The sequence below is a fragment of the Coregonus lavaretus genome (assembly GCF_964263955.1).
Source record: "Coregonus lavaretus genome assembly, chromosome: 30".
Classification (NCBI taxonomy): domain Eukaryota; kingdom Metazoa; phylum Chordata; class Actinopteri; order Salmoniformes; family Salmonidae; genus Coregonus; species Coregonus lavaretus.
In genome coordinates this window covers 20,308,055-20,419,238 of record NC_140017.1, presented here as the reverse complement: position 1 = coordinate 20,419,238, position 111,184 = coordinate 20,308,055, and the positions used below count along the sequence as shown (strand labels likewise).

The 111,184-nt window shown below is 44.4% G+C and overlaps 5 protein-coding genes across 9 annotated transcripts; 2 read left to right on the top strand and 3 right to left on the bottom strand.

The window, feature by feature from the left end:
* Positions 1-1,011: 1,011 nt before the first annotated feature.
* LOC311106154 (glycerophosphodiester phosphodiesterase domain-containing protein 5-like) lies at positions 1,012-23,187 on the top strand (the record flags this gene model as incomplete). Its single annotated transcript, XM_084148482.1, has 17 exons — positions 1,012-1,093; positions 12,175-12,235; positions 12,413-12,518; positions 13,181-13,284; positions 13,391-13,484; positions 13,929-13,988; positions 14,114-14,212; positions 14,364-14,457; positions 18,709-18,854; positions 19,609-19,691; positions 20,352-20,502; positions 20,973-21,191; positions 21,350-21,507; positions 21,589-21,733; positions 22,087-22,169; positions 22,324-22,403; positions 23,099-23,187. The coding sequence occupies 17 exons, from the start codon at positions 1,012-1,014 to the stop codon at positions 23,185-23,187; spliced, it is 1,854 nt and encodes a 617-aa protein (XP_084004608.1).
* Positions 23,188-25,658: 2,471 nt separating this feature from the next.
* LOC311106017 (unconventional myosin-VIIa-like) lies at positions 25,659-60,015 on the bottom strand. Its single transcript, XM_084148286.1, has 48 exons — positions 59,943-60,015; positions 52,814-52,927; positions 52,473-52,625; positions 51,253-51,437; positions 51,030-51,151; positions 50,774-50,916; positions 49,339-49,452; positions 48,988-49,141; positions 47,190-47,266; positions 46,580-46,699; positions 46,318-46,460; positions 45,986-46,196; positions 45,271-45,406; positions 44,857-44,963; positions 43,512-43,649; positions 43,202-43,360; positions 42,863-42,955; positions 42,027-42,121; positions 41,781-41,865; positions 41,391-41,609; positions 41,175-41,258; positions 40,375-40,608; positions 40,046-40,249; positions 39,534-39,710; positions 37,174-37,263; positions 36,784-36,911; positions 36,567-36,693; positions 36,260-36,379; positions 35,881-36,054; positions 35,463-35,690; positions 34,740-34,907; positions 34,277-34,394; positions 33,754-33,880; positions 33,168-33,337; positions 32,896-33,083; positions 32,644-32,771; positions 32,297-32,454; positions 31,898-32,051; positions 31,588-31,743; positions 29,643-29,748; positions 29,245-29,358; positions 28,876-28,963; positions 28,570-28,676; positions 28,098-28,283; positions 27,760-27,876; positions 27,494-27,577; positions 27,213-27,332; positions 25,659-27,073 (listed from the first exon to the last, which is right to left on the bottom strand). The coding sequence occupies exons 1-48, from the start codon at positions 59,958-59,960 to the stop codon at positions 26,981-26,983; spliced, it is 6,534 nt and encodes a 2,177-aa protein (XP_084004412.1). The 5' UTR covers positions 59,961-60,015; the 3' UTR covers positions 25,659-26,980.
* Positions 60,016-68,894: 8,879 nt separating this feature from the next.
* Positions 68,895-88,477, bottom strand: LOC311106005 (calpain-5-like). Of its 2 annotated transcripts, none has more exons than XM_084148264.1 (13): positions 88,085-88,477; positions 83,876-84,038; positions 81,768-81,899; positions 74,877-75,085; positions 74,566-74,758; positions 74,241-74,434; positions 72,983-73,060; positions 72,663-72,858; positions 70,594-70,716; positions 70,312-70,508; positions 70,094-70,215; positions 69,859-69,995; positions 68,895-69,713 (listed from the first exon to the last, which is right to left on the bottom strand). In XM_084148264.1, the coding sequence occupies exons 2-13, from the start codon at positions 84,029-84,031 to the stop codon at positions 69,534-69,536; spliced, it is 1,917 nt and encodes a 638-aa protein (XP_084004390.1). In that variant the 5' UTR covers positions 84,032-84,038; positions 88,085-88,477; the 3' UTR covers positions 68,895-69,533. The 2 variants fall into 2 exon arrangements, with proteins under 2 accessions (XP_084004390.1, XP_084004391.1); XM_084148265.1 differs by having other exon boundaries at positions 83,876-84,035.
* Positions 77,333-78,353, top strand: LOC311106015 (olfactory marker protein-like; the record flags this gene model as incomplete). The annotated part of the gene is made up of 2 exons (XM_084148284.1): positions 77,333-77,425; positions 77,925-78,353. The coding sequence occupies 2 exons, from the start codon at positions 77,333-77,335 to the stop codon at positions 78,351-78,353; spliced, it is 522 nt and encodes a 173-aa protein (XP_084004410.1).
* An 11,200-nt stretch (positions 88,478-99,677) lies between the features above and the next one.
* Positions 99,678-109,261, bottom strand: LOC311106012 (DCN1-like protein 5). 4 transcript variants are annotated; one of them, XM_084148277.1, is made up of 11 exons: positions 108,723-108,807; positions 106,425-106,471; positions 106,217-106,259; positions 106,013-106,115; positions 105,202-105,293; positions 102,849-102,919; positions 101,198-101,289; positions 100,977-101,085; positions 100,680-100,784; positions 100,321-100,423; positions 99,678-100,198 (listed from the first exon to the last, which is right to left on the bottom strand). In XM_084148277.1, exons 4-11 carry the CDS (start codon positions 106,081-106,083, stop codon positions 100,140-100,142), a joined length of 702 nt encoding a protein of 233 aa, XP_084004403.1. In that variant the 5' UTR covers positions 106,084-106,115; positions 106,217-106,259; positions 106,425-106,471; positions 108,723-108,807; the 3' UTR covers positions 99,678-100,139. The 4 variants fall into 4 exon arrangements, with proteins under 4 accessions (XP_084004403.1, XP_084004401.1, XP_084004402.1 ...); XM_084148275.1 differs by lacking the exon at positions 106,425-106,471 and having other exon boundaries at positions 108,723-109,261; XM_084148276.1 differs by lacking the exons at positions 106,217-106,259; positions 106,425-106,471 and having other exon boundaries at positions 108,723-109,080.
* Positions 109,262-111,184: the final 1,923 nt, after the last annotated feature.

The window sequence follows — 111,184 nt, the reverse complement described above, 5'->3', positions numbered from 1 at the left end:
TACCAGGAGGTTTGGCTTTGTTCTGTTTTTAAAATGTAGCGTTAAAACTGCCTTTGGCCTTAAACTGTCTCACAGGTGGAAGACTTCTAACAGACAGTTGGACAACCTCTAGTCTCGCTCACCACTCTGAGTGCTCTGCACGCTCCTGCGGCTGTGAGAAGAAACAACCTCCAAATCTTTTCAATTCCCCAGACTACTGTAGTCCAGGTTAGACCGGTTTAGAACTAGGATAGACTGGGTTGAACTGGTTCAAACGGCCTCAAACTGGTTTAGACTGTTTTGGGAGTGGTTCAGACCAGTTCAGATAAGGGTGGTGATAGTTATTGAAGTCTTCTCTTCCTGTGTATTGGAGCCATAATTATGATGTTTATAAAAGTATTGGATTATTTTGAATGAGACAAATAAATCTCTATGCTGGCGAGAGAGTCTGGCTGTCGTTCTGTCTGTCTGTCTCGGTCTGTTGGGTGTACCCCTGGTTAGGTCTGTTTATATAAAGTGTTATTGTAAGTGTGTCTGCTCCTCTGGGTGGGGTTCTCATCTGAATGGGAAATTAGACTCAAGTCACTGATTAAACTGGTAATTACTGTTGCCACAGTCTTAATCTGCCTGGCTAGACAAAGGGCATGTGTTCGTCTGTGTCACAACCCACCACCTCTTTATTTCTCTCCCTTTTTTTTCCTCTCACTGCCTCCATTTATCTGTCTGTGTCTAGCCCTCCTGTCTCTCTCCATCTCTGGGCGAATCTCAATTGCATACTCCTTGCATCCTCTCTCCTCGCCTCCTACTTAAAACCCATTGGATGAGAAAGCCAGAGGTTCCTCCCCTCCAATGGGTTTTGAGAAGGAGGCAAGGAGAGAGGACATGAGTATGCATTTGAGATTCTCCCTGTCTATTCTCTCCCCCTCTCTCCCTTGTACATTCTTTCCCATCCAGGGCTGGTAGAATGATGATGTTCATTCTTGCTGAATCAGCACTGGAGAGAGATTATGGAGAGAGAGGAGATGTGGAGTAATGCCAGAGTGTGACATCAGTGACAAAGGCAACCAACTGCAGGAGCAGAGGAGAGAGAAAGTGATCAAGATGCATTCTCAGAGTTTGTGGCTCTGCTCAAGTGTGGGTGTGTGCTCCATATAATAATGTGTGTGGGCATCTCTACTCTCCTTAATATAATAATGCTTTTGGCCATCCAGAGGTTTCAGTAAGAGCTTTTACTAGCTGAGGGTTGTCCAAGTCCATTCTGTCTGCTTGGTAATGTACTATTGTCATTACATGAATGTGTTACAGATTACAGACACACTTTAGCCTCGGCTACTAAATAATGATATACTAGACTGTGACACTTTAATGTCTCAGTCGGTGTGGTTAAATCCGTTATGTACCTTCACTCTAGTCTGAGCTTCAAACAACAACCTTTTCATTCGCTGCCAAAGAACGAGCGTAATAGTTTCAGCCCATTTGGATAATTATTCCTTACTGTGTAATTATAGACGCATTTACTGTTAGCAACAGGTGGGAGTGGCCGTCTCGCTCTATCTCTATGGCGTGTGCTGCTGTTCTTTCTGTGGCGCGAGACAGACGCGGCTGTTATTATACCACCACCAGACTGCAGGAGGCTGCGGCAACACAGATCGCGTACTTTTTTTTCTAAACGAATAAACAGACAGAGAGAATAATAACAACGGACGACTAGCTGTTATAATCACCGTCCGGTAAGTCTGGAATATATTGTAGCCCGGTAAACGATGGTAATATGAATCTACCGTTGTGTATTTTCTTGTTTTATTATTGGTTAACGAGTCCCATGCATATAAAGGCGGATCATCCACTCTTGCGCTATAGACAACCTACTGCAACACTGTCACGGAAAAACTGTAGTTTACTGGGCTATTCTACAAATATATAAATAAACGATGACTGAGTATTCATTAGTAGGCTGTGGGTTGACCATTGAACACTCTGATCATAACAGTTGATTGAATGAAGATTGATAGATTGCGTCTTCTGGCTGCTGTGTAGAGCGGTCATTGCCTCCGTGGTGACCGACACACCGAGGGAATGACCAGGCGGTTCTGTTGGGGATCCGGAGATTTCTAGATTTACAAGATCTATCTAATGGTCTGTTTGTTTCGGGGTCCGCTCTGTTTTTATTCTGTTGTGTATGTGACAGTCCGGGAATATGAGGGTATAAGCATAGCATATATCTCTCTCTCTCGCTCTCTCTCTCTCCCTCGTCCCTTCCTCTGTCCATGAATAGCCAGGTTGCTGTGTTAGGTTAGGTATTGCATTGGTGCTGTGTTAGGTCTTGGTGCTGGGGTAGGTCAACTGCTTCTGGGATGGGTGCTGGTGTATTGGGGTGAACATTTGTATTGGTGCCTGGTGTATTGGTGCTCAGCTTGGATGGGAAGACTATTGGTGCTGGGGTATAGAGGGGGATGATGATGGGGTGATGCTGGGAGAGAATGAATGAACAACAGAGACAACAGAGAGTCACTGTTAAGTTTAACACTGTTTATTTATAGACACACACACACTGTCTGTAGCCCTGGCCTAAGGTCATTGTTAAGCCTACTGTACAGGGCAGATAGCAGATGGTGTATAGTAGGCCATATAATAATAAGAAAGAACGGGAATCCCCTTTCAATGTCAGGCATTGTGAGTGTACTGATGTGTTTACCAGTCATTGACAAGGTCAGGGGTTCCATGTCCGTTCTACTCAGTCTAATTCTATGGTTTAGGCTACGCTACAGCATACAGAATCATTCTACTTCTACTAGTCGACTAGCATACAGTGCCTTGCAAAAGTATTCATCCCCCTTGGCGTTTTTCCTATTTTGTTGCATTACAACCTGTAATTTAAATGGACATACACAAAATAGTCCAAATTGGTGAAGTGAAAATAAAAAAATAACTTGTTTCAAAAAATTCTAAAAAATAAATAACGGAAAAGTGGTGCATGCATATGTATTAACCCCCTTTGCTATGAAGCCCCTAAATAAGATCTGGTGCAACCAATTACCTTCAGAAGTCACATAATTAGTTAAATAAAGTCCACCTGTGTGCAATCTAAGTGTCACATGATCTGTCACATGATCTCAGTATATATACACCTGTTCTGAAAGGCCCCAGAGTCTGCAACACCACTAAGCAAGGGGCACCACCAAGCAAGCGGCACCATGAAGACCAAGGAGCTCTCCAAACAGGTCAGGGACAAAGTTGTGGAGAAGTACAGATCAGGGTTGGGTTATAAAAAAATATCAGAAAGTTTGAACATCCCACTGAGCACCATTAAATCCATTATTAAAAAATTGAAATAATATGGCACCACAACAAACCTGCCAAGAGAGGGCCGCCCACCAAGACCAGGCAAGGAGGGCATTAATCAGAGAGGCAACAAAGAGACCAAAGATAACCCTGAAGGAGCTGCAAAGCTCCACAGCGGAGATTGGAGTATCTGTCCATAGGACCACTTTAAGCCGTACACTCCACAGAGCTGGGCTTTATGGAAGAGTTGCCAGAAAAAAAGCCATTGCTTACAGAAAAAAATAAGCAAACACATTTGGTGTTTGCCAAAAGGCATGTGGGAGACTCCCCAAACATATGGAAGAAGGTACTCTGGTCAGATGAGACTAAAATTGAGCTTTTTGGCCATCAAGGAAAACGCAATGTCTGGCTCAAACCCAACACCTCTCATCACCCCGAGAACACCATCCCCACAGTGAAGCATGGTGGTGGCAGCATCATGATGTGGGGATGTTTTTCATCGGCAGGGACTGGGAAACTGGTCAGAATTGAAGGAATGATGGATGGTGCTAAATACAGGGAAATTCTTGAGGGAAACCTGTTTCAGTCTTCTAGAGATTTGAGACTGGGACGGAGGTTCACCTTCCAGCAGGGCAATGACCCTAAGCATACTGCTAAAGCAACACTCGAGTGGTTTAAGGGGAAACATTTAAATGTCTTGGAATGGCCTAGTAAAAGCCCAGACCTCAATCAAATGGAGAATCGTGTAGCTCAGTTGGTAGAGCATGGCACTTGCAATGCCAGGGTTGTGGGTTCGTTTCCCACGGGGGACCAGTATGAAAAAATTTATGCACTCACTAACCGTAAGTCGCTCTGGATAAGAGCGTCTGCTAAATGACTCAAATGTAAATATAAAAATGTATGACTTAAAGATTGCTGTACAGCAGCAGAACACATCCAACTTGAAGGAGCTGGAGCAGTTTTGCCTTGAAGAATGGGCAAAAATCCCAGTGGCTAGATGTGCCAAGCTTATAGAGACATACCCCAAGAGACTTGCAGCTGTAATTGCTGCAAAAGGTGGCTCTACAAAGTATTGACTTTGGGGGGGGGGGGGGTGAATAGTTATGCACACTCAAGTTTTCTGTTTTTTTGTCTTATTTCTTTTATTTTTATTTTTTTAAATCTTTTTTTTTAGGGGGTAGATCAGCTTTAATATTGCAGATAGATTGTAACTTCCATCAATGTAATTGTCTACATCACTTCCAATCCCCCATATGTTTTTTTCTTCTTTTTTCCCCCGCATATATATATATATATATATATATATATATATATATACATACAGTGGGGGAAAAAAGTATTTAGTCAGCCACCAATTGTGCAAGTTCTCCCACTTAAAAAGATGAGAGAGGCCTGTAATTTTCATCATAGGTACACGTCAACTATGACAGACAAAATGAGAAAAAATTATCCTGAAAATCACATTGTAGGATTTTTAATGAATTTATTTGCAAATTATGGTGGAAAATAAGTATTTGGTCACCTACAAACAAGCAAGATTTCTGGCTCTCACAGACCTGTAACTTCTTTAAGAGGCTCCTCTGTCCTCCACTCGTTACCTGTATTAATGGCACCTGTTTGAACTTGTTATCAGTATAAAAGACACCTGTCCACAACCTCAAACAGTCACACTCCAAACTCCACTATGGCCAAGACCAAAGAGCTGTCAAAGGACACCAGAAACAAAATTGTAGACCTGCACCAGGCTGGGAAGACTGAATCTGCAATAGGTAAGCAGCTTGGTTTGAAGAAATCAACTGTGGGAGCAATTATTAGGAAATGGAAGACATACAAGACCACTGATAATCTCCCTCGATCTGGGGCTCCACGCAAGATCTCACCCCGTGGGGTCAAAATGATCACAAGAACGGTGAGCAAAAATCCCAGAACCACACGGGGGGACCTAGTGAATGACCTGCAGAGAGCTGGGACCAAAGTAACAAAGCCTACCATCAGTAACACACTACGCCGCCAGGGACTCAAATCCTGCAGTGCCAGACGTGTCCCCCTGCTTAAGCCAGTACATGTCCAGGCCCGTCTGAAGTTTGCTAGAGTGCATTTGGATGATCCAGAAGAGGATTGGGAGAATGTCATATGGTCAGAGGAAACCAAAATAGAACTTTTTGGTAAAAACTCAACTCGTCGTGTTTGGAGGACAAAGAATGCTGAGTTGCATCCAAAGAACACCATACCTACTGTGAAGCATGGGGGTGGAAACATCATGCTTTGGGGCTGTTTTTCTGCAAAGGGACCAGGACGACTGATCCGTGTAAAGGAAAGAATGAATGGGGCCATGTATCGTGAGATTTTGAGTGAAAACCTCCTTCCATCAGCAAGGGCATTGAAGATTAAACGTGGCTGGGTCTTTCAGCATGACAATGATCCTAAACACACCGCCCGGGCAACGAAGGAGTGGCTTTGTAAGAAGCATTTCAAGGTCCTGGAGTGGCCTAGCCAGTCTCCAGATCTCAACCCCATAGAAAATCTTTGGAGGGAGTTGAAAGTCCGTGTTGCCCAGCGACAGCCCCAAAACATCACTGCTCTAGAGGAGATCTGCATGGAGGAATGGGCCAAAATACCAGCAACAGTGTGTGAAAACCTTGTGAAGACTTACAGAAAACGTTTGACCTGTGTCATTGCCAACAAAGGGTATATAACAAAGTATTGAGAAACTTTTGTTATTGACCAAATACTTATTTTCCACCATAATTTGCAAATAAATTCATTAAAAATCCTACAATGTGATTTTCTGGATTTTTTTTCTCATTTTGTCTGTCATAGTTGACGTGTACCTATGATGAAAATTACAGGCCTCTCTCATCTTTTTAAGTGGGAGAACTTGCACAATTGGTGGCTGACTAAATACGTTTTTCCCCCACTGTATATATATATATATATATATATATATATATATATATATATATATATATATATATATACGCATATACATATATATATATATATATATACATACACATCCTTTAAAAATATATATATTTCCCTTTATTACTTTCCAACCACACCATCCCTTCCCTAATTGGAGTAAACTAGTGAGCAACAATGCTTAGGCCTCTACTTCATGCTTATACATACTATACACATTTTGTGGACACAGTCAATAATTATATTTTGTTTGTTTTTACTCCTGAACTTCCTCCGATCATTTTCATGATGTCCATCTCGTATGCTTCTATATGCCATATCTTTCACAAAAGCTCACAGTATATAACCTATATACTTATTATGGACATAGCATGTCTTACACTAGTTATCTTGTTGTTATTAGTTGTTGTTATTAGTCTAATCCTTCAGCTCCATTCAACACCTCCCATCTATCTCTTAACACCATCCATATTGGATTTCTATTTGCCATATATTTTTCAACTGTACTGTGATGTTTTACAAAAGTTCTGAACCTTTCTATTCTCATTGTTTCTACAGTTTGTGAATTGAAAATAAACATTTTTGCTAAAAGTATTATTATATTATTGATCGATTGACTATGACTTTTCAGATCACCCAGTAGTGCTATCTGCAGGGTCAGCTCCATGCAAATATTGCAATCCTTCAGCCACTCCTGGACCTTTGTCCAGAAACAAGCTACAAATGGACAGTACAAAAACAAATGATGTAATGATTCTGTCTCTTCACAGCCAAATCTGCAGAGCTGGGAAGATTGTATCCCCCATACAAATAACATTCTATTGGTAGCAAATGAAACTGGTAAACTTTTTTATTTATCACAATTTTTTTTAACCAATTATGTTCGTTAATGCAAGGCCGACAGACAAGTTCCTTACTTTTTCCTCCTTCCACTTTCCTCTTCCATTTTTGCGGTAATGCTGCAATTATTTGGTTGTAATTTCGGGTACAGCAGACATTTCCATATGATTTTGTTAGCTGCATGTGCGACATAACTCCACCAGTCCTACCAATAATATCATTTACGAAGATTATACCTTTAAACATTTTTTTTTTAAACATGTCTTATTTCTTGTTTGTTTCACAAAAAATATATTTTGCTTCTTCAAAGTGGTAGGCATGTTGTGTAAATCAAATGATACAAACCCCTCCAAAATCAATTTTCATTCCAGGTTGTTAGGCAACAAAATAGGAATAATGCCAAGGGGGGTGAATACTTTTGCAAGCCACTGTAATTGATGATGATATGATACATTAATAGAAACATCATCCACTGTCTCCATGCAGACGATGACCAAAACATCACGTCTTCCTTCATATCTCTTTTCAAGCTATCTCTGTCTTCTCTGGGTTAGTGGTTTTATTGGTCCAGTTCTCTCAGGGTTCTATTGACCCTGCATCCTACAGCTGCTGGTACAACACCAGCCCATCCTACCATTTACAGTATGTCTGACTGTATGCTGCTGTTTGTTTCCTGCTGTGTTTCTACGTGGTTTGTGTAGTGTAATGTGTGAATTGTAAGAATGTCCTCTTGTAGGACAATAAACGTCAATCTAATCAATCTAATCTTTACCTGAACCTTCAGCTTAGTCACTGTCTCTTTCTCTCCTTCAGAATTGACCTCAAATCTTTTTTACCATAGAGAGCATTACTCCATTGACCTGGTATGGCACCGCCACCATAACACGACTGTTAAAGACATGCTGTACCAGGTCACTGTAGGTCTGTCCTGTGAAAGAGATATGATCAGTGTATGGGATTAACCTGGATTAATGGTGTTTCAGATTATTTGTCATGTCAGATGTGGGTTAGTGTTACAGTACAGATGAGGTAGGCCTTTTTAATCCTATATAGATGTGTGTACATTAGTTCAATCGAGTACAGGCTTAACTGAATTAACAACAAAGACGGAATGCAATATGATATTTTATTAAATAGTTTGGGGAATGGCTTCGTCTTCGAGGGAAGATCCTCGGAGCCAGATGATGTGATTGCAGGTAGCCCCATGCGGGACTGCTGGCATCGAAACCCCCCCTCTCTCCCTTCCTCCTTCCCCCACCCCTCTCTCTCTAACTACCTTCAGGTCTTAGGTCAGTGTACATGATGGCGTGTTAGGTCAGTGGAGAGTGTAGAGTGCTGTAGATGGAGTGTTAGGTCAGTGGAGAGTGTAGAGTGCTGTAGATGGAGTGTTAGGTCAGTGGAGACAGTGTAGAGTGCTGTAGATGGAGTGTTAGGTCAGTGGAGACAGTGTAGAGTGCTGTAGATGGAGTGTTAGGTCAGTGGAGACAGTGTAAAGTGCTGTAGATGGAGTGTTAGGTCAGTGGAGACAGTGTGGAGTGCTGTAGATGGAGTGTTAGGTCAGTGGAGACAGTGTAGAGTGTTGTAGATGGAGGGTTAGGTCAGTGGAGACAGTGTAGAGTGCTGTAGATGGAGTGTTAGGTCAGTGGAGACAGTGTAGAGTGCTGTAGATGGAGTGTTAGGTCAGTGGAGACAGTGTGGAGTGCTGTAGATGGAATGAGGTCAGTGGAGACAGTGTAGAGTGCTGTAGCTGGAGTGTTAGGTCAGTGGAGACAGTGTGGAGTGCTGTAGATGGAGTGAGGTCAGTGGAGACAGTGTAGAGTGCTGTAGATGGAGTGTTAGGTCAGTGGAGACAGTGTAGTGCTGTAGATGGAGTGTTAGGTCAGTGGAGACAGTGTAGAGTGCTGTAGATGGAGTGAGGTCAGTGGAGACAGTGTAGAGTGCTGTAGATGGAGTGTTAGGTCAGTGGAGACAGTGTAGAGTGCTGTAGATGGAGTGTTAGGTCAGTGGAGAGTGTAGAGTGCTGTAGATGGAGTGTTAGGTCAGTGGAGAGTGTAGAGTGCTGTAGATGGAGTGTTAGGTCAGTGGAGACAGTGTAGAGTGCTGTAGATGGAGTGTTAGGTCAGTGGAGACAGTGTGGAGTGCTGTAGATGGAGTGTTAGGTCAGTGGAGACAGTGTAAAGTGCTGTAGATGGAGTGTTAGGTCAGTGGAGACAGTGTGGAGTGCTGTAGATGGAGTGTTAGGTCAGTGGAGACAGTGTAGAGTGTTGTAGATGGAGGGTTAGGTCAGTGGAGACAGTGTAGAGTGCTGTAGATGGAGTGTTAGGTCAGTGGAGACAGTGTAGAGTGCTGTAGATGGAGTGTTAGGTCAGTGGAGACAGTGTGGAGTGCTGTAGATGGAATGAGGTCAGTGGAGACAGTGTAGAGTGCTGTAGCTGGAGTGTTAGGTCAGTGGAGACAGTGTGGAGTGCTGTAGATGGAGTGAGGTCAGTGGAGACAGTGTAGAGTGCTGTAGATGGAGTGTTAGGTCAGTGGAGACAGTGTAGTGCTGTAGATGGAGTGTTAGGTCAGTGGAGACAGTGTAGAGTGCTGTAGATGGAGTGAGGTCAGTGGAGACAGTGTAGAGTGCTGTAGATGGAGTGTTAGGTCAGTGGAGACAGTGTAGAGTGCTGTAGATGGAGTGTTAGGTCAGTGGAGACAGTGTAGAGTGTTGTAGATGGAGTGTTAGGTCAGTGGAGACAGTGTGGAGTGCTGTAGCTGGAGTGTTAGGTCAGTGGAGACAGTGTAGAGTGCTGTAGATCGAGTGTTAGGTCAGTGGAGACAGTGTAGAGTGCTGTAGATGGAGTGAGGTCAGTGGAGACAGTGTAGAGTGATGTAGCTGGAGTGTTAGGTCAGTGGAGACAGTGTAGAGTGCTGTAGATCGAGTGTTAGGTCAGTGGAGACAGTGTAGAGTGCTGTAGATGGAGTGAGGTCAGTGGAGACAGTGTAGAGTGCTGTAGATGGAGTGTTAGGTCAGTGGAGACAGTGTAGAGTGCTGTAGATGGATTGTTAGGTCAGTGGAGACAGTGTGGAGTGCTGTAGATGGAGTGTTAGGTCAGTGGAGACAGTGTAGAGTGTTGTAGATGGAGGGTTAGGTCAGTGGAGACAGTGTAGAGTGCTGTAGATGGAGTGTTAGGTCAGTGGTGACAGTGTAGAGTGTTGTAGATGGAGTGTTAGGTCAGTGGAGACAGTGTGGAGTGCTGTAGATGGAATGAGGTCAGTGGAGACAGTGTAGAGTGCTGTAGCTGGAGTGTTAGGTCAGTGGAGACAGTGTGGAGTGCTGTAGATGGAGTGAGGTCAGTGGAGACAGTGTAGAGTGCTGTAGATGGAGTGTTAGGTCAGTGGAGACAGTGTAGTGCTGTAGATGGAGTGTTAGGTCAGTGGAGACAGTGTAGAGTGCTGTAGATGGAGTGAGGTCAGTGGAGACAGTGTAGAGTGCTGTAGATGGAGTGTTAGGTCAGTGGAGACAGTGTAGAGTGTTGTAGATGGAGTGTTAGGTCAGTGGAGACAGTGTGGAGTGCTGTAGCTGGAGTGTTAGGTCAGTGGAGACAGTGTAGAGTGCTGTAGATCGAGTGTTAGGTCAGTGGAGACAGTGTAGAGTGCTGTAGATGGAGTGAGGTCAGTGGAGACAGTGTAGAGTGATGTAGCTGGAGTGTTAGGTCAGTGGAGACAGTGTAGAGTGCTGTAGATGGAGTGTTAGGTCAGTGGAGACAGTGTAGAGTGCTGTAGATGGAGTGAGGTCAGTGGAGACAGTGTAGAGTGCTGTAGATGGAGTGTTAGGTCAGTGGAGACAGTGTAGAGTGCTGTAGATGGAGTGTTAGGTCAGTGGAGACAGTGTAGAGTGTTGTAGATGGAGTGTTAGGTCAGTGGAGACAGTGTAGAGTGCTGTAGTTGGAGTGTTAGGTCAGTGGAGACTGTGTAGAGTGCTCTAGAAGGATTGTTAGGTCAGTGGAGACAGTGTAGAGTGCTGTAGATGGAGTGAGGTCCGTGGAGACAGTGTAGAGTGCTGTAGATGGAGTGAGGTCAGTGGAGACAGTGTAGAGTGCTGTAGATGGAGTGTTAGGTCAGTGGAGACAGTGTAGAGTTCTGTAGATGGAGTGTTAGGTCAGTGGAGACAGTGTAGAGTGCTGTAGATGGAGTGTTAGGTCAGTGGAAACAGTGTAGAGTGCTGTAGATGGAGTGTTAGGTCAGTGGAGACAGTGTAGAGTGCTGTAGATGGAGTGAGGTCAGTGGAGACAGTGTAGAGTGCTGTAGATGGAGTGAGGTCCATGGAGACAGTGTAGAGTGCTGTAGATGGTTGTTAGGTGACCTGGTTTTAAGTAGACTAGATACAGTATGTTAGTGTTTAAAATGGAGCTGGATGCAGCTCAGTGTTGATGGATGGAGCTCAGGGCTGGAGAAGGGAGGCCATTTTGGATGTGTCTAAAGATACAGTAGGGCCTAGATTCAAATCGGACCGTGGAAGATCCGCGTTATATTGCGATTTGACATTTAAAGGTAATTCATTTCCAATTGAGCCAGCATATGCAGCTTGTACTGTGAATGCGTTTTTCCAAACGCGGAAACATTGCCTTTAAAAGGTTCATAGTCGAAAAGGGGATTGAATCTAGCCCTAGGTCTACTAGCTTCCCTCTGGTAAATCCTGGTCTGTTGGTAAACTTATGTATTGCCTGAATCATCTACTAAAGTCTCTCTAAACGTATATATTGGGTTGTGATGGGGTACAGCAGTTGAATTAAACTCATAAGGCATTTATAAATTCTTCAATAAATAAATGGGTAAATATCATACATTTTAATGTCCAAAAATCACAGATTGCCCCTTTAAGCTCTCTCTCTCTCTCTCTCTCTCTCTCTCTCTCTCTCTCTCTCTCTCTCTCTCTCTCTCTCTCTCTCTCTCTCTCTCTCTCTCTCTCTCTCTCTCTCTCTCTCTCTCTCTCTCTCTCTCTCTCTCTCTCTCTCTCTCTCTCATTCCACAGCTGTCCTCCAATACCGAATAAACTACGGGACCAAAGATAGTCTCCGTTCCATCTTTCCCGTCTGTCTCTCTGTCCTTCTCTTCCTCTCTCTCCTCCCTCCTTCCCTTCTCTCTCTGTGATGCGGGGCTGTGGGTGAGGGTCCGTGTCCAGTCTGAAGCTGGGGAAGCTAAAGGTGGTGCGGCGGCAGCTGCTGCAGAGGTAAATTACAAGTGTGCAAAAGATTCCATTCTAACTGATAGATGATACAGTACTATAGTATTACCTGTCGTTAACAGGTATAATAGTATCGTTATAGTGTGTTGTTCCCAGGTGAAATTATTGTATTATATTCTTGTATATTGCATTATATTTTAGTATTATTGTGTTTTTATCCAGGTATGAGCACCAGCCGTTTGTGTCGTGTCTGGCTGGTCTGTACGGCTGTCAATGGAGACGCTACCAGAGGGCCAAGTCACAGCCTGGGGAGTGCTGCTGCAGCAGGGTAGGCTATACACACACAGGCACACACGCAGAAGCACGCTTGCACACACACACACACATTTTATTTTGAGTCTTTTGTTGTTTTAATTTAAAATGTAACATCAAATTAGCTAATTTCGTAAGCTCTTGAATCTCAGAAAATACCCCCTTCCCGCTCTTAGAGCGCACTCGTGTCTGACTTGCATGCAGTGGCCACTGTGTGCGGGCGCTGGGTGGGAGACTTGAATACTGTTAAGGAATGGGGCAAAGAATGGGGCAATTCTACTGCCTGTTAGCAAGATGCAGATTTCAGCAGCAGAACAAACTCAAATCAAGTAAAAACAAGTCTGTTTTGACAGCTTAGCTAACTAGCTAGCTAGCATATTTGCATCATCATTCGCTCTGATCAGCTGATAACCACTCTTTTCCCGATGTCAATAATACTTTCTCTGTTGTGTTGGTAATGTTACTGAACTATGTCTTAGGAAAAATGACTCTCTGTCTTTCTCTGACTCCCCCCCTCTCCCTCCCTCCCTCCCCCTTTCCCTCCCTCCCTCCACCCCCGTTCCCTCCCTCCCTCCACTCCCGTTCCCTCCCTCCCTCCACTCCCGTTCCCTCCCTCCCTCCACTCTCCCCTCTCCCCCTTCTCTCTCCCCCCTCTCTTCTCTTCTCTCTCTCCTCCAGGTGGAGTGTGGGAGCGTGGTCCTCCTGGTCCTGACCTTCCTTCTCTCCTCTCTGTTCCTCTACTTCTGGAGCCAGGCTCACAACGATTACAATGAATTTGACTGGTGGGTCACACACACATACACTCGGGCATGACACACAAACACACCACAAACGCACGCGCACACGCACGCATAAACACACTGATTGTACTATATGTATGTATTGCAGGTTTAACTTTGAAACTCTGGGATTCTGGTTCCCCTGGTCTCTGTTGCTGCTGGTTGTTGCTGCTGCTCTGTTCACCTACATCTCTCTGCTGCTGGTGAGAACTAGTAATATTACTATAAATACTTATATACTTATACTACTGATATTGCTATACTATTACTACTGTTACTACTACTATACTACTACTATACAACTACTGCTGCTCATTTCACCTACATCTCTCTGCTGCTGGGGAGAACTAGTAATACTACTATAAATACTAATATACTTATACTACTGATATTACTAAACTATTATATAAATACTACTATACTTATTACTACTATTACTATAATATTATTACTACTATACTATTGCTGCTGCTCTGCTGCTGGTGATAACTATAGTACTATCACTATACTACTACTGCTGCTCTCTTCAGTACTACTACATTACTATACAACTGTACTACTGCTGCTCTGTTCAGTACTACTACATTACTATACAACTGTACTACTGCTGCTCTGTTCATCTACATCTCTCTGTTGTTGTCTTGCAGGTACTGGCAGTGTGTTTACTGTCTGAGGGACAGAGGCTGTACCTTCACTGGAGTCACAAGGTATCTCCCATCCTCCATGTAGTACAGCACACATTCACACACTCACATCCATCATCTCTGAGGCAGCACAGACTGATCAGGATGACACATATGTTGATTAGACCGTTGTTCATTTTCTGTGTTAGATGGGGATCGTGGTGACCATGGCGTTCTCTGTCAGTGCCACGGCAGTTCTCTCTGAGGTGTGGAGTAAAGAGTGGAAGACCCTCCTCCTCTCCCTGCAGGTTGGCCAGTCTAGCCGTCACTCACACATACATAGACCAATCACATCAAGCGACCCAAAGTAACAATGTTAAATGTGTATGTTCAGTTGTCAGCATTGTGATATAAACCTTTCTCTCCCTCCCCTTCTCTATCCCCCTCCTGATTGGCTAGGTCACAGCCCCCTTTCTTCATGTAGGCGTGGTTTTATTGATGACTCTCCTGTCCTGGTCAATAGCGCTGCACTTTTTTCGTATGAACAAGAGAGGTAAGCGCTCCGATTGGCTGCTGTAAAACAAGTCCAGGTTCTGGTCGTGTTCCCCTGCTCAGATGTTGCTGACACATGCCAGATTTTTCAAAGCCTGGATAGGTATTTTACGAATCAGCTAACCACATCTATGTTATAGCAACCTAGTGTCCGAATGCACGGTCAATGACGTGGCACGCAACCATTGGTTGATGCATGCAACGTCTGAGCAAAAGAACGCAACCTCTATTGACTGAGACTGAGAGATACCTTTTCAGAGTTATAAAACCTGGCATAGACACTGCCATGACGCACACTCTGTCCTTCACTCTCTCTATGTCTCTTTTCCCCTCTACCTCTCGCTCGTTTCTCTGTCATCTCCATGGTCACTGTTCTGAGTTGTCGCGGTGACGTGAAGCTCTAGGTGGACTAGCTGACTCATGTCTGGCCTCTCTGTGGAGGATAATGACACACACACTTAAGCCCTGTCAGGTGTACAGTAGTCTGATTAAAGGGGCAATCTGCAGTTCACACAATAACAAAGCACCTCCCCGCCATCCATTTTGGTAAACAGCTAAAGGATGGGGCTGGAGAAATGTAATCACTCTCACTACATTCATAGACCCAGCGTTTATAAATTCATGAGACATTTATAAATTCTTCAAGTAATCAATGGGTAAATATCATACAGTACCAGTCAAAAGTTTGGACACACCTACTCATTCAAGGATTTTTCTTTATTTTTACTATTTTCTACATTGTAGAATAATAGTGAAGACATCAAACTATGAAATAACACATATGGAATCAGGTAGTAACCAAGAAAGTGTTAAACAAATCAAAATATATTTTATATTTGAAATTCTTCAAAGTAGCCACCCTTTGCCTTGATGACAGCTTTGCACACTTGGCATTCTCTCAACCGGCTCACCTGGAATGTTTTTCCAACAGTCTTGAATGAGTTCCCACATATGCTGAGCACTTGTTGGCTGCTTGTCTTTCACTCTGCAGTTCAACTCATCCCAAACCAACTCAATTGAGTTGAGGTCGGATGATTGTGGAGGCCAGGTCATCTGATGCAGCACTCCATCACTCTCCTTCTTGGTCAAATAGCCCTTACACAGCCTGGAGGTGTGTTTTGGGTCATTGTCCTGTTGAAAAACAAATGATAGTCCCACTAAGCGCAAATCAGATGGGATGGCGTATCGCTGCAGAATGCTGTGGTAGCCATGCTGGTTAAGTGTGCCTTGAATTCTAAATAAATCACTGACAGTGTCACCAGCAAAGCACCCCCACACCATCACACCTCCTCCTCCATGTTTCACGGTGGGAACCACTCATGCAGAGATCTACTCTGCGTCTCACAAAGACACGGCGGTTGGAACCAAAAACCTCAAATTTGGACTCATCAGACCAAAGGAGATTTCCACCGGTCGAATGTCCATTGCTCGTGTTTCTTGGCCCAACCAAGTCTCTTCTTCTTATTGGTGTCCTTTAGTAGTGGTTTCTTTGCAGCAATTTGACCATGAAGGCCTGATTCACGCAGTCTCCTCTGAACAGTTGATGTTGAGATGTGTCTGTTACTTGATATCTGTGAAGTATTTATTTGGGCTGCAATCTGAGGGGCAGTTAACTGCTGATTTCTGAGGCTGGTAACTCTAATGAACTTATCCTCTGCAGCAGAGGTAACTCTGGGTCTTTCTTTCCTGTGGCGGTCCTCATGAGAGCCAGTTTCATCATAGCGCTTGATGTGTTTTGTGACTGCACTTGAATACATTTTCCGGATTGACTGACCTTCATGTCTTGAAGTAATGATGGACTGTTGTTTGTCTTTGCTTATTTGAGCTGTTCTTGCCATAATATGGACTTGGTCTTTTACCAAATAGGGCAAACTTCTGTATACCAACCCTACCTTGTCACAACACAACTGATTGGCTCAGATGCATTAAGAAGGAAAGAAATTCCACAAATTAAATTTTAACAAGGCACACCTGTTAATTGAAATGCATTCCAGGTGACTACCTCATAAAGCTGGTTAAGAGAATGCCAAGAGTGCGCAAAGCTGTCATCAAGGCAAAGGGTGGCTACTTTGAAGAATCAAAAATATATTTTGATTTGTTTAACACTTTTTTGGTTACTACCTGATTCCATATGTGTTATTTCATAGTTTTGATGTCTTCACTATTATTCTACAATGTAGAAAATAGTAAAAATAAAGAAAAACCTTTAAATGAGTAGGTGTGTCCAAACTTTTGACAGGTGCTGTACAAAATAAATATGGACGTAACAATCACAGATTGCCCCTTTAAACTCTGATTTAATTTGATTTTTTTTTATCAGTAAGACTTGTATAACTCTAGAATTAGAACACTGGACCTGCTAGACCTGTTCCAGTATGAGGTTGTTTTGAAATATGGTCTCTCTCTCTCTCTCAATTCAATTTTCAATTCAATAGACTTTATTGACATGGCAAGTTAAATTACTTACATTGTCAAAGTAAACATAAACTCAGCAAAAAAAGAAACGTCCCTTTTTCAGGACCCTGTCTTTCAAAGATAATTTGTAAAAAAATCCAAATAACTTCACAGATCTTCATTGTAAATGGTTTAAACATTGTTTCCCATGCTTGTTCAATGAACCATAAACAATTAATGAACATGCACCTGTGGAAAAGTCGTTAAGACACTAACACTTACAGACGGTAGGCAATTAAGGTCAAAGTTATGAAAACTTAGGACACTAAAGAGGCCTTTCTACTGACTCTGAAAAACGCCCAGGGTCCCTGCTCATCTGCGTGAACGTGCCTTAGGCATGCTGCACGGAGGCATGAGGACTGCAGATGTGGCCAGGGCAATAAATTACAATGTCCGTACTGTGAGACGCCTAAGACAGCGCTACAGGAAGACAGGACGGACAGCTGATCATCTTCGTAGGGGCAGACCACTTGTAACAACACCTGCACAGGATCGGTACATCCGAACATCACACCTGCGGGACAGGTACAGGATGGCAACAACAACTGCCCGAGTTACACCAGGAACGCACAATCCCTCCATCAGTGCTCAGACTGTCCGCAATAGGCTGAGAGAGGCTGGACTGAGGGCTTGTAGGCCTGTTGTAAGGCAGGTCCTCACCAGACATCACCGGCATCAACGTCGCCTATGGGCACAAACCCACCGTCGCTGGACCAGACAGGACTGGCAAAAAGTGCTCTTCACTGACGAGCCGCGGTTTTGTCTCACCAGGGGTGATGGTCGGATTCGCGTTTATTGTCGAAGGAATGAGCATTACACTCTGGAACGAGATCGATTTGGAGGTGGAGGGTCCGTCATGGTCTGGGGCGGTGTGTCACAGCATCATCGGACTGAGCTTGTTGTCATTGCAGGCAATCTCAACGCTGTGCGTTACAGGGAAGACATCCTCCTCCCTCATGTGGTACCCTTCCTGCAGGCTCATCCTGGAATGACCCTCCAGCATGACAACGCCACCAGCCATACTGCTCGTTCTGTGCATGATTTCCTGCAAGACAGGAATGTCAGTGTTCTGCCATGGCCAGTGAAGAGCCCGGATCTCAATCCCATTGAGCACGTCTGGGACCTGTTGGATCGGAAGGTGAGGGCTAGGGCCATTCCCCCCAGAAATGTCAGGGAACTTGCAGGTGCCTTGGTGGAAGAGTGGGGTAACATCTCACAGCAAGAACTGGCAAATCTGGTGCAGTCCATGAGGAGGAGATGCACTGCAGTACTTAATGCAGCTGGTGGCCACACCAGATACTGACTGTTACTTTTGATTTTGACCCCCCCTTTGTTCAGGGACACATTAATCAATTTCTGTTAGTCACATGTCTGTGGATCTTGTTCAGTTTATGTCTCAGTTGTTGCATCTTGTTATGTTCAAACAAATATTTACACATGTTAAGTTTGCTGAAAATAAACACAGTTGAAAGTGAGAGGACGTTTCTTTTTTTGCTGAGTTTATAACAAATATGGTGGGACCAACAGCAAAAATAATAGTAGTAGTGGAAAGGGGATTACCATTAACAGCAACTACAACAACAATATTAATGAGAATAACAATACATTAAAGCAATAGTAGTCGACCAGTCTCAACATGACTGAGAAGCCACATGACATGGTATGAAAGCCAAAACAAAACGGGAAATATTATTGACATTACATTGCACTTTTCACTGGCTGTCCCTCAGGTGGTGGCAGGAGGACACATATTTGGCTGCCAAAACTGCACATTTTTCTCCTTTCTTTCTCTCTCTAGTGGATCAGGTGTGTCTGTTGGGTGTGTACCTGAGTGTATTGTTCAGTCTGTACCTGGTTCCGCTGGCCATGTATTCTCCCTGCATCAGAGACTCTGGAACCCTGGGGCCAAAACCAACACTCCTCGGACACAGAGGAGCTCCCATGGTACGACCAACCTATCATACATCTATCAATAAAGCTTTATACTACTCAATTATTCAGTAACACCCAGAGCAGCATGGTATGACCAATCACACTATCAAACATTATCATTATCAACATTATCCCTATATATCAGTACTACCACTTGCAGTATACATTAGGATGACACAGAGAAGCTCCCATTGTACAACCAGTCATATTATCAATATTATCACTATCTATCAATAACATCATTATCAATATTATCACTATCTATCACTAACATCATTATCAATATTATCACTATCTATCACTAACATCATTATCAATATTATCACTATCTATCAATAACATCATTATCAATATTATCACTATCTATCAATAACATCATTATCAATATTATAAATATCTATCAATAACATCATTATCAGAATTATATTTTCTATAACATTATCAATATTATATCTATCAATAACATCATTATCAATATTATCACAATCTAGCAATAACATCATTATCAATATTATCACTATCTAGCAATACTACCACATACTATATACAGGATGACACAGAGACATTCCCATGGTAAATCCAGTCACATAACTTTAACACAGAGGCTCTGGCCTCATGTTACTTTAGAGAGTCAGAGAGAGAGAGAGTTCCTGATTAGAATAAGGTCTGGCACTGGAAAATGTACTTGGCACCATGCATTGTTGATGCCTTTGTGTTTTTGTGTGTGTGTATGTGTTTGTTTGCGTGCATGTCTGTCCTCTAACAGCTTGCTCCAGAGAATACTCTAATGTCCTTTGAGAGCGCAGTGGAGGCTGGAGTGGACGGGTTGGAGACTGACGTCACTATAAGGTACACTCCCCTCTGTCCGTCTGTCTGTCTTGTTTTGTCTTTCTTGTCTTATCTGTCTTGTCTGTCTGTCCCCTTCTGATCCCTGTAATAGCCCTGTGTCCTGGCTAGCCTTGACCCCTGTCCGGCCCTGTCCTGTCATGGCTAACCTTGTAATAATCCTAGAGATCAGACATTAGCGTTAGCGTCCCTCCACTCCTCCCAGTTAATGTGATTGCAGCCTAGCTAATCCAGTTAGCGGTTAATACTCCTGTCCAGGCCTGCTAGCCTGGCGCTGGCTGTGTTCTCTATGTGGCCTTTAGCATTAGCATGTAGCATGCAGCCCTGGGTTCAAAAACTATTTCAAATAATTTCAGATACTTAAGCTGGGCTTGAGAGAAAGAGAAGGGGCCAGGGTTTAATGGAGTTCGCCTGGTGTAGTGGAACCAATAGAATAGTTGCAAAACTGTAAACTCGGCCAATCAGGCACTCCAGGCAGGCTAAAGTAAATGCTCAAAGTATTTGAAAGATTTCAAATGGTATTTGAACCCAGGCCTGGTAGCAGGAGTCAGGACTCTAGCCAGCAGACCTAGTGTAGCTTCACCTGAGACCTGCCACACATGTTTGTCTTGACCATGTGAACACCAGGCCCTAATCTCTCCCCTCCCCTTGCCTCTCTGCTAGTGCTGATGGCGTTCCGTTTGTGATGCATGACCTCACCCTGCAGAGGACCACTAACGTAGAAGAGGTGTTTCCTAACAGAACACACACACCTGCTGCCCTATTCACCTGGTCTGATGTACAGCAGCTCAACGCTGGGGCCTGGTTTCTCTCTGTAAGGACACGCGCACACACACACAGTCTTGCGCAGCTAACCTTGTGGGGACATACAATTCAGTCCCATTCAAAATCCTATTTTCCCTAACCCTAAACCTAACCCTAACCCGTACCCATACCCTTACCCTAACCTTAACCCAAAAACCTAACCTTAACCCTAGCTCCTAACCCTATCTCCTAATCCTAAACCTAATTCTAACCCTAACACTAATTCTAACCTTAACCCTAAACCCCCTAGAAATAGCATTTGACCTTGTGGGGACCAACATAATGTCCCCAGTTGATCAAATTTTTCTTGGTTTACTATTCTTGTGGGGACTTCTGGTCCCCACAAGTATAGTTAAACACGTCCACACACACACACACACACACAGTAGCTGACTTTAGCACCATGGGTTAGTTAGTAACTGTATTACAGACCTCTTTTAACCATCACTCACTCTCTCTCTCCACCCCCCTCCCTCCCAGTGGGATCCGTTTGGCACGGTGTCCTCTCTGTCTCCAGAGCAGCGAGCGCTAGCTGGCAATCAGACGGTTCCCTCCCTGGCTGAAGTTCTGGACGTAGCTAATCGGGCGGGCAGGACAGTGCTGTTTGACCTGAGACAACCTCCGCCTGGACACCCTTACAGAGACAACTACCTCAACATCACCCTGGACCTCATACACACAAACATCAACTCCAGCCAGGCACGTGTGTGGATGGGGGGGAGGGAGGGGGGGGCCACTGTGGTAGTTCCTACCTTCGGCTCAAAGGACTATGTTAGAAAGGCCTGCCGCCATTCAAAGGTGTCTCCCTGCTCTTATAAGGGACAGCCTTTTTTAATATTGCATGTGTGTGTGTGTAGGTGCTGTGGCTGCCATCAGATCAGAGAGAGGAGATACAGCAGGTGGATCCAGAGCTGCAACAGACAGCAGGACAGACTGCCTCTATACAGGAACTACAGAACAACCACATCACTACCCTCAACCTGCACTACAGCACCATGTCTCTACAGCACATCAGGTACACACCCACACACAAATAATGTACTATAAAATGTCTCTCTCCTCACCCACCATGTATGTGTGTTTGTGTGTGTTCCAGTAAGTACAGGTCGGTGAACATCAGTGTGAACCTGTATGTAGTGAACCAGCCGTGGCTTTACTCTCTGGCCTGGTGCAGTGGAGCATCCTCTGTTACCACCAACAACATGCTACTGAGAGATATACACACACCGCTGCTGCTTGTGGTGAGACACACACACACCACAGGAGGTTGGCTGCACCTTATTTGCGAAGGACAGGCTCATAGTAATGGCTGGAACGGAATCAACGGAATGGTATCGAGCTCATCAAGCACATGTTTTCCATGTTTTTAGTACCGTTCTATTCACTCCATTCCAGCCGTTATTATGAGCTGTCCTCCCCTCAGCAGCCTCCTGTAACACACACACACACATTTACTCCTTATGGTAACACACACACATCACTGTTCATCATGGTGAGAGACACACACACACACACACACACACATATCGCTTCTCCATATGGTGAGACACACAAACACACACTAATGTCTTTACGTGTTTCCCAACCCCTACAGACTCCAGAGCAGTACAGTGTGATGTGGGTTCTGACTGACCTGGTCTCTGCTGCTCTCATCGTCTGTGTCTTCATATTCCACTGGTGAGTTCACACATTTCTACATACATGTCAAAGGTGTGTGACTGAGGTGATTACAGTGGAAAATATAATGGGTTAATTAGGTAAAGGTGTGTCTGTAAGGTGAAAGTGTGTGTGTGTGTAAAGTGAAGGTGTGCTATTTCTCATTGTCCTACAGGTGGCGTGAGCGAGGCCTACACTTCTGGTCAGGCAGTCGACAGACACATGAGACCGGGCCTTATAGCAAGTTCAGGACCGGTAAGGACAACAATGTCATACTTCATACTGTACATCAGTATGGCCCTCTCCCATTGGACTAATCTCCTACTTGTGTGAAACACACAGGCGCGTATGTTTAAAAGTGTTCCAACATTTTAATCTCTTGCATAACTGTACAGTTTATGAGCTGGATTAGCTGTTTGTTTCAAATTCTAAAATAATCTCTGCTCAATGCCAGTGGTGTTTTAACCCTCTAGTTTATTGGACTCATAACATTAAAAAGCCTGCTTCATTAGAGGCAGTATGTTAGTGCATTTTTAAGGCAGTGTACATCCATGCACCTCGGGATGATTTGAGTTTTTACTCGGAATGCCGGCGTACCATAAATTATTCTGTGTTCCGTCTGTGCCTCAGATCCAATGGAATCAGGGTGGGGTCGATGGAATCCCTTCCACTCAGAGTCTCCCACTAGAACTCTCATCTCCCTCCCAATGGGCCTCAACCCATGAACCACTCAACTCGTGAACCCTGCATGAACCAATGAACCTCCCATGAACCCACAAACCCTCTGGTTCTCAACCCTTGAAACCTGCATGAACCACTGAACCTCCCATTAACTATTCCCAAACCCCAAACCTTTGGACCTCAACCCACACATAAACCCTGCACCAACCCCTCACCTGAACTCCAACTACCACACCCCTGACCTCTAACCCCTAACCTTTGCCCAGCAGAGCTCAGCGACGTCTGGTCCATCTCCAGTGGGAATGTCCGAACGGAACTACGGACCCCCAGTACCCTCCACACCATCACAGAGGAGTAACACACACACACACACACACAAACACACGCAGGCACACACACACACAGACACTCACCCAGTCACATGCACACGAAGTGTGACCGCACAAGAATAAGCAAAGGGAAACGGGGAGGAAAACAAGAGAAGAGGAACTGAATGTGTAAAAAGAGGAAGAGGGTGATGTAATGTGAAAGATAAGCCAGTATTTTAAGACTGTTGTTCCTGTGTCCTCACCTGACCAGCTCATTCACTCCCCCTATGGTGACCACTGGAACTGCAGAACTGAATTGCTAAAATATGAAATATACACTGAACAAAAATATAAACGCAACATGTAAAGTGTTGGTCCCATCTTTCATGAGCTGAAAATTTTTTTCCTTAAAATTTTCTATATGCACAAAAAGCTTATTTCTCTCAAATTTTGTGGGGGGGTGCTGAGGTGTTTTTATATCTGTAATAAAGACCTTTTTGGGGGAAAACTAATTCTGATTGGCTGGGCCTGGCTCCCCAGTGGGTGGGCCTGGCTGCCAAGTCACCAATGGCTGCACCCCTGCCCAGTCATGTGAAATCCATAGATTAGGGCCTAACGAATTTATTCCAATTGACTGATTTCCTTATATGAACTGTAACTCAGTAAAATCTTTGCATGTTGCGTTTATATTTTGGTTACATTTTAGTCATTTAGCAGACTCTTATCCAGAGCGACTTACAGTTAGTGAGTGCATACATTTTTCATACTGACCCCCTGTGGGAATCGAACCCACAACCCTGGCGTTGCAAGCGCCATGCTCTACCAACTGAGCTACAGGAGGGCCTGGTTTAGTATATATTTTTTATTCTCGTAACTGTAAAGACATCAGCTGCATTAGAGGAATTTATTAATAGTGTCTTATTTTGTGTGTGAGTGAGTGGATGCAGGTGAACACTGACTGTACTGTGGTTTTAGTTTCATAAGGTTTTAATGATCAGGAGTTGCTATTTATATTTGAATGTATGACCAAGCAGTAGCCTAGTGTTTTAGCATGGCAGTGAATACAGCGTCTGCTTCTGCTAACACACATATCTATCTATCATGAGATCTACTCCTAAACCTTAATTATCTATTTTGAGGTTGTAGAAGCTACGTGAGGATGACTTTCAGGTGTTGTGTGGAAAGTTGATGGTTTCAGGTGTTAGTCTGAGGGTTGGTTGGTTGGTAATGGCTCTGTGGACAGTGTTGAGCAGGAGACAGGATATCTAAGTGCCATAGGAGACACACTGTCCACAAGCCTCTGGCCAGCCATACAGAGGAAAGGATAGAGATTTTAAGGTGCTTCTACATAGCTTTTGTAATTATTTGAAGCCTTCTAGAACTCTCCCAAGACATTCTAGAACTATCCCAGGACATTCTCAAACACGCAAAGACATTCTAGAACTGTCCCAATACATTCTAGAACTCTCCAATGACATTCTAGAACTCTCACAAGCCATTCTAGAACTCTCCAAGACAGAATATACATGTTGACAATCTCTATGTTCACAGTAAACCAACTAACAACAGAGCAGTTGATATCCTGATGACCAGAGGGCAAAATAATGCCATTAGTGGAATTGCACTCCACCTTGCTTGCATTAGAGACCGCTAGGCTATACAAATACCATGCTATCATGAATCGAAACCTATATTTGGTCCCAACAATGATTCAAAGGTATCAAACACTCTGAATGTAATTGTTGTTAAATAGCGAAAGGCTACATAGTATTTCTTGTCGTTTTCTGTATAACAGGACGACCATTTTGTTTTAATGTATATGAGCCTTCTCTATGTTATTATTTTACTGTAACTATTTTCTGACTGTAAATGGTATTACCTGATATAAAACATCTTTAAAGGATTGAGTTGGTTGGTGTTTGTATTCATTAATTAACCCATTTGATTCCATGTCCACAGTATAACGCTACTTCTGTTACTCCAGTTGAACAAAAATACATCGGCCCACTGTCTCCATCCAATCATCTTTATTGTTTTTACAAAAACAGACACCCTGGCCGGGATTCAATCTGAGCGCTCTAATAAACAATGCGGCTTTTAAAGGCTATGTTAACTCATTCACGGAGATCGTATTCAAGGTAACTACTGCAGATGTCGGCTCAATTGGAAATTCCCTTTAAATGTCAAGCGCACTACAGTACGGTTTCTGATTTAATCCTGGCCCTCATTGGGGGTGCAGAGGAGGGGCGGGGCAAGGACAACTAGACTAACGGCATCTCTGACAGTAGCTCCACCGTCATCATGTCTTCTATCAGGACAGTGGAGCAACACAGCTGCTGTAGTAATGTTGTAGTAATATCACCCAGACAGACCGGGAACACTGTGCATCCTAAATGGCACCCTATTCCCTAAATAGTGCAATACTTTTGCCCAGAGCCTTATTTTTGACCAGGGCCCATAGGGCTCTGGTTAAAAGTAGTGCACTATATAGGGAATAGGGTGCCATTTGAGACACATCCACAGTGTTGTAAACCATACGTTGAGCTGATTAGTGGAAATTCACCCAGAACTCTGTGTTGTTAATGTAAACTAGCGCCTGTAGAATATAGACTGATTCCTCATACAAACCATATTTTCACTACATGGACAGATCCTTTACACAATGTAAATATAAAATAAGTACCAAAAATCTTAAACAAAAACAAACAAATTCAACAGCAGACAGACAGGTTAGTTAGTTGTGGAGAGAAGGAGGTGTTTGTAGTGGTGTCAAGCTCCTCTGTGCAGAACAGGAGAAACAGACAGTAACATCAGCATCCTGCCTGAACAACACACTACTAACACACAGGGTGCGTCCCAAATGACACCCTATTCCCTTTATAGTGCACTACTTTTGACCAGGGAACTATATAGGGAATAGGGTACCATTGGGACGCAGGGTATAGAACTCTTCATGCAGAACTCAGAATCATCCATGGATCAGTTCTTTTCCAGCTGAGTTAGGTCTAGACCTGGTTCTAGTAAGGATTGTAGGGAACTTTGCAACCCTAGTTCTAGTTAGTATGACAAAGGCCATTGGTGAGTTAAACACTAGTCTCATAGAGCTACAGTACATAGATCTGCCAAATACCAACAGATAATGATCCTTTCTGGTCAAACACTAACGCTCTATGTTAAAACTCCACAGCAGGCAAGTCCACCTGAGGCTTACAGCACAGACAGACAGACCTCTGAGCTAAAGCCTAATTATACCATACGCAAGTAGGAAACACAAGAACATAATTGGCGATCTTGCGTTGTTGTGTTGAGTTACAACTTCCGAGGCTGCTGGTTTGCATATTTTTGCTACTCAAGTATTTTACTCAGTAAGTTCACTTAATTCTTATTTTCAGTAACTATTTAATTGTCTAGTTAAAGTACCCAATCGCATGGCTTTCCATTCATTCTGTCCATCCAATTGGTTAATAACAAGTCTCCTTGGTAACAGACTGCCAACTCTTCAGTCTGAACACAATGTTCAAAAACACTAATTTAACTGTTTGTGTGTGTGTTTACAACCTTCGTGTTTGTAGTGTGTGTGTGTACAGTGTCTTTGGGAGGATAAAGGGGCGGGGCTTAGAGGTAGTCATCCTCAATAGAGGGCTCGTCATCAGGATCGTTGCTATGGTTGTTGCTAGAGACATTGCTAAGGTCGTTGCTATGTGCATAGCTGGAGGCGGTGCTAGAGGAGGGGCTCTGGCTCATCCTCCACACCTGGTTAGAGAAGCTCTGCCCCCAGCTGCAGGGCTGGCAAACAGGGCGCAGTATTCTAATTAGCTCTGCAGCTTCCTGCCAATAGGAAGTTCACTTGCTGTGGCCCCTCCCAGTTCTCTGTTTACTCATGGTGGTCAACATCTGGCTGATGTAGGAAGTCAGGAGGTCATCCATCTTATAGCCCTGAAAACACACACACACACAAATCTGTTTTCATCATGTGCGTGCGCGCGTGTGTGTGTGTGTGTGTGTGTGTGTGTGTGTGTGTGTGTGTACGTGAGGGCGCGCGTGTGTTTTTTACGTGTGTGTGTGTGTGTCTCACCAGTGAGGTCTCACACAGCAGCTTGCTGCCCCTGACCAGGTTGCCGATGGTGATGTGGAAGTAGGTGTTACCACTGCTCCAGTTGGAGATCTTAGTGAACGGGTGGGTGGTCAGGATGTCCTGTAGTACACACACACACACACATCAGTGAAATACCAGGTAACACGTTCACACACATACACCTAGAGAAAGAGATGAGACGTCATGTAACACACACACAGGAAATGTACCCTTGGAAATTAATAAAGGACCTATCTACACACACACACATACATACACACCTTGGTCTTTGGGTCTATGAGGCTGACTCCATGCTTGTTGATGGCAATTAGGAGGATCTCTGGGAAGTTGGGCGCTGTGGTTTGCTGAACAGAGAGAATATCGCACTGACTGAGAAGAGGTACACAATACTGGAAAGACCGACCGACAGACAGACAGACAGACCGGCAGGCAGGCAGACATCCCAGACAGACAGACATCCCAGACAGAGACAGTAACGTGACCCCAAGGTGAGATTGAGAATGACATCACTGAACGGCGTGGTTACCTTGACTTCGAAGAAGGCGGATCCGAACGTGGCCCATTTGAAGATGATCTTCAGGAACTGGAGTTTGGCCTCCTCCCTGGACTTACCAGCCTGTTTATTGAAATACGCTACTACAGACTACACACACATACACATACACACATATATGTATGCATGTATGCAAAGTTAAACAGACACACAGCCATACACCAAAAAACAGAGAAAAAAAACAATAAAACAGTTGATTAGGTCACAGATACAGATGAATGCAGTAGTCAATCATGAGAAAGACAGCCATTAAGGACATAGCCAGGGCAGCCAATCAGAGCCCAGGAGAGGAGGGAGAAGTCTTGTCTCACCCGTTTCCAGTCATCTGGGGAGAGCTGGCGAATCAGGTCCTGTGGCACCAGCTCCCGCAGGATCTTGGGTATTGAGGGGAAGTGAGACTTGTCGTCTTCGTACTTCACCCTGTAGATCAACGCTCCCAGCTGGAACACCTCGTCACGACTACACTTATGGTAACCACGGAGATACTTGGGCAGCTCCTAGGTAACCGGAGGGCAAAAGTGACCAGTTAATAGTGAACAATAGTCCTGGATTCTATCAGAGGCGCCAAGTGCATTGCACTACAGACAATGTGTATTTTAAAATACATTTCCCCGATATTCCTGGAGAATGCATTCATGGTAAACGCTGTAGGTGTTGGCTCAAGCCATAACAACGAACAACGCACCTTTGATTGAATCCCAGTCTTAGTATATGAACATTGTCAGGCTTTGAATCTTTTAAGTTTACTCAGTACAAGCGGAACCAGTTCCATTACACACACACCTGGTAGTAGTGGAAGATGGAGTCAGCGAAGGAGTCTTTACCAGGAACAGTGTTGGTCCACAGCTTCTTCATGAAGAACACCTGGTAGGTCAAAGACGGTATGATACCTACACACACACACACACACACACACACACACACACACACACACACACACACACACGTTAAAGGGATTAAAGGTATAGTTCATGTTAAAGGGTTAGTTCATGTTAAAGGGATAGTTCATGTTAAATGGATAGTTCATGTTAAAGGGATAGTTCATATTAAAAGGACAGTTCAATCTAAATCCTAGTTTTTATGGAATACCATCTTTAGAGGGCCGAGCCGTCTTGATCCAGTCTGTGAGGTGTCTGACAAAGTCAAAGAAGAAATCGCCCTCTGGTACACTGATCACCTACAAGACACACACACACACACACACACACACACACACACACACACACACACACAAAAAAGAGTTGGGGCATGTTCGAGAACATCAAATCTGTGATATATTGTGGGTAAATTGTGATTGCCTGATTGATCTACAAATAATAATTAGTAGTTATTTATGATCCTAGGTGATTTGTAGATCAATCAGTCGGCTGTCGCCTGCAAAATCTGCTGTAATGACGAACAAGTCGTTAGTGTGCGTGTGTGTGTGTGCGTGTGTGCGTGTGGGTGTGTGGCTATCACCTTGTCGGAGATCTTTACGAACAGGCTGAATCCTTCAGGTAATTTGAGCAGCAGGCGAGCAGAGATTGCCAGACAGAAGTCTTTAGCCTTGGTGCTGGACTCCACCTCAAATGCCTGTCAATTACACACACCAGCCAATCACAGCACAGTAAACACCTGTCAATCACACACACCAGCCAATCACAGCACAGTTAACACCTGTCAATCACACACACCAGCCAATGACAGCACAGTAAACAGCTGTCATTCACGAAGAGCAGCCAATCACATCACAGTAAATGCCTGTCAATAACAACCAGAAATAGAGTTAGAAAGATAGTTTGTGTGTGTCAGTGTGTGCGTATATGTGTGTTCATGTGTGTGTGTGTGCGTGCGTGCGTGCGTGCGTGTGTGTGTACCTCATCAGTATTGTCAGGGAAGTAGACCTTGTGGAAGATCTGGGTGGTCTTATGTTGGATGGCCTCTACCTCCACCAGGTGGGGAGGGTACTTCCTCGAGCCATTCCTGTCGCCACAACAACACCAACAATAACAATAACAACAACAATAATAATAACAACAACAATAACAGCAACATCAACAAGGTAACGAGATGAAGAGGAGTGTATCATTAACAGAGTGTGTCTGTTGATATGTGAGATGGGTGAGTGTATGTGAGTATGTGCGTGTGCACGTGTGTTTGCGCCCACGTACAGTTGAAGTCGGAAGTTTACATACACTTAGGTTGGAGTCATTAAAACCTGTTTTTCAACCACTCCACACATTTTTTGTTAACAAACTATAGTTTTGGCAAGTCGGTTAGGACATCTACTTTGTGCATGACACAAGTAATTTTTCCAACAATTGTTTACAGACAGATTTTTTCACTTATAATTCACTGTATCACAATTCCAGTGGGTCAGAAGTTTACATACACTAAGTTGACTGTGCCTTTAAACAGCTTGGAAAATTCCAGAAAATGATGTCATGACTTTAGAAGCTTATGATAGGCTAATTGACATCATTTGAGTCAATTGGAGGTGTACCTGTGGATGTATTTCAAGGCCTACCTTCAAACTCAGTGCCTCTTTGCTTGACATCATGGGGAAATAAAAAAAAATCAGCCAAGACCTCAGAAAAATAATTGTAGACCTCCATAAGTCTGGTTCATCCTTGGGAGCCATTTCCAAACGCCTGAAGGTACCACGTTCATCTGTACAAACAATAGTACGCAAATATAAACACCATGGGACCACGCAGCCGTCATACCGCTCAGGAAGGAGACGCATTCTGTCTCCTAGAGATGAACGTACTTTGGTGCGAAAAGTGCAAATCAATCCCAGAACAACAGCAAAGGACCTTATGAAGATGCTGGAGGAAACAGGTACAAAGGTATCTATATCCACAGTAAAACGAGTCCTATATCGACATAACCTGAAAGGCCACTCAGCAAGGAAGAAGCCACTGCTCCAAAACCGCCATAAAAAAGCCAGACTACGGTTTGCAACTGCACATGAGGACAAAGATCGTACTTTTTGGAGAAATGTCCTCTGGTCTGATTAAACAGAAATAGAACTGTTTGGCCATAATGACCATCGTTATGTTTTGAGGAAAAAGGGGGTTGCTTGCTAGCCAAAGAACACCATCCCAACTGTGCAGCACGGGGTGGCAGCATCATGTTGTGGGGGTGCTTTGCTGCAGGAGGGACTGGTGCACTTCACAAAATAGATGGCATCATGAGGAAGGAAAATTATGTGTATATATTGAAGCAACATCTCAAGACATCAGTCAGGAAGTTAAAGCTTGGTCGCAAATGGGTCTTCCAAATGGACAATGACCCCAAGCATACTTCCAAAGTTGTGGCAAAATGGCTTAAGGACAACAAAGTCAAGGTATTGGAGTGGCCATCACAAAGCCCTGACCTCAATCCTATAGAAAATATGTAGGCAGAACTGAAAAAGCGTGTGCGAGCAAGGAGGCCTACAAACCTGACTCAGTTACACCAGCTCTGTCAGGAGGAATGGGCCAAAATTCACCCAACTTATTGTGGGAAGCTTGTGGAAGGCTACCCGAAACGTTTGACCCAAGTTAAACAATTTAAAGTCAATGCTACCAAATACTAATTGAGTGTATGTAAACTTCTGACCCACTGGGAATGTGATGAAATAAATAAAAGCTGAAATAAATCATTCTCTCTACTATTATTCTGACATTTCACATTCTTAAAATAAAGTGGTGATCCTAACTGACCTAAGACAGGGAATTTTTACTAGGATTAAATGTCAGGAATTGTGAAAGTTTAAATGTATATGGCTAAGGTGTATGTAAACATCCGGCTTCAACTGTATGTGTGAGTGTGTGTTACCGTAGGGCCTTCTGTAGTCGTGTCATACAGTCCTGAGCCAGAGGGTGATGTTTCTTGGACTGAAGGAAGCGTTGGACATGAGACAGCAGCATGTTACTGGGAGGGAACAGACCTGTACACAGCCACAGCAACTCCCAGCCCTTCTCCTCACTGTACCTACACACACATACATACACACACACACACACACACACACACATACACACACACACACACACACACACACTCTGTGGTCAGGACACAAACCAACAGAGCGGAATCTGCAAGAAGTTTCCTGTGTGTGTGTGTGTGTGTGTGTGTGTGTTCTTACTTGACGTGGTTGTCTGTGAGTTGTTTGAGTATCTGACAGAAGATCTCATCTTTTAGAGGTTCGGCTTTCAGGGCTCCTTCAAAGATCTGGTCTGTCAGCTCGTTGACCGAACGCGTTCGCTTAGATGGGTAATCCCCCATATACTTCATCATAGGTGGCACGGTCAAGGAGTTAACATATCACACAAATGTCACAGGTGGGATCTGAACCCTCGTCTCCTGGGAAACCAACATCTTAACCATTAGGCAAAGAGGAAATTCCATATCTGGGCCAAGGGTGATTTTAAGTTGCAGGCAGATTTACCTCATCACAAGATCGTAAGTCTGAAACACAAACACGCAGACACACACGCACACACACTACAGACTGTGTTGTTAGCAAGTAGCCAGTAAAGGATATCTATGAAGGCCATACAGGCGTCCTGTGACAGGTCTTCATGGCTGAGGACCTTTTTCAGTAGGGGCTGTTTGATAGGCTCTCTGGTGCAGCTCCACATTGAGGCCTTCCCTCTGTTCTTAGTTATCATCACCCTGCTCAGAGTGTGTTTGGGAGGAGGTCTAGGGTGAGGGAGGAATGGAGAGAGAGAGCGAGAGAGAGAAGGGGGAGGAGAAAGAGAGGTGTAGTGACAGGAATAGAGAACGTGACATTTTCCTCAGACAGAAAACCCACACAGTTACAAACACTGCAACATGTATTGTGTGTGTGCCTGCATGCATGCGTACGTGCGTGTGTCTGTGTGTGTCTACCTGAAGTGGTCGTAGCTGAACTCTTCCAGTGTGTAAGGTTTAACCCTCTCCTCTCCAGTCTCCGGCAGAACCAGCTGAGACAAACGCACCGTCTCCTGTCTCTGGTCTGGTGTCATGGTAACCAACGCCTAGAGAGAGAGAGAGAGAGATGAGAGAGAGGATTGAGGATCACACAGATAGAGCCATTACAGTGTAGGCTGTGTGTGTGTGTGTGTGTGTGTGTGTGTGTGTGTGTTTGTGTATGTGTCTCACCACTACGTCAGCCTGAGGTCTGGTAACAGTGGGCAGGACGTAGACGGCGTCAGCAGGGAAATCTCCTTTTTGATTGGTCCGTTCATTGACCCCGTGGGCCCAGCCTGAGGTCATGACCTGCTGACCTGTCTCCTGGTCCAATAGGATCAGGTCTCCCTTTTGGAACGACAGGAATGTTTCCTCCCCAACTGGAGGGGAAAAGGTACAGTTTGTGTGTGTATGTGTGTGTGTGTGTGTGTGTGTGTGTGTGTGTGTGTGTGTACTCTACTCACCAGGGTTAGTGTTGTCCTGCAGAGCCACCACGTACTTGGACCGGTTCCTCAGGCCCTCTAGGAACGTTACCACAAGGTCTCTGATGTCCTCAGAGTTGGTCGACGTGAACGTAAACTCATCGCCCTTCATGGTCGCCAACGTAAAGCTCTGCACCTGCAGCTTACCACCTCTATCGACACACAGAAGAATGCTCAAAGAATTGCTTATGCGCGGTGCGGTGTAGCTAGCTAGCAGTCTCAGAAGAAGGGAGAGAGAGACATGAATACAGTTGTTAGCTCGGAAGATCGAGCCCATATCTATTCCCTAACAGTTCAGCTAACCATGGGGGGTTGAGGTGTCCACCAACAAAACAACAAAACAGGGTGGCTAGCCCAAGTAAGGAGGATGGCTAACTAACTATACAAATTAAAAATAATATTATTACAGGCAACATAGTAAGTAGGCTTCTTGAAATTAGTAGCTCAGGAGAAAATATGATAGAAGAAAAGAACAGAAAACAAAAGAAAAATAAACAGAGTCGTCGTTATGTTTATGGTCGAGAGGGCAACAGTGTTAAGGTGGACTCCAAATCCCATCATGCCTCACCTGCAGCTGGAGACTGCAGTGATCTCTGGGAAAGAGAGTTCTAGCAGCACCTGCTCCTGTTCGTCTACAAAGTACACCCCTGTCCAGTTCACCGCCACAATGACATCATTCTTAGGCAGACTTGGACCTGTATGGTGGAGAGAGGGGCGGGATCAGAGTATGGACACGTGACTAGGGCTGTGTCCCGATTCTCCGTCCTTCTCCCGAAGTGTGCACTTTCACACTCCCTGTCATGGATTTAACAATGGTGGAAACTCCCTACAGCGAATGAGTACACCAATCCAATGCTTCTAAATCCATGACGGGTAGGGTGCAAGTGCACACTTTGTGAGGAGTGAGGAAATTAGGACTAAGCCTAGATCACATGTATACCTAGATGCCAGGAACAACCCCCTGCAAGTCAATATTTATTCCTCAGAGATATGACGAGGTACAGCACCAAACAGACTGACTGACAGGTACTAAAGAAGGTAGTTGGTCGAGCAGGTACAGCAGGTACGTTACAGCAGGTAGAGTAACGTACCTGAGAACTTGAAGGCCTCATAGAAGCGTGAGAAGAGGAGCGGCCATTTGTAGCGAGCAAAGTCCACCACTTCCTCCTTCACCTTCTGGGGGTCAAACCTCTGCTGGGTGTAGATGCCCTGGGGCGGAGAGGAGAGGGGGGGACGCACAGTTAGGTTGTCCCAAATGGCCTCCTATTCCCTATATAGTGCAATACCTTTGACCAGGTTCCATAGAGCTCTGGTCAAAAGTAGTGCCCTATGTAGGAAATATGGTGCCATTTGGGACACACACATAGTGACTTACAATCAGTGTATTCAAAAAACTAGGTAAGACAATCACATATTACGATCAAAATAATTGAAAGTAAAACATTCTTCTAAAAGGTTTGGTAGTTTATTAGATCAAACATCAGAACCAGTGACATCCAGAGAGAGCCAGTCCCTAGAAGGGAGCCGGGCCAACCGTTCCCCAGCCAGGAGCACCTTTTTGTGGGCAGCCATGATGACGTGGGCCCATTTCTCCATGCTCCGGGAGGAGCTGACCTCTCGGTCGGGGATGTAGGATGGGATCAGGCTCAGCAGACGCTCTGTCAGGATCTCAGAACCATAGTCCACATAATACTGCTGACTGGCTAACTCTGCTAGGTCATCCTGGAGAGAGAGAGGCAGAGAGAGAGAGAGAGGCAGAGAGAGAGAGAGAAAAAGAGAGAGAGAGAAAAGAGAGAGAGAGAGAGAGAGAGAGAGAGAGAGAGAGAGAGATAGAGAGAGGTTAGAGGTGGAGAGGTTAGAGCTAGGGTCAGAACCGTAGTCAACAAAGTACTGCTGACTGGCTAGCTCTGCCAAGTCACTCTAGAGAGAGAGACAGAGGTTAGGGTCAGGATCTTAGATCCGTAGTCCACATAGTACTGCTGACTGGCTAACTCTGCCAAGTCATCGTATAGACAGAGAGAGGAAGAGAGAGAGAGAGATGTTTCCCTTGTTTATTTTCCTTTTGTTTATTGTCTATTCAATTTGCTCTGGCAATGTAAACATATGTTTCTCATGCCAATAAAGCCCTTTGACTTAAATTGAGAGAGAGAGAGAGAGAGAGAGAGAGAGAGAGAGACAGAGAGGTTAGGGTTAGTGTCTGACTCATAGACTCAGAGGACCATAAAAACAGTGCCACCTTGTAACTGAGAGGTAATTTGGTTTAAGTGTAAAACTCACCCTGTCACAGCGGTACTCTCCAAACTTTACCCCCCGTACAGTCTGTTGGTAGATGAGGTTGGTGGCCACAGCATCGTCTGCAGGGTTGTGCCAGGGCGTGAATATCTCCTTCCTGTAGAACAGTCTCCAGGGGGCGTTCCTCTCCTGGGCACCCTGCTCCTTGGCATACTGCTCACACTGGGACACCGCGTCCATCACATGGTCCTTACCACTGCCTAAGGAGGAGACCTAGAGGTACACACACACAGCTCACACTGGAATACTGCACATGCATGGTGTGTGTGTGTGCGTGTGCCTGTGTACCTGTGTGTGTGTGTGTGTGTGTGTGTGTGTGTGTGTGTGTGTGTGTGTGTGTGTGTGTGTGCGCGCGTGTGTTTGTGTGCGTGCATCTGTGTGTGTGTGCGTGGTTGTGTATTACCTTGTCAAACAGAGCGATGTAGAGAGAGAATCCAAAGCGGTCTCTGAGGCTGATCTTGTCTGCCAGGGCGTTCCACAGCTCCATGGCAGTAGTAGCTGAGTCTGTCAACAACGTCTTAGTGGTCCCATCCATAAAGGTTACTGGCAACATGATGGGCTTCTTAGACTTAGTGGCCTGGGAGAGAAGAAAGAGGAGGACATTGGGGGAGAGAGAGGGGGAGGAGGAGAGAGAAGGAGGACAGAGGGAGGGGGTGGGGAGAGGAAAGAGGGAGGGGGTCGAAGAAGAGAGGTGGAGAGAGGAGAAGAGAGAAAAAGAGAGGTAAGGGATATGTGTGTGTGTGTGTGTGTGTGTGTGTGTGTGTGTGTGTGTGTGTGGGTACCTGTAGCTCCAGCCAGGATGGGGGTTGTGTCCTGGTACCGTTAACAAACGTGCGTCTGAGTCTCTCCTCGCAGTAAGGGGCGTAGCCAGGAGGACCGCCATGGATGTAGTTACGCAAGTACTGGAGGAGACAGGATGTGATGCATTTATAGAGGAAGTGATGTAATTATAGTGAAAGTATAGAGTCTAACAATGGCTACGTCCCAAATGGCTCTGTGGGCCCTGGTCAAAAGTAGTGGACTATAAAGGGAATAGGGTGTAATTTGGGACATTTGGGACGTAAGCAGAGAGTCTATAGTCTGACTGACCTTGACAAACTTCTCAGAGGGAGCGAAGCAGCCGACACACAGAGAGATGAGGATCCAGCCGCGGGCGTGACTGCTCTTAGACGGGTTCTGGTTCAACTGCTTACAGATCTGGCAGTAGATTTCATCCCTACAGAGTACACACACAGGACAGGTCAGAGTGTGTTTGCGATCATGTTTGTGCGTGTGGGTGTGTGTATGCGTGTGTGGGTGTGTCTACCTCAGGGCAGGTCGAAGTATTCCGTTGCCGATGATGAAGTGGAGTTTCTCCAGGTTAGAGGTGGGCCGGTCCTCCAACATGCTGTTGCCATGGAGACTGATCTCTCCGTCGTTCAGGCGCTTGGTCACCTGATAGAAAACACATCATCAACACTGGACATTCTATCCAATCTACCTACTATCTGGGTCCCAAATGGCACCCTATTCCTATATAGTGCACTACTTTTTACCATGTAGCATAGGGCTCTGGTCAAAAGTAATTTACTATATAGGGAATAGGGTGCCATTTGGGATGCAGACAAAGTACCTAGGCGCTAAGGGCCATTTCATCACTTCTAGAATGCTTTAAACTCTAACACCACCTCCTCCTCCTCCTCCTCCTCTCTCTTACCTCCTCAGTTATCTTGGACTTCTTCTTCAGGGTGAGGGACACTAGTTTGTGTCGGACACTGTTCTTCTTGTTGCTGTCTGAATGGGGGTTCTGTAGGGGAGGGGTTACAGCAGGACACAGCTTATAAATCAGCTAGGAAACGTCTTCTAGGAAGCCCTACTGTACTATACTACCCAGAGCAACACTACAGGTGTATCAGACCATGAGGGTTTAACTCAGCTATAATCTCATTAGGTTCGATGATAACTGAGTGTTACTATCGATTACTCCCCCCTCTTCTTCTTTTAGTCATTTAGCAGATGCTCTTATTCAGAGTGACTTACAGTTAGTGCATTCACAGTCATAGTAAGTACATTTTTCCTCACAGCACAGCAAAACATTTCCTCTAACCTCCTCCTGCAGGGCCTGTAGTTCTCTCTCTCTCCCCTCCCTCCCTCCCCTCACCTCTTCCTCCTCCTGCAGGGCCTGTAGTTCTCTCTCTCTCCCCTCCCTCCCCTCCCCTCCCTCCCTCCCTCCCCTCACCTCTTCCTCCCCCTGCAGGGCCTGTAGTTCTCTCTCTCTCCCCTCCCTCCCTCCCTCCTCTCACCTCTTCCTCCCCCGGCAGGGCCTGTAGTTCAATTCAATTCAAAGGGCTTTATTGGCATGGGAAACATACAGTTGAAGTCGGAAGTTCACATACACTTAGGTTGGAGTCATTAAAACTCGTTTTTCAACCACTCCACACATTTTTCCAACAATTGTTTACAGACAGATTATTTCACTTATAATTCACTGTATCACAATTCTAGTGGGTCAGAAGTTTACATACACTAAGTTGACTGTGCCTTTAAACAGCTTGGAAAATTCCAGAAAATGATGTCATGGCTTTAGAAGCTTCTGATAGGCTAATAGACATCATTTGAGTCAATTGGAGGTGTACCTGTGGATGTATTTCAAGGCCTACCTTCAAACTCAGTGCCTCTTTGCTTGACATCATGGGAAAATCTAAAGAAATCAGCCAAGACAAAAAAAAAATTGTAGACCTCCACAAGTCTGGTTCATCCTTGGGAGCAATTTCCAAACGCCTGAAGGTACCACGTTCATCTGTACAAACAATAGTACACAATTATAAACACCATGGGACCACGCAGCCATCATACCGCTCAGGAAGGAGACGCGTTCTGTCTCCTAGAGATGAACGTACTTTGGTGCGAAAAGTGCAAATCAATCCCAGAACAACAGCAAAGGACCTTGTGAAGATGCTGGAGGAAACAGGTACAAAAGTATCTCTATCCACAGTAAAACAAGTCCTATATCGACATAACCTGAAAGGCCGCTCAGCAAGGAAGAATCCACTGCTCCAAAACCACCATAAAAAAGCCAGATTACGGTTTGCAACTGCACATGGGGACAAAGATCGTACTTTTTGGAGAAATGTCCTCTGGTCTGATGAAACAAAAATAGAACTGTTTGGCTATAATGACCATCGTTATGTTTGGAGGAAAAAGGGGGTCTTGCAAGCCGAAGAACACCATCTCAACCGTGAAGCACGGGGGTGGCAGCATCATGCTGTGGGGGTGCTTTGCTGCAGGTGGGACTGGTGCACTTCACAAAATAGATGGCATCATGAGGAAGGAAAATGTTGTGGATATATTGAAGCAACATCTCAAGACATCAGTCAGGAAGTTAAAGCTTGGTCGCAAATGGGTCTTCCAAATGGACAATGACCCCAAGCATACTTCCAAAGTTGTGGCAAAATGGCTTAAGGACAACAAAGTCAAGGTATTGGAGTGGCCATCACAAAGCCCTGACCTCAATCCTATAGAAAATGTGTGGGCAGAACTGAAAAAGTGTGTGCGAGCAAGGAGGCCTACAAAATTGACTCAGTTACACCAGCTCTGCCAGGAGGAATGGGCCAAAATTCACCCAACTTATTGTGTAAAGCTTGTGGAAGGCTACCCGACACGTTTGACCCAAGTTAAACAATTTAAAGGCAATGGTACAAAATACTAATTGAGTGTATGTAAACTTCTGACCCACTGGGAATGTGATTTAAGAAATAAAAGCTGAAATAAATCATTCTCTCTACTATTATTCTGACATTTCACATTCTTAAAATAAAGTGGTGATCCTAACTGACCTAAAACAGGGAATTTTTACTGGGATTAAATGTCAGGAATTGTGAAAAACTGAGTTTAAATGTATTTGGCTAAGGTGTATGTAAACCTCCGACTTCAACTGTATGTTTACTTTGCCAAAGCACATGGAATAGACAATAAACAAAAGTTATCTCCCCTCCCTCCCTCCCTCCCTCCCTCCCTCCCCCCCCCCCCCCCCTGCAGGGCCTGTAGTTCTCTCTCTCCCCTCCCCCCTCCTATCACCTCTCCCTCCCCCTGCAGGGCCTGTAGTTCTCTCTTGTAGGTTTTTTTGCCCAGCGTCTCGTAGATCTTGGTCATCACAGGGATCTTCTCCGAGCCGTCGGTGATGGCCGTGTGGTACTTGGGCTCCGGGAGATCTCCCATGAACCTCAGCACCGTAATCCACACCGCCAACGCCGCCTGGGGGGAGAGAAACCAACAGTGTTAGGGTTGCAAACTTTGCGTTACTTTCCCAAATTTCCCTGGTTTTCTATAAATCCTGGTCTGGATTTCCTGCTTATTCCCTCCTGATTCCAGGAATCTTCCAATCTGGATTCCTGGACAACCGGGGAATGTAGGGAAAAGTTACTGGAATTTTGCAACCCTAAACAGTGTTGTTGCTGTGATTATAAAAAGAGCAGTTGGGTAGAAGGAGGCTGCCTGAAAGGACAGTCTGACAAACACACATGGTCTACTGGGGTTAGAGGTCAGGGGTTAGGTGTCAGGGGTCAGAGTTGAGAGGTCATGTGACCTACCAGCTGGTCGCCCTCGTCATCATGGAACAGCAGCGGTTGTTTGAGCGGCCGTCGGATGTAGGTGTGTGTGGTGGTGCCCTGGAAATAGGTGGCAGCGAACTTTGCAAACTTATACTCTGACAGGTCATCCTCCTCATCCTCAGGGAGAGGAAGAACATCGTCTAAATCCTCCTCCTCAAGCTCCTTATGGGCACGCTCCAAGTCCTACAAATAGATGCATGCACACACACACACAAAGACACTCAGTGAACGATTTGAACGTAGCCTAGAGCAGATTGTGTTAACTGTAGCAGTGCATCTGTGTGTCCACCAGGTGGCGACCTCCTCACCTCGAACCCAGCTGGTGGCGCTCCCTCATGTCCAGGGAAGGAGTTTGTTGTTCCCAGGAAGCCAAACATCTTATCCACCATGTCAGAGTCGTTCACCGGCTCATGTCTGGCTTTCTCCATCTGCTCCACCATCTCCTTCTTCCTCTGTACCTCCTCTCTCTCTCTCTTCTCTCTTTCCGCGTCCTCCTTCGCTAGCTGGGCTAGTCTCTGCTGGTGGTTACGATCTGCTTCAACCTACAGAAGACTGGGTGTTAATAGGTGTGTGTGTGTGCAGAGGTGTCATGCCCATAGGGGGCACGTGCCCCCTCAGATTTGTCCTAAAAACAACTGTTGTTTCTCTGTAATACTACTAGCCACATAGTAATTTTATGAATAAGCCATTTCAGGCTATCAATCAGAGTAGCTAGCTTGTCTAACTAGCTTAGCTGGCATGCCTGCTGGCAAGGTTGGTAGACTTTAGAAAAGCAAGCAATAACTAAAATGTACTGAATAAGACTCACAATCCTTTCAATCTTTTACCTAGATTTTAGCAGAGATGCAAGAGAAGCATATTTAGTTTCTTTAAATTTAGAACCACCAGTCAGGAGGATACAGACCGCTCAAGAGGTATGCTTAGATATGCAGAAAAAATGACATATTTTTGACATAGAATTAAGCATAGCGATTATGGCTCTAGATCGCAGGGCCTGGCCCCCCTCCGGACCATCCCTAGCCATCCTCACGTACTTTGTGCCCCCTCAGATTGTTGGGGTGCATGACGCCCGTGTGTGTGTGTGTGTGTGTGTGTGTGTATGTCAGACCTTGGCCTTCTTAGCGCTCATCTGGTTCATCAGTTTCTCCTCCTCAGCCAGATGCAGCTTCTCTGCCTCCAACCTCCTCCGATACTGAGAGATAGAGAGAGTGAGAGAAAGGGTTAGGATGAGAGAGTGAGAGAAAGGGTTAGGATGAGAAAGTGAGTGAGAGTGACTGAGGCTTTCTCTCAGTCTGCACTGCATGTGTCTGTGTCTCTGTCTCACCTCTCCCTTCAGTCTCTTGTAGAGGCGTCGTGCGATCATGCCCCGTGTGTAAGCCTGGATGGTGATGACGGCCCATAGGCGGTGTCTAAAGGCCCTTCGGACCAGACAGCCTCTACACCTGGCCTGCAGACCCATCACCCTCTGTCTGGCCACGTGGTACGTTACGTACAGCCGCCTGGAGCGGTACAACGCCTGCAGTCTGGCAAACCCTGCCCGCATCTAGAAGGAGGAGGGGAGGAGAGGGGAGGGGAGGGGAGGGGAGGAGAGGAGGAGGGGAGGGGGAGGAGGAGGAGGAGGAGAGGACATGGAGGAGAAATTGTCATTTGATTAATGATACAAGGAACAGTTCAGCTCATGTCAACGAGAAGTGATCAAGTTTTTAAAACTCACAGCTCCATAGTTCTTGCGACAGTGGTATCCTCGCCACGTCTTCTGGATCATCATGGCCGACTTCCTTATCTTCAGGAATTTGGACCTGTTGAGACGAAGTGATGCGATTGTTAACTCAAAGATGGTTGCTATGACTAAAGTCTGACCTAGTTGCTTTGCCAACAGTCTAAACTGGTTGTTAGGACTACAGTCTCACCTGGTTGCTATGCCAACAGTCTCACCGGGTTGCTATGACTACGGCCTCACCTGTCCTTGAAGCCTCGTACAACCTTCTGGATAAGGATGACCTTGTCCGTGATGGCCTTGTCTCTCTCTATCTCCAACAGCATGTCATGGTGGTCCTAAACAAACACACGCACACGTACAGACACACACAAACCAGAAGTGATCGTCAATAGATTCCAAACAGACATTCTAAAGACCCTCTGATTTATGTTCATGACATCCCTCTCTTTCTCTCATCTGTCCATTTCATCTCTTCCTTTGATCTGTCTGTTTCCTGTAGGGGAAGTGTGGGCGCTGCCCTGGCTTCAATGCGCTGATTTTACTTCATGTTTTACTTCCTGTCCGACCAGCTGGTCGCTCTGATAACGACCTCAGCTATGATGACCATCACCATGGTAACCAGCCCACCACTGACCACTGACCCCACTCCTAGTGCTGTCCTCATTTAACTGTCAACAGAGGCACAACTGTGGTTGAGTTCCACTGCATAGCAAATTTATCTCCCTCTTATTAACACAGGTTATTGTAGACAACTTGCATATTTCAGATCCAAAAATGCAGAGCTTCTCCCAAATGGCACCCTTTTTCCCTATATAGTGCACTACTTTTGACCATTTACATGTTTTATTTTTATTTGTTGTCATTTAGCAGACACTCTTATCCAGAGCGACTTACAGGAGCAATTAGGGTTGTGCCTTGCTCAAGGGCACATCGGCATATTTTTGGCTCAGGGATTCGAACCAGCAACCTTCCGGTTACTGGTCCAACGATCTTAACCGCTAGGCTACCTACCGCCCACACAGAGATCAGGCACCCTAATAAGGTGCCATTTGGGACTCAGCCCAGGAGTTAGTTACCTTGAGGAAGATCTTGGTCTTTCCCATCTGCCAATCATCATCTCTCCCCAGGACAGCTTCCACTATACGCTGACAAGTTCCCCTCAAGTCCTCCTACACACACACACACACACACACACACACACACACACACACACACACACAAACACAAACACATCGAGATCGGACATCGGTGGGCAGGTAACCATTGACAACGGTCACTGACAAGGCAAGCTTTGGCGAAGACTGATCAAGATCAAAACAGCTTGCATTTTTTGGACTACATGACTTTACCCAGATGAGCCCCCCATAGAAGGCTTTTAGTATGACTGGCACATCTAAACTCTAACGGTCACTTACCTGTTTGTATGCAGGTTTGACTCCTGGCATGAGGACTCTGTACCGGTCCACAAACTCAACAAAGGTGTATCTGATTGGATAACCAGCTTTGCGGATACGAATGGTCTCCATCATGCCTGAATACCTCAGCTGACGAACACACAGCTCCCTGTCAAACAGCTGGGAGAGATAACAGACAGACACACAGAGACAGACAGACACACAACAATTACATTTTTACACACACACACACACACACACACACACACACACACACACACACACACACACACACACACACACACACACACACACACACACACACACTCACCATGGGTTTTTTGTACTCATTGGGTTTAATGCAGCGTACAAAGAAGGGCTGACACACACTCAGAGTCCTCATAAGCAGTTCCAGAGAACGCTTGAACTGACTGCTCAGAGTGGGAGAGCGCTTCCTGGTCTCCGTCCCCTAGAACCACACACGCACGCACACACACACAAACACGCACAGACACATCAACACGGGTTAGTAACAATGGATTCTATCCCTTTTCCTCTCACTCTCCTTTTTCCACTCTCTCTCTTTCACTCTGTTAAGTTCCCTTTTATTCCCATACAGGAAACCAGGCTAAATGTAGCTCATATTGTGACAGATATATTTTGATGTCAAGGTTAGAACTGTTTTAAAGTAATGCCAACAACAGTTCTATCAAAGCTATTGTTCTTCAAAACTCAATGTCTAAATACACTGAGTGTACAAAACATTAAGGACACCTTCCTAATATTGAGTTGCACCCCCCCTTTTCCCCTCAGAACAGCCTCAATTTGTCGGGAAAGCAAGCTCATGCGAGAGAGGGGACACCCACTTATACAGACAAGAAACTTGACAATTTTATAAAATGGTAAATGGCCATTATGCGACATCTTCATTATCCACCATCTTTGCAGAGGTGAGAGAGAACCAGGAAGTAGACAGGAAGGGATGTCACCAAATACCAAGTTTAAGGACAGAGAGAGCGAGAGAGGCTCCACTGAACGATGGACGATATGTCTGCTGTACACAGCCATCGGATGGAGGCAGGGAGGGAGGGATGGAGATTATTTCTCCTCTTTTCGTCTTTTACCTTCAGACCAGTGTCAGGTTGGCCCATATTATCACCCGGCAAGTAGCCAACCAGAGACCAAGGCAGACATACATATGTGTGCATGCACACACGTGTGATACGCAGACACACAGATACAAACACACACACACAGATACAAACACACAGACAGAGGAAAGACAGGAGAGACAGAGTAATGTTAGCATCTTGCCACACATTACTGAAGAGACAGAGGGAGGAGAAGAGTGAAAGCAGCATGCCATGCAGAGAAAACAACCCTTGAGACAACTGCGTCCCAAATGGTACCCTATTCCCTATTTGGTACACTACTTCTGATCAGAGCCCTATGTGCACTATAAGGGAATAGGGTGGCATTTGGGATGCAAACCATGAGACAACCAGAACAGACACAGCCGTCTGTCTGAAACGCTTCATGATGACCACTCAGAGAAACTAGCCAACAGGTAAATGAGTGATCTGTGATGTCATCAAGGTGTAGGGAGGAGTGGTGGGTCGAGTGACTGTGTGGCTGCTAGGGCGAAGGGTTGCTTGGGTGACGGAGGGCCATGTTACCATGGCAACATCGGCCTGGAAGATCTGCTTGATGAACTTGTTCCTGGAGGAGTGAACCAGCTGGATGATGTCACCGTGCAGGGTGTCTCTGTTCTTCTCCAAGAAACCTATTATTGATAAGGCTATTAGTTATTGTTTAGGAAATTGGGTTTAGTGTGTCCTATCCTCTATTAGTCCTGAGAAGAACCCTTTACAGTTACTTTTTCATCGAGGGTGGTCATCACAAAACCCTGATGAAGGCTATGGGCCAAAGCATGTAGGTTTTAACATTAAATAAGCATTTTATCAACTTCCACTGTCCTCCAAGAGTTGCTGATTTTGGTCATCATGTTTTATGTGATAATCAGTCAGTCAGTATGTGATAATCAGTCAGTCAGTATGTGATAATCATGTTGCCATAATGTTGTCACGTACCTCGTGTCTCGTAGTAGACCACCCCAGCAAAGTGCTGGATGCCAAACTGGGTCTCATAAGTGTGCTTAGGAGGGATGTAGTTGGTGTTCAATTTATGCTGAGAGTTCAACTTATTCAACATAGTGGTGTCTGTACCCTGAGACAGAGAGAGAGAGAGAGAGAAAGGTGAGAGGGATGGGTTAGGGAGATATGATCTAACTAAGTACCCTGGGAACTGATAGAGTAGGTTTACACAAATATTTGATTACACATTCGTCCTCCTCTCTCCCTCTCTCCTCTTCCTTTTACTTTAGGGAACTACAGATGTAGGATCTTAATTTGAGCCAGTTTGCTACAGCAGGAAAATAGTCCTGCAGCAACAGGAAATGTGAATTATTATGTGGATTATAATTAATTTACATTTTTGTAGGGGTTGATACATTTTTCGTAAGGTGAAATCAAGTCTGAAATGTCTAAATGGAAATTACAAACTTCAGAAGCCTTTTTAAAACTCAAATACACTACAAATTTGACATTTCCTGATCAAATTAAGGTCCTACATCTGTATATGTACTGTATATATCTATAATGTAGTTACATTGGGGAACTTGCTCTCCTCGTCTATGAGGCTGATGATGATCATGGGTTTGATACGATCATGTCTCTCATCCCTTTCTCCCCCACCCCCTATCCTCCTCTCCTCTCCTCTACCTCGGTGTTATACTGTCATCATTACCTTGGGGAACTTGCTCTCCTCGTCTATGAGGCTGATGATGTTCATGGGTTTGATAGCGATCATATCCAGGGCGTCCTGGTTGTCTGTGAACTCGATGTGTTGCCAGTTGATGTGTTCCAGGTTGTATTCCTCCTGCTCCAACTTGAACACATGTCTCACAAAGAACTGCTGCAGGTTCTCGTTGGCAAAGTTAATGCACAGCTGCTCAAAACTGTTGATGGGGAGACACACACACACACACACACACGAACGCAGGGCAGGTAAACCGACAAAAACTGCAGTCAGGTGTGTGTCTCTGTTCTGTTTGTGTGTGTGTGTGTGTGTGTGTGTACCTGTTGATGGTGAAGTTTTCGAAGCCAAAGATGTCTAGTAGACCTATAGAGCGTCTGAGGGCTTTGGGCTCGTGGGACGGAGGCTTGTAGATCGCTGCATTGATCTTCTCTACAATCCACACAAACAGACGACCGTAGATCCCCTACACACACACACACATGCACGCACGCACGCACACAATATACATATGCCAGAGAGTGTGTGAAAAAGTGTGTCACACACCAGAAAGCATATTAATGTTAATGTGTGTGTATGTGTTACCTTGACGAATGCGTCCCGTACGTCCAGAGCCTGCTCTATACTGAGGGGAGTGGAGACTGTTTCTCCTCTAGTGATCAGAGTCCTACTGGTCAGACAGTTCATCAGGTCTTTACAGTTCACCTACACACACACACACACACACACCGCGTGTGCATCGCACGTGAACACACACGATGGACACAGGCAGGCAGGCGCACGCACACGCGTGCACACACAGCAACGTTAAGTTAGAAAACACACTTCTTTCACACCATCAACCAATGTTGACAACAGTCCAGGTTTGTGTGTTTCACCAGTTTGCAACTTGGAGGTGATCACTGCCATGTTATTCACTAAACACTGTTAGCTCTCTCCCCCTCTCTCCCTCCTCCTCTCTCCCTCCCTCCTCCTCCTCTCTCCCTCCCTCCCTCCTCCTTCCCTGTCTTTCCCTCCACCTCCCTATTTCCCTCCCTCCCTCCCCTAGTGGTCTAGGACCCACCTGTAGCTCTCCAGCAGCTATGACATAACTAGTTCAGGTTACAGGTTACTGCTGTACAACCACTCAGTGGATAGAGTAGGTGTGTATGTACAGTAGGATCATGGGTACAGTGTGTGTGTGTGCGTGTGTTACCTCCAGAAGTGTAGCAGCAGAAGTCAGGTCTACGCTGCGGACCACCTCACAGGCATCCAGGTTGTCATAGGTACGAGCTAGGGGTCAGGGGTCAGAGGTTGGAGGTAGGTGACAGTGAAGTCAGCATGATGTCATTCAAATATGTACAGTTGAAGTCGGAAGTTTACATACACCTTAGCCAAATACATTTAAACTCCGTTTTTCACAATTCCTGACATTTAATCCTAGTAAAAAGTCCCTGTCTTAGGTCAGTTAGGATCACCACTTTATTTTAAGAATGCGAAATATCAGAATAATAGTAGAGAGAATGATTTACTTCAGCTTTTATTTCTTTCATCACATTCCCAGTGGGTCAGGAGTTTACTTATACTCAATTAGTATTTGGTAGCATTGCCTTGAAATTGTTTAACTTGGGTCAAATGATTCTGGTAGCCTTCCACAAGCTTCCCACAATAAGTTGGGTGAATTTTGGCCCATTCCTCCTGACAGAGCTCGTGTAACTGAGTCAGGTTTGTAGGCCTCCTTGCTCGCACACGCTTTTTCAGTTCTGCCCACAAATGTTCTATAGGATTGAGATCAAGGCTTTGTGATGGCCACTCCAATACGTTGACTTTGTCGCCATTTTGCCACAACTTTGGAAGTATGCTTGGGGTCATTGTCCATTTGGAAGACCCATTTGCGACCAAGCTTTAACTTCCTGACTGATGTCTTGAGATGTTGCTTCAATATATCCACATAATATTCCTTCCTCATGACGCCATCTATTTTGTGAAGTGCACCAGTCCCTCCTGCAGCAAAGCACCCCCACAGCATGATGCTGCCACCCCCGTGCTTCACGGTTGAGATGGTGTTCTTCAGCTTGCAAGACCCCCTTTTTCCTCCAAACATAACGATGGTCATTATAGCCAAACAGTTCTATTTTTGTTTCATCAGACCAGAGGACATTTCTCCAAAAAGTACAATCTTTGTCCCCATGTGCAGTTGCAAACCATAGTCTGGCTTTTTTATGGAGGTTTTGGAGCAGTGGCTTCTTCCTTGCTGAGCGGCCTTTCAGGTTATGTCGATATAGGACTAGTTTTACTGTGGATATAGATACTTTTGTACCCGTTTGCTCCAGCATCTTCACAAGGTCCTTTGCTGTTGTTCTGGGATTGATTTGCACTTTTCGCACCAAAGTACGTTAATCTCTAGGAGACAGAATGCGTCTCCTTCTTGAGCGGTATGATGGCTGCGTGGTCCCATGGTGTTTATACTTGTGTACTATTGTTTGTACACATGAACATGGTACCTTCAGGCGTTTGGAAATTGCTCCCAAGGATGAACCACTGAGTTTGAAGGTAGGCCTTGAAATACATCCACAGGTACACCTCCAATTGACTCAAATTATGTCAATTAGCCTATCAGAAGCTTCTAAAGCCATGATATCATTTTCTGGAATTTTCCAAGCTGTTTAAAGGCACAGTCAACTTAGTGTATGTAAACTTCTGACCCACTGGAATTGTGATACAGTGAATTATAAGTGAAATAATTTGTCTGTAAACAATTGTTGTAAAAATGACTTGTGTCATGCACAAAGTAGATATCCTAACCGACTTGCCAAAACTATAGTTTGTTAACAAGAAATTTGTGGAGTGGTTGAAAAACAAGTTTTAATGACTCCAATCTAAGTGTATGTAAACTTCCGACTTCAACTGTATGTCTGTGTGTGTATGTGTGAGTGTGTGTGCACGCGCACGGACGCACATGCATGTGTGCATTTGTGCATTAATGCGTGCATTTGTGTGTGTGTACCTATTACCTTCATAACGCAGGTTCCCCATATGTAGTATAGAGGCCAATAGTTTGGAGATCATCCAATTCTCAGTGTCAGAGAACATCAACACCTTCATGGCTGATTGGATGTTTGAATACTCCTTCATATCATCACGACCATCACACACAGTACACTTCCCCTGGAGAGGAGAGGAGAGGAGAGGAGAGGAGAGGAGAGGAGAGGAGAGGAGAGGAGAGGAGAGGAGAGGAGAGGAGAGGAGAGGAGAGGAGAGGAGAGGAGAGGAGAGGAGAGGAGAGGAGAGAACTTTAGTTGAATTATATTTTCTCACTACTGTTATAATAACGTTGTTAAAGTGTTAGCTAAGTGTTGTCCTACTATAGTAAGGTAGCTGTAGTCTGTGGCTTTCCCTAGTCCCAGTTTCTTCTTCTGGTCTGAAGGCATGCCCTTCAACATACAGTAGAAGATATGGTAGTTCCTCTCATCACGAGCCTGCAGGGAGAGAGGGAATAGGATGATGCAATCTCTATCGCACTCCACACTGCCCTTTCCCACCTGGACAAGAGGAACACCTACGTGAGAATGCTATTCATTGACTACAGCTCAGCATTCAACACCATAGTGCCCTCTAAGCTCATCACTAAGCTAAGGATCCTGGGACTAAACACCTCCCTCTGCAACTGGATCCTGGACTTCCTGACGGGCCGCCCCCAGGTGGTAAGGGTAGGTAACAACACATCTGCCACACTGATCCTCAACACGGGGGCCCCTCAGGGGTGCGTGCTCAGTCCCCTCCTGTACTCTCTGTTCACCCATGACTGCATGGCCAGGCACGACTCCAACACCATCATTAAGTTTGCCGACGACACAACAGTGGTAGGCCTGATCACCGACAACGATGAGACAGCCTATAGGGAGGAGGTCAGAGATCTGGCTGTGTGGTGGCAGGACAACAACCTCTCCCTCAACGTGACCAAGACAAAGGAGATGATTGTGGACTACAGGAAAAAAAAGAGGACTGAGCACGCCCCCATTCTCATCGACGGGGCTGTAGTGGAACAGGTTGAGAGCTTCAAGTTCCTTGGTGTCCACATCACCAACGAACTATCATGGTCCAAACACACCAAGACAGTCGTGAAGAGGGCACGACAAAGCCTATTCCCCCTCAGGAGACTAAAAAGATTTGGCATGGGTCCTCAGATCCTCAAAAAATTCTACAGCTGCACCATCGAGAGCATCCTGACTGGTTGCATCACCGCCTGGTATGGCAACTGCTTGGCCTCTGACCGCAAGGCACTACAGAGGGTAGTGCGTACGGCCCAGTACATCACTGGGGCAAAGCTCCCTGCCATTCAGGACCTCTATACCAGGCGGTGTCAGAGGAAGGCCCTCAAAATTGTCAAAGACTCCAGCCACCCTAGTCATAGACTGTTCTCTCTGCTACCGCACGGCAAGCGGTACCGGAGTGCCAAGTCTAGGTCCAAAAGACTTCTCAACAGCTTCTACCCCCAAGCCATAAGACTCCTGAACAGCTAATCATGGCTACCCGGACTATTTGCACTGCCCCCCCACCCCATCCTTTTTACGCTGCTGCTACTCTGTTAAGTATTTATGCATAGTCACTTTAACTCTACCCACATGTACATATTTCCTCAACTACCTCAACTAGCCGGTGCCCCCGCACATTGACTCTGCAACGGTACCCCCCTGTACACTGCCTGTTGCAAAACGTTTTGCTACATTTTGCTATGGTGTGCACTAATGAATACAACCCTGCCTGCAGAACCTATAACCCCGCCCCCTGAATCCATACCTGTCTGCAGACCCGTGACTTCTCCAGCAGGTACTGTTCTATCTTGGCCCCCTCTATGGCTCCTCTCTTGTTGAAGTGGATGTCAATGTATTTCCCAAAGCGGCTAGAGTTATCATTACGGATCGTCTTAGCGTTACCAAACGCTGCGGACAGACAACACAAAGCCCTCAACACTCACAACTATAAGTAAAATAACTACTATAGGGTTCATTATTGTGAATGTGTGTATGTGTGTATGTGTGTGTGTGTGTCCTACCCTCCAGTATAGGATTAGCCTCCAGGACCTGTTGTTCTATCCAGGAGTGTTGTCCACTGATGGCTGCTAGGAACTGGAGGATCAGCTTAGTGCTCTCTGTCTTTCCTGCTCCAGACTCTCCACTGAGAACACACACACAATGTGATCTGACTTGGTGCTCTCACGCGCTTCTGAGAACACACACACACACCCAGGCACACACACCCCTCTCCCGCTCACACACCTGATGATGCAGCACTGGTCTCTGTTGTTTCTCTGCATGTTGAAGTAACAGTTATCTGCGATGGCAAAGATGTGTGGAGACATCTCTCCTATCTTCTTATTGGTGTACAGACGGATCTGGTCAGCTGTGTAGATGGGCAGCACCTGGTAGGGGTTTACCGCCACCAGGATAGAGCCTGTATACGTCTGGAGGGGATGGGGTAGAGGGCAAAGGGCAAAGGTAGGACACCAAATCAAAGATCCTACAAATGGAAAGCTAGGATGGGTCATGCAGTGCTGTGCAGTGTTGTATTAGAGATGAGATGCACGTTAGTACAACAACTCTGCATTCTGTGATCAGTTTAAATGGACAGACAGACAGGCACATCGCAGCAGGACAGTAGTACTTTATAGTTGGCCATTCTCATTTACCTGCCACATGAAAATGAGGGGAGGATGACGTCTGTGTGTACGTGTGTGTTGGGAGCAGAGGTGACGTGGGTTTCGTCTCTCAGTCGGTGCAGTCAGTGAAAATTGAGTATCAGTAACAGTCACTGGAGCACCAACCGCCCGACAGCCATGATAGAAATGGAGTAACACTAGTAGCTCATGCACATATCTACTCTCACACACACTCACAAAGACATACAAACGCTAACACATGCACTCATACACCCACACACTCAGAAAGACAGACACACACACTCATACGAACACTCATACACCCACACACCCAGACACACTGGTGGTGAGTATGTCAGCCATGCATGATGCCCCTGTACTTACTCTCCCACCACAGTTAGTCTACAGAAAGGAAGGAGAAAACAAGAAAGAGAGAGAGGGGGAAGGAGGAAGAGGAGGGACAGAGAGTGAGGGAGGAAGAAGGGAGAGAAAGAGGAAAAACAATGCAAAAGCACAGGTTGACTGAGGGCAGGAGAGACAAACAGATAGAGGGAAGGAAGAAGTAGGAGGAGAGAGAGAGAGAGAGAGAGAGAGAGAGAGAGAGAGAGAGAGAGAGAGAGAGAGAGAGAGAGAGAGAGAGAGAGAGACCTCTGGTCGGGCCTCAAACTGGGTTCTGGATGACAACTACAGCTCCTAGCAGTAGTAGTATAGTAGTAGTACTGCAGTAGTAGTATAGTAGTAGTATAGTAGTAGTACTCACATATATAAGGTGTTCCCTATATCGCATGAGCAGGTTGTAGTACTTCGGTAGTATAGCAGTAGTACAGTAGTAGTACTTACATATATAAGGTGTTCTGTATATCGTATAAGCAGGTTGCGGAGGATGCCGGCCTCATTGAGGTCTCCCAGGCGGATCATGTCCTCCACCCCGTGGATGGAGGTGGGGTGCATGGGCTTAATGTTGGTTGCATTCTGAGGGGATATCCAATGCTCCTGGAGAAAGAAGGGGCTATTTGTGTAGGGCTGGAACAAATCCCTGCATCATTTTGGCCACCCCAAATTATTATTTTGTGTGAATGTTGAGAGAATGCTTTGTAAATGTTGGGTGAATGATGTGAGAACGTTGTAAGAAGGTTGTGTGAATGTTGTATAAATGTGTTCTGTGGATGTTTGAGACTCACGTTTCCCTCATCATCCAGAACCTGTATCTGTCCAGAGTCACAGAGTTTGACCACGGCTCCGATGGGGACGACAAACTCCCGGCCCGTCTTCAGGTCCAACCACACATAGTCCCCCTTGGAGAGGAGAAATACAATAACCCATCAAACCAACACAATACATGGTTTGAGTCCCAAATGGCACTGTAATCCCTATATAGAGCACTAGGTATGTAGGGAATAGTGCACCATTTGGAACGGAGCTAGTATATTTACAGGTCCACATATTGAGAGGGAGAGGGAGAAAGAGAGAGAGAGGGAGAAAGAGAGAGAGAGGGAGAAAGAGAGAGAAAGAGAGAGAGAGAGGGCAAAGTATTATTAAAGCAGAAGGTGTATTGCAGACATATACAGTGAGGGAAAAAGTATTTGATCCCCTGCTGATTTTGTACGTTTGCCCACTGACAAAGACATGATCAGTCTATAATTTTAATGGTAGGTTTATTTGAACAGTGAGAGACAGAATAACAACAAAAAAATCCGGAAAAACGCATGTCAAAAATGTTATAAATTGATTTGCATTTTAATGAGGGAAATAAGTATTTGACCCCTCTGCATAACATGACTTAGTACTTGGTGGCAAAACCCTTGTTGGCAATCACAGAGGTCAGATGTTTCTTGTAGTTGGCCACCAGGTTTGCACACATCTCAGGAGGGATTTTGTCCCACTCCTCTTTGCAGATCTTCTCCAAGTCATTAGGGTTTCGAGCCTGACGTTTGGCAACTCGAACCTTCAGCTCCCTCCACAGATTTTTTATGGGATTAAGGTCTGGAGAATGGCTAGGCCACTCCAGGACCTTAATGTGCTTCTTCTTGAGCCACTCCTTTGTTGCCTTGGCCGTGTGTTTTGGGTCATTGTCATGCTGGAATACCCATCCACGACCCATTTTCAATGCCCTGGCTGAGGGAAGGAGGTTCTCACCCAAGATTTGACAGTACATGGCCCCGTCCATCGTCCCTTTGATGCGGTGAAGTTGTCCTGTCCCCTTAGCAGAAAAACACCCCCAAAGCATAATGTTTCCACCTCCATGTTTGACGGTGGGGATTGTGTTATTGGGGTCGTAGACAGCATTCCTCCTCCTCCAAACACGGCGAGTTGAGTTGATGCCAAAGAGCTCCATTTTGGTCTCATCTGACCACAATACTTTCACCCAGTTCTCCTCTGAATCATTCAGATGTTCATTGGCAAACTTCAGATGGGCCTGTATATGTGCTTTCTTGAGCAGGGGGACCTTGCGGGCGCTGCAGGATTTCAGTCCTTCACGGCGTAGTGCGTTACCAATTGTTTTCTTGGTGACTATGGTTCCAGCTGACTTGAGAACATTGACAAGATCCTCCCGTGTAGTTCTGGGCTGATTCCTCACCGTTCTCATGATCATTGCAACTCCACGAGGTGAGATCTTGCATGGAGCCCCAGGCCGAGGGAGATTGACAGTTCTTTTGTGTTTCTCCATTTGCGAATAATCGCACCAACTGTTGTCACCTTCTCACCAAGCTGCTTGGCGATGGTCTTGTAGCCCATTCCAGCCTTGTAGCCCATTCCAGTCTACAATCCTGTCCCTGACATCCTTGGAGAGCTCTTTGGTCTTGGCCATGGTGGAGAGTTTGGAATCTGATTGATTGATTGCTTCTGTGGACAGGTGTCTTTTATACAGGTAACAAGCTGAGATTAGGAGCACTCCCTTTAAGAGTGTGCTCCTAATCTCAGCTCGTTACCTGTATAAAAGACACCTGGGAGCCAGAAATCTTTCTGATTGAGAGGGGGTCAAATACTTATTTCCCTCATTAAAATGCAAATCATTTTATAACATTTTTGACATCCGTTTTTCTGGATTTCTTTGTTGTTATTCTGTCTCTCACTGTTCAAATAAACCTATCATTAAAATTATAGACTGATCATTTCTTTGTCAGTGGGCAAACGTACAAAATCAGCAGGGGATCAAATACTTTTTTCCCTCACTGTAAGAGGTGGTGATATGGTTGATAAAGATGACGTCTTAGAGCAGTACTGACAGGGTTCAGTGTCATAATTAACCAATAAGGCACAAGGAGGTGTGGTATATGGCCAATATACCACGGCTAAGGGCTGTTCTTAAGCAGGACACAACGCAGAGTGCCTGGATACAGCCCTTAGCCATGGTATATTGGCCATATACCACAAACCTTTCAGTGCTCAAACCACCCAGTTTATAATCAACATTATACAATGATGTCATCAGTGTCACACACACACACAGCTGTGCATCAGGCCTAACAACCCCCCCCCCCCTAACAACCAATGTGATGTATTATTTACAATATACCTCTGCCTCTTGAACCTGATTGCTTTTTCATAAACAGCAAAATGAAGTGTCTAATACAATCTTTCCCTTGGGGACAAAGTTTTATTGTATTGTAAACATGACTTTTATATGGTAAACCAATTATAACACTGCCTAAGCTCCTCTGATAGCGCAACAAGATTACCTGCAATCCATTCCCATTACTAAACACAGTCCTACACACACACACACACACACACACACACACACACACACACACACACACACACACACAGTACACACACACACAGTACACACACACTTTAAACACCCACACACACACACACTGTACACACACACACAGTGTTGTAGTCCTACCGGTAGCAGTGTAGAGTGCTTGAAGACAGTGTTGACATTACGTACTAGAGCCCATTTAGCCTGGTCTTTCTCATAAAGGTCCACATAGTCACGACGCTTGTACATCCTCACTGTTAGTCCACGCACACACAGACAACCCTCAATGTCTTCCACTGGCCAAACCCTAGTCCTCCAGTACTCTATTCCTCACATATAGACCCCACACACACCTTCTCAAAGTCTTCCACCATCCAATCCTAATTTGCCCAGTAGTCCAGTCCTCAAGTCCTATACACATCCCACTAACTTCACACCAGGTCGCCAACGGTAATGTGATGTCACTTCCTGTCCAGGTGTGTTCTGATATCAAAGATGGTGCAATTAATATTGGCTCCACCTCTTCCTCTCTGGTTCTAAGTTTGAGAGCAGGAACGAGTAATAATAGAAAAATAACAATCCACTGTCCTCCCCGCCTCCGGCCAACACTGCTCCTATACAGAGTTAAAGTCTGTCTGTCTGTCTGTGGAACAGGCTCAGACCCACACAGACAGATAAAAACAACAGCAACAAGAGAGAGAAGGCTGTCTGTGTGACTGTCTAGAGGACCTCCTGAGAGAGACAGCTACAGGATGAAACAAGACCCCTGGGTAGATCTACTCCTCCTCTCCTTCTTCCTTCCTCTCCTCTTTCTGTTCCTCTGCTCCTGGAAACTGAATCTAGGTCCTTGTGCTGTGTGTCCGTCTGCTCTCGTCTTCTTGATTCACTAACACCATCTCTGCTCTCTCCCTTTTCTCTCTCTCTCTGTCCCTCTATCTCTCTCTGTCCCTCTCTCTCGCTCTGTCCCTCTCTCTCGCTCTGTCCCTCTGTCCCTCTCTCTCTGTCCCTCTCTCTCTATGTCCCTCTCTCTCTCTGTCCCTCTCTCTCTGTCCCTCTCTCTCTCTGTCCCTCTCTCTCTCTCTGTCCCTCTCTCTCTCTCTGTCCCTCTCTCTCTCTGTCCCGCTCTCTCTCTGTCCCGCTCTCTCTCTGTCCCGCTCACTCTCTGTCCCTCTCACTCTCTGTCCCTCTCTCTCTCTGTCCCTCTCACTCTCTCAGAGAGGAATGGAGGGGAGGAGTGTTGGGTGGAGAGATAGAGAGAGGGATGGGGGCTGAGTGGTAGCATCATTTCCTCTGTGTGTTATATGTCTGTTTAATTAAGTAAATACCCCTCTGGCAAACGACCTGGGACTGGACTGAACACTACACCACAGGACACAGCTGTCACACACACAAGCACAATCACGCAGGCAGGCAGACACACACACACACACACACACACACACACACACACACACACACACACCTGTCACCAGTGCCAAAACCACTATCAGCAACCACAGTCTCAATAATTCATAAAGCCTACCAGATCTGTTGGGTGTCTTGGTATCCCCCTCCATCCTTCTCTAGTCCCCTCTCTCTCTTTGTCTCTCATTAATTTTCTCTCTCTGTCTTTTTCTCTCCCCCCTCTCTCTGTCATTCCTATATGCCTTATCAGATAGGTGTGTCTTCCATGCAGTAGGATAGCAATAGTAATATTAATGTGGGACAATTCTATCCAGCATCAGGGTTGACTTTTTCACTAGCTTTGAGATGGACATTGTAGCGATTGAAGGGGATCAGCCACAACGTCACGAACCAACAATATAAAACACACCAAGAGCCTCTGTTGAATTCTATCTTTACCAACTTAGTCCCTCTCTCTCTGTCCCTCTCTCTCTCTGTCCCTCTCTCTCTCTCTGTCCCTCTCTCTCTCTCTGTCCCTCTCTCTCTCTGTCCCGCTCTCTCTCTGTCCCGCTCTCTCTCTGTCCCGCTCACTCTCTGTCCCTCTCACTCTCTGTCCCTCTCTCTCTCTGTCCCTCTCACTCTCTCAGAGAGGAATGGAGGGGAGGAGTGTTGGGTGGAGAGATAGAGAGAGGGATGGGGGCTGAGTGGTAGCATCATTTCCTCTGTGTGTTATATGTCTGTTTAATTAAGTAAATACCCCTCTGGCAAACGACCTGGGACTGGACTGAACACTACACCACAGGACACAGCTGTCACACACACAAGCACAATCACGCAGGCAGGCAGACACACACACACACACACACACACACACACACACACACACACCTGTCACCAGTGCCAAAACCACTATCAGCAACCACAGTCTCAATAATTCATAAAGCCTACCAGATCTGTTGGGTGTCTTGGTATCCCCCTCCATCCTTCTCTAGTCCCCTCTCTCTCTTTGTCTCTCATTAATTTTCTCTCTCTGTCTTTTTCTCTCCCCCCTCTCTCTGTCATTCCTATATGCCTTATCAGATAGGTGTGTCTTCCATGCAGTAGGATAGCAATAGTAATATTAATGTGGGACAATTCTATCCAGCATCAGGGTTGACTTTTTCACTAGCTTTGAGATGGACATTGTAGCGATTGAAGGGGATCAGCCACAACGTCACGAACCAACAATATAAAACACACCAAGAGCCTCTGTTGAATTCTATCTTTACCAACTTAACCCCAGAGCACCTGGGAAGCACCTGGGACAGGTATTAGGACTGGACGCGGGTGCGACAGGTGACAAGGGGGCTGTGTGCGGCGTGACGATGATGTAATGTCAGAGTTGACGGTCACACTGTGCGGACAATCACCATCTATTCACACGACGCCAGCGTCCCTCTCTCCTCCTAGTCTGGTAAATAATTCACTGAGAGCTGGCTGCTGTTATCAGAGACACACACTAACCATAACAAACACAGACAAACACAGGGAGAGGAGACACATAAAAACCCTACCCTACCGCTTACAGACCCAAGCTCCAGAGAAGACCAGGTACCATCCTGCCTCCTAGGGGTTTTCAGTAAATATTACACCACAAACCACAGCTCATATGACTACAATAAACAGCACCAGCATAAGCAATTTACTCCAGCATAAGCAATGACCAGATTAACATTGGTCCGAACCACAATATGTATTTTCAGGGCATAAGCTACCAAGCCAAGAGTCACTATCTGCGTCTCAAATGGCCCCTATTCCCTTGTGTACTACTTTTGACCTGGTCCCATACAGGCTCTAGTCAAAATTAGACTAGTGCACAATAAAGGGTATAGGGTGCTATTTGGAACGCAGCCCGTGTTACTGGTACCCTGGGCCACAACATCGAGTGATGTCTCAATAATAAGTGATTTACGCAGGCAATGAGACCTCAGTTCATTTGCATTTAGATAGAGTCAAAGGTCACAGCAAAAGGTATTGATTGGCTGATTGAACAGACAATTGACACCAATCAACACTGGTCAATAAAACCAGCCATCCCTCTGCTTTCTGCTTCAATTAACACTGCATATATTATCTAAAAACACTCAACAAGACATCCAACACACACTTCTAACACTGTTATTACTGGTCTAACACACACACCACACACACTCTCTCAATGCAGATACCATCCTCATGTGTAAGCCCCCCAACACCCCCTGTGCAGAGTGATCAGCCACACACATACATGCACGTACACACACAACGCACATACACTCCTCCTCCCCCTGTCCTCTCTATTGTGTTTGGTCAGTGAGAGATTAATGGATGCCAGTCTCTCATCAGGGAGGAATGTGAGCAGAACACAACAACACCACCACTGAACAGCACACGGTCACCATGGCGACAACACACTGTCACCATAAACTACAATATAAACTACACCTGGAACCAGTTGTGAGTTGTGACTAGCTGAGCTTGGTTTAGCTTGAATAGTCACTAGAGTGCTAAATCTGCCAGTTTCTGATAGTGCTTGACCCAGGTCTGATGGCTACTGTATGCATGGTAACAGTACCTATATGAGGGTAGTTATGGTTACCTGTATGAGGGTGGGGCATATGTAGCTGAGGCAACGGACACTGCTGTCCCAGCCTTCGATTGGCCAAGGCTCTGCTGAAGTCATTGCTAATTTCGCCATGGTAAACTCATATCAGGGTGTGTGTTCAATCTGTTCCTCTCTCAGCAACATTCCTCTGGCTGCTAGTGTGGCCTCCTGTTGATCTCTTCAAAAGAATCTTAGAACTTCACTGTTAGACTTTTCTCTCTCTCTCTCTCTCTCTCTCTCTCTCTCTCTCTCTCTCTCTCTCTCTCTCTCTCTCTCTCTCTCTCTCTCTCTCTCTCTCTCTCTCTCTCTCTCTCTCTCTCTCTCTCTCTCTCTCTCTCTCTCTCTCTCTCTCTCTCTCTCTCTCTCTGAGGTGTGTATGTGTAGGGGCCTGTTCAGCTGAAGAGGAGCCATTGTCAGGGGTGATTAGAGGATCAGAAAGGCTGACGAGCCGAACACCACATCTACTGGACATCAAGAAGACCGACACACACAAGCACACCCCGCACCTGACACTCCTGCAATGGAGTGGAAAAGCGTCTGTCTTGTTCGCCTCTGAAATATACCAGAAAGATAGAGCACGAGTGTGTGTGTTCACCTGCTGCAGAATGACCATGACTCTGGTTTCTGAGTTTATTCCTGGACATCAGAAGACTCCACGTGTCCACCCTGAGACAGAGACAGAGGAGAGACAGAAACCCATACATAGAGAAGGGGGAAGAAAGAGAGAAAAGGATCTTGTTAGCAGCTAGCAACTCAGCCAGCCATCAAGTCACAATGACAAAGTGAGTAACAGTGGCCCAAATGGAACCTTAATCCCTATGTAGGCTCTGGTCAAAAGTAGTACACTGTATAAGGAATAGGGTGCCATTTGGGACACAACCAGCCTGTCAGTCGGCTACTCTGGAAAATGACCAACAACATTCTAATTTGCATATTAATTAAGGTTACTGAAACTGCCTTTGTATTGAAGTTGGCCACACACAGAATTCCATGTACATTCTCACTGCCATCAAACACACACACCACCCCCATCCTTCATCCACCTACACACATCCCTCACAGGTCCTCCATGACCGCATGACATGACCAGTGTCACTGTGTTCCCACCTCTGTTCATGTGTTGTAGACATAGAACAATTATTCACCCACCCTAACTATACTTTAGTTTAAGCTTTTGGCACACCCTTCCTGCTAACCACACAGTAGGAGGAGACAGGGAGTTGGGGGGAGGGATGTTTGGGGGAGACAAAGAGGGTTGTGGGAGAGAGGGCGGTTTAGGAGGAGGGGAGGGGTGAGGCGGCTGAGACGGGAACGGTTTTGTATTTTGTATTTATTAAGGATCCCCATTAGTTCCTGCCAAGGCAGCAGCTACTCTTCCTGGGGTCCAGCAACATTAAGGCAGCTACATACAATTTAAAATATTACATGACATTACATTTCATAACACTTTTAACAACACATTAAGTGTGTTCCCTCAGGCCACTACTCTACTATCACATATCTACAATACAAAATACATGTGTACGTGTGTGTAGAGTGCATGTCTTATCATGTGTCTGTGTGTGTGTCTCTTCACAGTCCCCGCTTTTCCATAAGGTGTATTTCATATTATTATTTTTTTTAAATCTGATTCTACAGCTTGCATCAGTTACCTGATGTGGAATAGAGTTCCATGTAGCCATGGCTCTATGTAGTACTGTGCGCCTCCCATAGTCTGTTCTTGACTTGGGGATTGTGAAGAGACCTTTGGTGGCATTTCTTGTGGGGTATGCATGGGTGTCCGAGCTGTGTGCTAGTAGTCTAAACAGAGACCTTTCCTTAACTCACTGTAGTAGCATACATAGACACACTGGCTTTACTCAAGGCCAGTGGCATGTCATTAGTAAAGATTGAGAAAAGTAAGGGGCCTAGACAGCTGCCTAGGGAATTCCTGATTCTACCTGGATTATGTTGGAGAGGCTTCCATTAAAGAACACCCTCTGTGTTCTGTTAGTCAGGTAACTCTTTATCCACCATATAGCAGGGGGTGTAAAGCCATAACACATACGTTTTTCCATCAGCAGACTATGATCGATAATGTCAAAAGCCGCACTGAAGTCTAACAAAACAGCTCCCACAATCTTTTTATCATCAATTTCTCTCAGCCAATCATCAGTCATTTGTGTAAGTGCTGTGCTTGTTGAATGTCCTTCCCTATAAGCGTGCTGAAAGTCTGTTGTCAATTTGTTTACAGTAAAATAGCATTGTATCTGGTCAAACACCAACCCTTAGTAAGCTTTTGGAAAACGTAACAAGCTGATTGGTCGGCTATTTGAGCCAGTAAAGGGGGCTTTACTATTCTTGGGTAGCTGAATTACTTTTGCTTCCTTCCAGGCCTGAGGGCACACTTTCTAGTTGGCTTAGATTGAAGATATGGCAAATAGGAGTGGCAATATCGTCCGCTATTATCCTCAGTAATTTTCCATCCAAGTTGATAGACAACAATAATTTCTTCACTTCTTTACGGAATTCAGAATTAAAATACTTGTCTTTCATAATTTGATCAGTCATACTTGGATGTGTAGTGCCAGCGTTTGTTGCTAAGTTTGCTTATCTCGCCAATGAAAACGTCATTAAAGTAATTGGCAATATCAGTGGGTTTTGAGATGAATGAGCCATCTGACTCAATGAATGATGGAGCTGAGTTTGCCTTTATGCCCATTTAAGGTGCTCCAAAGCTTTTTACTATCATTCTTTGTATCCTTTATCTTTGTTTCATAGTGTAGTTTCTTCTTCTTTTTATTCAGTTTAGTCCCATGATTTCTCAATTTGCAGTACCTTTGCCAATTGGTTGTGCAGCCAGACTTATTTGCCTCATCCCCCTCAACCATACCATTTTCCAATTCCTCATCAATCCACGGGGATTTAACAGTTTTTACAGTCATTTTCTTAATGGGTGCATGCTTATTAGTAACTGGAATAAGCGATTTCATAAATGTGTCAAGTGCAGCGTCTGGTTGCTCCTCATTACACACCACAGACCAACAAATATTATTTACATCAACAACATAGGAATCACTACAAAACGTATTGTATGACCTCTTATACACTATATTAGGCCCAGCCATTGGAACTTTGGTTTTCCTAGATATGGCTACTATACTGTGATCACTACATCTGATGGATTTGGATACTGCTTTAAAGCAAATTACTGCAGCATTAGTTGAAGAGAGGGAGAGATGTTTGGGGGAGACAAGGAGGGTTGGGAGAGACTGAGGTTTAGGGGGAGGGGAGGGATGTTTGGGGGAGACAGGAAAATGCCATTCATTGGTTAGTTTCCTGCAGTATATAGATGTCAGCACTGTGCCCCCAAGCCTCTCTGATTAAACCACTGCTGAGAACAAACACACACACAGACAAACAAGTGCGGTAGGGTTAGAAAGGGTAACGGCTCTCCATCAATATTTTAGCATCTAATTACCACAGAAGAGGTCTGGGACAAAGGTTGCAGCCAGGGAGACCTAACGTATGTTGTGTGTATGTATGTGGTGAATATAAAAATACGGATATAGAACAGCAATTCTGGAAAACATGAATATGTACAGTTTCTTGTACAACATACATACACACACACATAGAACATAGAGAGAAAGAGGGAGAAGGAGAGAAAGACAGATGAAAAAAAAAATAGAGAGATAGAAGGAGAGAAAGAAGGAGATATAATCCTTTCCCTTCGTTCTCTGAGCGACGTCGGTCATTGTTGTTGATCACCTGAGTGTGGGCTTCTGAGAAACAGCCCGTCTGTAATTCCATCACCTCCACCAGCGAGGACCCAGACTTTTATTAGTCAGAGACGGAAAGAGAGGAAGAGAGAGAAAGAGAGACAGAGGAAGCGAGACAGAGAGACTGACTCTGGGCCCTCCTCCGCTGTACATACTGCCCCCCTGAGACCCTATACCTCCTGAAGTAACAAGGCAGAGAGAGAGAGAGACAGAGAGACAGAGACAGAGAGACAGAGAGACAGAGAGAGAGAGAGAGAGAGAGAGAGAGAGAGAGAGAGAGAGAGAGAGAGACAGACAGAGAGACAGAGACAGAGAAACAGAGAGACAGAGAGAGAGAGAGAGAGACAGACAGAGAGACAGAGACAGAGAAACAGAGAGACAGAGAGACTGACTCTGGGCCCTCCTCCGCTGTACATACTGTACATACTGCCCCCCTGAGACCCTATACCTCCTGAAGTAACAAGGCAGAGAGAGAGAGAGACAGAGAGAGACAGAGAGACAGAGACAGAGAAACAGAGAGACAGAGAGAGACAGAGAGAGCGAGAGAGATGCACAGCATGAGAAAGGATACAGGATATTAGGCTAACCCCCACTGCCCCAATTAAAACTCAATTCTAATCAACACTCTCACGCAACACCAAAACTGTCAGACTCTGATAAATTGATAAACTGATAGAAGAGAGCGAGCGAGAGAGACAGAGAGAGAGAGAGAGATGTGTAGAGAGTGTATAATGATTAGCCAGGATCTGCTTACAATAAGGCTAATGGAATGAGTTTATGGTGATGTAAAACCTCTGATTTGAACTGATTTAAACTCCTGTAGCTAAGTCGGGGGGTAATTAACTCTGGGATTGAATCAGAAACTCAGCATTTCTGAAGCGTTTCTGATGCAGGCTCACTACCCACTGTGCCAATACAGTTAACGGTAACACCTTACTTAGAGTAGTGACATGTAGTATTCATGTAGAATACATTTTTATGTCATGCATATAAAGGCTTCCTGTTTGCTACATATCACCAAAGTGAAAAGCAGTGGAGGCTGCTGAGGGGAGGACGGCTCATAATAATGGCTGGAACGGAGCGAATGGAATGGCATCAAACTCATGGAAACCATGTTTGATGTATTTAATGCCATTCCACTAATTCCATTCCAGTCATTACCACAAACCTGTCCTCCACAATTGAGGTGCCACCAACCTCCTATGGTAAAAAGTCTTACTGTGTTCTTAGGCAGACATACTACCCCCTGTGCCAGTAGAGTTAACCCTCTGGGAGAGGTAGTAATGTAACTGTAGTTTACTGACGGTAGTAACAGCAGAGCCTATAAACACATTCCATGTTATCTGAATGTTATCTGAACATTATCTGAGCTGCTGCAGGAGCACATTTTTGTAAAAATAATTTATACAGTTGATAAAGCAACACTAGCTGTGCGAGTCCAAGGAAGGGCAGGAGAGACGGTAGAGCAGGACTGCCCAACCCTGTTCCTGGGGAGCTACCGTCCTGTAGGTTTTTGCTCCAACCCTAATCTAGCACACCTGATTCTAATAATTAGCAGGTTGATAAGATGAATCAGGTTAGTAACACCTGGGGTTGGAGTGAAAACCTACAGGAGGGGAGCTCTCCAGGAACAGGGTTGGGCAACCCTGTGGTAGAGGGTCTCTCTCTGTAACTAGTCAGTATCCTCAACCCGGAGCAGACAGGATGCTCTAAATGAGATACACTACATACAGGAAGTAGAGTAGCTAAAGTGGGCTCTATCAGTGCTGCTTACACACACAAGGCAGGTCTGCCTATGATTTAATGGTTAGTTAATCATTACTGTTTCTCCATGTGAACACCCTGAAACCACATACTAGGACTAGAGATACGGAGCAGAATAGAATGGACACCGTGTCAGATACAGACCAACATACTGTACTAACACACTCTTCCACAATCAGAAGAGCATGTCATATGGACAAACAAAAATAATTAGCCTTTTAACACACACACGAGGGAGACGTTAGCAAAAAAGTTGCTTTAAGAGCCAAAGCCTCCATATTCTTACCGCTGTGTACAGTCCTATTTCTATACCCCTCTCTCGTGTTCCCGATGGGTGTCCCAGGTCTATGTTCACTCAGATAAGTCCACAGAATGCAGTGGGGTGGAGGGATGAATGCAGGACGGAGAAAGAGAGGGACTTCCTGAATCTCTCGCTCTCTCTTAGTGGATGGTCAGAGACCTGCTGCACTGTAGAGGTATTAGTGACTCCCTCACTCCTGCTCTCTCGCTCTGTGACGGTATTAGCTGTGACACACCAGCTCATTCACTGCCACTGATCCCACTTAGAGTTACTGGAGAGAGAGAGAGAGAGAGAGAGAGAGAGAGAGAGAGAGAGAGAGAGAGAGAGAGAGAGAGAGAGCGAGAGAGCGAGAGAGAGAGGTGGGCAGGAAACCCAGTGGGGGGCAGTGAGGCACAATGTAGTGGTGGTCACACAAACACACATTCATGATGCACATAGAGAAAATAAATTGCTTCACATTTAAAAGACACACAGTACATACTGTATACACACACTAACAGGGTGCTTATTTCTGTCTTCTGATGGTGTTGCTGTATTAAAGGTCAGGCTGTTCTGAAAGAGACATTGATCAGTGTCCCTCACACCTCACTGAACCTAACAGCACACACACAGTCACACAGTCTCTCTCGCTCTACACAGCACGGTTGATAGTGGACACCAGCCAGGCAGACAGACAGTGTTTTAGCTATTTATTACAGTATACATTCAACTGAAACCAGCCAAAAGGTTTTAAAGAGAAAGAAACAGAGAAGTATAAAACTAATAAAATCATCCATTAAATAGCCTTTAATTCACCCTGCAGTACATTACAATAAAATAAACCTTTACTTATAAAGATATGAAACAAGCCTGCTCAGATGAACCAGTCTCTCTCTGACAAGGGCCCACTACCATGACAGAGACTGGCACTATGACTGTTTATGACACATGCTATGTCACTTATGACAGTGTTATGAAGCCCTCATGATGACGCGAATGTTATTGATAACTGTGATATGATTTGAAACATGATCTACATGGCATTGTAGTAACTGGAGGTAATACAATATGATAAGAGTAATACGGGTTATACACAGAGTGTGTGTGTGTGAGAAAGAAAGGCATGAAGGGGTTGAGTGTAGAGTCCAATGTAAGAGAGTGGCAGTATTGGTGTGAAACTGTAGCTTAAATCACTCTTCTCCTCTAGTGAATCTAGTCTGTCTGTCTGTCTACTAGTATTGGCAGTGGCGATTTTAGCATGTCAATCTTGGTGGGACAAACAGCAAAAAAAATTAGATGGATGACAGCAAAGCCACTACACATCTCTAAACAATACATTAAATGCACTAGAACGGTGACAAACGGTGCCCACAAACTTTTAGGGTCTACATCAAGCTTTCCCGAGAGTGGAGCTTATGGCTGACTTGTTTACATAAATATGGTTTCTACTGACTCCTTGTAGATGTCTGTAACTGGATAAGAACCGCATTCTCCTTCAATAATAGTGAATGTCGACATGAGTTTTGACCCATTCACAAACATCATTAGATTTATGTTCAGTAAATTCACAATGTTTGTTCTTATATAATTAACACTTAGCTCTAAGTATAAGCAAGTGCAAGCAAACGAGCTGTGATGAGGTAGGCGTATTCGTTCTGCAATTTCGAAATGGACAGCGACAGAAATTCAGATATATATTAGTTCAGATAAATTCAGCAAGATGTTGAGGCCTTAACATTACTCTTCTTTAAGTCACCACAGAGAGAGAAAGAGAGACCCAGACTCAGCGGTTAGACATATTTTATTAGGCCTATGTGGTCTAAAAAGGAAGGACAATACAAATCACGAGGATCCACTTGTATAGACAATATACAGACGCACTGACTACGCATTGAGCAAACAAAACAACCCTCGCAATATGAACTGGAATTACATCGGTCTATTACTTAACTTTTTGTTGAACAAAAATATTTGAATGGGAAGAGACTGTCACTGGCAAACATGGTTACGAGGAGGGGATACTATAATTTAATGTTGTTGGCAGTGGCGACTTTAGCATGTAAATCTTGGTGGGGCAAAAAAAGTAAAAAAAAAGTGGAATGCATGCCAGCAAAGCTACTATACAACACTAAACAATACATTAATTGCACTATAACGGTGACAAACGGTGCCCACAAACTGTTAGGGCCTACATAAAGCTGTCCCAACATCTTACCACTGCTACACCTGGCTATCAGCGGAGCCTTTTCTGGCAGCGAAACAGTTCATTCAGCCTCAATTACTGCTTTAAAAAAAAAACATGGCTTATATGGCATACTTGCTAAAACAAATGTGGTTTCTAATGACAGTTGATATGTACACACTATGGCATAAGGTGACGACAAGCAGGTAGCTTGGTGGTTAAGAGCGTTGTGCCAGTAACGGAAAGGTCGCTGGTTCTAATCCCCGAGCCGACTAGGTAAGAAATCTGTCGATGTGCCCTTGAGCAAGACACTTAACCCTAATTGCTCCTGTAAATCGCTGTGAATAAGATGACTAAAAAGTTAAGAGGCAATCTGTAATTTCGATTAAGACATTGATGAGCGAGCTACGACGGACATAGTCAATATAACTGTTTAGCACTTTTGAAATGTACAGTGACAGTATTCAGAACATGGGCCGTTCTTACAGTGTTCTCCCTGTACACCAAGTCAGAGCCGTAGGATGGGCACCACCAAATCAGAACAGTAGGCGAAATTAAGAGGGGTAAATAGACCAAATTATTAGAGTGAGGCACATGGGCTACTAACGGTTTACTACACAACATACACTTAGTATCACTTTCTTAGCTACATATCTCCCTGGCATATTAAATAATTTATGCAGCAGTATACAATACATTTTTGGACTCACCTTGTTGTGCTGTGCCCACTTGAACAGGAAGGTGGCGTGGCGGTCCTTCGTGGCCAAATTGTGTAATCAAATTCTGTCATTCTCTGGAATTATGGTGCTTTCAAAACAACTGGGAACTCGGAAAAAAACAAGGTCGAATCATGATGACGTCATCGATCAAGTTGTAGCTCAAGAAAGAGGCTGAGTTCCCGAGTTAACTTGACTTCAGTGAGTTCAAGACTTTGCAGTTCCGAGTTAACAGTTGTTTTGAGTGTGGCACAAATCATGCTTCATTGACAGCATGGCCAATGTTGAATGTTTATCATTTTAAACTTGGAAAAGAGACCCTTAATCCCAGATTTGGGACCACACAGCCACTCCACTGAATAGCAGGCTAGTGATTGCTTTTCAATGCTTGCAGTTAGTCACTGTCACTGATTCCTTCCAAACCACTTATTGAATTTGCGATTTCCAACTTGTTGTGTAATGTTTATGTCTAATGGCCGATGAGCACCGATACGTTTTACCTATAATTTCTCTTCATTATTTCTCTTCATATGACAAGGATTAAAAAGGATCTGCCAGTAGATTGTCGACTTGATTCATGATGATGACTGCTAGCTAAGATTTTGAAAGTATGATGTTGACATGATCAGTCCAATCAAAGCTACTGTAGAGATATAACGTGATTTGACTTCATTTTATCTGTGGCCAATGGCCTTCTTGGATGGGCACTTCTAATGTAACTATGGCAGCACCCAAGGGTCTTGAATTTGAGCTCTCCCTGGCTGCCCCACCATCACAGAAAGCACTGAGCTAGGCTGAAACACCTGCATTTTGGAGCTGCCTTACTCAAGAAAAGCAAAAAAGAGACCATGCTTGTATGCGGCTTTATTAACTCCATATATTTGCTAAACTGATATGTGACACATATTAATGCTAAAATAACATGCAATACAGGCTAAACAGGTGGGGCTGCCCTGAATGATGCGTCGCCACTGAGTATTGGGCCTCCCACTGGAAAATCTATGTGATACAAAGTAGAGCAACAGACAGAAATCTCATTTTATTCAAGTTTAATAATAAAGTTATTAACAAAAATAAGTGTCTCTCCTAAAGACTAGAAATGTCAGCAGCTGCTCTTGGCACCCAGACCAACTCAGCTACTTGAGAGACTAGTTCAAAGCAGACTGAAATGTAAAACATGTAAATAAATGTAAACAGGACAACATATACTGCTGAAATACTGGACATGTATTTATATATCTGTAATGGCACAAGTTATAGTGGTTATAAGATGAGAAAGGAGAACAAGGAGATGATCGCCCCAATGTGGACAGGGTTGGTACTACATTCAGTAAAAACAACACTATACTGTCTGGAAGGCTAACTTTGGTCCCTCAACAGATATGTTTTATGGCAAATTAATGTATATTTATGGCTCTTCTCTCCTATTGGACGGTGGGAGTAAGGCACTGATTGATAGATTGGTTGATTGATTGACGGTTAGTCAGATGTTAGTGAGAATGTTGCTGGTCACCATGGAGACAGTGAGCGTGCCCGGGAGGTCGTTGTCTTGGTGATTACCCTTGTCCCTCAGGTGGACGGTAACCTGCTGGGGGTCGCCGGGTTCAGAGGTCAAACTGACCTGACCCAGGAAGGAATCCATCAACACGTTGTTGTTATACACCTGGGGGATGAATAAAGTTGTATTGAATTTAATTGAGAGAACGGTTACTTATAGAAACAACCCAAATTGTGACGTTCACTCTAACTCCTCTTTAACCCACTGGCGCGCACACACAGACCCCACCCCCCCAGCCCAGTCTCCTCACCTCTATCAGTATTGGCTGGTTAGTTTTCTTCCTGTAGAATAGAGCCTTGGTGTCGAAGGTTGGGCTGCGAGTGTCTTTAAAGACGGGAGAACAAACCTTCTCCCCCTCACAACGAATGATCACGTATGGGTCTGAAGCTGCAACACACACATACAGACTGTCAAGAGGAGAAGAAGACCAGACCAGAGAAGAAAAGAGAACAGACGGAGAAGGGAGAGAAGAAAGGTTTGTATACCTCCATCAGAGTCTTGTCCAGCCAGTCCATCTGCTCTGTGGACATGGATCTGAGTGACCAGGGAAGGGAAACCACACAGTCCTGACCAACACGTCTGGGCTGGCTCATCTAGGGTTAACTCTCTATGGGGGGGGGGGAAGAGAGAGAGAGAGTGAGATAATGAGGAGAGTGAGTGTGTGAGTGTGTGAGTGTGTGAGTGTGTGAGTATATGTGTGTACCTGCAGTCGGCGGGGACATCAGTGAAGATGCGTAACAAAAAGTCTCCTTCCAGAGCGGGGTCAAAGGTTGTGGGTATGACAACGTAACGACCCTCCTTCAAGGCATAGCGTAGGAACACACACCTGGAGTTGATGTACACACTCCCACACACCTTCTGCTGCCGAGTGTGCATACGGTACTGCCTGTTCAACTCCACCTACACACACACACATTTTAATTAACACATTAATAACACTTCCACACACCATGAGGTGATAAACACGCGCACACACACTTCTCACCCTGTGTATCTCAAAGCCTATAGCCAGGTTTTCTCCCTTTCCCTCTTTAGGTCTGGCTCTCCTGTCTGTCTGCTGTAGACATACCAGCACCTCATCCTCTGGCTTCTTCACGTTGAACACATACTGCAGGGAGACACACACACACACACGTCCTACAGTTGAAGTCGGAAGTTTACATACACTTAGGTTGGAGTCATTAAAACTAGTTTTTCAACCACTCCACAAATTTCTTGTTAACAAACTATAGTTTTGGCAAGTCGGTTAGGACATCTACTTTGTGCATGACACAAGTAATTTTTCCAACAATTGTTTACAGACAGATTATTTCACTTATAATTCACTGTATCACAATTCCAGTGGGTCAGATGTTTACATACACTAAGTTGACTGTGCCTTTAAACAGCTTGGAAAATTCCAGAAAATGATGTCATGGCTTTAGAAGCTTCTGATAGGCTAATTGACATATTTTGAGTCTATTGGAGGTGTACCTGTGGATGTATTTCAAGGCCTACCTTCAAACTCGGTGCCTCTTTGCTTGCCATCATGGGAAAATCAAAAGAAATCAGGCAAGACCTCAGAAAAGAATTGTAGACCTCCACAAGTCTGGTTCATCCTTGGGAGCAATTTCCAAACGCCTGAAGGTACCACGTTCATCTGTACAAACAATAGTACGCAAGTATAAACACCATGGGACCACGCAGCCGTCATACCGCTCAGGAAGGAGACGCGTTCTGTCTCCTAGAGATGAACGTACTTTGGTGCGAAAAGTGCAAATCAATCCCAGAACAACAGCAAAGGACCTTGTGAAGATGCTGGAGGAAACAGGTACAAAAGTATCTATATCCACAGTAAAACAAGTCCTATATCGACATAACCTGAAAGGCCGCTCAGCAAGGAAGAAGCCACTGCTCCAAAACCGCCTTACTACGGTTTGCAACTGCACATGGGGACAAAGATCGTACTTTTTAGAGAAATGTCCTCTGGTCTGATGAAACAAAAATAGAACTGTTTGGCCATAATGACCATCTTTATGTTTGGAGAAAAAAGTGGGAGGCTTGCAAGCCGAAGAACACCATCCCAACCATGAAGCACGGGGGTGGCAGCATCATGCTGTGGGGGTGCTTTGCTGCACTTCACAAAATAGATGGCATCATGAGGAAGGAAAATTATGTGGATATATTGAAGCAAGACATCGAGACATCAGTCAGGAAGTTAAAGCTTGGTCGCAAATGGGTCTTCCAAATGGACAATGACCCCAAGCATACTTCCAAAGTTGTGGCAAAATGGCTTAAGGACAACAAAGTCAAGGTATTGGAGTGGCCATCACAAAGCCCTGACCTCAATCCTATAGAAAATCTGTGGGCAGAACTAAAAAAGCATGTGCGAGCAAAGAGGCCTACAAACCTGACTCAGTTACACCAGCTCTGTCAGAAGGAATGGGCCAAAATTCACCCAACTTATTGTGGGAAGCTTGTGGAAGGCTACCCGAAACATTTGACCCAAGTTAAACAATTTAAAGGCAATGCTACCAAATACTAATTGAGTGTATGTAAACTTCTGACCCACTGGGAATGTGATGAAAGAAATAAAAGCTGAAATAAATCATTCTCTCTACTATTATTCTGACATTTCACATTCTTAAAATAAAGTGGTGATCCTAACTGACCTAAGACTGGGAATTTTTACTAGGATTAAATGTCAGGAATTGTGAAAAACTGAGTTTAAATGTATTTGGCTAAGGTGTATGTGAACTTACGACTTCAACTGTATACACTACAGATCAAAAGTTTTAGAACACCTACTCATTCAAGGGTTTTTCTTCATTTTTAAATGGTGTTCTCGGGGTGATGAGAGGTGTTCGGTTTGCGCCAGACATAGCGTTTTCCTTGATGGCCAAAAAGCTCAATTTTAGTCTCATCTGAGCAGAGTACCATCTGTGAAAAACTGAGTTTAAATGTATTTGGCTAAGGTGTATGTAAACTTCTGACTTCAACTGTATACATTAATACACACATAGATAAACACACACAAATGCCCCCCCCCCCCCCCATCCCCACCCCCACCCCTACCTGAGGGTTCTGTAGGAAGGTGTGTTTGTTGTTGGTGCAGCCCCCGGCGCGGTTGCTGAGCGGGTTGTCATGGTTCTGCCAGGCGCCCTTTAGAGAGCCCTCCTCCCAGGTCTTGTGGAAAGACAGGTAGGAAGTGTTGATCAGACGACACATGATCAAATCACTGAAGTACTGACAGAAGTCATCAAATGTCATCCTGGAGGGGGGGGGGACAGGAAAAGGGATGTCATCAAGCTTCATCATCCTATGGCCATCCATTTTCTCAGCCGTGTGGAGGAAAGGTTAGGGGTCATGGCTAGAGGTCATAGGTTAAAACTCACCAGAATTCTCCATCGTCCTGTACCGTCACTCCGATCTTCTCTCTTTCACTCTTACTCACCTTCCCCCACTCCTCTGAGCTGAGAGAGACAGAGGAGAGAGGAGAGATAAGTTCTCTATCACTCAGTGTTTGTCTGAAGGGTTTGCTGTGTAGAGTGAAAGAATGCTAACCGAACAGAACTGATAGAGTAGGGGACTCAAGGTTCTGAGACATGGACACCAACAGTGGCTCAAATGCACAGTTTACCCAAGACCTTCTGCTGCCGAGATGCTTTTTTTGAATTTTCCTATGATACAGGATATAAATTAAACAAACATTCTAACAGGAATAAACAATCTGTGCTAAAGGTCTCCGGTTCCCTGTTGGCCTATACTACCTCTTTCCACCAGCAGAGGGAGCAGTGAGTAAAGAACAGGCCTATATATACATACACACACACACCCAGTGACTTGGGGGTTCCTCCAAATATTAAATTATATATATATATATATATATATATATATATATATAGAAGCTCATTTACTGCAATTCTACACAACTTAAAAACTCTCAAATGCAATTTGGAGAACAGCAAAAACAAGCAAAATGTACTCCAGCATTAGCTGCCTGCTATGCACTAGATCAGCACCGGTATTAAAACTTGTTTAGTTACATGTCTAGTCAAACAGCAGTTACCTAGCGAAACCAATCTACTACAGCCATATTTACCTCTGCAATGTGTTGGAAAAAAGTCATGCTGTTCCCTGCAACTGCATTGATGTGCTTTCCACAGAGAGGAAGAGGTGAAGCGAGAGGTTTCACTCTTGCAATGCGTTTCAATGGGCTTATTTTGGACATAAGCTTGTCGCCTCCTTTCCCGCCTTTGGGGCAACAAATCCCATTGTTAGGGCTTAGACACGAGCATCTCGTCATTATATACAGATCTCTGCTCTCCATAAAGCCAGCCAGCCATACAAACAGCGTTTCCTCCCGCTCCCAGGCATCCGCATCGTCCTAAAGTCAGACGACTAATGCCGCGAAACTGCATTTTCTTTTTAAATGGGATTTGAACGATTTTCGTTGCCTATTTTAAAATTGTTGGTGTTGAGCTAGCTAGGGTATGGCGACTCCCATACCCTGCCATACCCAATTGACACCCTGCACACATTCTCCTCCTCCCCCCTTCTACCAGGCTAGGTCTTCCTTGTGAAAGAGGTATTTTGACCTCAATGGGCCTTCTTGTATAACTAAAGGTAAATAACAAACATTTTAAAACCTACCTGTCGCTCCAAGCGCCGTTCCACTCTCGCTCTCCCCAGGGGTTTCGGAGTCGTATCATTGTGAGTTTGTCGGACTTGAAGTAAGCCATGAGGCCGTGGCCCAGCCGGACCTTTCTAACATCTGTCACAGCGTAGGCATGACCCTTCACCAGACCACAGGCCAGACGAGCCTCCATCTCCGCTGAACTGGCCGCCTGGAGGGAGTGGTGAACGGTCAGGACTATAGGTGTGTGTGTGTGTGTGTGTGTGTGTTTGTTTGTGTGTGTGTGTGTGTGTGTGCGCATCTGTGTGTGTGTGTGTGCGCATCTGTGTGTGTGTGTTATACCCGTATGGAGGCGCTGATGAGGCCTCCTCTGCTGTGGACCTTGAGGACTCTGTCGAAAAGCACTGAGCGTTTCTCCTCGTCCGTACTCAACCCTTCCTCCACAAGGTCCAAGGGCTCCGAGATGCCACCCGTGAAATCCACCAATGCATCCGCTGTGTTGCCCCCGTCCAGTGCCTCGTAACACCCATACATCCTACACACACACATACTCAGCAAAAGCAATACATCCTACACAAACACAACAGTCTACTATAGCACTAACTTGGCGTAAGCCTTCCTCACCAAATCATTGTGTGTGTGTGTGTACTAACTTGGCGTAGGCTTTCTCCACCAGGGCGCTCCAGAACTCATTGCTGTCATTGGAGTGACAATACACCAAGTTGCCGTTCGCCGTGGGCAACCGGTCGTCGATGACAACATCCACCCATTCTCCAAAGCGCCAGAAGCGGAAGTGGAAAATTCCGGCGTAAGATTCCGGCTTCTCCTCATTCCATTCCTGGTCGTTATGGTCCGGAATCACCTGGGAGGGAGAGAAGATGCTTAGAACACATCACAGCTGTATGCCCTGGCTGGTCTAGCGGTAATGCTGCAGCCTCCGGCACAAGTCTTCAGTATCGGCATAGGTTCGGATACGGCCTATTACACTTTGATACAATCTCCCTCCAACTTTCCCCACTGCCAGTCTCTCTCACTATCTGCTCAATACAAAATCTGAAAATACCTTAAAGATATATATTTAAAAGAACACGTCACAGGTCATGACATTTATTCAGCTGGTGATTGTCAAGCAAATAACTACTGGTCTCACGGTAATTGACCGTTAATTAACATAAACACATTTAGCAGGTCGAAGGAATTGTCCGTAAAGCTCAGAGACAGGATTGTGTCGAGGCACAGACCTCGGAAAGGGTACCAAACAATTTCTGCAGCATTGTAGGTCCCCAAGAACACAGTGGCCTCCATCATTCGTAAATGGAAGAAGTTTGGAACCACCAAGACTCTTCCTAGAGCTGGCCACCCGGCCAAACTGAGCAATCGGGGGAGAAGGGTCTTGGTCAGGGAGGTGACCAATAACCCGATGGTCACTCTGACCTACGGTGAAGCATGGTGGTGGCAGCATCATGCTGTGGGGATGTTTTTCAGCGGCAGGGACTGGGAGACTAGTCAGGATCGAGGCAAAGATGAACGGAGCAAAGTATATTTACATTTTAGTCATTTAGCAGACGCTCTTATCCTGAGCGACTTACAGTTATAGTGAGTGCATACATATATATATATATTTTTCATACTGGCCCCCCGTGGGACTCGAACCCACAACCCTGGCGTTGCAAACGTCATGCTCTACCAACTGAGCTACATAGGGCCCTAGTACAGAGAGATCCTTCATGAACCTGCTCCGGTGCTCAGGACCTCAGACTGGGGCGAAGATTCACCTTCCAACAGGACAACGACCCTAAGCACACAGCCAAGACAACGCAGGAGTGGCTTCGGGACAAGTCTCTGAATGTCCTTGAGTGGCCCAGCTAGAGTCCAGACTTGAACCCGATCGAACATCTCTGGAGAGACCTGAAAATAACTGTGCAGCCTCGCTCCCCATCCAACCTGACAGAGCTTGAGAGGATCTGCAGAGAAAAATTAGAGAAACTCCCCAAATACAGGTGTGCCAAGCTTGTAGCGTCATACCCAAGAAGACTCGAGGCTGTAATCGCTGCCAAAGGTGTATCAACAAAGTACTGAGTAAAGGGTCTGAATACTTATGTAAATGTAATATTTCAGTTTATTTTTAATAAATTAGCAAAAATTTATAAAAACCTGTTTTTGCTTTGTCATTATGGGGTATTGTCTGTAGATTGATGAAGGATTTTTTTTTTTTTTTATACATTTTAGAATAAGGCTGTACAAAATGTGGAAAAAGTCAAGGGGTCTGAATACTTTCCGAAGTATTCTCTTTTTAAGAGGCTGCAATAGAATATAAATGTTGCGCAACATGAGCTCATGGGCTCTCATTAAGTATTTGATTACATTTTCAGTTAAATTTGCATTGATATCAGAGTGATTAGAGGGACAATAGAGTGCTGAGTACCAGGCAGTTAGCAAGTTTGGTAGGCTACTAATGACCAGCAGCAGCATCAGAGCTTGGAGAAGCCTAATTACTGTGACTAAACGGTCACATGGAATTTGACTGCCATCATGACTCGTGACCGCCGATGTGGCGATAATGCGGTCACCGTAACAGCCCTAATCACAGCTAACTAAAACAGAACAAAAAAAGCAACCTTCTAGTGCATCATAACAACCAAACTCCAACAATACACACATACACACCACAAACAGACATAGGCGCATACCCACACAAATAAACACACACACACACACACACACACACACAGCCAGCTAGCCCTGTGTGTGTATTAATAACCAGCCCATCCAGCTATGATCAACCAGTTCCCAGAAGCCCTCAGGAAAATCCCTGGTTCCTCTTCTGATGTCATCACTTCCTGTTGCCTAGCGCCACCACACACACCCAGTCCTCACTTCTGTTCTCCATCCCTCCCTCCCTCACTGTAAATGCCACACAATCAATAGTCCCAACCAGAGAACTAACCCAACCATACTACCCTCTGGGAAAGGGAGGGGAAGGGGAAAGAGATGGCATAAGAGACAGAGACAGAGGGGGAGAGGAACACAGCAAAACTATCTGCAGGCACAGACACAGATATCCATCCAGAGAGACAAGCAGGCCTCACTCCCTCCCCAGCACAGAAAGATGAGCTCTCAGATTAACACAGACCTGTCCGCGGCCCCCTCGTCTGGCTCAGCCCTGGAGCTACGCTTTGCAGAGGACACCTCTCTCACTGAGGTAAAACTGTTCATGTGGTTGAGATGAGGTTGAGATGGTTGATGATTGAAATAGCACGATGGTTCAGTTGGATGTGAGTTTGATTCTTGCATGGGTCTGATATACTGCGTAATGTGTTTACTGTAAGTCACTTTTGCCTAAAGTATTTTCTAGTAGACATAAAAAATTCAAATTGGCTTCTGCTACGTGTAGTAGTTTGGTACCGTCTTAAATATGTGCTTATCTAGAACAAAGTAGCCTATTTAAATTCGGACCGACAAATGCTTGGACAGTTTTCAGGAGTCGACTTGTACTGAATGGTACCTGCGTCTGAGTATCCAGCACGTCCAGCATATTATAGTTATACTATTATAAAAGTATTATTATAGTATTATTATTCTACAATGTGATTCGTCTGGGTGTCCAGTCCCTTCAGTGGAGCGGTGGAGTGGCCAAAAGGCTAGTTATATTATATTATTATTCTATTAATTATGATTATGATTATTATTATTGTTGCTAGGTGATGCGGCTGCGTTTCCAGTCCCTGCAGCGGAGCGGTCAGAAGCGACAGGAGGGGGAACGGTTGCTCCTCCCCCACGAGGCCGTCTACCGTCTGGACTTCGCCAATCAGGAGCTGACGTTTGTCCACTGGTCAGTGTCTCTGATTGGCCATGGCAGAGTGACTGTCACGGGGATCTCCCAGCTCTGGACCCCTGACCTCACACACCTGATGACCCGGCAGCTTCTAGAACCCGTCGGAACATTCTGGCGGAACGCTGGCGACAAGGAGGACATGCCCCTCAAGTGTCTGGAGGCGGACATCCAGGAGTTTGGGGAGCGAATCGCGGAGCTGGCCAAGGTCCGCAAGGTCATGTACTTCCTGTTTGCCTTCAAGGAGGGGGCGGAGGCTGACAAGGTCAGCATCTCCATGGAGTTCAATCTGGCCTGACCTACAAACCTTAAAGGGATACTTTGTGATTTTGGCAATGAGGCCCTCTGGACACAGAAGTGTGTATTTCTCTGTGTCCAGTATGAAGGAAGATAGAGGTAGTTTTGGAGCCAATGCTAACTAGCATTAGGGCAATGACTGGAAGTCTATTGGTATCTGCTAGCATTGAAAAGCATGCTAGCAGATACCCATAGACTTCCAGTCATTGCGCTAACACTAGTTAGCATTGGCTCACGAAACTACATCTAACTTCCTTCATACTGGACACAGAGACATACAAATGGTCTCCACAAGTTCATCTGATTCTGGGGAAGTAGATAAAGGGCTTCATTGCCAAAATCCCAAAGTATCCCTTTAACTGCTTCCTCTTCCCTCTACTCCTCTAGTCTCCCTCTCTCCATTCTAAGGGAATGCCTTCTACTACAGCCATTCTAGGTTGGACCAGTCTACACTGCTCTCTCTTTCTACATCCCCCGCCCACACACACCCACCGAGTCCCATCTCATCTGTGTGTGTGTGCGCGTGTGCACACTTCCTTCCTGAACATCTATCTATTAGGGGTGTAACGATCCATCTACTACATCGATGTATCGATTTATATTCCTATGATCCAACTACATCGATCTGTGTTCGGCGAGTTGGCCTTTTGGACAACATATATCGATCTAACATCGTTTTAAAATGTAATAAATCGATTGTATCGATACTAGGAAATAACCCATTGGATTTAAGCACGTCAGACTTTATATGGATGTTTTTTCTTAGCACTTTTAATGATAAAGGCTTTAAACATTACTCGATTCAGTCTGCCTATCCGTGACGTCATCGCGCCAGCAGCAGCGCAAAGGCGCCAAGACAACAAAACATAGCATGGCGGACGACAGAGGAGAAGCCGACGAGCGAGAAATTATCAAGCCACCATTGCGGTCCTTACAAGAAACAGGAATCTAGGAAACTTCACCTGCACTGTCCAGTATCCAGGTATTTATTTCAGTCACACTGGTTGAATTTTTGGCTAAAAGGTTACTGAATCGATTTCAAGTCACTGAATCGTTTCGGATCGTATCGTTCTAAATGAACCAATATCGTCCTTGAATCGTATCGACAACCACGAATCGTGATACAAATCGAATCGTTGTTAAAACGAATCGTTACACCCCTACTATCTATGCATGTCACTCAAGAACCTGCTAGAAACCATCTTCTGATAAAGGTACAGTAGTTACACAGTAGTAACAGTAGGCTGCAGAATCACTAATTTAGGAGTTTATAATCCTATAGATACAGGTAACTGCCAAAATAAAGGAAACACCAACACAAAGTCTCTTAATAGGGCGTTGGGCCACCACGAGCCAGAACAGCTTCAATGCACCTTGGCATAGATTCTATAAGTGTCTGGAACTCTATTGGAGGGATGCGACACTTTTCTTCCAGAAGAAATTCCATCATTTGGTGTTTTGTTGATGGTGGTGGAAAACGCAGTCTCAGCCGCTCCAGAACTCAGAATTTATACATGACCCTAAGTATGATGGGATGTTAATTGCTTAATTAACTCAGGAACCACACCTTTGTGGAAGCAGCTGCTTTCAATATACTTTGTATCCCTCATTTACTCAAGTGTTTCCATTATTTTGGCAGTTACCTGTACATTTATATTGAAAACCTGAATGATATGAATAGCTTGTTCTCATCCTTATTTATAGGAAATATTAGAGAACCAATGCTGCAATGTAACTCCAACTACCTACTGTACTATGACTCTAATCTACACTGTATTACTCTCCTATTACACTGCACTGATGTAGTAGTTACCATATTCACTTTGCATGAAATATCGCAACAGTATACTTTAAACTGGCCATGTCCTCTACTGCTGTCCAATAAAGAGCTGTAGGTACTCTGTCCTGCTGTGTGTGTGTTAATGGCCAGGACAGGGGACAGGATAGAGACGGCTTAGCCTCAGGCTACAGTAGCTACGGTTGCTGTTCATTCATAGGGCAATCAATACACTCTCTCTCTCTCGCTCACACACAATGGACAAGTGGTAGACTACATGCCAGAAGGTAAATTTAACACTTTCGAGACAGAGACAGACAAAGAGAGAGAGAGAGAAAGCGAGTGTGTTCATGTGAGTGATCTGGAGCAGATACTGCAGCACCCTCCCACTGGATTAATAACAGTGTGTGTGTGTGTGTGTGTGTGTGTGTGTGTGTGTGTGTGTGTGTGTGTGTGTGTGTTGTTGGGGTAGAGGGGACAGTAGGAAGGTACAGTCTGGTCCAATTAATTCTACTGTGTGTGTTAACGAGCTGCTTCTAGAACACATCGTTGCTCTCTTGATAGAACATGTAATTAAACACCAGGACTAAGCAACAAGTAATTATGTCCAAAACACACACACACACACAAACCACTACTACTCATAACAACAAGATATTCCCTGGGAGCTAATAATATTGGTAAATACGGTGCAAGTGTAACAGGGGTAGTTTAGTGAAGACAAGTGACCTTGCCTGAGGCTTTAGCTCAGCAGACTAACACAGTCTTGTACCGGACACTCAGTTGGTCAACAATCCCAGCACGAGGGGAGAGAGCTTTATCCAGAGAGCCTGTGTTAAGAGGAAGACACACCATAATGAACGTCGACACACCATAATGAACGTCGGTCGTGTGCAGTAGATCACCTTCTGGGTGTCGACTAACAGTGGCGATTCAACATGTAGAATAATCCGGGAAATGAACAGAAAATGCTTAGAACTCTTCATCGACCCGGTCTACTTAGGTCTCTCCTGCCAGCTCTGTCTCTGGGGTGAAATCAGCTCTCCAACCCAACAGCAGCTGTTCAGGAGGAACATAATAAACCTGCTCAGTTGTTTCAGATGAAAGATCAGTAATGATTTAGTGAGGTAGGGGTACGGCGTTAGATCACGCCAGTAAGATCACTCCACAGCTTGAAATATCATCAATGGCGCTGCCCAATTGGTACCTTTTCAGTGGTGCAGTCATGTGTGCTTGTAAAGCAAAGGACTACTATTTTGAGCCCTTGAACGGACAGGGACAATGGAGTGACGTCCTTCACACTAGGAGCTAGGGGTTAGGGGTAAGGAGCTAGGCAGAGCCTCTCTGAAGTGGTGGAAAGTTGAACACAAAAATGCTAATGATTCACTGTGAACTCAGTGGAAAAAATACACACTGACATCTCAGAAGGGCCACACCAAGACACGCACACGCACAAACACAAGCCACTCTTCCAAATAGGAGTCGGAAACAATAATAAACTCCAAATCATTCCGTGTGTTTGTGGTGGGGGAAAAGTGTCAATCCTTCTCGATCAGGTCTCTAATCACATCCTCCTACTGCACGTCACACACCCAAGGCAAACACACGCATGACATGCACACAGCCAGGGAGTCTTACCTTTTGCCACAGACTTTCTCTGGATGCCAGGGAGGAGCAGGCAGCTACGAACCAACAGTTCCCCAGCTGGCCCTGGAGGAGGTCATGAGCACTGATACCATTCACAAACAACTTGGGGTTATCACACAGCTCCTATAGAGAAGGAGAGACAACATGGCGCTAAAGCTAGAATTACAATGCTAAGTAATGTCTCTTATACTGTATGTGAATTAGAGTTCAGAGCAGTCGGACTGCGTGCCCTTGTATCAGATTGTAAATTAAAATGAAATTAACACACAGCTCCTATAGAGGGGGGAGGAGACAACATGGGGTTAACACATAGAGGGGGAGGGTGGGAGGGAGAGAGAGACAGAGAGAGAGATAGAAAGATGAAGAAGAGAGACGGTCTTGTTTCTGAGATGCTTATGAGTAGAAGCCAAGAGAACCATTAGTGATAAAGTTCTCTCTCTTCCTCTCCATCACTATATCCTCCATCATGTTAATTCATGGCACTCAGAGACTTTTTATGTGGCTGTGCTGCTCTCTCTGAGCTGACCACTAATGGAAGGCTTGGGTGGAGGGAGGGTTACCCAACAGTCTGGATGCGTCCCAACTGGCACCCTATTCCCTATAGTGCACTACATATGAACAGGGCCCAAAGCGCTCTGATCAGAAGTAGTGCACTGTGCAGGGAATAGGGTGCAAGTTGGGACCTCTAGAACCACAGATCATTAACTCCCTTCTCCACCCCTTCCTGCTCCATCCCTCAGCCTCAGCAGAGAGTAGCCTCTCTGGGCAGGGTGCGGTAGGACAGGCCCCGGAGCAGGAACAGGAGAGGATGAGGCAGAGGAAGAGGAAGAGAAGCAGACCAGCACTAAGCTACTCTTTGGGACTACACTGTACTAGACACTACTGTTAACAGGGGGATCAGAGGTATTGTGAAAGACATAGGTGATAAAAACCTCTGGTACACTCCCAAAGAAGATCAGTAAGTCTAACATACTGTAGGGTGGATCTGTTTCTCAACTCATTCCATGGTTCGCTGCTCTAACCACACTCGCTCTTTCTCTGAACCAGGAGGCCCTCCTAAGGAATTTCACTGGGTGAGAAGTAACATTTTGCCTTGGGCTTGATCAGCTGCTGTGTTGGAGCAAGGCTGCACAAAAACAGGAATACCATAGATATATTATTTACATTTACGTCATTTAGCAGACGCTCTTATCCAGAGCGACTTACAAATTGGTGCATTCACCTTATGATAGCTAGTGGGACATTTTTTATATTTTTCTAATTTTTATTTTAAGAGTATATTTTGTTAATTTTCATTTGTTTATATATTAGTACTGTTTTTACCATCCAGCTGGTCCTATTGCAAGAGGATAGTGATGACCACAGCAGTGGTTTTTATACTTTTCCTCATTAAATAAGATTAACTACTACCACTCCTGTTTGGTTGGTAATGGCGCAAAGGTTGGGGAAATGCACACACACACACACATACATACCCCGATCGAAGGGTTCATAGAGAACCACATCTCTTCCGTTCTATTCTTGATTTATCCCCACTTTCTTTCTCATCCTCTCCACCTCTCTCTCTGAATAGCTGTGACATGACGTACCCAAACTGTCAGTCGGATGCTTATTCAAACACCTTAACTCTAGGGCTGCCACAATTACCGTTTAACCAACGGTTACGGATGAAGACTGTGAAAATAAAATAACCGTCATAATAAAATAACGAACAGCTGACTGAAGACGAGACTGCCAGGCATTAGTGCGGTTGAGTCAGTTTCTGCGTTAACATGGACTCTTAAAAACGGTGATTTTCAAACACTATGAGATTCGTGGTGATGTGGTGAGCAAGAAAATACTCTCCCTCTGGCTAGAAACTCATTGCAAGTTTTGAAAATCACATTTTTTACTTTTAATCCTAACCTGTGATGTCACAGATAATATTTTGGGGACCTTACTTTTCTTTTTAACCACAGATCATAGAAACGCACTGTTTTCACATACGTAGACACTGGTTTGGTGCTGGAGATTATGAATATGAAGTTTAACTCTCCTATCCCCCCCCCCCCACACACACACACACACACACACCCACCCCTCCTGTCAGTGTGTGGTACCTTAGGTCTCTTCCAGGTGATGGTTCCTATGCGGTTGGTCTTGTAGAACAGAGACTGGTCCGTAGCCGGAAACACAGAGTCTTCAAACAGGACTCGACGCTGCTGACACTTCCTACGCAGGGAGGAATAGCCCTGGTCTTCATATGGTACCACCATCACCCTGCTGGAACACACACGCACACAGTTACACACACTCCCTATGCAGGGCAGCGAAACACTGATTATTATACGGCACAACCATCCTCCTGGAATACGCAGTTACACACACAAACACACGACCAAACAGTGTAAAAAATAAGAATAAAAAAATAATGATATACATTTTCGGGATGGAAAAACCCTTTTAGTGTAAACTTAAACAACAAAAACCAGACAAAGTATGTAGAAATTATAATGCACATATAACGTAATATTTTTAAATAAGCGAGAACTAACAATCACCTAAATAAAAGCTAGACAATCAGGGAGAATTCAATTCCCAAAACAATTCATTTAGCAGTATTGACTGTTATTGTTTGAACAAAAGAACACTGCATTAGTAATGGAAAAATGCATAGAATTTAGGTAAATTAGCTTTAAAACTGGAACATTTTCCAGAAATGTGTAGAATTACAGGAAATTGGCTTAAAAATGTATCAATACCGCCAAGATGGGGGCCGTTGAGCCACGCCCCCTGCCACAACCACCACCTAAGTCCCTTTTGGATCCAGTAAAAACCCTGGTATCGGTAGCACAGGAGGTTGGTGGACGGGCTCATGGTAATGGCTGTAGCGGAATAGTATCAAATACATCAAACACATGTTTTGGATGGTTTCGCTCCGGCAATTATTATGAGCCGTCCTCCCCTCAGCAGCCTCCTGTGAGGAGGGGCAAGGAGAGGGATAAAGGGAGTAGTCGGTTCACAACAGCTAGAAGGACTAACTACACTGAACAAAAATACCTTAGCTTTAAGGCTACATTTTTGTGGTGGGGAGTCTATGAGATGTATGCCAAGAAGAGGGCAAAAAAGAGAAGGGTATTTGTGTGTGAGTGACACAGAGTCCCATTATCTACTGACTCCTCCCATTGAAAGTAGAGAAAAATAAGCACTGTTGTTCAAGGATATCCTCTTTTTCAACACACACCATATGAGTCACACCCGAATAACATAATTCTCCAGTCACGTGACACATACAGACAACAGACACTCCTAGTTTACCCATGGATCACTGGGAGTAACCAGCCCCAACTCGAATACTAGATCAGAGGTTCCCAGATCTTTTAGCACAGTGTGCTTAGCATAGAGTCGGTCTGCTAAACACACACAAACTGCTGCTGTTCACTGCTCGGACAGTCAACAGGACTCCCTGGTAGTCATGGAGATGCTTATGGGACGTAGCCAGGCAGTCTGTAATCATGTTAGTGTTTGACAACCCTGTTAGAGAGAGAACATACACTACACAATGCAGACAAACACACTACACACACTAGCACACACACAGGGTTTACCATAGACCTATCCTGGAGAAGAGAGGAGGGGCAAGGAGAGGGATGAAGGGAGTGGTCGGTTCACAACAGCTAGAAGTTCTAACTACACTAAACAAAAATATAAACAGAACATGTAAAGTGTTGGTCCCATGTTTCATGAGCTGAAATAGAAAATCCCAGAAATGTTCCATATGCACAAAAAGCGTATTTCTCTCAAAATGTGTGTACAAATTTGTTTACATCCCTGTTAGTGAGCATTTCTCCTTTGACAAGATAATCCATCCACCTGACAGGTATAGCATATCAAGAAGCTGATTAAACAGCATGATCATTACACAGGTGCACCTTGTACAGGGGACAATAAAAAGCCACTCTAAAATATGCAGTTGTGTCACACAACACAATGCCACAGATGTCTCAAGGTTTGATGGAGCGTGCAATTGGCATGCTGACTGCAGGAATGTCCACCAGAGCTGTTGCCAGAGAATTGAATGTTAATTTCTCTACCATAAGCTGCCTCCAATGTCGTTTTAGAGGATTTAGCAGTACGTCCAACCGGCATCACAACTGCAGACCACGTGTAACCATGCCAGACCAGGACCTCCACATCTGGCTTCGTCACCTGGGATCATCTGAGGGGGGGTGGGGGTGCTGAGAAGTATTTCTGTCTGTAATAAAGCCCTTTTGTGGGGAAAAATTCATTCTGATTGGCTGGGCCTGGCTCCCCAGTGGGTGGGCCTGGCTCCTAAGTGGGTGGGCCTATGCCCTCCCAGGCCCACCCATGGCTGCGCCCCTGCCCAGTCATGTGAAATCCATACATTAGGGCCTAATGAATGTATTTCAATTGACTGATTTCCTTATATGAACTGTAACTCAGTAAAATATTTGAAATTGTTGCATTTATATTTTTGTTCAGTATATACTACTACAGGAATACTGTATGCAGTTCAGTCTAACACCACTACTGGTTGGACTTAGTCTACTGGAGGTCTAGATGGAGCTGTCACGGTTCTATCTGCACCCATCTATTTCTTACAGATCTGAGGGAGTAGGAGCTAGGGAAGGGGACTATAATAATGCTTACATATCTTGCATTACTCATCTCATATGTATATACTGTATTCTATACTATTCTACTGTATCTTAATCCATACCGCTCTGACATCGCTCGTCCATATATGTATATATTCTTAATTCATTCCTTACTTAGATTTGTGTGTATTGGATATATGTTGTGAAATTGTTAGATATTACTGCACTGTTGGAGCTAGAAGCGCAAGCATTTCGCTACACCCACAATAACATCTGCTAAACACGTGTATGTGACCAATAACATTTGATTTGACTAGGGGTATGAATGGAACGTGGCCAGCCTAGCTGTGGGTTCTGTCTGGGAAGGGGACTATTGGGTTCTGTCTGGCCTGACAGGAAACAGTGTCATCTCCACATCCATGTTTAGCCGAACCCAAAACGAAGATAGTATCACCAAGTATGAAAAATGTATGCACTCACTAACTGTAAGCTAAATGACTAAAATGTAAATTAAGGTTGGTCGAAAATTATCTGTGCTACGCCAAATAGTACCTATCCTGTAAAGGCTTATGCAGCATCACATTAGCCCATTACAATCTGCTAGCTACTCTAACCACAACACCAACCCAATGTTAGCGGAGGGTGTGGCTGGCATGGTGTGTGGGTGTTCGTCCGGCATAACACCGTAACAGATATGGCACAGACTGAAATGGCAGAGACAAACTATACTACAACCGTCGCTTTGTTCACAGTTCAATCCCCATTAACCATACTCAAGAGTATAGGACTCCATTGAACAGTTGAGTCCTACACGACTCATCAGGCTTTAGAACTTCTACTGAGAAATGAGGTGGGGGATGGAGAGAAAGTCAGGATTCATAACAGACCTCCGCAGCCTGGGCCAAAGGTAGTAGCTCTGCTCAGTAAGTCTAAACACTATTGAAGTTGTAAACACATTTTACAGAAGCTGCAGCTGCTGGGAGGAAACACTTACAAAAAAATATTGCAGTTTTGAAACTGCAGTAACTCCAGTCGACTGTGGTATTTTGGAAGCAGTAATAGTGCACTCTTAACTGCAGTTACACTGCAAAATTACTGCAGTAAAAAAAAACGTATTTTGGACGCAGCATACTGCAGTTATACTGCACTCTGACTGTAATCTTTTTTCGTATTCTGCTCTCCAGCGAGGGGATAGTCGGCTACTGAACTGAAATAACGACAAAACGTGTTTTATACTTGCTGATGACACAGCAGTTGGTAGCCAAGATAAACTCAACTCCACGGTGTACTGTACTTCACAACAACGGAGTTGCGCAACGACTAGTGTGGAAGGACTGGAGCTCCGACATCACATACAATTAACTTTTTATATAAAAAAAAAAAAGGTCCTGTCTAATTGTAGGCTATTGTTTGTGGAGTTGAAATCAGTCGTTTTTGAAAAAAAAATCATTTTATGTGACGTCCGAGCTCCAGTCCGCCCACTCTCGTCTTCGCTCAACTCGGTTGACTTGAAGTAGGCCAACATCGTGGAATTTACTTGGCTGGCTGTTGGTAAAATCGTATGCTCTAGAAAAGTCCAGATACGTTCACACACACAGACAAAATGATACACATTTGCTGTTGGCTATGCTCTAGAAAAGTTTAAATAAGTTCATCCATCGTAATACATTTCCGTCAAACCGACTGGCTGCTTTAATTAGGCTAGTTTACCTTGGAAGGGTTTACTCCCTCGGTGACGTATTCGTTTCTCTACGGTCCTACTTGTGCTTCAGTCGGTGTGATCCCTGTTCTCTCTCGGAGGCTGCTCTTCTGATGCACGAGCTCCTCAGGGCTTTCTTGCTGTCTCTTTCGCGCTCTCTTTTTCTCTCTCGCTCGCTCTCACGCACAGGGGAGGGCTGAGTGTCTTACGGCTGGAGCTGAGCTCTAGCTACTCCGGTTCCCTGACTATGTTGATCAGAAACATATGGTGGTCTATTTTAGTGTCGACTAGACCTACTGCTCCACTGACATGCTCAAGTTGAATCAAAGCTCTTGTAAAATATTAATTGGAGCCTACTGTTTTTCACATAAAACATTTGAGAATAAATCCACGTTTCTTTTGGAAAGTGCCTAGTACTGCTAATTTCCAAACAGTAGTCTATTTTTGCCTTGTCGTTTAAAAAAATGTGTGACGTTTATCTTATTTGGACAGCCGTTTCCGTTATGATTGTGGGCAAAACGCCTCTCACTCTTCATAAATAATTTTTACTCCTAAAGCAACTTCGCAACCCAATATTGTATTTTTTCAGAATTAGGTCTAATTCGTTTCAAAACGCACAAAGAAATATAAAATATTGTCGTACAATGTTTTCGAAATGTATGCCTGCAAAGTGGGATGCGTTTAGGCTGCGTTCACATAGCTAGCCCAATTCTGATATTTTTTCACTAATTGGTCTTTTGACCAATCAGATCAGCTCTGAAAAAGATCTGATGTAAAAAGATCTGATGCGATTGGTCAAAAGAACAATTAGTGGAAAATATACAAGAATTGGGCTACCTGTGTGAACAAATCAAATTGCAGTCAGTATGCATTAGATCGGTCAATTTGCCAGTCTGGAAACAATGTAACACTTTCATGTGGAACTGTTAGATAGTACATGCTTGATATTACTGCACTGTCGGAACTAGAAGCACAAGCATTTCGCTACACTCGCAATAACATCTGCTAACCATGTGTATATGACCAATACATTTGATTTGATTTTGATTTGATCTAATCTACATCAGGTTAGAGTATATTTGGAAACAACATGTTTTTCGCGTCTCTGCTATTTACAGTACTGCAGCGTCCTCCTGTGGCCACCGGGTGAAAGGACAGAAGCGTAATGTACTGCGGAGTAGAGCCAGTGGCGGTGACCGAGGTCGCTCTGTGTCATTAATGTTTAACCCCAAGGGACCGGAGTCACCGGACATATGAAAAGTCATGTGAGAAACTTCACTTTACACTTTACTGAACTGAAGAAAGACAACATTAACATCCGACAACGGGGGAGATGGACATGAAACATCTAACTTGTTAGTTTAATTTAAGACGGTTTGTTGTATAATGAGATATACTCAGAGCAAACTACACAGTAAGTCATAATGATACTGTGATGATGATCAGTGTACTGAAATATTATTTTTCCCACAAAGCCATTACTTATTCACCCTGTGTGTTTTAATGAAGGAGTATGCCAGGAGAAAGTATGTCAAATACTTGATTGATTGGTTAATTGATTTATTGATTGGTTGATTGCTTTATTATTTCTCTGTGGAATATAAAAACATGTTACTCGAAATGGGTCCACATAAACTGAGGTATCTGTGGCATTCTGGGAAACATTGTCCTTACTGTGTGTGTAAAGTGGTGGGGATGGGGAGAATTCTGGGGTCTCTGATGCCCTCGGCTCTGCTGATTGGCTCAGCCCTCTGTATGGGTGTGGTCAGTCTAACCCTAAACCACACCTCCAGGGTGCGAGTTCACAAAGGGAGGAGCTTCACACTAACCTACATGAACACAACACATGCAGGTGAGATAACACACACACAAGACTACCTTTGTGGAATGTCCCCGTGCCCCTGTTATACTGGTGTGTGTGTAGGAGTGGTCCAGTACTGGCACACCCTGTTCGGTCGGGTCCAGAACAGCAGTCTTCATGCCAACCAGAAGGATGTGGTTGCTATGCAACGAGATGGTAGCCTGCAGATCCACATCGCCTCTCCTCACCACAGCGGCCTGTACTACTGCCTCCTACTGGCCGGAAGACAAACTACACTCACACCCTACCTGCTGTAAGTACTGTTGTAAGGCAGTCATGTTGTGTTAATACAGTAGCGCACTATATAATAGGGTGCCATTTTGGACTAACACATTCATTCACTCTTTACCTCCCTCAAGACTGCCAGCAGTCGACAGGACCATGCGGTCGAAGACAGGTGGGCGGTCAGGAGTGTTCTGGGTGGTTATGGAAAGGAGAGGGATGTTGCCGTGGTTTCTGACGATGTGTTTGCGGCGGCGGTGACGTTCCTGGTGGGGTTCAGCTCTGGAGCTCTGAGCAGGACTCTACTGGACAGGTACATGGCTTTATCTACCTATATTAAACATCTATTCACCTTTATTTTACATTCGATAAAGATGAAGTTCAGTATTTTACAACTTCATGTTAGATGGTTCCTTACCCTGAAAGTAGAATATGGGCCAGGAGAAACTAAATCATGGTTAGCTTAAATTTGTAGTGGTTGTTTAAAGAAAACCGAACCATGGATTAGTTTCTCTTGGCCCATAGACTGCTTTGAGTGACAGTAGTCTAGTTGTAAAACACTGAACTTCGCATTTAAACAGAATCAATATTAAATACAGATACATTTTACCACCACTCCTTCTCTAAGGTGTGTGAATTGGGTGTGGTCGCTATGACAGGGACGTCGTAACAATGGTGAAACAGTCAGCGTGGCATTTCGGAAGGATGTGGAACAAGAGGATGAGGATTACTCTGCCTCGACGACAAGCGTTACCATGGAGAATGTGTAGTGTCGAGTCAATGTTGCTAATAACGCTGTAACAAAGGAGTCCGCTTATACTGAACTTTGATCATAAGTTTTATTCATATCACAAGATTTCAGCATAAGTGTACAGGTGTCCAGATCACCCAGAGAGCAGTGGTTCCCAAATTGCAATGTCTGCTCTGCTCTTCTTCGTTTAAACCCAGTATATATAATTTTCCCCAAAATATGGGTGGCTCCCTCTACTGTCCAATCCCCTGTCTACAACACACAGCCTTCTCTGTCCTATGTGGCGTCACACTAAAACAATTCCTTCTGACACTAAATAAACATCCTCTCAGGTTCCACTTGAAACCTTATCAAATCATAATCCTTAATACACTACATTCCCCCCTTCGAGACTAACTAAAAGTCTCGAAAACAAAAAGAATAGGATTATGACAAGTAACAATTTATCTTATTAAGTATCTTTAACAATAAACCAAAAACACTTTTCTCTGGAGTGTAAATACCTTTCTATGAAATATGAACAAATCTTTATGAAGTGTGAATACATTACTATGAAATATGAACAAATCTTTATGGAGTGTGAGAGCGAAAAACCTGTCTGGCAGCCTTCTTTCCAAATATCCATCCATCAATCAAGACAGTAAAATTCTCTCACGGCCCCTCTGCCCCAGGCAACCACCTAGGTACTCCAGATCAATTCATAAATCTTTATCAATGCATTTGAAACTATGATGCAATTAAATACACATGAAAGCCCCAGCAAACAAAATACTATCCAAAAAATGTCCACACTAATGCTGGTCGACCCATCGGACCCCACAGTGGATCTCTATCCCTGCCTAGACTCCATGTCCCTAAGCATTCACGAAATAAACAAAAACATCTAAGATCCCCACATGTATTCAATAACATCAAATATCATTCTACAAAAATTAATACAGAAAGAATATGACACAAATTATGTATTACACATGCAAATATGTCTATATTTCATTGCAGACACTGGAATGTAGTCCACTACACTTCATCTCCTCCGTAGTCTCGACTTCCAATGCATCGTTGATGATGGAATCGGAACATTTCCACACCTTCCTTGTTCCATCTCCTCCAGGCCCTTCATATTCTCCTTTCATATTGTCCCTTCATATTGTCCTTGTTTGAGTATTTCAATCTCTACATATTCCCCCAAATGCTTCTGGAAGAAAAGAAAAGACCAAACAGTATCTTTTGCAAAACAACACTTTCAAATTAAAACATCAATATCAACTAAGAATATAAAAATGATATAAAATGATATATGAATCAATATAAAAATGATATAAAATGATAGGATAATGTGATTCATTCATACATTTCCCCCCTTTGATTCATAACAAAATACTAAAATCACACTAATATTGAAAAACATTTGAAAAATGATCAAATAATCAAAAAGGATATTTATCCATCAATACTCCATCCAGTCCCACTTGTCCCTCTTCATTCAGATCAGGAACAGTCAACAACGGCATCTGAGTGTTGTCTCCAGGCATCACAACTCCAACCCATCTCAACATCATAGCTTTCGCAAAGGTCAGTAACAAATTACAAAAGAAAAACATCACACACAGTGCTATCAAAACTGCTATTAAAATCTGAACCATCACTGCTCCCACTGGGCCTAACTAATCTTGCAACCAAGACTTCGCTGACCATCCAGCTCCTTCAGATCTACCAAATGCATCCCTTATATTCTTCAATGCATCTATAACACTAGTGATATTATCTGAACTATCTGGAATCAAAGTATAGCTAATATTATCAATATGATCTTCCCAAATTTTACACCATACCATGGAAAAATCCCCACTTCTCTCTTAGACTTATTCTCCAATGATAGGCTTCCCAGACTATGAAATTCCTCTAAAATTGGTGCTGGAGCTATCTGCTCAAATGTGATATATTTATGGCTTTAATAACTATCAATGTTGAAAGAGTTAAATTGCTTCCCACTGTTGTTATAATAGACTGAAGTGTTGATGTCCTTGTTGTTACTTCATCCATTCTCCCTAAGCTTTTAACTCCTTACTTGTATTTCCATCTATCACCACTAGTTCTCTCTCTCTTCCTACTAACATTGAAACTTAGCTTACTGTCCTAGAGTTCCTTCAACCCTAGTTCTCCTAACTTTTTTAATCTAATCTTTTCTCCTAACCTTTAAAAACTTCTTCCCACTGATTTATTCACAAAATCCCTTACCACCAATTTTTAGAATATGTGATTGGGTAATCCCCATCTGCTTCTGACTTCTTTACACACAGACTTGGCAAACGACTAAACATCTTTTAGCCTAGTTTGAAATCTCTTTCCCCTCTTGGTGTAGGAATGTAACCAAGAATAACAGTCACCCCTTTTAACTTTATTTTTCAGACAGATTGTCTAATAGGCAGTCTAATAGATTGTCATAGGAAGGAGGACATTATCTTTTCAAGCAAATATGATTCCCAAAAACCCTACTTATTTAAAATATTCTACCAGACAGCCGTCTAGTGTACATCTTATTGTACAGTTCAATTTACACAATGCATCTCTTCCCAACAATGCAATAGGTATATGTTCTGATACCAGTATGTGTATTTTAATTTCTCTTTGATTTTTATAGCAGAGCTCAATTGGTTCCTTAAGAGTAATTAACTGTTTTACTCCCTCAAATCCCTATCCTAATTAGTTAATTTTACATAGTGAGATGTTTAACCTCTTTAGGCTCAACACAGATAAAAGCTTTTCCACTATTCACCATCACTTCTCATAGTCCTTTGTTTTCACTTCAATTGTTAGATATTTTTCTTCTTCTCCCTAAATCGGTGCTATCAGCTGACACCCCCCTTCGGATCTTCTAGGCACTCTAGAATCCTTGCTCCTTTAAGGGTTCACCTGGAGGACAGGTGATCTTCACTTGCTCCTTTATCTTCCTCAGAAATTTCCTCTGTTGTTTCCTCCTGGCCCATTGCAATCACAGGCAAAGTAACCAACCTGTCCACAATTATAACACGCTTCTGAAAGTTGCTGGAAGTGTAGCTGAAACCTTCCTCCTCCTTCTAAGCCTTCTCGTCCTCTTCCTCTCCAATTCTGTGTCTGTCCAGAAACTGGCTGTGGATATGGAACAACTGGTACCGCCATTGGTGGCTGGTACAATTGCATTTGACCTTGTTCAGTTGAAGCTATAGCAGTGATTGTTGATTTGATTCACTCTGATTCTTCATAACCAAAGCTTCTCTTCTCCTTCTTATTCTCCCCCAGCTGTATTTGATTGAGTAGAGTTTCTTGGTCCTGCTCTTTCTTGTTGTTGACATATCAGTATTCTTCAAAAGGTTATATTCTAAGTTCTGTCCTCGAAATATCATCTTCCATCATCTTCTTCTGTATCTTCAGCTTCTTGAGTTGTTCCTCCAGTTGTGTTACTTCTTCTAAACTATTCGCTTTATCCAGGCATGATACGCATCGGTCTATATCTCTTTCTATTTCTTCTTTGCTAGTCATTGTTGGATAAAATCCTCTTGAATATGAAGCACCTTTAATCTCCAAGTCTTCATCTTTGTCTTCATCTTTCCGAACCTCATTCTTCTCTTAGTTTCCAGACATCTCGTTTTTTCTTACTTCTGGAGTTTGGATTCATTTTTATGGTCGTTTCTGCTTGTCCTCTCTCTATTATTCAACCACTTTCATCATGTTGATGATGTCAGGGTTAAGATTCCCTCTACTAGCTATGGTTGTTCAATGTCAGGCCAACGTTTGTTCCATTTGCCGGATAACCTCGCAATACTTTAACTAAAGGATTACTATTTTGTACTATATCAACAGGTGTAATTACCTTCATAGTCCTGATATCCTTTTTCCCCATTGTAACAACTCTTTTATATTCCTTTAATGTGAATTATTTTATTACTATTTTAGAATATATAGCTTATAGTGCCCTCCCTTTAATTTTTAATATAAACTAAAAAAAAAAAAAAAATGTTTTTTTGTAAATCTAAATAATAAAAATTAATCAATAAAAATATGAATATTCAAAAATAATTAATTTTTTTAAATTAATTTTTTCCAATTAAACAATTACTCAATACATTTATGAATAATCAAAAATAATTTTTTATTTCTATTTCCTATTTTACTAATTTATCAATTAGTGGCTATCTTACCACCTTCAATCAGGAAAAGTATGTATAATACCTATAATCCAGCAACACTACAGTATTCATAAACCCCATTGCTTAATAAGCATCCAATTATCTTAATTTTACAGAATAATGTCAGTACTCGATTTCCAACAGAACTCTAATCAAACCAACTCATGCACAAAAACTCCAAAATGCAATTTTTAATTGATCAGTCTTTTGCCAAATCTTTGTTAAATTGTCATAACATCAAATATCCTGTAGGGGAAGGTTTTGTAAACAGAACAGCACTAGCCTGATTTTGACTCGATCCTCTGTCGCGTCACACCTGTCGCGTGATGTACACGTTAGCACCTCTCTTTCTCTCTCTCTCCTCGTTCCTCCAATCGTCTCTCATATGACAAAAGACAAAGAAACAGACAATAATTTAGCAGTTTATGCAGTCACTGAGTCACTTCAACCATTCAATATTCCTCCGTTCACATTCGCTCTAAGAATTAACTCAGGAATCACATAAATAGCTCAATAACATTTTTATTTTATTTACTTAATTATTTTTATTTTTAATCCATCAACATCTCTCTCTCATTTATCAATTCAATAGGTCTCAAGAAAACAGTTTCATCTTCAAACAACAGCCGATGTAACAACCAGAATACACCCTTAGACTCTAAATGTCTAATTCTTTGTTCCTCCGTCTGTGTCTCCCCGCAGCACAGTGTAACAGAGGATTGACCTATTTACCCCTACGTCACTCTAGTGTCGTAAAATCACACGTGTCGTAATCTAGTGTCGTAAAATCACACGTGTCGTAATCTAGTGTCGTAAAATCACACGCATGCGCAGTACATTCACCAATACGATTTCACCGTTGAAGGGAGCTTCTCAGCTGTCTCCCCAAGCCAAACAGAAAGTTAACAGTCCCGCTGTAACTCCGTTTTCTCCTCATAGTCAAACAACATTTAACAGAGCTCACAAAGCATAGAACTTAAATTCTACACACACAAACATAATTTAAGAGGCTTTATTCCATCGCGATGGCCCTCTAAGGTCACATGTTAGCATGTAGCATAATTAGCATTTAGCATTTGCATTTAGCATTAGCATGTATGTAACATGTGGCATGTAACATGTAGCAATGTAACCTACATTGCGCCTTAAATTCCTTTTCCTTTGTCCCTAACTTTATGCTGCCGTGAGTTATGGATATTCTATGAGAGGTTACATCAAACATATACCTCGTCAGATATAAGATGAGCAGTAACTTGCAATAGAATGTATATAACACTCTCCAGTCCCAGACTCACCTAAAACACATCTAACGCGTTATCAGGATTTTCGGCCCATCCTAGAGATCGCCTCCCTGAGGTCTTGCCAGATCCGCAATGCCCTAATTTGTATACATATCTTGGCCTTATTCACTTCCATCGATTGTTCTTGAATTCCTATTCAAGCCACATATCTCTATAGACACTCCATAGATACTCTCCCCCCTTTTGCGCTGTCTACCAGTGCAAACAAATTTATAATGGTTAGGCCAGACCCCCAGTTCTCAGCAATAAAGCAACACAAAGCACACATCGGTCCCCAACGGTACATCTCTCCAGCGCACACTCAAATAGCCTTCGAACTAACAAATGCCCAAAGTGGTGAGAAACTCACCCTTATCTGGCCATGACTTCGGAACGAGAGTCAGCTTGGCGCATGAATGGAACACAGGAGAGACGCAGACCGTCCCTTTTCGTGACGCCATTTTGTAGTGTCGAGTCAATGTTGCTAATAACGCTGTAACAAAGGAGTCCGCTTATACTGAACTTTGATCATAAGTTTTATTCATATCACAAGATTTCAGCATAAGTGTACAGGTGTCCAGATCACCCGGAGAGCAGTGGTTCCCAAATTGCAATGTCTGCTCTGCTCTTCATCGTTTAAACCCAGTATATATAATCTTCCCCAAAATATGGGTGGCTCCCTCTACTGTCCAATCCCCTGTCTACAACACACAGCCTTCTCTGTCCTATGTGGCGTCACACTAAAACAATTCCCTCTGACACTAAATAAACATCCTCTCAGGTTCCACTTGAAACCTTATCAAATCATAATCCTTAATACACTACAAATGTCAGCCCATTTCCACCGGCCAAACCTCAGAAGCTTCAGGGGCAAACGTCATGAAGAGAACACTGCTTACCTGGAGGGCTGCGACCAGGGGAGAGGAGAGGAAGTGAGGGAGGGGGGAGGAAGGTGAGAGACAGCACAGATGGAAAAGAGAGGAGCAGGGAGGAGACGGGGAGGAAGAAAGGAGTGACAGTGAGGAAGGGAGAGAGGGAAAGGAGGGGAGGAATGAAAGTGACAGGGAGGAAGGAAGGGAGAGAGGGAAAGGAGGGGAGGACAGAGTGTAAGGAGAGAAGGACAGAGAGCGAGGGAGAGGTTGAAGAGGGAGGATCTAGAGGCGATAGTAGCAGTGATTCAGAACAAGGTTCTGTTGGGGCGAGAGAGGGGGGAGAGGAGAGGCAGTGGGGGAGGGAGGAGGAGCGGGAGAAGAGAGGCGTTCTCCTCCCCGGCCAGCCAGATGGAGCCGTGTGAGTCGTCTGTACCAGTAGGATGAGGAGGGGCATCGCTATGGTCACCTCCCAAACCCCGCCCCCGTGGAACGTGACAAGATCTGGGCCTGTATTCATAAAGCGTCTCAGAGTAGGGCTGCTGATAAATGATCCGGTCCTAACCTGTCCATATAATCTTAATCATGATCTAAAAGGCAAACTGGTTCTAGATCAGCCCTCCTAGTCTTGATAGATGCAGCCCCTGAGCAGAAAGATCAGGGTCATGTTCAATAGGGCATACAGAGACATCGTACCAAAATGGTTTGAAACAGAAAACAAAAATGAGTGTTTCTTACTGGACAACTTTAACAGGTAGTGCCTCGCCATTTCACTCCATTGTAAAACATTTCCTCAATCACAAATTCTCACACAAAAATTCCCAGACACATTTAAGATTTTGACTTGTCATCAAATCCAGTAGATTCTATGATTATTTTGTAAAAGCAATTGGAAATAAAACATTACAAATAAATTTTAACTTTGGATGTGTTGTTAATTAAAAGTTTGTCCCAGTGTATTTAGTTCTAACCTTGTCCCCAGGTTATGATTGCGCATTGCACTAATAAGCCTGGGATAACAACAACTATAGTCTGGCCTATGTAGGAGTGCATTTTTTTGTTTTTTTTGTTTGTCATAATTATTTGACCTTAGCAAATCAAAGACTGCAAGACAGCGGTACACAAATTAGAGGTACACAATACAGGAGGAAGTGTTTGGAGGGAGGTGATTGATTAAATATAAAGCCGATGGCTATTGGCTCTGGACCTTTTCGTGTTCTATTGGGTTGAAGGCCCAGTGCAGTCAAAAACGGGATTTCCCTGTGTTTTATATACACAGTGTACAAAACATTGGGAACGCCTGCTCTTTCCATGTCATTAGACTGACCAGGCGAATGCAGGTGAAAGCTGTGATCCCTTATGGATGTCACTTGTGGTCCTATGTAGCTCAATTGGTAGAGCATGGCGCTTGTAACGCCAGGGTAGTGGGTTCAATCCCCGGGACCACCCATACGTAAAAATGACTAAGTCGCTTTGGATAAAAGCGTCTGCTAAATTGCATATTATATTATTATTATATGAAGGGGAGGAGACAGGTTAAAGATGGATTTTTAAGCCTTGAGACAATTGAGACATTGATTGTGAATGTGTGCCATTCAGAGCGTGAATGGGCAAGACAAAAGATGGTAGTAGGTGCCATGCGCACCAGTTTGAGTGTCAAGAACTGTAACACTGCTGGGTTTTTCACGCTCAACAGTTTCCCTTGTCAAGAATAGTCCACCACCCAAAGGACATCCAGCCAACTTGACACAACTGTGGGAAGTATTGAAGTCAACATGGGCCAGCATCCATCCCTGTGGAACGCTTTCGACACCTTGTAGAGTCCATGCCTGACAAATTTAGGCTGTTCTGAGGGCAAAAGGGGGTTCAACTCCATATTAGGAAGGTGTTCCTAATGCTTTGTACACTCAGTGTATATTTCCATACTGAGGTTGGAATAATACTGTGAAATTGTGAACATTTTTACGATGCCCTTTAAGTGTAAGAGCTGTTTGAAAAGACCGCCTGAAATTTCAGCCTGTTTTGGTGGGATGGAGTTTTGGCCTGTCTGGTGACATCACCAGGCAGTAAATTTGTTAATAGATCAATAACATATTGTTTTCCCCTCCCCACTCAGACCACTCCCAGACAGTCCTAGCAAAAGTCTTGCTTGAGAAATTGCTATTTGCTAAGTTATTTTTGTTTCTTTTTGAGCATTTTAATTTAAAACAATCACAGTAAGGTACTTAACTGTTACACTGAATTGATTTTAAATTGACATAAAAACAGCTGCATTGGACCTTTAACGAAGGCCATGTTTGACATGTTGATCCACCAGACCATATGAGCATCGAGCAAAAGTGTCTGGTAAACAGGATTAATTTGGTAGTACCAATCACAGCCCTGTATATTTGGTTGTAGCAGTCAGAGGTTAGAAGCATGTTTGGTTATACCAATCAGAGTTTAGAAGCAGGTTTGGTACAATTCCATTCTTTATTCTTGTTCTGAAAACATACTATAAACAAGGTAAGACTCAAAAATGAAGGGAAAAAATGTTCAAGGAAACAGAAAAAATCCCCAGTCGATCTTAACACTGGTGAAATATGAAAAATAGTTCTCCCTTTAGTTTATATTTTTGTTTGTTTTATTTTCTTCTTGTTGAACTTGTTTAAATTAACACTGAAAAAGTCTCTTCAGAGAGAAAGAGAGGACTTCATTGTTTGGCCCACGAAGCACAGAGGCCGTCACTGGAAGTGTGTGTGCTCCGTGACACCGTATGCGTGTCTGTGTGCACAGTCCATGGAAGGTGTGTGTGTGCCGTTTCTGTATATTTCAAACGGAGGCAGAACATCCTCATGTGTGCTTCTCTCTTTCGCTCTCTCGCTTTCCTCCTGCTCCCTCTTTCTCCTCTTCTGTGGTTTGGTGAGTGTCCCCTCCGCTATAACGCTGCCAGCCGAGCTTTCTGCCACTCCACAAACTCATCCAATAACACCGGCCCTGCAGAGAGAGTAGTGTTAGTGTGAGAGGGACTGTGTATGTGTTTTTTAGTGTGTTTTTGTGTGTTTTAGTGTGTGTTTTAAAATGTGTGTGTGTGTGTGTGTGTGTGTGTGTGTACTCACAGGCTCCATCCTCGTCATAGTTACTGAGGTCTGTGCTGACTGTACGACTGAACTCCAAGACGTTATACCATTGGTCCTTATTCATCACCTTGTACTTGGACTGCTGCAGGGGGAGGAGAGAGAATAGAGGAGGAGAGTGTAGAGGAGAGGGGGAGGACAGAGAGAAGAGGAGGAGAGTGTAGAGGAGAGGGGGAGGACAGAGAGAGGAGGAGGAGGGGTGTAGAGGAGAGGGGGAGGACAGAGAGAATAGAGGAGAGTGTAGAGGAGAGGGGGAGGACAGAGAGAGAAGAGAAAGGAGATATTAGGAGCGAGTCAGTACAGGAACCACACAGCTGTGTTCAGCATAGGGTGTGTGTTACCTCCAGAAACTGGTTGAAGACAGGGAACAGTGGCCATGTTCTCCCCAGTAGCAACGCTAGCATGGACTTAGCTGTGTCCATGTCCAGACTCCTCTGGTCCTTATCCTGGGGGAGGGGGGAGGGAGGGGGAAGAGGAGGAGACGGGAAGGAGGGGAGGAGAGAACGGGGAGAGGCAGAGGGAGGGGTAAGAGAGATGATAAAGAGGGAGAGATGATGTAAGTACATCTGCCATCCAGACCCTCTCTTCTCAGGAAGTCAAACAATTTCCTGACTATGAACCAGCGATAGAGAACTCACCCTGGCAAAGTCGAAGGCGTATCTGTAGATGTTTTTAAAGATGATCGTGTCGTTGAGCTGATTGCGCAGGTAGTCTAGTTTCCCCTGTAACCTCTCTATGCAGTCACACCTATAGGGGGGTGTAGTGTCACAAACACACACACATGGTTTCCCAGTCACACCTATAGAGTCAGAAGCATCAGAAACATAGACATGTGATATGGTAAATCAAGGTTACTCACTGTAGTAAAGTCATTCCCTTAAGCCACTCCTCCTTAGTGAAAAATCCCATATTTGGCGCTTCAAGTTTCCAGGCTAAAACTAACATGATTATCTGAAAAAGAGAGAGAGAGACAGAGAAGAGAGAGAGGAGAGGTGGGGGAGAAAAGAGAGGAGGGGGAGGGGGAGAAAAGAGAGGAGGGGGAGGGGGGGTAAAGAGAGGAGGGGGAGGGGGGAAAAAGAGAGGAGGGGGAAAAAGAGAGGAGGGGGAAAAAGAGAGGAGGGGGAAAAAGAGAGGAGGGGAAAAAGAGAGGAGGGGGAAAAGAGAGAGGAGGGGGAGGGGAAAAGAGAGAGGAGGGGGAGGGGAAAAGAGAGAGGAGGGGGAGGGGAAAAGAGAGAGGAGGACGAGAGAGGAGGGAGAGGAGGGAGAGAGAGGAGGGGGGGGAGAGGAGGGAGAGAGAGGGGGGAGAGGAGGGAGAGAGAGGGGGGAGGGAGAGAGAGGGAGGGGGGAGGGAGAGAGAGGGAGGGGGGAGGGAGAGAGAGGAGGGGGGAGGGAGAGAGAGGAGGGGGGAGGGAGAGAGAGGGAGGGGGGAGGGAGAGAGAGGGAGGGGGGAGGGAGAGAGAGGGGGAGGGGAGGGAGAGAGAGGGGGAGGGGAGGGAGAGAGAGGGGGAGGGGAGGGAGAGAGAGGGGGGAGGGGAGGGAGAGAGAGGGGGAGGGGAGAGAGAGAGGGGAGGGAGATGGGGAGAAGATAGGGAGGGAGATGGGGAGAAGATAGGGAGAAGATGGGGGAGAAGATGGGGGAGAATAGGGGGAGTGGCGGGAATAGGGGGAGGGGGGGAAAGAGGGGAGGGGGGAGGGGGGGAAAGAGGGGAGGGGGGAGGGGGGGAAAGATGGGGAGGGGGGAGGGGGGGAAAGAGGGGAGGGGGGAGGGGGGGAAAGAGGGAGGAGGGGGGAAAGAGGGGGGGGAGAGAGGAGGAGAGAGAGGAGGGGAGGGAGGAGAGAGAGGAGGGGAGGGAGGAGAGAGAGGGGGGGAGGGAGGAGAGAGAGGGGGGAGGGAGGAGAGAGAGGAGGGGGGAGGAGGAGGGGAAAGAGGGAGGGAGGAGGAGGGGAAAGAGGGGGGGAGGAGGAGGGGAAAGAGGGGGGGGAGGAGGAGGGGAAAGAGGGGGGGGAGGAGGAGGGGAAAGAGGGGGGGGGAGGAGGAGGGGAAAGAGGGAGGAGAGGAGGGGGGAAAGAGAGGGGGGGAGAGAGGAGGGGGGAAAGAGAGGGGGGGAGAGAGGAGGGGGGAAAGAGAGGGGGGGAGAGAGGAGGGGGGAAAGAGAGGGGGGAGAGAGGAGGGGGGGAAAGAGAGGGGGGAGAGAGGAGGGGGGAAAGGGGGGAAAGAGAGGAGGGGGAGAGAGGAGGGGGGAAAGGGGAAAGGGGAAAGGGGGGAAAGAGAGAGGAGGGGGGAGGGGGGAAAGAGAGAGGAGGGGGGAGGGGGGAAAGAGAGGAGGGGGGAGGGGGGAAAGAGAGGAGGGGAGAGAGGAGGGGGGAGAGAGGAGGAGGGGAGAGAGGAGGAGGGGAGAGAGGAGGGGGGGAGAGAGGAGAGGGGGTAAAGAGAGGGAACATACATCATAATTATCAACGATGGATGGATGGGTGGGTGGATGAAGAGAAAAGAGGAGAGGAAGACTAACGTTTTCTGGTTCCACTCCAATGTCTTCACAGAACTTCTCCATCCCCTCTGGACCCAACACCTCATCTGGACCTGGCACACACACACACACAAATTGTATAAATTACTCAATACTTGGTGAACAATAATCAACTTCAGCTTTCCTTGCGACTTAAAGAGTTCTATCAGAGTGTGTATCAAAGTTAATAGGCCATCTTATTTTTTGTATCTATGATCATCATGATATGACATACAGTGCCTTCAGAAAGTATCACACCCCTTGACTTTTTCCACATTTTGTTGTGTAACAGCCTGAATTAGTCCCGTGTAGCTCAGTTGGTAGAGCATGGCGTTTGCAACGTCAGGGTTGTGGGTTCGATTCCCACGGGGGGCCAGAATGAAGAAAAAAAAAAATTATGCACTCACTAAGGCGTCCTTCCTAACTCAATTGCCGGAGAGGAAGGAAGCTGCTCAGGGATTTCACCATGGTGACTTTAAAACAGTTACAGTTTAATGCCTGTGATAGGAGAAAACTGAGGATGGATCAACATCATCGTAGTTACTCCACAATACTAACCTAAATGGCAGAGTAAAAAGAAGGAAACCTGTACAGAATAAAAAAGATTCCAAAACATGCATCCTGTTTGCAATAAGGTACTAAAGTAAAATGGCAAAGAATTAGGCAAATAAATAAACTATGTCCTGAATACAAACCATTATGTTTGGGGCAAATCCAACACAACACATCACTGAGTACCACTCTTCATATTTTCAAGCATGGTGGTGGCTGCATCATGTTATGAGTATGCTTGTCATCAGCAAGCAATAGGGAGTTTTTTAGGATAAAAATAAACTGAATAGAGCTAAGCACAGGCAAAATCCTAGAGGAAAATCTGGTTCAGTCTGCTTTCCAACAGACACAGAGACAAATTCACCTTTCAGCAGGACAATAACCTAAAACACAATACCAAATATACACTGGAGTTGCTTACCAAGATGACATTGAATGTTCTTGAGTGGCCGAGTTCGAGTTTTGACTTAAATTGGCTTGAAAATCTATGGCAAGACTTGAAAATGGCTGTCTAGCAATGATCAACAATCAACTTAACAGAGCTTGAAGATTTTTTTTATTTTTATAGAATAATGTGCAAATATTGTACATTCCAGGTATGCAAAGCTCTTATAGACTTACCCTGAAAGATTCACAGCCAATTTCCCTCTACTGTGCGAATTGTCATCGAATCAACACAATATTATCCCCTTTCAATACAACATACCGAAACAAAACGAACTACGCAATACATTTTCTTGTAGGCAGAGCACATTGGAGTAGGATTCTATTGCATTGACAGGCATGACTCAGGCCCATACTTTACAGCATGAGTGGTCGCGAGTAGATGTACTTGTTTTGAGATCAAAGCAAGAGCTGCATATAGCCAGGTGTGTACATTTGTTCATATTGTTTGCTAGTAAGTAAGTTATTAGCCCAGTTATAGTTAGTTTCTAGTCAGCAATGGGGGAGTGGTTGCTTCCTACAAGAGCACAAAACAGGTGCATTTCTAGCCATCTTTGAAAAGTAAGTCAGGTAAAGAGCTTTTTTTCTGTCTTTAAGGGGCAGTGTTGTATTTTGAGAGAGGCTTGAATAAGCTAAGTAGCCAATAGGCAGAGGGTAGCATAATTTGTCTGATTCTCTGTAATAATGGTAAGGGAATAATAATGAATTTTATTTTGTAAAGTGGATTCTTGCATCAAACACCACAACATTTTCAGTCACCTCCTTGTCTGAAGGACAAGTGGATAAACAGGTTAATCTCAATCCCTAAATATTTTTTTCAAAAGTCTCATGGAATGTAGGTCTACATTGAACACCACACATTGGCTGCTACTGTAGGCTGAATGATAGAACAGCTATTCCATGCTAAAATGTTATGGGATACATTTTCTCCATTGTTTTTTATGGTAGGCCACTCTGGTAGGCCTACATTATGGTCAAATAGCCACAGTAGCCTACTTGGCCACCGTTATAACTAACTTAAAGTAGGTACAGCCTCAGTGTTCCACGTAAACGCGTGCCACAAGTTGCACAGAATTTTCACAACATTCAAGTTTGCGCACAGCAGACCAGAAATTTGCTCAGTGCCGAACATTTTTTGAGGGAACATTGCTCAGAGCTGTAATCACTGCCAAAGGTGATTCTAACATGTATTGACTCAGGGGTGTGAATACTTATGTAAGTCAGATATTTCTGTATTTCATTTTCAGTAAATTTGATAATATTTCTAAAAACATGTTTTCACTTTGTCATTATGGGGTATTGTGTGTCGATGGGTGAGAAATAAGTCAAGGGGTATGAATACTTTCTGAAGGCACTGTACCTGTGTACTCGTAGAACCAGGCCAGACATTTCTTATTGGAGAACTGGTCCTCTGGGCTGATCAACCGGCCTGGAGCCTGGGGTCTGCAGAAACTACAACACAGGATAGAACAGTCAGAAACTACAACATACAGGATAGAACAGTCAGAAACTACAACATACAGGATAGAACACAGTCAGAAACTACAACACAGGATAGAACACAGTCAGAAACTACAACACAGGATAGAACAGTCGGAAACTACAACATACAGGATAGAACAGTCAGAAACTACAACATACAGGATAGAACACAGTCAGAAACTACAACACAGGATAGAACACAGAAACTACAACACAGGATAGAACATAGTCACTAAACAGACTCGGACACATGCATGAGAGGAGTTCTCAGGATATTCAGTGTCACACACACTCCTCCCCCTCTCCTTTCCTGTGGACTGACTGAGGTCTGTGTTGCATAAGGGGACAAATATGTGCTGAGTGTTGAGTTCCTTTAGTCAAGCAGCCAGGCTCACTGCACAGAGAAAAGCCAGCAAGCAGCAGCTGCAACACACACGGTGGAATGGGTGAGGAGACGAAGGGTCTACAGTAGAAGGGTTGGGTGAGGCAGAGTTCCACTACAGCTCTAAACACAGCAGTATCTGGGGGGAGGGAAAAGACCAAACATCCAATAGTGGAGGATGGTCAGAGAAGTGAGGTGAGGAGCAGGGGAACAGGGGTGGTGGGTGAGGGGTGGTGAGGAGAAGGAGGGCGGGGATGGTGGGTGAGGAGCAGGGGTGAAGGGTAGTGGGTGAGGAGTGGTTCCTCACCAGGTGATTTTACACTTCCTGAGTCCCGGGTCATCTGACCCTGAAGACTTCCTCTTCTTCTTCACAGGCATCGCGGCGTCTCCACACGGGTTAACTAGCTGGGCTGGGTCCACACACACACACACACTGAATCTGTCAGCTCACCCAGCCGAGAGCCATACCATAAACAGTATACTATTTACAGATAGTATATAGGAGAAGTACCTATGTATTTCTGGTCTCCTTGTCCATTCAAATCTATAAGATTCTATAATAAAAACACAGTTTACAGTGAGAGACTTGAGGTGATGAACTACATAGTACAAGACAGTATGGTCACATCACATAGCTAATCAACTCTCAGAATGCCCCTGCTCTGGCAGTGGCTCAACTAGCTTCACTCATTTACAAATCTGTCCAGCGTCTGTGATACCGTCTGTAGGTCTGCCTCCTCAGCCAGTCCGAACACTGTGTACTATCCTACAGCAACAGACAGAGAGAGAGCAGGAGGGAGAGGGGAGATGACATAGTAGCTAATATACTGGCAAGCTATCTTCGTCTTGTGTAAGTGGTTTTTGTGGTTGTGCGCCAGACAAGGCATAAACCACAGATCAGATAACTCCCATGTTTAATGTTAGCCAATTGGCTGTATATTGCATAAATTAGCTAGCCTAAACAAACAGATCTCATCCAATGCATGCATCGTTACTTGGCTAGCTGCTATCTGGTCAATAAGTTATGTGGACCTTAGCCCATTCAATAGACAGTAGCTGCAATGGTGTAGTGCTGCCTGAAGAAGTGGGTATACTCTAATTTCCTGACATGCTTTCAGGTTCTGCACTCCCAGGGTGCCACAATGCTGGGTGTGTGACAAAGCTCTAAGGGAGAGCTGACCAGCCAAAATTGGATGCTCTAAATCCACAACAATGCTTAAACCACATCAGGAGACCATTTTTTAGGTCTGGGGGGGGGAAAAATTATGCAACTGAAAAAAAAAGTGGGCACACTGCATATAGTCCCACTACACCACTGGGTAGATGGGTATACCCCCCTTGGGTTCTCGAGACCTATGTGGACCTTTCTTTTGGAAGCTGATAAACAAACGTGAATTAGCTGGCTACTGTAGAATCAGCGCTAGTGGCCAGATTTCATCCAAATTACTTTGATCATCTAGTTAGCCAACGTTACATTTCTACCGGATGCTTTAATGTACAGACAGCAGACACATCAATGATCGCTACTCTACTAGCCAACGTTAGTTACCTAGCTAGCTACCCAGTTCACGTACACAGAACTACAACAAATAACGATATGCATCGACACACATGCAGGAGTTTCTCCCAATTATTGTTGTAGGTGCAAGCTAACGTTAAACACTGGTCAGAATAACTGCGTCACCGTAATGCAAAATGGAGAGAAGCATTCATAAACCCACGGTACCTGGTAACTAGCTAGATAGCTTGTCTAAATATTAACTATAGTACATTGCCAAAGTACCGAAGAACGGTTGTAATCAAATCCAATTAAACAAATATTGACAAGATTTCGTTTGATAGGTCTAGCGAGTACTAACGTTAGCTAGCGGCTAGGCAACTTAACTGCGATTGCAAAGCCAAAGCAAAGGCTAACATGCATTGATTATCCAAATCAAATTTCATTTATCACACGAGCTGAATACAACTGATGTAGACTTTACAGCGAAATGCTTGCTTACGAACCATTCCCAACGATGCAGTTTAAAATGTCAAATTACCGGAACGACGTTACTTGGCAATCAATTACCTAGCTAGCTAAGTGAAACAAGCTATATTATTATCTTGATCTGGCTGAATCTATACATGTGATTAATAATCTAAACCACAAAAGTAACTAACTTTATCTGCATAACGATTACAAAAATACCTCCATGCATAACGATTTAAACAATACCCCCATGCATAACGATTACAACAATACCCCCCTGCATAACGATTACAACAATATCCCCATGCATAAAGATTACAACAACATCCCCATGCATAAAGATTCCAACAATACCCACATGCATAAAGATTACAATAATACGCCCATGCATAAAGATTACAATAATACCCCCATGCATAAAGATTACAATAATACCCCCATGCATAAAGATTACAACAATACCCCCATGCATAAAGATTACAACAATACCCCCCATGCATAGATTACAATAATACCTCCATGCATAAAGATTACAACAATATCTCCATGCATAAAGATTACAACAATACCCCCGTGCATAAAGATTACAACAATACCCCCACGACTAGTGGGGCTTTGCTTCTTTGTTGTTATCAAGATTAAGACATAGCTAGCTAGTTAGTTAGCTAAAAATGTAAGCTAATTAGTTCGCTAGCAAGCCAACTAACGCGTGTAGCTAACATCCAGCTACTTTAGTTAGCCAGTTCGCAGGTTAGTTCTGTCATGATGTTCAAACGCCAACAGAGTCGAATACCAGCAAAACAAGCTGAATTTAACTACCATGTCTAGCTACCTAGAATACATGGGGTACAGAGATCAATCGAATTCGACCAAAACAATGGAAACGATTAGCTAGAATGCTAGCTAAATTAGTTTCTCAGAAGTCAGAAAACGTATTTAGCCGTTGTTGGCTAGCAAGCTAAATATTTGCCACAGGGTTACGTCAGTTCATCCACCAGTTACAACACCGTTTTTGATATAAAAAATTATGTGAATATTTTATGCAAACCTTGGATTCCAAGAGTTGTGTTTCTTTTTATGCGAGTAGATCATGTACTTTTACGGTTGCAATCTAGTGAGCTGATCACTTTCCAAGTGGTAAAAGCAAACTGCTTTCTTCCGGGGCAACAGAGAGCTATGTACCACATGATTTCAAGGGGTGCGCGATTGAGTCGTCCTAGCTATGGAAATAAATCAAATTACAGGTCGAATTATTCGAATATATATTTTACCATGCTTGATTTAAAATAATATCAAAAGCAAGAAATTGGAAAGAAATATAAAATAACTAAGGATTAGGTATAAATAAAATGCCCCCCTCCTCCCTACTTCAGAAATGACGAACACGACACTTGTATGGAACGCCGGTTGGGTCTTTGCATCTAAAAAAATATACATGTCAAATAAAACTATTTGACGCGTCAAATAAGCTTTTAATTTTACACGTCAAATAAAACAATTCCGTTATAGAATGTTGTGTGTGCTGAATTTGCATGTGCAAGCCAAGCGCCACCATTACGATCAGTAGCACTCGCAAAGCTGTACAACAAAAAGTCTGCAAACAAGCACACACCCGCCACCAACGAAATGGAAAGCCAAAAGGTTCAAATTGTCTTACCCGGAAGACGTCTTAACACTTGTAATTATCATTTTTCACTTGCTTATTTCAAGTGTCAAATGTCATTTTTACACGTGTTCGTTACACCTGTTTAGTGTGCATTTACAGGTGTAATGAATGCTTGTTATGGTCATTTTTACACGTGTTCATTACACCTGTTTAGTGTGCATTTACAGGTTTAACAAACGCTTGTTATGGTCATTTTTACATGTGTTTACTACACCTAATTTGACCTAGGACAACCCTGTGAAAACGTTGCTAATATCTACAACATATCAGCTTTCAAACAGCACAGATATTACTTTTGAATATCCTTTGAAATATTCATAGAAATGAACAACTTCAGACATAAACCAGGAACGTTAACGTTAGTACTATGGCACTGTTTGAACAGGAATCGCAGTCCCATGGTCTCTATTTTCACAAAACTGTCATCCTGCAGAATGGAAACCATGCAGAGGAGCCTTGAGTGGGCTAGGGGGAGGTTGATAAATGTTGCTTCAGCAGATGATCTAATTGAGTATCTCAGTTCATTCAGGAGATTCGTACCTCTGGCTGGCATGCACAACAAGGTAAGCAGTATTGTAGTGGGTGTGGTTGGGCTTACTGTTGAGCAATCAATACCAGGTCATGTTCATAGGCCGTTGATTTTCTTTCACTCTTCGATCTCCTGCTGCCCATTATATTTGTTCTTGGTCAACATTTCTATTTATGTCTTTAAAATCCAATATAATAAAAACATTACTTGGCCACAATTTGTGACAGTTACTATCATTTAAAAGTGTTTTTGGAATGAGGGGGGCGGGCGGTGTCACAATACATTAAATAGCCTAAACACAGTGTTGTATTATTGTTACAGCCAGTTCCAGTTACCGGGCTTCTCAGACTTAAAGAGGAACTAGAGGTGCACCTTGTTATGCCATCACTCAAGAGCAACTGAGGTTTCTGATGTCCTGTGCTTTCAGTGTGCCTCAGATGGCAGATATTCTACATGTGTCCCGATCGACAGTCAAACGTCAGTTGTGCTTGGGAATAATGCTATAAACTACAAAGACTTTAGATGCATGGTTTCCAGTTTCTTACCAATCAAACAATTTAGAATGACTACAATCAAGACAGGACTTAAAAATTACTATGATGATATACATTACCTCATCCCTGGCCATTGTTAATCTTTTTTTCCCCAGACACTTCAATCAGTCACATGCACCATTATATTCTGACATGTCAGACTTGGCTCTGGATCAAAAGATTAAGGACTTGGTGGCTGGGAACAACAAACTTGGACCGGAGGCTGTTCGAGCACAATTAAGGGCATTGGGAATCCAGGTGCAGAGACTCAGAGTGCTTTGTGTTAACCCGAGGGCGGCTGCCCTCAGAGCCATGTCGCAGAGGCTGCATAGAAGGTCATACCGTGTTGCTGGACCAAACTCATTATGGCACCTTGATGGAAACCACAAACTGATAAGGTAGATGTATCTTTGTGATAGACACAATTATCTATATCACTGGTGAGAAGTTGTACATTGTAACATCTCAAATTGTTCATCAACAACTTGTTAATTAACAGTTCAGTTTAGCAAGCAAAGGCCCTTGATACCATATGTCACTCATGTGGATAATAATTGTTTTATTGTGTTTCTGCTACTTCTGTGATTGATAAAATATTTTCCTGTTGAAAAACAAATGATAGTCCCACTAAGCCCAAACCAGATGGGATGGCGTATCGCTGCAGAATGCTGTGGTAGCCATGCTGGTTAAGTGTGCCCTGAATTCTAAATAAATCACAGACAGTGTCACCAGCAAAGCACCCCCACACAATAACACCTCCTCCTCCATGCTTTACGGTGAGA

What these genes read in the sequence shown, in the direction of transcription:
- LOC311106017 (XM_084148286.1), bottom strand. An exon ending in GGCTAATCCTATACTGGAGG is followed by an intron (nt 50,917 to 51,029) that starts GTAGGACACACA and finishes GTCTGTCCGCAG; the next exon opens with CGTTTGGTAACGCTAAGACG. An exon ending in ACATCGCTCTGTTTGACAAG is followed by an intron (nt 35,691 to 35,880) that starts GTAATACACAAC and finishes GTGTACCTCTAG; the next exon opens with GTCTCCTCCTTAGGCAGTGG.
- LOC311106005 (XM_084148264.1), bottom strand. Translation starts at nt 84,031, where the DNA reads ATGGTGGTACCATATGAAGACCAGGGCTATTCCTCCCTGCGTAGGAAG. An exon ending in CAGGACGATGGAGAATTCTG is followed by an intron (nt 72,859 to 72,982) that starts GTGAGTTTTAAC and finishes CCCCCCCTCCAG; the next exon opens with GATGACATTTGATGACTTCT. An exon ending in TGGACAAGACTCTGATGGAG is followed by an intron (nt 69,996 to 70,093) that starts GTATACAAACCT and finishes TGTGTGTTGCAG; the next exon opens with CTTCAGACCCATACGTGATC.
- LOC311106012 (XM_084148275.1), bottom strand. Translation starts at nt 106,083, where the DNA reads ATGCCTGTGAAGAAGAAGAGGAAGTCTTCAGGGTCAGATGACCCGGGA. An exon ending in AAGGGAATGACTTTACTACA is followed by an intron (nt 101,086 to 101,197) that starts GTGAGTAACCTT and finishes ACCCCCCTATAG; the next exon opens with GTGTGACTGCATAGAGAGGT. An exon ending in CTATGACGAGGATGGAGCCT is followed by an intron (nt 100,199 to 100,320) that starts GTGAGTACACAC and finishes CTCTCTCTGCAG; the next exon opens with GGCCGGTGTTATTGGATGAG.